This window comes from Hypomesus nipponensis, chromosome 19, assembly GCF_054491055.1.
Source record: "Hypomesus nipponensis isolate SF chromosome 19, ASM5449105v1, whole genome shotgun sequence".
Taxonomy (NCBI): Eukaryota; Metazoa; Chordata; class Actinopteri; order Osmeriformes; family Osmeridae; genus Hypomesus; species Hypomesus nipponensis.
In genome coordinates this window covers 13,369,477-13,511,784 of record NC_140379.1, presented here as the reverse complement: position 1 = coordinate 13,511,784, position 142,308 = coordinate 13,369,477, and the positions used below count along the sequence as shown (strand labels likewise).

The window sequence follows — 142,308 nt, the reverse complement described above, 5'->3', positions numbered from 1 at the left end:
TCGCCTGTGATTGGCTGAACGCAGGGCGATCCACCAGATCTAGCCCTGTCATTGGGTGAGATGGATCTCCTCATATATTTTAACGGCTTCCTCCCTCACGCTGACCAATCACATCACACCATCCCTCATGGACTCATGTACGATGAGTGAGAATGAGATGGAAGATGAGAGAAAAAATAGAGACATACAGAAAGAGAGAAAAGGGGGGAGAAATGGGGAAGGGAAACGGAGAGAGAGAGGGAGAGAGAGGGGGATATAGAGTGAAAGGTGGAGGGTAGAGGGCAAAATTGGCTCCTCCTGCTTGTGTCTGTGTGTTTTCCCAAGTGCAGGTTTGAGGTTGCAATCATACCAGTGTACACCCTCTCTATGGACAACAGAAACACATGCAGGGTCACACACGCACACAGTTTTCTACACACATCAGCACTTTGGCTGCCACATCATGCACAAACCCTAATAGAGACCTCAGAGAGTCATGCCTGTCTGAGCCTGTCACTGTGTACGTGTGTGTGTGTGTACCTGCGTGCAGTTTGGTGTTTCTTTGTCTTTCCCTAAAGCCTGTCTGAAACAAGGTTGTGTTTAGTCTGCATCTTACTAGTTTAGTGTTTATAATCTGAGGGGCCCAGTGGGGTATGTGTGTGTGTGTGAGCAATCCCTGGAGTGCTGATCTGGGCATGAGACCCCTGGCAGGAGGGTGGCAGGGTTTGTGGAGAGGAAGGAGTGTGTGTGTGTGTGTGTGTGTGTGTGGGGGGGGGGCACAGAGAGTGGAATCAGGGTAACCATACCAACAGGGTAGCATTGGTGTTGACACTCTTTAACATGTATAGTACTGTACACCCTGCTCACAACAGCTATGATCCAGCCATCAAACGATGCAGCCATCCAAACATCCAGTCATCCAGCCAGCCAAGCATTGCCAACCAGCTATCTAGCTACACAGTCCTTCTTAATGACAAGTTCTCTTCAGTCCCTGTAGCAGGGTGTGCCCATCGTGTAGACCTGCTGTCTACAGTATAAAGCTCCCACAGATAGAAGGGTTAGAATGGAGCCTTGACACTGTCTGTAGAAACAAGCTTTCACCATTGAATGTTCTAGAGCTACAGACTCAGTACCATCATTTATATGCCCCCACAGTACAATCTCATAATAGACTGTAATAACTGGACACTTATGTTGAGGAAAGGCCTTAACGTGCATTTTATAAGAATAAGAAAAGCATTCAGTCTTGCCTTTATTATAAAATATAAATTAGTCAGCCAAGTTTCTGTCAACATACACACTCACGCACGCACACACACACACACACACAACCACAATTTCCTTCATTATATTCTAGTGTTTGCTGAGCAGACAGCCATGTTCTCCTGCTAAGGGGAGCCGTGTAAACACACATACACAGACACACGGAATCACACGCACACACACACACACACACACGCGGAATCACACACACTTTCACCCAACACTCTGGTGTATGAATCAGATTTATGATGTTCATTATGGGTCCTGCTACTCAGGCAAAAAAGCCAAGCAGTAAAACAGCCAGATGAAGCACTGTAACCTCACACACATCTACTGACACTCTCTCTCTCTCTCTCTCTCTCTCTCTCTCTCTCTCTCTCTCTCTCTCTCTCTCTCTCTCTCTCTCTCTCTCTCTCTCTCTCTCTCTCTCTCTCTCTCTCTCTCTCTCTCTCTCTCTCTCTCTCTCTCTCTCTCTCTCTCTCTCTCTCTCTCTCTCTCTGTACACACACACAACAGACAAACAGAGACAGAGAGAAACATCTGCACAGATAATGCACATACACGCACACACACACACCACAACCACACTCAGTGTATCACATCCGTATGGAGCTTTTAGGAGCAGGAGAGCTGGTACCGTACCAGTTTCATACAACAAAGACCTTCTTGGGACCTGAATGGCTAGAAAGAAAGATGTGGGGGGAAAAAACATGCAGTCAATTTTGTGTGTGTGTGTGTGTGTGTGTGTGCTTAAGAAGAACCATGTGTGAGGACTGCAGCTGAGAGAGGAAGATGAGGAGGAAGAGCGGTAAAATGTTTCTAAATGAGAGACAGGGTTGTAGGCGCCATTAAAACCAGGAAGTACAGCTACCCCCACAAACACACACACACACCCTCTCAGTGTGTTTACTCCAGGGGAAGAGTGTGAGGGAGTACGGAGGCACAGAGAGGCACATCTGAGCACACACACACACCTCAATGTTACTTCACCCCTTAGGCCTAGAGTTTACCCTCACACTCCTCTCTCCACCTCTCACCTCCATGCTAACACCTTTCATTCCACCTTCCATCTCTCCCTCGCTCACACTCTATTCCCTCATGGATTCACGGCCCCTCCTTCCTTCTCTGGGAGCGTGGTAGAGAGAGTTCTAGAAGGGAGCACTGGGGACCAGCAGCAGAACACAGAGGGACATCAAATCACATCACTGCCTTGCAGGCCTGCCACCCGATCTCTCTCACTCACACACGCACACACTGGTCATTACAGTAATGACCTTCTCCAACACACAGACACATTCATATTCGAAATGGCCTGAAGAGACAATTGAAGCGTCTTCATGTGAGGTCCTGATAGAATGCAGCCAGCCAAATGGATAATTATCCATTAGAACTGAGTCAAGGCCATTCAGGGAGTCTGTGTTTGAATCAATGATGTGGCCACTGCTAGATAACAACGTGCTACTCTGTGTATTGAATGAAGTCAGCTGTATGGGTGTCTGTGTTTGATCTAGGCGTGTGTGTGCCCCAGGTGTACCCCTGTGGATAGAAGGATACAGGATGTGCCCCTCACTGTTTTTACAGGCCAGACAGGAAGCCCCAAACCTGACATCCCATTACAGATGCCGTAACACACACACACACGCACACACTGACACGCACACTGACAAACATGCACACTGACACTCAAACACAAGGTCAAATGCCCACACTAGGACTCTGCTCCACTCAGACAACCATACTCTAACACTCTAACACTCTTTGAACTAAAAGTTCAAATGTATCCATAGTAAAACCTTCCTCCTTTACATGGCCTGCTCCAGTGTGAATTCTCTCCGTCTCTCCGTACGTCAGTGTGAGAGGAGAGAGAGGGAATGTTTCCCCCAGGCTTGTCTGAAAACCTCTGCCTCACTCTCCCTAACAATGCCCCAAGCTCCCAGCCAAAAATATCCACCCACCTCTCTCTCCGGTCATTTTGCTACAAATCCAGCCTCTATTCTGTTTCCTGCCCTGCTTCTCACACTCTGAAGCACAAACTCCAAGTAAGATCTGACCGAGGGTCAGTCTCAGCCTCAGATACTCTTTCAGTTAACACCCTCACAGGCTCCTCTCAACACAGACCCCAGATCAGTGTAGATATGTCCAACCACAGACCAGGTCCACAACCTACAGGTTTTGAGCATTTTACAGAAAGTCAAGAGGTCAAAGGTTCAAATCTCCCTCTATATGTTGCTTTGGATAAAAGCGTTGAACACAGTATAATGCTTGTCTCGACATCCAGCCTCTGCTGTCGTATATGGCTGTGTAGGATCAGACCCACAGACTGCTCCTGGGTCCTCCATCTCTGCTTCCTAAACAGTTGAGACTCTTCCATGTTCAGACAGCCTATGCCCTTGAGCTACACATCCAGCTCAACTTCCTTTAATCAGTCAAGCAAATTAAACGCTGTGTGATAGCATCTTATCAAGGACTAATCTAATCTAACAAGCTAATAAGATCCTAATCGGAAGCCGCTTTGAGTAGCACACACGCACATTACACACAGATGTTGCAACATACACACACACTTGCAGTTCTTACCTCTAGTGTTGGTAGCCATGTCCGCAACCTTCTGAAAGGCGTCCAGGAAAGCCACCGCAGCCAGAACCGTTGTCCTGGAGACACAAGACTGACAGGTCAGCAGAATCCAATTTGCCTACTGCAGCCAGCTACTTTAGCCAGCTACTTTAGCCAGCTACTTTAGCCAGCTTTCAGTGTGGTGTGTGTAGGTGTGTGTGGGTGTGTATGTGCTTACCTGAGTTGGGAGTGCAGTTTGGTGGCCTTGGCACTGAAGTCCTCCCACACAGGGTATGAACACTAAAAAACAAGAGAGAGAGAGAGAGAGGGGGGGGGGGTAGAGAGAGAAAGTGGGAGAGACAAAACAGGAGAGAGAGATAGAGAGAGAGAGGGGGGAGAAGGGACACATTAGACATATTGTGAAATATACTGCAGTCTATCATGGTTTAAGCGCTGCCCACCTAAGCCCTCCTTGCCTGGAACCACAAAGACACTGTAAACATTCTGGAGGTGTAACATGGTGTTACAGAGGATATGTGGAAAGAAGGGGAGGGAACCCAACATGGCTGCTGTGCTAGTGTGACTCATCCCTGCCTAAATTGGTGAAACCTCTCTTCATCACTATCTTACCCTCCTTTCATCCCTCCATCTCTATCTCTATATCCACCCTCTCCCCATACTCCGTCCTTTCCCCATCCCTCCCCCTTTCTCTCCCTCCCCCGTCTCCCTTCCTCCCTCCCTTCTTACCTTTCCCTTCCTCTACTGTCCTCTCCTTCTCTCTATTTGTCTCCCTACCTCCCCTCTCCCCCTCCCTCCCTCCCTCCCTCTATCTGTCTCACTCCCTCCCCCTCTGCCCCTCCCTCCTTCTCTCTCCCAGCCTCTGGCAGCATACAGCATCAAAGCAGAGGAGAAGTGGTGACGCAGATCAAAGCTGTTTCTGCCCAAAATGGCTGTGTGATGTTTAGCTCTGCTCCCCTCCACACACAGACAGCTTCTTTGTTCACACACATCATCATCATCACACACCAATTAGACGTACACAAGGGAAAAGAGCCATCCATTATCTTACAGGTTAGCTTCTCTATCTACCTGCAGGGCTGGGTAGGTCTGGCCAGGTCTGTGTGTAGGTGTGAGTGGTGTGTGTATGTGTGTGTGAGGACGTGCATGGGGAAATACCTACACGTGTGTGAATCTGTGTCAGCAGACATTCATTTTGTGTATGAGTATATGTGTGTATGTATTGTGTGTGTGCGTGTCTGTGTACTGTATGTACTGAATGCATGTGTGTCTGTCCTTCTTTTAGCACTGTGGCAGTTTAGGCTAGTGTGTGTGTACAGAATACATAGGAACAGGCTTCTAGGCCAACAGTAGAATAAAGCCCTCAGCTGGGGGTCCCATCATCTCCTTTCCAGACCTCCTGCTGGTACACACACAGGATAAGGGGAACAGGATTGGGGATGAGAGGCAGAATATAGGGGAATGTAAAGACAAAGGAAAGAGAGAAAGATGGATATAGGAGAGGAAGGGATGGAGAGAGAAAAGGAGAGCACAGATACAGAAGATTCAATGGGGGGAGGCGCAGAGACAGATAGATGAGAGAGAGAGAGAGAGAGAGAGAGAGAGAGAGAGAGAGAGAGAGAGAGAGAGAGAGAGAGAGAGAGAGAGAGAGAGAGAGAGAGAGAGAGAGAGAGAGAGAGAGAGAGAGAGATGGAGAGAGAGAAATAGAAAGACAGAGAGAGAGAGAGAGAGAGAGAGAGAGAGAGAGAGAGAGAGAGAGAGAGAGAGAGAGAGAGAGAGAGAGAGAGAGTGGAAGGGAGGGAGGGAGGGAGGGAGGGAGGGAGGGAGGGAGGGAGGGAGGGAGGGAGGGAGGGAGGGAGGGAGGGAGGGAGGGAGGGAGGGAGGGAGGGAAGAAGGAAGGAAGGAAGGAAGGAAGGAAGGAAGGAAGGAAGGAAGGAAGGAAGGAAGGAAGGAAGGAAAAGTGAGAAGGTCCATAGCAGAATCTTACAGTAGTGATGTCACAGAGGGCTTCTAGAGCGGATGACTCAGAGCGTCTTCCCTTTCATCTAATTCCTTGCCGGTCCTGTTTGATGTCTGCTAATTTGGTTTGAAATCGGGGCAGCATATCCCCCCACCCCACCCCACGGGGTCTGCCCCCGCCCCCACCTCCCAGGGCTGTTTGATGTGCCGTAATCTACAGAGCTAGGCCGCTGTCCGGCCAGCTAAACCATGTGGATAAGAGATAAGGACAGGGCCACACCCCCCTGGCCATCACACAGAGCAATATCCCATCCCTCATTAGCATAGCTCACATTCTAATCCAATCCAGAGGAGAGTGGCAAGGCCTCATTGTGTCATAATAGGCTGACTGGAGCTAGCTCAATTTATTTTTTTATTATTCATTTAAAAATATATTACATTATATATACTTTTTAAAGGGTAGATGTTGATGGCCTCCTTCACGCCTCCTTCTCTCCATCCCCCTCTCCCGTCCTCTCAATCACACTTGACTTGCAAGCTGACCCACACATGAACAGATGAGTGTCTCTCTGTGATTGTCCATGCCGGGATGCTGACAGGTAGAGAGAGGAAGCTATTTTCTCATTAGTTCAACCAAGCGCATTCCAGTCATTAGGACTGCATTTCAATCTGGAGTTGAGAAGAAAATAATAACCAGTTGGTTTTAGTGACCAATAATCCAGACAAGGAAAGAGGAAACATGCTTATTTACCAGTTTAGGGTACCAACAAATAATAGTTTCAGATATGTTAAACCATGGTGGGTATCATATGGACTCATCATCAATGGGGCTCCTTCATCCATGCAGTTTGTTACTGTTTAGTAATTCACTGCTATGAGGATTAACAGGCCCTGCTATGGTAGGACTATCAAGTCCTTTCCCTTCCCTGGCCTGGGTTCTCAGACACACAGTGGCACGACAGACAGAGTTGCTGTTTGACATAACTGTGATGTTGAGAGGACATTAGAGGCATGGTAGAGGGTAGCAGAACATGTTGGAGCCCCCAGGCAGCTCTACTACAGAGTGTGTGTGAGTTTGTGTGTGTGCGTGTGTCTAGTATAAAAGACCACTCAGTACACAAGATGCTGTTACATCACCACTTCCTCTGTGGCCCTCAAAGACATCCTCAGTGTTGCGACACGACAACACGCAGACAGAAACTCCCTAGCAACACAGCATACATGACTAGACTCACATACACTGTGTCTCATCGCTAGCCCTTTCTCTCCCTCTCTCTCTTCTTTCCATTTGTTCCTTTCTTAACTTTTCAGTGGTTATGGCCACCCTGACTTGTCTTTCAGTCTCTACATCTTCTGTACACTATTTTCTCTCTTCCTGCAGTTTCTCCAGCCCTCTAGTCTCTCCATTCTCCTTTCCTCCAGTCTCTCTAGCCTCTTCTCCAGTCAGTTGTTCCAGTCTCTCCACTGATGGAGAGGAAGCCCAATCAGCTCTGTCCTACATCCAGAGAGCCATATCAGGCCCTGGCCTGCAGAGGGAATGAAAGGCTTACAGCTCTCACTCTTTTGTTGCCTTTGTTCCAGGGAGGAAGAGAGAGAATGGAGGCATCCCAGGGAGAGGATGGGTGGAGGGAGAGAAGGAGGGAGTGATGGAGGGAGGGAGGGAGGGAGGGAGGGAGTGATGAAGGAATGGAGGGAATTGAGGGATTAGCCCAGTTTCTGTTCCATAATTCACCCAGTAAAGGAGACAAGTAACACCCAAACAATGCTGCCTAATTTCACAGCTCTTGTCATACATAATGAACTTCTAGCAGGGACTGGGGGGTTGTTATATAGTGTAGATACATCTCTACCAGCACCAGACTACCTCAGACCAGGGTTACCTACTAGACAGTTGTCAGCCGGTGAAAATAAATACCAATATCTCAGAATGTACATTCTTGATGCTCCTTTCCTCTGTTTCCCTAGTCTGCGTTGACTCAAGTGACGGTTTGAGCAGTTTGTTAGAGTCCAGACAGGAACAGGTTTCAAAATGTCCTCTCCTCAACCTTGACCTTGTTCATCTTAGACATCTCACTCGGATAACCGAGGACTGCTCTCACTGCCTCTCTCACACCCTCAGTCTCCCTCTGTCCTTCTTTCCTTTCATCCCTCTGCTTCTCATTTCTCTCCCTCCTTCTCTATTGCTGGGTTTCTCCCTCAATCCCGTCCCAAATCTAGTCCACCCCCCCCTCCCCCCAGCAAACATACTGTGTAAACAGAAACAAACACTTCACCATATTGCTTTTCCCCACTTTTATCTTAGATGGGGACACCTCCTCCTCCTCTCTTCCACCTCCTCTTACCCCTCCTCCCTCCACAAAACTGGTGAAAATGATGGATGGGGGGATGAATAAAGACCAATAATGTATCTCATCCTCTCGTTCTCTCTCCTCAGTCTATCTTTCCCACCTCTCAATATCATCAATTACCTTAGAACCTTGAGTCATGCATAGATGAATAATGGAAATCACTTGACATGAGAGACACTCTCTCTCTCTCTCTCTCTCTCTCTCTCTCTCTCTATCCACTTTGTTACAGCATTCTTATTGGACAGAACAGCTTCAAACTAGCTGTCAATCATTCAGTGACAGTGAGCTATGCAGATTTGAAAAAAGTTATGTTATAAGTATATATTAGAACCTTTAGGTTATTACTTTAGTGTATACCTGTCTCAAACTAACCTGTCAGGCATATATGTGGGTTGTAAAGAGCAGTCTAGAAGGTCAAGTCAACAGCATGTTGACAAACCAGTGCAATCTCTCCAGGAGGAAAACAACCGTGCCAACTCTGTCATGTGGTGTTTATTCAGTAGCCTGGTTTTGCAACATCTGAGTGTGTCAATATCGATTCACCCCAGTCTACCCCACTTCTTCCCCTCCTCCTTCATCTTCTCTGCTCTCTCCCCCTTTCTATCTGTCCACAATGACTCATCATCAGCTGACTGGATTGAATGGGTTTGACAGCTCAGACAAAGATGCCAATAAGAGTGGAACCCCTGGCCTCTTCCCTCGCTCCTTCCTTCCCTCCCTCCATCCCTCCCTCCCCTCATTCATCCCCTCTATCTAACTATCTTTCCCTCCTTTCGTCCATGTCCTCCCTCCATCCCTCCATCCCTCCATCCCTCCATCCCTCCATCCCTCCATCCCTCCATCCCTCCATCCCTCCATCCCTCCATCCCTCCGTCTCTCCTCTCAACACCCTGTGGAAATCCCTCGTTAGTCTAACAAGGCTAACAAGGGATGAGGGGCACCAGCTGGATTAGAAGCTCACAGTCCCGCACACCGTCCTGGCATGACTGGACACCAGAGACCAAGGGGGGGGGGGGGGTGGCCTGGGGGGAAGAGGGGGAGTGGGAGGGGGCTTGGAGTCCCCGGTGCTGCGTGGACACAGCAGTCACGAGGAGGACGGCCCCGCCGGTCCACCCCTGCTCTCTGCCCAGGCAGCGATGACACGTGCACACCGTGACACGCACACCAAGGTCTGAGTGGACCAACCCTGCTGTGTCACTGCTGTTCTCTGCACCCTGAGACCAAGAGCATGCATGCATACTATACGACCCCGGTGTGTGTGTCTAACAAAGACTGGAATGCACACCTTGGAGAGAAGTGTCGTCAGGGCCTAAGAATGTAAACACCAATGATCTATGACTGCTCCATCTGGCAAACAGACAGACAGACAGACAGGCAGGCAGAAAGTGTGTATATGTGAATATGAACAGTGTATTTAATTGACTGTGAATTTGACCCCTTGTGTTTCCAATCTACCAACTTCCGAATTTGAACACACAACAAACATGTAACCCCACAAAGGGTTCAAGACATGCCCTAAAGGGGTACATACAACCCCCTATTTATCTCTCTCTCTCACATACACGCACACACGCACACACACACACACACACACACACACACAATAAGGTGTGTGTATTGTACTGTATGTCATTAGCACATTCTCCCTGTAGATCATAGTGGAGGAGGGATGCACATGTCTTATGAAATAGGATGTGCAGACAAAGGACTATCCCCTCCCACACACACACACACACACACACACACACACACACACAGCAGGGGGAGGAGGTGAGACATGGGAGGGAGTGGTAGGGGGTTGGTGGGGGTCTCCTTTAGTGTCCTTGTGGCTGTAACATTGAGTCAAATCAACAACACAGACATCTAAGAGGGAAACCACCGATACAGGAGGAGATATGTCTGATGCAAACAGTACACTCACATCACTGCACAACATTGTCTGTGTATGTGTGTTTATATGTGTGGGTTTCAATGGGGGCAGTTATTGGGGCAGCTATTGTGTTGGGTATTGTTTATCTATACTGCTGTGTGTCTGCATAAAAGACCGCACTGACACACACAGTGATCCTATACTGAAGAGAAGGAGAGAGAGAAAAAGACAGACAAAAACAGAGAGACAGAAAGAGAGAGAGAAGAAGACACGAAGAGACTGGTGACTGTGTTTGCCCTGGGGGCGAGTGAGCCCTCAACAACAAAGGATTAGAGGAGAGGAAGAAAGACAGGAAGAGGGGGATGAGTAAAAAGGAAGAGTGCTTACCTATAAACACCCCACAGCTCCATAGAGTAGACTTGACACATAATCACAGTCTTGGGGGGTTTATTTCATTTAACCTCTGTCTACACTACACAAAACAGCGTCTCATCCGTGTCAATGGAGCTGTTGTCTCCAGGTGTATAACTGCAGTGGATGGGAGTAGAGAACGTGTTCCAGTGTCATATATTCATGCCAACATGTGAGGCTGGACATAGCACAGCAGGGAGCAGGCCTGGATTCCCAACAGGGCTGTGGCAGGCCAGATCTGGAGAAGACTGCTTTGGCAACAGAAGCAGGTGTGGTGTTACACATCATGTTCCATGCTGCAGTCACTGTTATGACCTGTATCTCTGTGAGCCGCAACACAGACTAGGAGATAAGACACAACAGGAGAAATAAGCCTTTAATAATGTATGAGATGTGTGCGTGTCTGGAGTGTGTGTGTTTGTCTGTGTGTGTGTGTGTGGTGTAGAGGAAGGGAGTAAGAAACAGAAGAATCAAAATGGAGTGTGTGGTGAAAGTGTAGGAGGCTTAAATTGGGGAGGTTCAAAAATACTTTGAATTATGTATTTTGGTAGTGTCCATGACTGTGTTATGTGTGTGTGTGTGTGTGTGTGTGTGTGTGTGTGTGTGTGTGTGTGTGTGTGTGTGTGTGTGTGTGTGTGTGTCACAAGGCACCATGGCAGCCCTGTCAGAACAATTCCATGGTCAAAGCTCACTTTCTTCAAACAAAGACTATACCTCTGAGAGAGCCTGGTAATATAAATATTGCTGAAACATTAGCCTACATATTGAATGTTAACCTCAAGGCCATGTCAGGCCATCACTGTAAATACAAATGTGTTCTTAATGATCTTTGCCTGGGTAAATAAATGTTAAATTAAAAATAAATAAATAAAAGGGAAACACAGAATAATCTGGCCAGAAATAGAAAATACAGTACCATGTTACCATATACCAATTTTCAAAAACAATATAAAAACATAACTGATATGAAGGCTGAAGTGCAAACAGATTTTTAAGGCAGACAGAGAAGGAAAAAAGAGAAATAGACAGCCGGAATTGGACGTGCATTGCTGTGTTTGACCGACGGCTGTCCAAGTTCTCATGCTCCCAGCCTATCTTCACACATCACCGTGACAGAAAATCAATGACGCTGGGGGGTTTTGTACAGTCGACTGCCGATGACATCCGCTACTGTAGCTTCATTATACTGGCTACATAACAGGATGATTACGCACAGTTGCAAAATGTTGTCTGAAATCATAGTCTGAAATTCAGTCTTAGTGTAACACTTCCCCGTGGACTACATGTTTTCTCCCAGTTCCCCCAGTCTATTTTGGACATTGATCAGAAATCAGAGATATCCTACTGTAGCTTAACAGACACCCTCTGCTCGTGGGTTCATAAATGGGTACACACATGACGCTCAAGAGAGCAGCACCGCTTACATACGCACACACACACGCACACACGCAGCCAGCTACGTTGGAGCACTCAAACACAAAAACATTTTAAAACCTAGTGGTTAAAACATTTCAAAACAATTTCCGCTATAACTGTTGATGGATAACCTTCATGCAACTGGTCTGCTGTGATGGACCGCCGCATAACGGCAACAGAATAACGACAGCGTGTCCTCTAGGGAGAGAGCATATATGCGAGCGAACCGTCCATCCGTGACAATTAGGACACGCTACATCTGCTGCAAGCAATTATTATTCATCTACCACCTACCTTCATGTCATTGACGATCGCCTGGAAGAGGCCACCCAACGCCCCGCACTCCCTGTCCACCGTCTCCATATTTGCAGAATCCACGGTTCCAAATATTCAGTGCCTCACACTAGAAAGAAAAAAAACGCTAAATATATTTCCAAAGCAGGAAAGGATTGTGTGGCTCTCTCCTACTTCTCCCAACGTGAAAGTCAGGACGCGGAGTGTACGAGAGAAAATGCACAGAAATACGGTTCAATGACTTCTGTCGTCGCAGTGTCGGTTTGCTCCCGGTGTCCGTCGTGCACCCAAAGAGAAATGTTGAGAGAAGAGAGCCGTGTTTCGCTCTCCCTTCCCAGCTCCGCGTCTAGAGACCGACACGGGGTGTGATGAGTGCAGATGGAACTGCGATGGACACGCTCATCTTCGGACAGTACAGAAAAATCAGTTTGGGGGGATAATGAAAGGCAGTAGGAACACCGGAGCGATGTGTCAGAATGTGAGACGAAGGCTGGTGGGCACCGGGGGAGCGCGAGGCGGCCCGTGATTGGAGCAGAGGTAGCAGGCTCGAGCTGCGGAGCGAACAGCCAGAAATTCGATCCATGAGAATCAGAAGGGGGCAGGACAGCTTTCTTGTCACATGGAGATAGTGTAGCAATGGAAGGGGGAGGACACACACGCACACACACGCACACCCGACATTTCAATAGGAGATGGGGGGAAACGTCAAACAGATTTAGCGACCTCGGAACAATGGTATGGGGACGCATTCAGAATGCGCCTGTGCGTCCGCGGAATGGCTAGTTGTTGTGAGAACAGAACAGAATAGAATACGACTTTAGTGTTGGTCAACTTGTAAGAATTACAGTCACAGTTACACGTGACCGCTGGTCTTGTTTGTGTAGGCTGATACAAATGCAAACTAATACTACCCTATGTTAGAATGCGTGATTAATGAACTCTTCATTGGGCAATTGTCCAGGCAGAGGCCCTACACTCAATAGAACCCGTATTGTATGTCCTCCTTATGTTAACTATATTAATCTAATAATGTCATATAGGGAGGATGGAAGAATTCGGCATTGGCGGAAATCCTTGGGCAAAATAGGACCCCCCCCCCCCCCCCCAATATACATTACAACGTAAGTATGTTAGTAAGACCAACCTGGGTCTCTCCTGAATTTATACAAACATCGAGAACAAGATGGAGTCCTTATTGTGCAAAAGAAAAATAAACAGACTCAGTGAACAGAGTCAGATCAACGCCTAAAACAAGACCTCTCTGCTCAACATTCCTAAACTCACTGAATGGTTAGAGGTCGAAGAAAAAAAATCTGTGGAACATGTCCAATATTTTTAGTAAATAGCTAAACAGTTATTTTTTGTAAACTGTGTGTTGTTATTGTGTGTGTCACTGTTGCACCAGTCGCTGTATGTGGGGGAAAACACAGTTCTACCAACTTATGGTCTAATGACAAAGCAAGGTCCTCCTGAACTCAGACTGGACATCACTAAGCTCAGGTTTGGTTTCAGACTACCTGTGTTGCATGTCCCTAGTGCCTGATTGTGTGCGTGTGTGTGTGTGTGTATGCCACTTTGTGTTCCCTTGAGCAGAAGATGACAGGCACCTAGGGACATTACGCAATCTGCTCAGGGACAGGATGCACAGCCCCAGACACAACTGTCACTAGCCTAATAGAGACTTCAATAGAGACACCCCTGTGTGTGTGTGTGTCTGTGTGTGTGTGTGTGTGTGTGAGAGAGAGAGAGAGAGAGAGAGAGGGAGGGAGGGAGAGAGAGAGAGAGAGAGAGAGAGAGAGAGAGAGATAGATAGATAGATAGATAGATAGATAGATAGATAGATAGATAGATAGATAGATAGATAGATAGATAGATAGATAGATAGATAGATAGATAGATAGATAGAGAAAGAAAGAAAAGAGGGTAAAGAGACAGAGAGAATGATGTCTTCCTCACAACCTTGCTTTTAACAGGAAGGATGTTGAGGGTCAGTAGCCAACACTCTTTATTCTGAACTGCTCCAGACTTTGTGTCTGCTTTCTCTCCACCAGATCCCACGGAGCAGGAGAACATCTGCATGGAACTGCATTCAGAACAAACCGACTCCATCACACTGAAGACACTCAGAAAGAAAAACTGGACACTCTGCCATAGTACACATTTGTTCCCCTTACAAACACATACTTAGTGAACTGAGTCAGATCAATGCATAAAACAAGACCCCTCTGCTCAACATTCCTAAACTCATAACACATACAAGAGACCACATTTAATGGTTAGAGGGTAAAGACAAAAAAAAAAAATAAATGTTGAACATGTCCAACATTTCAAGCAAATTGTTGAACTGTGAGGTGCCAAAATCAACCCTGAAGTCTTCATCCCGAGGTCCCTGACCCCAGTCTGGTCAGACTTCAGCGGTCAGACCGCTAGTTCACATGAAGGTCGATGTTGGGCCAAGGAGACCAGCTCTGTCTGGGTAATGTGATAGGACAGAAGTGTGATCACACCACAGGGGTTTGAACCCAGGTGTTCTGCAGGTCAGACGCAATCTCCTGCTGCTGGGGAAAACTGCTGTGGTATTTGGGTGATATTTGGGTTAACACGCAGACCCAAGGGTGTGAGCGAGAGAGAGAGAGAGAGAGAGAGAGAGAGAGAGAGAATTGTGAGTGAGTGACTGAGAAAAGCGGCAGGAGCAGAAGGGGAGAGGTGTGTGTGAGGTGTGTGTGGGGGGGGGGGGCAGAAAAAGAAGAGGGATACATGTTTTTGTAAGATAGAAATAATAAAGTGGTTATGGAGAGAGAGGAAGAGAATGGGGGTGTATGAGAGAGAGAGAGAGAGAGAGAGAGAGAGAGAGAGAGAGAGAGTGAAAAGGAAAAAGAGAGAAAGAGAAAGGTGGGATTAGTGACTCATCCTGACCCAAATTTAGGGCAAGATGGTCCAACAGTCACTTATTTGCCTACTGCTACAATTTGAACACATACTGATGTTGTATCCGACAGTAAGAATACTCCCACAGGTACACCAACTCAACTGAACATAGCCCTCTGTCCAGCACAAAACTGTTTACTGAGTAACTATAACAGTGATGCTGCAATCGCTTATAGACCACCAATCCCCCTTCCCCGCCCCATGCTGTAACCAACCAGCAGCCTAAGTCCCTTTATAACTACGGATGCTTGTAACATGTCACAGTCAGCCAGGATAATCTCTTTGATCTCTGTCTCTGACCCAAACCCTGACCCTAACTGTGACCCTGTGTTGCTGACCCCAGGCATCCCTGAATGGCACAGACCACACATCTGTGGTTCTGGGAAAGGGTCAAAGGTCAGAGAGTTATGAAATCCAAAGGCCAGACACTTTCTGTGAGGAGGTGGAGGTGGAGGGGGTGCACGTCAGAGAGCATTTGTGACTGACCGATGGCCTGTTGAATCACAGCATTCACTGTTCCTCAGTAATGCATCCACCCAAGAAGTTAAAGCCTAGACATCTTGTTTTGTTCTGTTGGCCTGGGCACATTTAGAGTGCGGGGAAGGAAGTAGGGATGAACAGAGAAACACAATGAGACTAGGAACGGTGGAAGGCAGAGAAGCAAGGAGGAGATGAGGGAGTGAGGTGAGGAAGAATAGTTATTTGAGGAAGAGAGGACGTTAAGATTCAGTCACAGAAAGACACAAGAAGAAGATTGAGGAGAGGATGAAAACGGCAGAATGAAACAGGTGTTGAGGAGGAAAGAGGAAGGGCAGAATGTCAAGGACTCCTTGGTAGAGTAACGGGGAAACAGAGACACAAACTGGAGCAGAGAGATCCAAGGTAAAGAGGAGGGAGAGAAGGATGAACAGACTTCCTCCTTCCAGGGGGTGACAGACACACCACCTGCTCCAGAACAAGAGGCAGAGTCACCTTCAAACTGCAACTCCCATGAGGCAGCAGTACTGCTACTCTCCCTCCTTATATACTCTGTCTATCTCTCTCTCTCTATGTCTCTCTCTCCTTTCTGACTTTCTGTTTCTGTCATTTTCCCAGACCAGCACTTTGCCCGGCTTTTTGCCTCGGCCAAACCCTTCCTCTTGCCTTTATCCTTGTTTCTCCACCTATACCTCTACCCTGACCTTACACCTGACCCTACATCTGCTTCTACCCCTGACCCAACCATTGACTCTAACCCTGCCACTGCCCAATACTATAAAATTGGGCAGGAACCCCTCTTTTCCTCTTCCCATCTCCCCCTCCCTCTACCCCCTTCCTCCGCCCCCCCCCCCCCTTTTTCTACAGTATCACTCCATGTTGCTGTAGAATGTAGGTCTCAGCTTGCCTACAGCCATCAGCAACAATCAGTTCTGCCCCAGTTACTGACACATCACAGAGATGACACACACACACAGACACACACACAATCCGCCAATACAGTCATGCATACGAACACAGTCACTCCTCGTGCATTCGCATGAATGCATGGTGTGTAGCGTGTGCAGCCAGTCAAACACATGACACAGCTCTCTCCTCTGCACACTGGGTATACCACTATAGACAGGAAACAGTCAACGAAAACAATGTTATTCACACTGTTGCAGAGGGAGAGAACACTCTCAGTCAGAAGCATCCAACTCTTGAACTGGAAGACATGTCACACTATCTTTGTTCATACAACCCCTGGTCCAAACCCCACCACAGCATATGTAGTGGAGGTGGTTTGGATACTGAGGAAGACCTTCTGTCTCTCCCACCAACCTGACTTGCTGGTTACTCCAAAACATGAGTGACTTCAACTGTGACAGTGACACCAAAGCCATACTAGTGTCACGTAATTCACATTCCGCCTGAGGCTTTCTGATTATTAGAGAGAACTTGCCATTCCCTGGATGCTGATTGGTCAGTGTTTAAGAGGGCATGCTTGGGTCAGGTACATCAAGAAGTCATGAGGACATGGTGCTGGCAAGCTGTTCTCTCCCTGTGCCCTCCAGCCAGCACACCTCCATCTTCCCCCAGTCAGAAAACTGACTCAAGTCACTTCCAGATCACTGCTGATGGTACAGGCTGAAAGGTCACCCAGTGTGGTCACATGTTAGAACTTTGAGTGTCCACAAAGACACACACACACACATACAGACAGACACACACACACACACTTGAAGAGAGAAAGAGACAGTGGTTGGGGAGAACAGAGAATGGGGCTGTGCTTCAAATGGAATCATTCTTTGAGAATCTCCCTCTAGGTGTATTTATAAAACACAATAGTTTTGGCTCTTTTTGTGTAGTAATCCAGAGGACACTGGATTCCTTTCCAAAAATGTTGGGAAGAACATTTGTTCCTCACAAACAATTGTCTAAGGAATCCTAACAAATGTGACAGTCCTGGCCTGTAGTCTGAGGACAGGTGGAGATGGATTGGCAGAGAGAAAGAATGATGGAGGGAGGAAGTAGAAGGAGAGGGGTATGGAGAGAAGAGCAATGTAGGAGCTGACTAGAGGAGCTGGGCTCATTAATCTTTCACTTTCATTTGATTTGAATTATTAAAGAGTCTCCAGTTTTCTGTGAATGCATGTGGTGAAAAAGGAGCACCTCCACCACACAGACATCCAACCCCCACCACCACCCCCTCTCTGCCCCAGCCTCGGTTCTGCCTGTACCCAAAGCTCCAGTCTCAATCCCAGATCCAGGCCCAATCTCCAGTGGTCTGATTGCTGGTGCCCCCGCCGCCCAACATGCACACCCCAAACCCACCCCCCTCGCTCCCCACTCCGTGGACCCCTGCTGTACCCTCAGTGCCCCACAACTCCCCCTGCAACCCCTGTTAAATCACCCCACCCCCAAAAAGCCCTTCAAGTCCTGATGGAAGTCTCCGGGGATGAGACCTGATGTTACGCTGCCTGCCAACCCTCATACACACGCAGACACACACGCACACACCTCTCAAGGGAGCTGATTAGGAAGCTAAGAGGTGTCAAAGCAGAGACAACCCCCATAGACTCCACCGCTACCTCAACATCAGGACACAGTTCATATTCACGCATTTATTCTGTTTGTTGAATTATCCATAATTGTTTAACACTTCTTCATCATCAGACAATATAAATGTAATAAAAATGTTAGATTTACATGAGAATGTAACAAAAAAAAAATTACAGTTAGAATAGCAGGAAGTGGTATTTAATGAAAGCTTAATACGTGACCAATGTGATGTGTTGATCAGACAGACGCTAATTTCTCTCAGCACCTTTTCTGTCCTCTTCCCCACCTGCTCCCTATTGTGGGCTGATTGTGCATCTTAAATGTCTCCTCTGTTTCCCCCCCAGAGATTTTTTATAAACTTCTTGTTCTGCACTCTGCACTTGGGTCCTCCTTTTGGCTATACGTGACAGATACCCTCTTCAACATGTTTGTACCAACCCTCCAGTTTAATGAGGTTTAATGGTTTTCCCATTTGTGTCATATTGATTCAACATAACCTAGCATTCACACTAACACTAACACCAACATACAAGTAGACACTGAAATGCTGAACAGAAATGTGGTTTTGAAACGTTTTCCAGATGAGAGAATTCTGAAATAGTCACATGAAACAGATTCTTGAACTGCTCAGCTACTGCATGTGATGTAGAAAGGGAAGAAAGTTGTTTACTGCTGTCTTTCAATGTTTTGGCATGAATAGCATAAGCACCTTGTTGTGACATCTGGAGTCTGGCCTGGATCAGTCTGAGAGGCTGGGGATGGCAGAGAGACAGCGGATCTGATGAAAAGGTTCTGGGAAAACACATGAGAGAGAAAGAGAGAGGGAAGGAGGGAGAGATACTCCTCGAATGGAGAGAATAATAAATGGCGAGGGACAGAGGATAAGTGAAAAGAGACAGAGATAAAGATTGAGACGGAGAGAACCGGAGAGATGGAGGGAGAGAGGAAGAGACGGGCCGTGAGAGACACAGAGAGGAAAAGAGCGTGAGGGCATCAGGGAACACCTCTGGAGTGGCAGAGAGGTCTGACAGCAGAGAACAACAGACTGCAGAGTGAAGGAGACACTCCAGCCTCCTCTTCAGACCCACAGACAGGCTCTCCAGGAGGACAGAACACAGCTACTGTACAAAAGAGTTTCCTCCCTCTGCATTTTGTCTCTTCAAATTCTGTCCCGTTCTCTCTCCAACCCTCGCTCTTTCACTAACTCAGCTTCTCCCTCTTTATATTTCTCTCTCCGACTGTCTTTGCCTCATTGAATTTCTGCGTCCTCTATGTTTCTCTAAATCTCTTTACATGGGCTACTTTTAGATGAATAATAACAAAGTAACAAAAGTAGTCCTTTTAAATAGCCACTGGCCAAGCTGGAGCAGGGTTCATAACTCACAATCCAAAAGAGCAAATGAGGAGATACATAGATAGAATTCAAAAAAAATTGCATTTATTATGCATTACCTTGAATAAGAAATATTCTCAAAGCCTTTTCACTGTAGTAAACACCTTATATTGATAATAAGAATAGTGTCTTTCAGTTTGTCACAGTGATTCTTGATGGTTTGCGGCAGTTTGTGGTTGTTTGTGTTTGTGATTGTGGTCAAAAAGCTGTTCCACTTCCTCATCTAACTAGAATTCTCTTGTCCAGAAGCCGCAGCTTTCCACTAATTAAATTGACCAATCAAAGGTCCCATTGCATCCATCTACCCAAAAGGGGAGTCCTTCAGATTCATACTTCCTCAAACTATAATAGCAAACCATAATTCCATGTTTCAGTGTACATATTTCCATTGCTCTCTACACATTTTCCTTTTTCCTGGACAAATACATTTAAAGTTGTGGCTCCATCACTCTTCCAAGGTATGTCTGTCTGTACCCCCATCTCTCTCTCCTCTCTCTCTCAGTCCATCCTGGTGGTAATGAGCCAGGTTTCATGGCCTGTGACCTTGTCATTTGTTCACTGAGCTAAGAAATGAGATGCACATACACACATACAACACATCCTTGGTATGCCCTCAGTATCAACTGCGTAAGCATGCGAGAGAGAAGGAGCGAGAGAAAGACACAGAAATACAGTACTGTACAATAGAGAGTGACAGACAGAAAAAAGAGACAGAAAGAGAAAGAGAGAAAGAGAGAGAGAGAGAGAGAGAGAGAGAGAGAGAGAGAGAGAGAGAGAGAGGGAGAGAGAGAGAGAGAGAAAGAGAGAGAGAGAGAGAGAGAGAGAGACAGAGAGAGAGAGAGAGAGAGAGAGAGAGAGACAGAGAGAGAGAGAGAGAGAGAGAGGCCCCATCTGCCAGTCAAAGTTCCAGACAGCCTCCCTGTGGATCAGTCAGAACTCTGGAGAAGCATTGCACACATCTGGACATGCACAAACAAACACAACCATACGCACACAGAAACTCACATATACTCACACACATGCACACGCATACAGACATAAACTCATTGACAAACAGACACACATGCAACATATGACAAATGACATCCAGGTTTAAAGAAACGTCATCAAGACAGGAAAAGGGTCGGAGGACACCAGACTTGGAAACCAGGATATCCCTTCATCTGTTACATCCTCTCCTCTGTCTTAACCAACATTTCCCTCCAATTGAAATGGAAAAATACAACCAAGCACATTGTTTTTAACATTTAAACACACACACAAACACACTGATCCAAGAGCATTGAGCATGGCCAAGGAGGCAGTGCAGTGTCGCCATGACAACTGGTGAGAATGTGGAGGCCATGATCAGCATGCCAGGCCACATCTCTGTCTCTGGGTCCTTCTCTTCTTCCCTCTCTCTTTCCTTCTATCCTCCGTCTCCCTCCACCTTTCTCCTTCACTCTCCCAGATCTCCCTTTTTCTCTTCCATCCGTCTGTCTCTAGCCCTGTTTCAGCATTTTCACTTCTCTCTCATTTTCGTGTGCATTTGCTGTAGTGCTGGTTTCTGAGTGTCAGTGCTGACACAGAGTCTCTCTCTCTCTTTCTCTCTCTCTCGGTTCCTCTCTTGGTTCCTCTCTAACCTTGACTGCAGGATGACCTGACCTGTCCTGACCACCAAACCTCCTCCCCCTCTCTCATCCCTTTCCACCCCTCCCTTCCTCCCACCCCTTGCCCTCCCTCCTTTCCTCTCTTCCTCCCTCCCTTCCCTCCCCCCTTGCTGGCCCCTGCATTCCCACGATCATTTAACGGACGCTCCTCACAGCTGAGGCAGTGTCAATGAGGCTCTGATGAACTCTGACCCCCGGCTCATTGCTGCCCCCCCCCACACACACAGTTTATAAACAGGGAAGAGGCCTGCATGGGAGGGGGGCACTTCCACAACATGCATGTCCATTCTGTTCTGAGACAGTGTGACGCGTACACGCACATACGCCTGCACGCACTCCCCCACACACAACGCTTAGACACTCTCTCTTTCACATGGCCAAACCCGCATGCACACACACTCTCTTTCATACACTTAAAGGTTAAAAGGGTCAAACAAACAGTGTATTACAGTTCTACTTATGAGTCCATACACTCCCCCCAAGAAAGAAAGCTCAACATGACAGAAACATAGTAGATGACATTTTAACGGGTCCATTCAGGTTCTCATCTTCTTCCTCTATGGGGCTGGATGAATGGAATGTCTTGGACACTAACCTCCCCAGGGTAAACTGTAATCACACATCAACAGCAGCAGCATCAATGGTGAGCCCTCTCTCTCTCTTTCTAAGCCTGCTTCCTTAGAGTATTTCTAATAACATCCATGTATGTGTACCCTGAAGCCCTGCACCAGAGATCTGCTCCCAGACGTGGTCTGCCTCACTAATGGCCTCTATGTGTGTGTGTGTGTGTGTGTGAGTGTGTGTTATGTAATGTTGCATTCAGAGGTGAATTGCTTTCAACGAGCTCCAAGTGATCTCCATGATGTTTACATCATAAATTCAAACCCTGTCATAAATGAGAAAGAGGAGGGAATGAAGGGGAGTGATAGAAGGAAGACTAAAGTGAGGAAAAGGACCATCCTGTATTGGTGTGGAGAAGCTGACATGTAGACCTGTAACTAGGACTGATTCATGGTGTCCACAGCCTCGTCTAACATGACTCAGTTGTCTACCAGACATACCTCTTTCTCTATCCCCGCTCTCTCTCTCTCTTTCTTTCTCTCTCTTTCTCTCTCTTTCTCTCTCTCTTTCCCTCTCTCTCCTCTCTGTCCCTCGCTCTCTTCTCTTTCCCCCTCTCTCTCCCCTATCTGTCCTATCTAATTTCCTCTTTCTCTTTCCTTCTCTCTCCCTGTCTCCTGTTTGCTCTAAATCTCTCTCTGGATGGGACAACACTTTCCTCTGGTGGTGTTACAGTGGAAGTGCAGAACTTATGTGTGTAGAGACAGTATGAGCAGACAAGTTGTAGTGAACTCCTGGTCAAAGCATCACAGAACCAACCTGACTGGAGAAACAGCAGCCTTGTGTTTGTTAGTTTTTTAATTGAAAAACTGCAAAATGTCGAACCACGAACAGTACATGAACAGAACATACACAAATATGGCATTATTAGTTTGGAGAATAAATTCATGCAAGGCGGAGGGGTGGGTCATGGCAACAATCCTTTAAAGCGCGCCTCTTTGTTCAGGGTGGAGCAGGTCTGGGATCAGTGCATGGGTCTTACCAACGTCCCAACACGACTGGATCTACTATGACAGAGGAGAACGATGACGATGCTACATGAGAGTTGTGACTGCAGCTAGGTACGTGTTCAGGTGCTCCCTTAAGGGACCACATGCTTGTTCAGGTGCTCCCTTAAGGGACCACATGCTTATTAGGGTTTGTGTTCTATTCAACTGCTACTGTGGTCCATTTCTGCTCAGAGAAAGCAGTTACACAGAACCGACTACACAGCAATGGAGTGATCAAACATACACACACACACACACACACACACACACACACACACACACACACACCTCTGTGAATGCCTAGGGGGGAGGGGCCAATGTAGGACTACCAGGTGTGTGTATCCCACTTGCAGAATTACTGACTGGAGCCAGTGAAGATGAATCTATTTATTTTTTGTCCCTGTACTGTAAAGAACATAGATGCTAGGAACATGTGTGAACTGCATGCATTTCAAATTAACACTTGTTTCCAAATAATCATAAACAGCATGTCATCAAAACCCTTGTGAATGAGAACACACACATACATACTCACATGTACACATATCCAAGTCCACAAACATACTGTCACACTTTCTCTCCCTCTCTCTCTCTCTCTCTCTCTCTCTCTCTCTCTCTCTCTCTCTCTCTCTCTCTCTCTCTCTCTCTCTCGCTCTCTCTCTCACACACACACACACACACACACATACTTACATGAACACAGACATACATACACACCTCAGAGACCATGGGACTATGGTGTGAAATAAATAGCTGTATATACAAGCTCCCCATCAGGGACAGCAACAACTCATGTTACGTGTATGTACATTAACACACATCTACACACACACACAGGAAATACATAGACAAAACATGTTAAACAGAAAGTGTAGCCCTTAACGTTAACATAGCATAAATGATACACTGTTGAAAAAGTCTTCCCAAATTCCAGTATTAATATTAGTATGTCTCTTAACATTCCATCAATACCATAGTTTAATTAATATAATTTTATGCACATTCGTCCCAAGCACATCGAAGATGATGTAACACCCTCTGCCACTAAGTGGCACCAAAACCATATACTCTACAACCCACAGTAATTTTAGTGGCAATGCCTATTTTATACCAGTCCAATCACTAAATATACATATGTTCTTCTAAAGCAGCCAATGAACATTCTCGTCTCATAATGATGTTTCAAAAGGCTCAATGTGACTATCATCTATAGAATTATTGTTATGTATTTACTCCAGACGTTGTGGCTAAGGAGCGAGGTAAGCAAAGATCCAGTACTGTGCAAACATCTTTGTTTTCTGCATTATTTTAAATAGAAAATAGCAATGTTTTTATAATTTTTTGTTGTTTTGCGTTTTCATTTCATTAATGATGAAATTAAAATAAAGCATCTTTACTGTGCCTAAGACTTTTGCACAGTACTGTGTACTGTATAGATCCGAGATACACAGCCTAGTGGGACCTAAGCATAAGCAGGCTCTTTACCTACCTACCTACAGCCTTTAGGACAGTGTGGAAACTTCAAGAAATAGAAAACAATAGAAAATAATAAATAAACAAAATGCATAGTGGAATGTCCTCTCAGAAAGACAGACAGGCAGGCAGACAGACGGCCAGGCAGTCACACACACACACACACGGACAGACAGGCAGGTAAACAGACAGACAGACAGACAGATACACAGACCGACAGAAAGGTTGGAGTTTGTTTGATTTGGTACTGTAGGCCACTAACATTATCATGCTGTCCTGTTGGTTTTTACAGCACATCAGTGTACAGTGCTCTTTCAAGGCGGAAATGTATCCAAAATTCCACATTCAACACAATCAGGAACAGATGAACAAACAAATGGTCTCCCATAATAAATTGCAACAAAAACACAGGCTTTTTGAAAAGATTTTAGGCAGGACATGTACAAGGTTGACATATGGCTCTGTGTAGGGTTCTGACAATCCTCTCTTCCTCTCATCCCTCTCTCCCTTCTCCCTCCTCATCATTGCCATGTTGACTCCCTCTGTCTCTCCCTCCCTCCCTACAGTATCCCTCTGTCCTGCCTTCTTCTTCTTATGTCTTTCTATCCCTCCATCTCCATCCCTTCTTTCTCTGTCCTTCCTCACTAACAACTTCTGTGGTTATTGCCATTATCAGGGGGTGTTGAAACAGAAGGCAAGCGTGCCGTTACATCTTCAACCTCGATGATAGAACCGACATATAGATGAAAGAGAAGAACAGCTTTCTGTTTTCTCTCTGGAAATACACATCCTGCTCTCTCTCTCTCTCTCTCTCTCTCTCTCTCTGTCTCTCTCTCTCTCTCTCTCTCTCTCTCTCTCTCTCTCTCTCTCTCTCTCTCTCTCTCTCTCTCTCTCTCTCTCTCTCTCTCTCTCTCTCTCTCTCTCTCTCTCTGTCTCTCTCTCTCTCTCTCTCTCTCTGTCTCTCTCTCTCTCTCTCTCTCTCTCTCTCTGTCTCTCTCTCTCTCTCTCTCTCTCTCTCTCTCTCTGTCTCTCTCTCTCTCTCTCTCTCTCTGTCTCTCTTTCTCTGCTAGGGTAGCCTGTCAACCCTTACCCACACACACAACTGACACACACACTCTCACACTGAGTTGAATGATGTGCCTAAGGCCAGTTACAAAGAGAGGGAAGAAGAGGAGGAGGGGGAGAGGGAGGGGGAGGAGGGAGGGGAAGAGGGGGAAGGGGAGGAAGGGGGAGGAGGAGGAGGAGGAGGAGGAAGAGGAGGGGAAGGGAGGAGGAGGAGGGGAATGGAGGGGGAGGAGGGGAAGGAGGTCCTACAGACGTGTGTGTCAGGTTGAGGTTCTGTTGGAGCGAGAGGCAGCGGCCATGTTCATTCTCATGCTGGAGGCTGGAGAGCAGGAGATACAGGTCTGTCCATCCTTCTTCAAACATCTACCAGGAGCTTGGCAGAGGCTGTGGAGTTGGTCCTGAGCCCCTGGAATGAAGCTTTCTAAGAGGTGACAGAGATCCATGGAGATGCCTGTCTAAAATGGAGTCTGAGGACCAGGAAGCAACTCCTGTTTGAAAAGTTTATTTCTTCTAAGATTTCGAGTTGCTCACAGCTCCATCTTCTGGTCATACTACAGCAGTTTTTCCAGCTCCAAAGCCCATGCATAGACAGACATAGAGAGGTAACCCTCTAAAGGGTCACCTCACAGAGTAACTACACTCAGCAGAGTACTACAACAACCATCTGCTGGGTTGCACAATATACTTCGCCCTCCACACTGAGGGATTATGGGAGTCTGAGTTCTTTGGAAAGCAGCGTCCTGAAGGTACAACTTCAACCTTCACTACTTGCTTCAAAGATCTAAAAGGTGTCATATTGGTTCCTTTACGGACCGCCCACACCTCAATCTCCCACCCTGATAGGCTGGAGGGGTTGGATAAAAGGGTGTGGCTCTAAGGAGACTATCCAGTGGAAGAAGCGCAGGGAGCAGAGTAGGGGAGGTGGTTGAGGGGACATGGGGGGGCAAGACGAAAGTCCCACCCCCCACCTCATTGACCGGGGTAGGTGGGGTAGTGGGCAGGGGAGTGGCGGCTGTGTGCCAGGGGCAGGGTGGCATGGCGGGTGGAGAGCAGGTCTGCTTCTGCGCCAGACTGGGAGCTGCTGTACAGGTCACCTACAGGAAACAGGAAGTAAAAAACAGGAAACGGAAAAGGCCAATGATTGTAAGATCTGAGCCAAGTCTCAGGGCTAGGATTAAATATTACAAATTGGGTTAAGGGTCAAGATTATAATTAGGACTGAGGGTTAAGGGGTCAAGATTATGATTAGGATTGAGGGTTAAGGGTCAAGATTATGATTAGGACTGAGGGGTAAGGGTCAAGATTACGATTAGGACTGAAGGTTAAGGGTCAAGATTATGATTATGATTGAAGGGTAAGGGTCAAGATTATGATCAGGACTGAGGGTTGAGGGTCAAGATTATGATCAGGACTGAAGGTTAAGGGTCAAGATTATGATTAGGACTGAAGGTTAAGGGTCAAGATTATGATCAGGATTTAGGGTTAAGGGTCAAGATTATGATCAGGACTGAAGGTTAAGGGTCAAGATTATGATCAGGACTGAGGTTTCAGACTGTGTACCGTTGCTGGGCTCCATGCCACCCTGGGTGCCAGTGATGTGGTGCCAGAAAGCGCTGCGTGGCAGGATGGCAGTGGGTGTGCAGGGGTACGAGCCTGGCTCCGAACCCTTCGACAACAGCTGCCACACAGAGGAGACATGTCAGAACCACCTGGAAAATGTGTGCGAGTGTCTTTGTGTGTATGCCTGTGTGTTGACGTGTGTGTGTGTGTGTGTATAAGTCTTACTCGGCTGTTCTTCTCCATCTCCATGAGGACTCGTTTGTGCTGCTCAGCGATGGCCAGGGTGGAAGAATGAACCCTCTGGTAGATTTGCTCCCCCTCTCTGGTCTGGAACGTATACAGGCCCTCGCCACTGTCACACATACTGTCACACATGCACACACACACACACAAACACATCATATTCAATTAAAAAGTGCAATAAAAAAAATATATATATATATTTGACTTGGCATGTGTTCTATCTAATAAAAATGTCTGACACTAGACAGCAGTATTGACCTCTCACCACCAGAGAGCAGTGTGTAACCACTCAAGCTCCGTCCATGTCTAACCATGTCTGTGCCCTCGACACCGGTCCCTTGCTCTTCTCTCCCTCCGTCCCTGTCTGTCTGTCTGTTACTGTCTGTCTGTTTCTGCGTGCCTGTATGTGTGCATCTATCTGTCTGTCTGCAGGTCTGCCTGTGTATTTGTCTGTGTGTATCTGTCTGTCTGTCTGTCTGTCTGTTTATTTGTCTGTCTGTGTATGCGTGTGTATGTGTGCGTGTGTGTGTGCGTGTCAGTCCAGCCGTCCAGTCTGTGTCCTCTAGGCTGTTCCCTGCCTGCACACCAGTCATCTCCTTTCAAGTTTATCAAAGTGGACGAGAGCAGAGAGGAGATAAGAACGCTTTGCTCATCATTGATTTCCTTGCAATCTATTCAATCAATCTCTTTATGAGGTTTTGTCCAGCAGTGAGCATGTGTGTACGGCATGTGTGTCCATCAGAGAGTCAGAGAGAGACGGAGAGAGAGAGAGAGAGAGAGAGAGAGAGAGAGAGAGAGAGAGAGAGAGAGAGAGAGAGAGAGAGAGAGAGAGAGAGAGAGAGAGAGAGAGAGAGAGAGAGAGAAACTGTGGTCTTTGAAGTGAACACAGTCAGAAAGAGAAAAGGTCAGACCTTACACATTTTGAATCCTCCTCTCCACCGTCCCCCATCCCAACACACACACACACACGCGGTCCATACCGTCCCGCCTCGAAGGTGAAGCGTGTGGCGTCTCGTCCGTATCTCCGCAACGAGCAGAGTGGCCAGGTGACCAGCTTGGTGCGAGGGTTGTGGATGTCCCACAGGTAAATGTTCTCATGGGTGATCTGCATCATGCACTCCCCATAGATGTCCAAGTTGGGGCAGGGCAGGAGGAACACATTGAAACGCTCTGAAGGGAGAGAGGTGGGGGGGTGGTTTTTAGGGAGAGAGAAAGAGAGAGAGAAACTGACTGCTCAGCCTGGGACTGCTCTCATCAGAACGCGGCCAGCAAGACAGTAATACCATGAAACTGTGAGCTACTGTTGCTACTGTGTGTGTGTGTGTGTATGTGGCTGTGTGTGTGTGTGAGGGGTTGTGTTGTTGTGTTTCGTGCAATGGTGCGTGTGTGCGTGCATGAGTGTCTAGGGGGGGGTTGTTTGGTGTGTGTTGCCATGGAGACTGACCTGTATGCTCACACTGCACCCCTGCGGCCAGCAGATCTGGTTCTCCCATGCTGATGTCATTAAGGCGGGTCCCCAGGCACTCGATTGACAGGGTCTTGAACCACTCCTCTGCCTCAAGCTCTGGTGGGCAGGACCACAGGACAAGTCAAACACAGGACATAGTGTGTGTGTATGTTTGTGTGTGAGATGAAAAGAGAGGCAGAGAGATGTGTGGAATTGGTCTGATTGTTGCTTTGGCCGCATTTCCAAAAGGTATTCCGTGCCAAAAAAACAATATTGACACCCACCTGATTCACAGGTAAAGGTTCGCGCAGTGTCATCTGTAAAGACAATTGCCACCGCTTGGCGCTTGGTGTCCCGTGGCAACCGGGTGACATTCTTCACATTGCTGATCTCTGTCACCTAGACAACAGAAGAGGTTAAAAGGTCAGATCTGGACATAAACTCAGGTTGTCCGAAATGCATCAATACCTAGTGAATACCTAGTAGCAGGAAATTGAGTTAGCCTGTCACTGTAGGACTGGCAGTCCTATATATATATATATATATATATATATATATATATATATATATATATATATATATATATATATATATATATATATATATATATATATATATATACTGGCAGTCCTATATATATATATACATAGAGAGAGAGAGAGAGAGAGAGAGAGAGAGAGAGAGAGAGAGAGAGACATGTTTGATTCTTGCTGGGCTGTCTGGGGGTGCTAGAAGGACTTAGGCTTTGATGTGAGCACTCTGTTTCCTTCTCTCATCTCTGTGTGTGTGTGTGTGTGTGTTCAGTGATTTTTCTCCAGACAGGCAACCTTGCACCTTGAAGCTATACAGAGGAGGTCAGCGAACAGAGGCTGACAAGCTGATACCACCACACACACACACACACACACACACACACAATTCCAGCTAAACTGGATGTAGACAAAGGGATACCAACCTTGGGACAGGATCTGATGTAGGCTGATTTCTCATCTGGGTATTTTTCCAGTCTGCGAGGTCCTTTACTGGACGACTTCTTAAAGACCAGCCAGCAGCGTCTGTAGATCTGATCAGAGGACACAGCCCAGGGTCAGGGTCATGGTCAGGGTCATGGTCAGGGTCATGGTCAGGGTCATGGTCAGTGTTAGATTCAGGATTATAACCAGAATCAGGGTTAAGGTCATGTTAGGGTCAAGGTTAGGGTTAGAGTCAGGCCAACACTGTACGGCTCTAAAGCAGGATAACCATATATTCTGTTGAAACTGTACTATCTTCAGATACACTGGACACATCGTTATGGAGACACAGAATGCAAAAGTGAACACAGGAATAGAGAACAGAAATACAAAGGTAATGTCATCATCTCAATATTGCATGCTGGGTAATTATGTTATGCCTGGGATATTGTGTTGAGAGTCAGATACAATGACACAAACTTCCCTCTTAGAACAATGAAATATAATTTAAGGAACACATGCACACACACACACACAAGGGCTAAGTCGCTTCATTCTATACAAAAGCACTGACACACACACACACACACAGCAAGACAAAATGATGACTTTTATATATACTCTCTGTCCATCATTAGCCTACCCGCTGTTGCCACGGCAACACCACCTGAGATTGCACTTGTATGAGGCTGCCCAGCCAGATGCACAATCCACTGCTGTAATACAAACACCCACACACACATACTATTCACACACTCATACACTACACACACACATACACTTCACACAAAAACACATACACCTCACACACACACACACACACACACCACACATGCATGCTCACACGACTCCCAGGTGCTGATTGGACAGGGCATAGGGGACTAGAGCCAATTAGAGTGTAGAGAAACTATACAAGACTTTATTACAGTCAGGTTCTCTGGAGTCAGCAACAGGAACTAACGATTATAACAGCTCTGAGCTGGGAGCTAGCGCATGCACACACAGACACACACACACACACACATCTGTAGTACCAAGGTTATCGAGCATGATAGAAGAAGACATCCCATAATATATAAACATGCACGCACGCAAATAGGACACACACTGAAATATTGTATGGAGATGTACATCTCTGTGCCTACCCTGACTCTCTGCAATGCTTTGGCCAAGTCACCTGGCTCAGTTCCTCATCTGTGTGTGTGTGTGTGCGCGTGTGTGTGTGTTGGCAAGCTTACAATCTACCCAGACCCTTTAACCCCTCCTTCAGCAAAACTCCTTCCAACCCCACCCCCTCCACACACACACATACACACACACACACACACATGCAAACACACCCCTACGGTGTTCTGAGAAACCGTGCCTTGCCAGACAAACTGGCTGTGAAGACTTTTAATTAGCCAAGTGGGTGGATATGCAGAAACACAGAGAGGAAGAGATAGAGGGAAGGAGAGAGAGAGAGAGAGAGAGAGAGAGAGAGATACATAGATAGATAGATAAAGAGAGAGAGAGAGGTTTCAGGTGTTTGACAGAGTTAGTCATCATCACAAACCTTCCATGAAACCCACCCCCCCGGCCCTCTCTCTCTGTGATTGGAGCAGATACTCAGACCAGGTGCTGTATCTTCCTCTCTTCCTCATACTCTACATCCCGCTCTCTCTCCCCCTCTACACTGCCGTTCTTTCTCTTGTCTTGAGTCCGATTCTCTTCTTTCCTCCCATCTTTTCCCATCTTGAAATCGTTCTCCTCATTTCCCCGTTTTCTCCTTTTCTAATGACGTCTTGTACCAGTGTCAGCAGCATCCAGTGCTCACTGCGAGACATATCTCTCTCTCTCTTGTCTCTTTCTCTCTCTCTCTGTCTGTCTGTCTCTGCCCTCCAGAGGCCTTGTAAAACACAGCTTTAGTGGCTGTTTAGTCTGTCTAACACATCCTTTTCCTGAATGTACAGTGACAGTGTGTGCGTGTCATTGATATTCCAGACAGGTAGACATGGATCCCTTGTTTGCATGTCTCTCTCCCCTGAGGCTTTACTAATCCCCCGTAAACAAGCAGCCAGAAGGGGAGAGAGAGAGGGAGAGAAGGAGGGAGAGACAGAGAGCAAGAGGGAGAGAAGGAGAGAAAAGGAGAGACAGAAAAGATGGGGAGGGTAGAAAGAGGGAGATATTCATTGCACCAAACAGTGAGCTGTTGGCAAATTATTTTGTCAGTGAGAATCTCAACAATCTGCCTTCTTAGATAAGGTACTAGTCTATGTAACACTGTGGAACTTGTTCTCTGTCGCTCTATCAGTCCCCTCCCTCCATTCTTCCCCCCCCACCCCCCCCACCCCCACTCCACCCGCCCCCCCGATTCAGCTCCCACACAAAAAGGCCAGAGGCAGTTAGCCCACATTAATCTGTCTCTCTGGAGGCCCTGTCACTGCCGCACGGCTGCACACACTGTCTAAGCTCCAACACCAGCCCTAGATCCAGCGTTAGATCCAGCCTCACTTCCACCACCAGCCCCAGAAGGCCATCCCAAGCCCCAAACCTATCCGGAGCCCTGGCCTAAGCTCTAGCCTCCTAGTCCATAGCCTGGCACTGCCACATACAGTAATGGACAGGGAATGTTGTCCTGAGTCACCTGAGAACACCCCTGCTATCTGCACATTGTGCTGAGCACAATTGTGCTGAGCACACATCTCCCTCACAAACCTACCTCACACACACCTCCCTCACACACCCCCCGGACACACACCTCCCTTACACACCGACCTCACACACATACACACCTGCCTCACACACCTAACACACACACACACCTACCCCCCCTGGCAGCCTCACACACCTGACTTCTCAGAGCCCAGGTGAGGAAAGAGGAATACAAAGGCAGAGAGATGAAAAAGGGAGCCCAGCAGTGAGAAAGAAGAGCGGCGAGCGCTGCATGTTATAGGAGCTCAGAGCTAGTCCTCTGAGATGGAGGGAGGGCTTGTGAGGTGACGAGAGAAGGCTTTGCCCACAGAACAAGCCCTCAGCCTTGTCTCATTCGATTCTCCCCTCACATCTTCCCTTTTACGCTGACATCCTTAGTAGGCCTTGCTGGATGTGTGAGCGTGAGCGTGTGTGTGTGTGTGGGTGTGGGTGTGTGTGTGTGTGTGTGTGTGTGTGTGTGTGTGAGTGTGAGTGTGTGTGTCTGTCTAAACGTGACAGAACAAAGCTTTGAGGTTTCACAAACAATATATCCAGACCTTGTGGAGTTAGCTGTGGTATAGACACAAACCGCTTTATGGGGCTTCTGACTGGCCTTCATATCTTGTACTACACCCCAAAAGCTCTGCTGAAGCTTTGCAAGAAAGATCTGGCCACAATGGCTGACGGGTAACAGCCAACCGCAACACAGGTTCAGCACAGGAAACACTGATGCTAAAGATTATACCAAAGCTAATGCTAAGTTAATAATATACTAATGCTGAGCTACTGCTGAGTTAACAATAATGGTAAGCTAATACTAAGCTAAGTATTTCTTCTACGGGAAGAGGACTTGTTGATAAGCATGAATAATGTTGTAATTAGAGTTAGCATTAGCATTGTATGAACAGACATTTTTGACATTGCTCTGCTTGTTAAAATAAAAAAGTTGAAATACCGGCATAACAAATTCCAGCTAGAGGAAATGAATTTACAGTCCAATTAGTTTATCAAACCAAAGACAGAGGGAAGAAAACATGGTATTATCACAGAGAAGAAGAGGTCTGGGTCTTTGGTTATAATTAGCGACATGCACGTCAAGCTCGGGGTGAAGTCTGGATAAATAGACAAGGAAAAAAACGGAAAGAATGAGAGCGATAACAATGTACTGTATATCTTGTGGCAAATTGAAAGAGAAAAAGAAGGCGTGAAAAGAAGCTGCGAGCAGCTTGCACAGAGTATGAGGGGATGGAGAGCAGGGAGGGACAAACAGAGGGCTGAGGGTGTAAAACCACCGTCAGGTAACTCAGTGCTCGCTAAGCTTGCGTTCCCGTGGGAGCAATGTGTCACAAATGCCCCCTCCCCCAACACGCCTGCCTGCGCTCACCCCCACCACCCTCACGCTGCCACAGGAACCACAATCTTGCTGAGTGCACACTTCCTCACCACTCCATTCCTGAAGCACCGAACGAGAAAAAAGGACAAATGAAGAGAGAGAGAGAGAGAGAGAGAGAGAGAGAGAGAGAGAGAGAGAGAGAGAGAGAGAGAGAGAGAGAGAGAGAGAGAGAGAGAGAGAGAGAGAGAGAGAGAGAGAGAAGAGGGCAGCAAGAGATAAAAAAAGACAGAGAAAGGTTGAAAGAGAGCACAAAAGAAAGAAAAAGAGAAAGAGACAGAAAGAAATAGAGAGAGAGAGAGAGAGAGAGAGAGAGAGAGAGAGAGAGAGAGAGAGAGAGAGAGAGAGAGAGAGAGAGAGAGAGAGATAGAGAAGCTTCAGCCGTGCTGTGTGGGAGTATCTAGGTAGGTCGGACATCCTGACCCTCGTACATCCTCCAGTAATTACTGTCAGAGAGAGCCTGCTTCCATACTGGAGACAGGAGCAGGGGTGGAGGAGGACTGGATAGGGTGAGGGCGGAGGAGGAGGGGGGGGGAGCACAGAGGCCTACGGCATACAGGGTGGGTAGCTGCTTGGGGGCAGAGGCTGGAGGCAAGGGGTGGAGGAGGCATGTGGGTGCAGAGACAGCAAGCATGCGTGGGTGGTTGATAGGTAGGGTGAAAGGTTAATACTGGGAGGGAAGGCAGGTTAGATGACCTGGGGGGTTGGTTCTGCTGGGGTAAGAGAAGAGGGGTTACAAGGTTAGCCTCTATTAAGAGAGCTGGAGAGGGGAGAGCGGAGAGAGGAGAGCTTATGCAAACAGATCTAAAGACTTTTTACAATCTCTGTGGGTTTATAGACCTGCGTAGGGGAAGGTGCTGGATGGGTTTAGTATTGAAAAGGAGTGACTGTGTGTGAGTGTGCTTGTGTCTGTGTGTGTGTGTGTTCGTGTGTGTGTGTGTGTGTGTGAGTATGTATGTGTCAGGGGAGTGGGTGGTGGAGGTTACGTGGCTGCAAGGTTATTAGATAGTGTTGTGGGTATTTTAGCTTTCTATTCAACTAGGCCTCAAGGCCTCATCAATATGCAGACTCGAATGCTAGGCCAAGACTCACCAGAAAGATACACACACAAACACAAAAACACCCACACTCAGTCTGGACTGGGACTGAAAAACTGCCCGGGACTTTGAAACGTAGACAGGCCCACGGCCGTGTGTTATTATTATATTTTTTTGCATTATGCCGCGGACATTTGACCGGCCGTTCGGGAAATCTCCCGCCTCTCCCGCCAGCCAGTCCGACCCTGTCGCACAGACACACACACACACACATACAAACTTGCATTCACATTGTCTTTTTTTCTGTTTTCCTCTCTCTCTCATACACACGTCTCATTCTCTCTGCCTCAATCTAGCAGATATGAGGCTTTTACCCTGTCGGTGAGGACACTCATATCAGGACAGACTCAACAACACAACACAGCACTGCTGACAGCCAGTTAGTACACTGCTGGATACCCGCTACATCAATCACAATGTTTTCATTTTTTCCCAGGTCTTGACCAAAACTAGTCCTTAGCACTATCACAGAACTGTCAACTGTGGGCCGTCAAGAAATGTCTTCTCTGTTCCTCGATTCATCTTCGGTTTCCCTCAATAACCCATGCAACAGCCATGACATGCAGGGTTATGATTCGAACCAGCAGAGGAGAGGCAGGCAGGGAGTCACTGATTGGATTTGTCCTCATCTACATGTCATTTATGTGACTCAAGATGTGTCAATGTAACAGTCACATTAGAGTCATGAGAGGCTGACTCACATTCATGACCACATGTAGTGGATGAGCTACTCAGTTTTAGAGGACTGCCAGTACCACACACACAAACTCACACAAGCTCTCTCTTTTTCAGCAACACGCACACCTTCACACACACAAAGACAGCGTAAACATCACTCACCCCCAGTTTGCGGCTACGCATGCGGACGTAGCCCTGCTTGACGATGTCATTGAAGTTGGAGGCCATCTCTGAGGGAGCAGGGACCTGCTGGGGCTCACCAGGACTAGCATCCAACCAGCAGGACTAGCATCCAACCAGCAGGACTAGCATCCAGCCAGCAGGACTAGCATCCAACCAGCAGGACTAGCATCCAACCAGCAGGACTAGCATCCAACCAGCAGGACTAGCATCCAACTACCAGGACTAGCATCCAACTACCAGGACTGGCATCCAAGATTTAATATGAGCACCCAGACCCTGAACCTAGCATTGCTAAGGCACCCTCCTCTCTCCCCCGTTTCTCCCCCTCTCTTCCTCCTCTCTTCCTCCTCTCTTGCTCCAGTCCTCTCCTCTGTCTGCTGTGGTCACGCTGGCTTCTTCTCTGACTTGCTCTTCTCAAACTTCAGCCCAGTCTCCTCCTTCCTTTGGCGTCCTCCTGACTTGGAGCTTCTTCAAAATGTCTACCTCTCTTCCCCCTGTCGAGAAAGAGAGAGACGTTGAGAGAGAAGCAGAGACGTTGAGAGATTGAGACAGAGACATTTAGAAAGGGGGTGAGAAGGAGAGAGGGAAAAGGGAAGAAAAAAAGAGGGATATATTATTCATTAAAGTGTCAGTAGAAGAGGAGATGGTTCGCAGGCACACGCTTCATTCTCCTGCATTATTGAGCGAGGCGGTAGGCTGGGTCATCATGGCCGCTGTCATGGCTCCTCCAACAGGAACAGTCCACAGGTTGGTTGCAGGCGAGGGGTCAATGTATTGTACAGTGCAGGCACAGTGTGAGGCACAGTGTAAGTTAACAGTATAGTGTACAGTGTCAATTACAACGCGGTGTGAAGTCCACAGGTCCAACGACAGGTGTGTACAGTGTGAGGTACAGTATGAGGTACAGTGTGAGGTTCAGTATGAGGTACAGTGTGAGGTACAGTGTGAGGTACTGTGAGGTACAGTGTGAGGTACAGTGTGATGTACAGTGTGAGGTACAGTATAAGGTACAGTGTGAGGTTCAGTATGAGGTACAGTGTGATGTACAGTGTGATGTACAGTGTGAGGTACAGTATAAGGTACAGTGTGAGGTATGAGTACTGTAGTAATGAAGCTTAGCGCAAGTTCAGTCAGGCAAGACTCAGGCAAGACATCCCTGCACTTGGGCACACATGATAAGGTTTCACTACTTTTTTCCCCCCGCTAAGAACGCTCACTCCTTTCCTTCTTTCCTATGCCGGGCTGTCATCTGGGTTTCAGTATCGATTAGCGCTCTCGTCTATAAATTAGCAGTGTCAAATCTTCCTCGTAGCTGTCAGCCTATCACAATGATGCCGTGCCTTTAAATCCTTTTCTCTCCCTGTTTAGCTTGTTCATGCTATCAAAGTGCGCCTTTGTTCTTTGACTCCTCTGGCTGGGTCGTCGCCTGCCACCACGGCCACCAGTGTCTGGACTCGGTGGGGGATTCTTCTTCGGATATTGGGCAGGCGCCCTTTGATCAATAATTCCCCATGGGGTCTAAGCTCCAAACACTTGTAGTGCATTTATCATTTCTGTAAATAAACATCACTTACTCATCCCAGTATGAAGGCTTGTCTTTTTTGTTGATGTCAGGGAGCTACAAAGATAGTTTAAGCACTGGGAATAAAGGGTTTAAATGTACCGCGTGTGTGTGTGTGTTTTTAAGTGTGTGTGCATGATGCAAGTGTATCCCATGGTCTGATGACATCGTGGTGGGTGCTTAGGACCCAAAACCTGCGTGGTGCCCATTTCTCAAAGGGCCCGGCGGTAAATCTCCTTGACAACGGCAGAACAGAGACATTAAACTTTAATAAGGATCTCATTAACCAGGACAGAGCCAGGGTAATCGCTGCTGGCACTGTTGGTTTAGACAAGTGGATTAAACACACATACACACATACATGCACACACTGGGACAGTCACTCAAACACACCAGCACACACGGCCACACTCACACACATAGCCACACACACGGACACACACACATATGTGAAAAGGAATCTCTTACACCTTTTCTCAACATCAGCCAACCCTCTCCCATCCACCCGGCTGCCCATAGTAATGATACAGACCTCATCCACTCACCGCTCTCATGAACAGCACTGGACTGGGAAGGCTTTATGAAAGCACACACTGCTTGGCTCATTAAGCCTCCCTGCCCTACTGAAAGCTGATTAGATCCTATAAAAGCCATTCAGATGAGACAAAGAAAGCAGTATTGACATTAAAGATCTGTCTAGTACACTCAATAGAGCAGAACCTCCTGCCGTTTATCTGAGAGGGGGGTTGAGAGGTGTCTGGAACCGAGAACAATGCACACTTAACAAGCTACATCAAATAACTACAATGGCTACAGTCCCACGGACCTGAAGGGAGAATACAAACGGAGAGAAAACTTTATTGAGGTCCTCTGTTGTGAGGGTAGGGAGTGTAACGAAGGAGAAGAAGGCAGATCGATGCAGAACACGGAACAAACACACATGCAAACACACACACACGTAGGCACACACATCACACACTCACTCACGCAGGCACACACACACACAGACGAGCAGCTTGTCAGAAGCAGATGTGAATAACAACAAGGGCCAAGTATTGATTCTGATGCTTGCTTGATTGATTGGTTCTGCACCCACAGCTACAAAACACACACACACAAACACACACACAACGACATATACATGCACGCAAACTTGGATGAAATGTGCTAATTTAGTTCTAAAATCAATAGATATCAGCAGCTTTCTGACAGTGATGGGCAGATCTAGCCTGAAGGTTGTTTGTCTATAAGGGATGGACACATGTACATGTACATGCTCGCTCCACAAGCGAGAACACACTGCTGTACTTCACAAACCAGGACAACAGACGGACAACAGAAGGGCCTGTGTTTTCCAGACAGGCATGGTAAACGACTACTTTCACAGAGGTCTTAAGGGTAATGTAGTCTCTTTGGAAGCATTCTGTTGGTTGGTTACTAAAACGTATCTGGGAACAACATCCTCTGGTAACAATGCTGATCTTCTCTCACATCTCCTGTGGCTGTACTGCATCCAGAGAGAGGCGGAATCTATGCAATGTGAAGACAGGACCAAGGGGAACAACCGGAGAAGAAAACAGGTGAAAGACAATAAATAAGGATCCTGTTACACCCTCTTTAACCATGGAAGAGAGGGATGGATAGGGGGAGAAAGAAAGAGAGAGCACAGCAGAGGGAGAGATGGCGAAAGAGTGAGAGAGAAAATCAGAGAGGGAGAGAAAGCAGCAAAGTGAAAGAGAGAAACAGAGAGAGAGAGAGAGAGAGAGAGAGAGAGAGAGAGAGAGAGAGAGAGAGAGAGAGAGAGAGAGAGAGAGAGAGAGAGAGAAAAGTTGATTGTCAGTGTCAGGTCAATTTCATGAACCACTTCTCCTTTATTCCCTGGGCGAGATTGGAGAGGGGGACAGGAAGGAGCATCGATCAACTGAACAGGACAGCGTGTAGATGAAATAACTGTGTGTGTGTGTGTGTTAATGTCTTCAGACGGTTCTATACATTTAACTGGTCAGTGACATTTGACAGAGTTGGTTTCTGATGTTCAACACTGTCAGCTTGAAGAATGCCTCCGTGGCGAGGGAACACAAGGAAAACACCTCCAATGTTCTGGGTCTCGTCTGACAGCCTTCCCCCAAGAGAGGCTGCATGCTGGGCTACCCTCCTCTCCATGGACCCCCTCTCTGGAGCTGGCAGCTGTCTGCCACTCATGTGGGCACCAAAGCAGCTGCTACACAAGATGGTAGACAAGGTGCCAGCCAAAAACCATACCCATGAATGTACTATCCAGCCAGAGGAAAATGGAGGGATGTGCGTGTGTTTTCGTGCATTTGTGTGTGCGCGTTTGTGTGTGTGCATGTGCATTCAGTATGGGTCACACAATACAACTCCGGACAAAAGCTGACCACCAAAATTACGGACCAGCAGCTGCACTAATTAAGTTCAGCCAATCATGGATCATTAACATTATTGATCCCCCCATGCCCCCATTCAGGATGTGATTGGTTGCTCTGAGATCAATCCCACCACTCTATCTGGGATTGACCGCAGCCCAGTGCAGAACCTTGCAGTTACAACAGCCAATATGCAAACACTGCAGGTCATTGGACGATTCAAAGACCAATAACAGTCAACAGTTTGCCACACTGAGCCAATCAGAGGAAGCCGTTGAATGGGCAAATCGATAAAGCATATGTGTGTCCGAGTGGAGTTTTAATGCTCTGCTGTGATATTGACAACCAATCAAGAGCTGGCTCATCCAGTCACTCCTGCTGCTCATTGGACAGGATCATAATTGGCCATTTTTACTACTGCCTCTAATACTTAGCGATGCTGGGAACCCTCCCCGAAAATAACTCTGCCTTTACTATCATAGAGGGGTTAGACACATGGATCGAGAGGCGAGCCACCACCCCTATGGAGGAGAGGAGGAGAAAGGAGAGAGGGAATCGAAAAGAAGAATAAAGAGAGGATCAACTCTTTCAGTCAGGAGTGGCCAGGGAATAAACCTGACAGACGAACGGAGCATCTCCAAGGAGAGGAGGAGAGATAGAGGAGGGAGGCAGGGAGATAAAGAGAGAGGGAAAGAGATAAAGGAGGGAGGAGGAGGACGGGAGGCAGACAGAGAAGGGGGAGAGGTAGGGAGTGGTAGAGAAAGAGAACGAGAGGGAGAGAGATATAAGAGACACAGGGGAATGATGTTATTCTGCAAGAGACGTCATCCAGTTGTACGTTTCTATAGTTAAGTAAATAGTACAATGGCACACACACAAACACACACACACACACACACAGACACACACACAAAGTCCTTCTATCTCCACTGTCAGCACAGACAGAATTAGCCTGAAATCTTCTGCTGACCTTGACATACTGATAGAACCATAGAACTGAGGGAGAGAGGTGAAAAGAGGAGGACAGAGACAAGGAGAGAAGAGTGAAGGGAAGAAAAGAAAAAGAGAAATTGGAGGTGAAATCAAGCAGAGCAGAGAGGAGGGAGGCCCAGCTGGTCGTCTGATTGGTCGATTGAATAAGCCATTTGTCGGTCTACCGCTGATGATGCAAGTACGCCACTCTGCAATCGCTATAGACAGTGTGTGTGTAATGTGTGTGTCTGTGTGTGTGTATGTGTGTGTATGTATGTATGCCCGTGCGTATGTGTGCCTGGCCATGTGTGCCTGCCAGTGTGTGTGTGTGTGTGACTGTGTGCGCAAGGGTATATTACTGTTAGATAATGGAGGGTCACCTCAGAGATCTCTCGCCAGTGTTCAGCTCCTCAAAGCCAATTTCACACCCAGGCCAGAGCATTGTAGTCTGTCTGCCATGAGGGGTGTGGGTGTGTGCCCTTCACCTCAACCCCCCCCCCTCTCTCTCTCTGACTCATAACCCCCCACCCGCCAACACACCCTCTTAATCCAGCTACCACCCCTGCTACCACACCAATCAGACCCCCTAATCCTAATAGTTCTAATCCTGGTATCATATCCCATTACACAAAGTATCATCTGCTTGGACACTCACACACACACACACTCACACACACAAAGGCTTTCAAACGCAGGTATTCACAGGCAAAGACACATACGCACAAAGGTATTCACACGCCTGCAGTACTATACACAAGCACAGAAAACAGCTATTCATGAACTACTTCTCATCAACAGATAGTGGTATAGACATGGTCTCCTGACAAAGATATGTTTGCTCCTTTCCTGAGGAGGCATGTGATGCCGGTGTTGGTGTTAGTTTGTTGATGCTGCCTGGGCGGCAGAGGGGTGGGGTGAACTGACAAACAATGCTGGGGGCTGAGGACACTAAAAAACATCAAACAAGGAGGGCGGGTCACTTCAATGAATACATCTCAGACACAGCCAAGAGTGAGATCACACCCAACAGCATCACCACCCTGTCTCACTCACCTCACCCTGCCTAACCCACCTCACCCTGCCTTACCCTGCCTCACCCTGCCTCACCCTTGTCATGTTGCAGGGAGGAACTGACGGTGGAAGACCCCAAAGAGATGAAACGAACAGGGATAGAAGAGGATAGATAGAGAGAGAATTATTTACTTTGAGTTTTTTAGTTTTGGATAAAAGTCTTAATGTATTCTGACCTGGCAGTCCACTGAGAGGGCGGCTCCTCAAACCTCAAAACTCTTCATCCTCCACTGGAGAGACTGGGAGGAGGAGGGGGGGGGGGGAGTGGGGGAGAAGAGGGGGGGGGGGAGTGGGGGAATGGGGCGGTGATGGGGGGAGGGGGGGGGGTGGGGGGGTAGAGGCTCTTCTGCCTGTCAGATACAGCCCCCTTGTCCAAGTATGCACGCGAGCTTGCAGACACACACACGTAGATATCTTCCTGAAGGTAACACCGGCGAACGAGGACAGACGCGACAAACTGTCTGCTCACGTCTACTTTCTGTCACAGATAACACAGGGATAAACACACACACACACACAGCCAGACACTAGACACACACACACGTCCTTCAGCACCCTGTTCATAGATAGACAAGACACTGTCTGCAGACCAGCACTATCAGATAATGGCCTGTTGCAAGCACACACATGCACAAATACACACACACACACATACGCAAACAGTTCAAACACGTTATTTAGCAGAGGTAGAAATGGCAAAAAAAACATTTATCAGACCCTTTTATTCAAAGACACTCACACATGGTGCATATTGGAAGTGCAGGAGATAATAAAGGACCAGAAGTGCGTGATTTGAACAGTATTACAGTGGTTAGTGGGGAGGAACGCTCTGTATTTTTACCACAGTGCAAATCTCAACTATCCTAATGCATAATGGTATACCTACTGCACTACATAGAAACACACATCGGAGACACTGATTAGATGATGGGTCTTGGCCATGACAGAGACAGGGTCAGCTACTGAGTTGATAACCATCATTAATATTGTCAGGGAAAGTACACACACAGCCACACACACGGACACACACGGACATACACAGGCACAAGGACACACACACAGATAGCCATCTCTGACCCAGTCTGTGAAAGCCGAACACTCCTCACGTCATTAGCAGTCGGAGCGCTTCAGGGCTGGAGGTGTGTTACCTCCTTGTGTCTACAAGCTGACAGGTCGCACTCAAGTCCTTCACTACAAACTGGAACATTCAGACCTTCACCTTTTCCATCTGCGTGGCTGAGCAATATCTCACTGCTACAGTCTCCTCAGAACTGAAACCAGACCACTTTTACCCTCTATACTGACATACATTTTTCTGATATCTCAATGTCTGAATAGACATGAGCTTGTCTCTATAAACTGTCATAGTCAAATTTACTAGTTTGTGAGAAGGTTTATTCAGAGGTTGTTTAGCCCTGAGCTGACGAGAGCCAAACAGCTCTCAGGGGAGAGACCAGTCTCTCTGCTGTCCCTTTTCCCACAAATCTCTCTCTCTTCTCTCTCTATACTTTCACTCTATCTTTTTCTCTCTCCCTTCTCTCTCTTCACGCCCTCTCTCTCTCCTTTATTGAAGTGAAAACACATTTAGCCGCTAAAAGCTAACTGCTTCTTGCTAACATCTACTGGCTTAATGCATTCCCAAGTGTGTGTGTGTGTGTGCGGCTTTGCATGTGTGTGCTTGTGCATATGTGTGTACAGTATATTGTGATCCTCAGTGTATCATTGTCTCACCCTTGGATGTGACAGTCTTAATTGCCTGTCTGACATAATGTTTGATATCAAACACAATGCAGCACATGTTGGTCCGGGGCAAGGCTAGGTCTTGTGCACCCAAACACACACACACACACACACACTAGCTCCTACTCTGTACACTAGAGCGGAGCTAGGCTGCACCACAGTAGAGGACTCTGGCATGTTTTATTCACCCTGAGCCTGCAGGCAGACTGAGCAGCTCAGTCATCTTCCACGCACGTCTACTTTTCAACTCACTTCTTTCATTTCCTCCCATGGCCCCTCCTGGCTGCATGGCTGCATGCTATCTGGGGAGGATAAATGGCGAGGTTTGTGCCGGGTGTTTTTGGTAATTGCCTCTGCGCAGAGAGGAGTTCTAACAAAGTGGTAGGCAGGCCCTAACTCCCCCGGTCTCCATAACAACGCTCCCGTGAATACACATCAAAGACAAACAGCTGCCAGCTACTGACGAAGGGAGAAAATCACAGCGTGTGTGTGTGGGTGTTTGCATGCGGGTGTGTGTGTGTGTGTGCGCACGTGTGCTTGTGCGTATGTTCTTGTGTGAGTTTGTTGGCGTGCATGGGTGCGCGTACATCTTCTGGTCTGTGTGTGCATGTGCATGGTGGTGTGTGCATGAGTGTGTGAGTGTGTGTGTGTGTGTGTGTACCACATGTAATAAATGCCTATGAGATGTATCATAAGTGTATCATATTTTAGTGGGACAGGAATAAGCCCCAAACCACACCAGGCCAAGGAGACATCGCACCAGGAACATATCTCCCCCCCAATATATATTTATGGACCTTCTATCACTTCACATACGGGCTGCTACACACTGTCCAAATAGTGAAGAATGTATAAGAATGATACTGTGCTCAGCATTCTTTGTGTGCAAAGAGAGGCCAACCCCCAAATGTGAACTCTGGGTGATAAAGGGTTACATTCTTAACTTTTCTGACACACACCTACAGTACATTACAGTACTGTACAGTACAGTCCAGACCTAGAGATACTACAGCAGGCAGGAACTGGCTAAAGGGTACAGGATGGTACAGATTTCCTGGCCAGTCTCAGACCACGCTTCCTGGGTAGTTTCCTGAGTTTAAAACGCTGACTGTGTTCAAGGACAACACTGTGTTGTTTACACTTGTCTGATGTGGTGATGAGGATGCATAATGTTACCTGTGGTCTGGTGTGGAAGAAATCAGGGATTTCCTAAGTGCTTGTGTTAATCACAATCAGTAGATCAACTGTTGCATTTTAATTTGGTTATGTTTTCTGCTATTAATCATTCATATGAAGCATTCTCAGTGTGATAGTCGCATTCTCCACCTGCCTATAATTACAAACATCTATTGGCCAGGTGTTATCTTTAATTTGGGCTGTTCACTATAAACACTGTCCTCTTACTTTCATGAAAGACTCAGAAAGACTTTGCCAGTATCATTGTGCGGCTGAACTGGACATTTTTATGTTGATGTGTTTGTTAAACTCGCTCTCAATCAGCTGGTTGTCTATAATGTATAAACCTAGAACCTAAACGGATGGTCACACCAGTCTAGTGGAGATGGAAATAAATGTCTTCCACATTGATGCTGAGGGCTAACCCTCACCTGCAGATACATGTAGTCCACATGTGGACTATAGGAGGCGGCAGGAGGAGGAGCATGCACCCCCATACATCAACGGATCTGAAGTGGAGAAGGTCAGCTGCTTCAGGTTCCTGGGAGTGAACATCAGCAATGATCTCACGTGGTCTGCTCACACGGACAAAGCGGCCCAGAAACGCCTCTTCTTCTTGAGGAGACTGAAGACGTTTGGCAGGGACTCAGTCATCCTCACTGCACTATAGAGAGCATACTGACTGGTTGCATTACAGTGTGGTATGGGAGCTGCAGACAGGGACCGCAAGGCTCTACGTAGTGTGGTCCGTTCTGCTGAGTTCATCATCGGCAGGAAGCTCCCTGCCCTACAGGACACATACCACTCACACGATGCCTCAGGAAAGCTGGCAGGATTCTAAGAGACTGTTACCACCCATCATTCAGTCTTTTTACGCTGTTGCCTTCTGGCAGGCGATACCAAAGCATTCGGCCTCGGACACACAGACTGAACAACAGTTTCTTTCCAAGGGCCATCAGGCTTCTGAATGGACATTGATATGGACAATGATACACTTCTCATTAGTCACTTTACACACTGTCACTTTCAGCTACTGGTTGCACTATCAGCAATATTGCACTATTGTACTTCACCTGTCTTAGTTAGCATAGGTTTATAAGGTTAGTATAAGTTATTATGTGTATTGTGTGTATTTAGAGGTTTAGTATACTGTATTGAATATTGTATATTATTGTATATTAGAAGGTTTATTTTATTTTTGCTTATCATAGATGTAATCTATGTTCTGTGTACTTATTTGTTATGTTATGCCAGGTTACAGTTAGTCATTTAGCAGACGCACTTATCCAGAGCCTCTGTTACTTTGCGTTGTCTTGTCCTATGAATTTCAGTGCCCAGTCTGACCCTGTGTTGTTCTGTGCATCTGACAATAAAAGACTTGAACTTGAACAGACCATTTGTAGTCCAACTGTAGTCTAGACACCGGGACAACTGGACACACCATTTCCAATGGGGAAGAGCATAACTCTCTCTCACACACACTCACACATACTCACACACACGCACACACACACACACACGCACACACTCTCAGACACACACACACTCACGCGCACACATACACACTCACTCACATACACTCAGGCACACACAGACTCACACACACAGGCTCTCACACTCCCACACACAGACAGACACAAAGACATGTGGTGGCATTTCCACATACAGAGGGAGACAGGCCGACATGCACACACACATCCTGAGAGACAGAGAGGAGGGCAGGAAATGTAATGAGGCCAGATTAACATCAGAGCACTAGATTCTAATCAGAGAACACGTATGCCTCAACACATCAGCACACACACACACATACACACACACACAGCCAGACCACAACCAGTGGAACAGGAAGAATAAACATGGAGATATAGTGAGACCAAAGCAGACTCTAACTCGGATATCTCATGCTCACCTCAACCAGCCCTCTCCCCTCCTGCCTCAACCCTCTCCTCTCCTGCCTCTCAGATGACCTCAGCATGAACCAAATGGAGGCTGGGAACTTCACATCACAGTTCACAGCATACCCACCACCCATCCATAGACAGTACGACAGAGAAATGTGCAAATGACGCAGCAAAACATGCAATCATACAGCACACACACACACACACAATTACATGGGACCTTGGGCTACACTGGCGGTCTCTTTGGAGACAGACTGTAGTTAAGTACACACAGAGGGGTACTTAGAGTCGGTGACAGACAGACAGGCGACGGGACCTCAGGTGAAGCAGAGAGCACAAGACACACCAGAGAACAGAGGAGCAGGGAAAACACCATGGATACAAGGGACCGTATGCTTATAGATTTAATTGCTGGATGGACAGGTCGACAGGCAGGTTCTAGGCAGACATTAGAAAGGCTGGTCCTGGTCAGGTACTACACAGGCTGGTTCTGGTCAGGTACTACACAGGCTGGTCCTGGTCAGGTACTACACAGGCTGGTTCTGGTCAGGTACTACACAGGCTGGTTCTGGTCAGGTACTACACAGGCTGGTCCTGGCCAGGTACTACACAGGCTGGTTCTGGTCAGGTACTACACAGGCTGGTTCTGGTCAGGTAGATGGGCTGGTCCTGGTCAGGTACTAGAAAGGTTGTTCAGAGAGGTCTGAAGAGTTTGTCTGGACCATCCATCATCCTGGGGAAGGCAGTCACACAGGGTCGGACTGAGATGGAGGGAGGAACTGGAGGGAAGGGAGGCGAGGTCTCAAAGAAATAGAGGAGGGTGAAGGGGGGAGAAAAAGGGGAGGGGGTGGGCGGAGAGGGGAGGGGACTTGTCTGTGAGTTCAGTCTCTGTGACCCAGTATCAGACCAGGTACTCCATCACACAACAGGATTCCCTGATGCACACACACACACACACACACACACACACACACACATACAGACACACAGATACACACATAAACTCTGACAGTCTGGCTCAGCCCCATCCATCAGACCAGACAGCAATCCCATTGACACACACACACACACACACACACAATGTAATGACATGTGTGTGCCACTACACTGGGGTTGGAGGGTGAGTGTCTGTGGGCCAGAGAGAAGAATGGCACAGTGGACTTGGGATGTCTCTGGTATCACAGCAAATCAATGAGGCCCACGCCATGAAACTGACCCAGGGGGAGGTTGGAGGAGGGGAGGAGGAGAGGGAGGGGAAGAGGAAGGGAAGAAAGTGAGGAGCGGAAAGGAGGAGGGCAGGGGGTCAAAAAGTTGGGGGAGGAGGGGAAGGAGGGGAAGGAGGGGAAGGAGGGGAGGATTGGAGCAGGGGTGGGAGGAGGAGAGCGGGAGCACAGAGGAGAGGGGTGGCAGTGGAGAGAATGAGGGGAGAACTGAGGGGTGAGAAGGGAAGGGGAGGCAGAGGGAGAGCTAGGCAAGCCTTCACTCCGGATGACAGACCGGGAGACGGGCTGCTCTGGAAGCGATGGGAAAATATGAAGGCTAAGCTCCCACTGCCAAGCCTGACCACACCGTTGCAGACGCAGAGAAGAAGAGAAGAAGAGAAAGGGAGGAAATAAAAGAGAGGGAGGGTGAGGGTGTGAAAGACTCAGAGAGAGAGGGAGAGAGAGAGAGAGAGAGAGTTGGGGAGGGAGAGATACTGTTAGTCTGAAAGAGATGAGGGGAAAAAAAGGAGAGCGGGTGAGAAATGGAAAGAAAGATGTAAAGTAGAGAAAGGGAGGGCCTGTGGTATACGGGGAGAGAGGCCGGCTCTGGATAAGCTCAGTCCAGTCTGGAGTCTAGTCTATCTGTAGACTAGGAGACAGAGAGAGATAGAGAGGGAGGGATGGAGAGAGGGAGGGAGGGAGGGAGGGAGGGAGGGAGGGAGGGAGGGAGGGAGGGAGGGAGGGAGGGAGGGAGGGAGGGAGGGAGGGAGGGAGGGAGGGAGGGAGGGAGGGAGGGAGGGAGGGAGGGAGGGAGGAAGGCTATGAGGCCAGGAGGGCGGAAGGCTATGAGGCCAGGAGGGAGACAGAGTGGTAGAATAGGGTGGGTTGTTTGGGGCAAGAAGGCTAGGACAGAGGGAGACAGAGGGAGGGAGAGAGAGAAGGAGACAGAGGGAGACATAGGGAGGGACAGAGAGAAGGAGACAGAGGGAGACATAGGGAGGGAGAGAGAGAAGGAGACAGAGGGAGACAGAGGGAGGGACAGAGAGAAGGAGACCGAGGGAGACAGAGGGAGGGACAGAGAGAAGGAGACCGAGGGAGACAGAGGGAGGGACCGAGAGAAGGAGACAGAGGGAGATAGAGGGAGGGACAGAGAGAAGGAGAGAGGGAGGAAGGCTGAGGCCACTCTGTCATTACTGGTGTGGAATGCTACTGCAGACAGCCCCTGGTGCTAATTACAGACCATCTTTCTCTCTCTCCTTTTCTTTCTCTCAGTGTCTCTTTGTCTCTCTGTCTCCATCTTTCTCTCCCACTACCTCTGTCTCTGTCCCCTCTGTTTCAGTTTCTCTCTGTCTCTCCCTCAATTTCTGCCTCTCTATCTTCCTCTCTTTCTGCCTCTCTCCCTCTCTCCCACTCTCTGCCCGCGGAAGGCAAAACCAGCCAACCAGAACCAGACTATTCCCACAATGCCATGCTCCAAGCTCCAGTCCCTAGATACAGTGCACAGTACACACACGCACGCACACACACACACAAACATACACACACAAACACCCAAACCGACACACACACACACATACATACACACACTCAACAACAAGCTTGCACACATACACACCAGTGTGAGGTCAAATAGGGCTGATCATGCTCACAAACATGATTGAAATATGAGTGTTCTATCTATTGCAGAGTTTGATGCAGTGTGTGTGTGTGTGTGTGTGTGTGTGTGTGTGTGTGTGTGTGTGTGTGTGTGTGTGCGTGTGCGTGTGCGTGTATTAAGTACCTCTAATATGCAATCGTGAGTGTAGAGGGAAGCATTAGGATGTGTGTGATCACACATACACAAATACACACAAATACATACACACACGCATACATGCCTAAAAACCTGCTTCTTCCATACATAGACAACTTTCACTGCAACCCACACAGAAGAAAAGAAGACAAATGGTGTCTCCACTCCATCTTCCCTATCTCTCTCCCCATGTTCATATGTGATCAGTTCATGCAGAGCTGGGGTCACCCACACTAAAGCATCAGAACACAAATATCACCCCTCTCTCCACTCAACTCCATACCTGACACAAGAACACACACACACACACACTCACGCACACTCATGAAATAATTCATGCAGTGTTGTGCCCATCATGTCTGTATATTGAACCATGACACCTAGACAGTACCCTGTGGCACTTCAGCTGTCACACACTGACACTGGGCTGTTGACTGTACAGCTAACATCTGTTTGTGTGTGTGTGTGTGTGTGTGTGTGTGTGTGTGTGTGTGTGTGTGTGTGTGTGTGTGTGTGTGTGTGTGTGTGTGTGTGTGTGTGTGTGTGCGTGCGTGCGCGTGTGTGCGTGTGTGAAATATAGGATACACGTTTCGCCTAATATTCTCCAGCAGCCTCGTTTGAATTAACGGGCAACCGGTTAATGAGGTCTCAGCTATGATTCTAATCGTGAGGCGGTTTTAAAACCAACATTGCTAACTGGACAAAAAAAACTATCTCCACGCGTCCATCCGTCTTCTCCACGAGATTTGTCAGCTGCGGAACCGACTTATCAAACTCATTCATTACCCGCTTTAGAGACGTCGTTTATGGCCAGGGAGATAAGAAATGACGCCGTTTCATTAGCTGGGCGAAACACCCGTTTATCAGAGGGAAAATACAACAAAGGCGCTATATTGCATTTTAATTAATGATGCCTGGTAGGAGAGTTTTACAAATGTGCAATTTCATGTCATTCACATTGAATCAAGGCTATACACGGACAGTGTAATAATTTGGAAAGGTTGTAGCCGTTTGAAAGGATAATTAGATGTAGGCTAGACCTAATTAAAGTTATCCTATCAAATACAAATGTGGCAATAGGTTTCCAATGACAGTTCAAACTGAAATGTAGTCTAATACTCAGTACAGTTTTGTTTCTCAGGCTTGTTTAGGGAAGTGGCTTTATATTGTCAAACTATTCTGTCCAACCTGTGAACTGTTCAGACTGATACTTTCATACTGGCTCGTACGGGATATGTAAACCCCCGAGTAAGATCAAGTTGTTCCGAGGCTTCACGAAACATTATAAATCTACAACCAAGTTTAAATATGTAACCTACATTGAGTAAAAATAAAGTTTGGTCTAAAATGTTCTGTTGTTGCTCGCTATTTCAGCTGATCTGTCCCTTTACAGGACCATTGGTTTAAATAATCAAATTATAACCAGAATATAGATGAACCCACATTTTATCCTTAAAACACATGCACCAGAGAAAAATACAACTTTCGGAGGTGTCTAATCATTTTTCAGTAGCAGCCCGTTCAATGATATTACACCATCAAAACATTTACCTGGGTGACGAGCGACCGAAGGGGCGCGGTGAGGACGGTCGCTGAAAACGGGCTCCTACACTCCTCTGATAGAATTTTTGCTGCGTTTCCGACCTTCGGCTTGGATGTAAAACAGGCTCAACTAATGTAGTATCTCACGCTCTTGTAACTAAATACTGTATGAACTAACTGATGGTAATTCCATGGATCGCCGGTTTGTGCCCTTAGAGATGTGAGGTTTATCTTTGCAGTGACTGCGCAGCTGCTGTCCGTTCCCAACTGAAGGCTGGCGGCGCTCTCTGTCTCGTGCAGTCCGACTGGCGCTACTGTGCTTGAGGCCGCCCAGACAGAGCGGTGCTGGAAACAAAACAGACACAGCCAGCCACGTTACAGCGGCCCCCTCCCTCTACCGTAAAACTCCTAAGAGATTTGGAATCAACGATAATGCTCATTTAAAGGGCAGTATAATTCTTACACCATCGGCATTGCACTATGACTTGTTAGCCTACCAGAAATACCCGATTCTTAAACTGATTTTAGAAATGACCATAAGGCCTGCGAAGTGACCAGTCGAACTCAAATCCATAAGTCAAACCTTGGTGTGTCAGTCTATTATATAGTTTCATTATTCATCTAGTTAAATATTGAACTCACTAAAGCCCCATAACCCTATTGAGGGTTTGAATGGGGTCACCTACTGGACTCTGGGGAGGGTGGGAGGGGGGGGGGGGGGGGTTAGTAACTGAGTAACTTTGTCAGGGATGATGGATGGTTTCGGGAAGAGGAAACTGGCCCAGTTGTTACTGTAACTGCTGATAGGGTAGTTCTGTGGTGATGCTTCACTGCATTACCTTGGCGACATCCTGCTCATCATCACTCAGGATGAAGGATTATACCCAATCAGGTGATGGTGATCCGTCTCCTGCCCAATCAGGTGAAACTATGAGCAGACGTGCAGAATGGTGACTGAATTCTGACAGGTTATTTTAAATATGTTACGTGTGTGTTATTTGTTCTTATTCAGTCAGATAACCCTTCCAAATAAAATACATAGACAGATAGGCAGGCAGGCAGCAGAAAGGCTGACAAACCAACCAACAAACAGACATGCAAGCACCCAGACAGACAGGCAGACAGACAGACAGGCTGACAGATAGCTAGACAGTCAGACAGGTAGGCGGCTTGACAGTCAGACAGACAGACAGACAGACAGAAAGACAGGCAGGCAGGCAGGCAGGCAGGCAGGCAGGCAGGCAGGCAGGCAGGCAGGCAGGCAGGCAGGCAGGCAGGCAGGCAGGCAGGCAGGCAGGCAGGCAGACAGACAGACAGATAGGCAGACAGGCAGACAGACAGACAGACATACATACAGAGATGACAGAGATCCACCTTCATTCCAGAGATGACCAGACAGAAAGATCCAGATGATAGCTCTTCTTCAGTCAGCGTAAACATGGGCCTCAGTGAAACACACAGCAAACAGGGAAGCCACACGGGGGGAGGGGCTGGATAACCCAGGTGTTTGTTCATGCTGTCCTCCCGTTCACCTTCTGTTGGTTTGACCCTACAGCACAGACAGAGAGGTGGAGCAACAGGAGTATCACATGACACGTCTGAAGGTGTGGTGTGTGTTGTTGGGGGACAGGTGGCCCAGAATCAGGTGGCTGAGCGGTTAGGGAATTGGGCTAGTTATCTGAAGGTTGCCAGTTCGATTCCCGGCCATGTCTAATGACGTTGTGTCCTTGGGCAAGGCACTTTACCCTACTTGCCTCAGGGAGAATGTCCCTGTACTTACTGTAAGTCGCTCTGGATAAGAGTGTCTTCTGAATGACTAAATGTAAATGGGATAGTGTCAGATGTGTGTCTGACTGAAGGGGTGAGGCCCAGGTCAACTAACCCAAATATGCATGTAGTCAAAGCCAACATGGTGTCAACCTGCTTCCATTTTGGAGTGTGTACTGTGCGTGCGTGTGCGGGCGAGTGCCCGTGTGTGCGAATGTGTGTGAGTGCACGGGTGTGCGTGTATCGCCCGTGTGTGTGCGTGTGCGTGTAGTGGGACAGGATAGTGATGACACAGTGGAAAGTCTTGGCAGTGGAGGCGCAGGAAGTGATGCGCGGCGGAGTCTCACGAGCTCAGAGAGGAAACAGGGCTCATGCTCGCCCGCCCGCTCGCTCGCTCACATACACACACACATTGTGACATTCACTGCCTCTGCTGAACTGAGTGCGTCCTCTATGGATTCATGGCGAGGGGGGTGGGGGAGGGGGGGTATAGAGAATGATCTGTCCAGAGAGAGAGAGAGAGAGAGAGAGAGAGAGAGAGAGAGAGAGAGAGAGAGAGAGAGAGAGAGAGAGAGAGAGAGAGAGAGAGAGAGAGATAGGCTGGCGCAGCAGAGATGATAAGCTCCTGTGATAACACAGACAGCAGAGATGTCAGTGGACAGAACACAGACGCCAGGACAGGCACTGACAGGCCCTCACACTCTGACACACACACAAACACACACACACAAACACACACGCACAATAACACGCGCACAATAACACACGCAAAACAACAAAACAATCACTAACAGGCACGCCCTGTTCAGATACTAACAAATCTTATGTCCTGTACACACCCGCACATAAACACAAGCATATGTACACAAAACATTTCTTTATATTATATAAAACATGAGTCATAAAAGCTACTGCATGAAATCTCGACCTGTGTCAAGTAGCAGGGAAGACTTAATGTCTCCTTTGGACAGTGCATCTTTATCTGTCCTGCCCTCAGCCTAGCTCAGTACTCACCCACAGCTGGCTCCATGGTGTTTGTGCAAGTGTGTGTGTGAAGAGCTGTGTCCTGCTGGTGATTCTTTCATCTGTATTAGCAACAGCTACTTCCCCCCAGGGCTAACCGTGCATGTTTCACACTGTAACCTTTACAGAATAGCTCAAGAGGAACACATGCATTACACTCCCCCCCACACACACACATACACACACACACACACTTACACACCTTAATTAAGTGCAGAGGACAAACAGTGTTTGAGCCCAGTAGCACAGCAGCAGTGGAGCCATCCAATGTGGTACGTTTGTAACTGGTGGTAATGGAGGCCATATGGCACTGTTAGAGAGATGAGGGAGACTGGGTAGAGGGGGGAGGGGAGGGGAAGGGAGGGAGGGAGGTGAGAGGGGAGGGGGGATGAGAAAGGGAAAGAAAAAGCCAGAGACAGAGATGGAGAGAGACATTGAGGCAGAGTATGAAATGGGGGTGAAGAATGGGCGAGGGGAGAGGAGGGGGAGAAGGGAAATAAGACTGTCTCCTTCACATTTCACACACCGCTGCATTATCAGCCCCCCAGCCCCGTCAGAGTACCCCCGCACCACCACACACACACACACACACATATTCAGTTCACAAGCAAAAAAACAGAAAGCCACATACACACCCAAGCATACACACGTGCATTGTTTACAGAGTTTGTTAGACTGTGTACTGTTTATGTTCATGTAAACATGCAGTGGACTGGGAAACACACTGTTTATTTCATGAGAACAGAGGAGAGAGAGAGAAAAGAAAGAGGGAAGGAGGGAGAGCGGAAGAAAATGAGAGAGAGAGGGAGGGAGAATGAGCAGGAGAGAGAGATAAACACAGTGAGGGAAAAACAAAGAGATACAACGATGGAGAGAAATACAGGAATAAGTACAGAAATAGAGGGAGAGCGAGAAAGTACAAGATTAAAATAATAACTATCATAAACCAAAAGACTCGGGCAATTTGTGACCTCGTTAAAACAGGCCATGTCATTACTAAGTCAGAATAAGCTTTCTTTATTTAATAAAATGTTGTGAACAAAGGCAGTCATTCAGCACAGGGCCAGCTAACAACAGGCAATATAATGTAATCTACAGAAAACATGCATTGCAGACACCGGAATGCACACACACACACAAACACATGCACACACACACAAACACACATGCACACACACACAAACACACATGCACACACACAGCATAGTGTATGGAGACATTATCTCCATCGTTGCCACCATGTTTGTAGAATGAAAAATGAATACATGAATCCATGTCATAATGAAAACATAGATCAATACAAGTTGCCATGGTAATTTGGTTTTCAATGTATGAAATACATATTTTTTGGGAGGGAGAGATTAGAGCACCCAAATGGTTTGTTATTACGGTGTATTTTATGTAGTAAAATATGAAAAAGAAGCATAAATGGGATTGAGTGGAAGGGCTTTGAGACTAGTACAATGTGTGTGTATTGCATGTGTGTGTGTGCGTGTTTGTGTGTGTGTGTGTGTGTGTGTGTATGCGTGTGTCTGTGGGAGTGGGTGTGCGTGATGGAGATGGTGCAGAATGCAACAGAAAGGGGACTATGGCACTGGTGTGTATTAGCCACAAATATACACTGATAAACAAATCACATATTCATGCAGAAAATAGGAAAATTATTGAATTCCACACATCCACATGAACACCCTGACTTCTCTCTCTCTCTCATACATACAGATTAGGAAGAAGACAAATTCATGATGTCCACTTTTCCTCTTTTCTTTCACGTTGCATATTTTCCCTTTTTCCCATTTTCTCTTTTCTTCTCTTCATCCATCCCTCCCTTATGATGTTTATGACAATGTCTCTGTCCTCTTCTCTTTATCAACCCCTCCCTCTCTCAACTCGTCTTCTTTGCTTGTGTCCTTAGATTAAGTAGCATGTGTCAATCAGAGAAGTTTCCAGAAACCCCCCATCTCCACTCCCATCTCTCTCAGAGTGTAAACGAACTGTGAATGAAACAGAATCAATACAGGGCTACTCACCCTCTGTGTGGCCCTCAGGGCTCTCTCTCTGTCTCTCTCTCTCTCTCTCTCTGTCTGTCTTTCTCTTTCTTTCTCTGTCTCTGTCTCTGTCTGTCACTCTTTCTCTATCTCTATTTGCCTCTTTCCTTGTCTCCGCCAGTGTGCATGTGAACCACAATAATTTCAGATGTCAGTTCAGGAACATGGAGAAATATGGAAGCAAGTCTGACCCCCAAAATCTGAGTTCATCTTTCTCTCTGCAACCTGTTATTTGTTGGTATCCTGTGTGTAATCTTGTATCAGGGACGGGGGTGTTGTTCTGGGAGGATAACTGCATCTAGTATCTCTAGAATGATGGATGGAGGAAGGGAGGGAGGGGGAGCTAACCCTGCAGCATGCTGAAGCAAAGAACATTTTAGCTGCAATGGTTCTTAAACTGCCACTGGAATTTCAAACTCTTCTTCCCTCACTCTCCTTCTCCATGCATCAGAGTTGATCTTGTGTTATCTCTCTCTCTCTCTCTCTCTCTCTCTCTCTCTCTCTCTCTCTCTCTCTCTCTCTCTCTCTCTCTCTCTCTCTCTCTCTCTCTCTCTCTCTCTCTCTCTCTCTGTCTCTCACACACACACACACCTCTGTGTTATAGTTCCCCATCACTCATCATCAAGTCACACTCCTGGAACTCACAGCAGAGTCAAAGGAGTCAACCGTTTGTCATCTCTCTTCTATATCCCACATCACTTCTCCTGCTCTCATCTACCATCCCTCTTTCCCTCCTCGCTTCTCCCATCCCTTTCTCAACCCTCGCTCCTCTTGCATGAAGGAGATGTCCTGAATGACCGCCACAGTCAGAGATTTGGACAATTTGGGCAGTTGTCCTGGAATAGAGATATGATGTGTGTGTGTGTGTGTGTGTGTATGATGACCCAGGCACCATGGAAGTGAGTAGCTCAGCTATCTAACATACTAACATGGAACAGCTCTCACTGGACTCCACACTGAGAAACCAGATATCCAGCACTGTGGTCACACACACACACACTCACAAACACATCCTCTCATGCACAGACGCTCTTTCTCTCTCACCCACACAAAGACAGCCTCACATACCAGGCTGACAGTGACAACTTAGTAAAGTAACACTTATTTACAGTATCTGTCACATCCAATATCTAAACACAAAAATGATGCCAAATGTCTTGTGAACAGGCTCAGTTCCAGTCATAGCGGGAGCTGTTGACAAGCTGTCTGGGGACACATCAGCCTTCTCCTCTGCCATTAGAGGGGGAGGGGGAACCGTGAATATTTCATGGGCCCCCACTCTTCAGCGGTCACGGGCATTCACACTGTTAATGATCACTCTGGACGAGACTGGGGGCCGGGGGGGTCGGGGGGCCGGGGGGGCCGGGGGGGTCTCTGGGAGAGAATGAAGCAGAATATACTGAGAGAGTCGCAGGGGTAGTATAGGTAGTGGATGAGAGGAGAGGATGAGTGGAGAGGCTGGAGTAAGGGAAGGGTGGAGACAAGAGAAAGAGATAGATGCCAAGAGGTAGGAGGTTGTCGTTGTAATTAACCCACGAGTCAGGGTTCAAACAGACAAACAGAGAAGTCTTCCCTTTTGCCTCTGTGGGAAAAGTTGAATTTACCCTGTCAGCAGGTTTCTCTCTCACTCTTTCTTTCTCCAATCTCTCCTTTTTATGCTCTTTCTTTCTCGCTCTCTCCGTCTTTGTAATTCTCTGGGACAGGGTGCTGTATTCAGTATTGTTATCTTGCTCTTTATCCGACTCTCTTTTTGTATCTCTCTCTCTTTCTCTCTTTTTCTCTCTTTTTCTTTATTTTTCTCTCTTTCTCTCTCTCTCTCTCTCTCTCTCTCTCTCTCTCTCTCTCTCTCTCTCTCTCTCTCTCTCTCTGTCTCTCTCTCTCTCTCTCTCTCTCTCTCTCTCTCTCTCTCTCTCTCTCTAGCTCTAAATCTGACCACAGAGATTACATTCTGGGCCAAAAGGACCCATCTTGATCTGATGGTCGATGTCTAGCAATTGTGGGGCTCCAGTTTACTCCGTGGCGACTGATCGTTAACACCTCTCCTCTCAGGAACAGGAGCACTAGCCTCCCCTGGGACATTCAGAGATGTCAAATGTAAGCTGGGTCATACGCACATTTCTAACCTCGTAAATATTTTAGTTGCGTTTCATTTAGTCTGCCTCGCATGCACTTTTGGGACCATTCTGCTGGTTCCCGGGAGCCTCTCACGCTGAATCAAGCACACCTCAAATTCAAATGTTTATATTAGGTCTGACAGGACTCATAAAGAAAAACAGGAAGTACATTTCCTACAAATACATTTTCTTCCATTATCAAGTTTCCCTTTATTATGGTGCCTTGTCCTAAAGTAACTTTTGATTATTTATTTTAACTTCAGCTAAACTTAAACACTAACCATTGAATACACACACACACATTCAGACACAGTAGCACAATGTCAGGCTAGTAAGCAGCCTCGCAGCTCTCCTAAACAGCATTTTTATGTTTTTATGTCAGACAAGTTGCCACAGTAATGTTTTTATTTCCGTACCAAACTGAGCGTTGACGCACCACTGGGCAGCTCTGACCATCTGTCACTCCTCCGCCTGGGCCTCTGCTCAGCACACACACACACACACCCATACACTCAAACACACACACACACACACCCACCCATACACTCACACACACACGCACACACATACCCAGTACACACACACACACACATACACAGTCAGTAACATACTCACACACACAAAGAGTAATGGGCTGATAGGAATAATGGTCTAAACGTGGGGTCTTTCAAGCAGGCTGGGTTGGGTCTGAGACAATATGTTATGAAGACATGAGTATTTTTGAGAACTTCTCCTGCCTGAGAAGCTCTGGTCTTTTCCAGAGACATGAGGTGTATATAGAGTATCATCTCTCATTGATCCTCCCTCTGACTAGCTGCACCGAGGTCGTGGGAACATCGATAGGCAGGCGTGATGCACTATCACGGAGCTCCCTCCGATTATCAGAATCAGAACATGACCACTGAACCCCTTCAGAATCAGAACATGACCACTGAACCCCTTCAGAATCAGAACATGACCACTGAACCCCTTCAGAATCAGAACATGACCACTGAACCCCTTCAGAATCAAAACATGACCACTCAACCCCTTCAGAATCAGAACACGACCACGGAACCCCTTCAGAAACAGAACACGACCACAGTTGCCTTCAGTGTCCGTATACACGCATGCTGTTACCCAGCCGTGTGGACAGGTCTGATCAGGACCGGCTTGGTATTTCATGAAGCTGGCACAGCCCTGGTTAGACCCCCCCCCCACTATGATAAGATCCTGCCATGTATCAGAGCTCACTCATAAGAGATCCTCGCATGCAGACCTTGGGGGATGAAATATAGATGTAGCAGTGTCCTCCATGTCAACGGGACCTTGCATGTGCTGCCTCTAGACCTTGGGCTGACACACATGCACACACACACACACACGTACACACGCACACATACACATGAACATAATACACATAGGCACACACACACACACTCGCGCGCGCGCACACATCTACATCCACGCACAATATGATCTGAGGCATTGGAATCCATTCTTCACTGGAGAATTCCATCTACATATTAATGCTGCATGAAGGAGGACCAGAGGTGTGTAGGCATGTATGAAGGTCAGAGGCAGAAGAGACTCACAACCCTGCAGCCTTGAAAACATACCATGTTCTCTCCTCAGTTTTAGAGAGGAACTTAAGGACATAGAGAGAAATAGAAACCTCTCTGCCTCTTTGTGTGTGTGTGGTAGGGCGGGGGGTCAGTGCTGTGATTCTGAGCAGTAGTTCTACGTGATATGAAATCTCGATGTTCAACTGTGCCCTAAACTGACCTTCTCAGTCCTTACACCCACACACACTCTCATCCGCTCTCCATTTCACTCTCGCTCTCTCTCTCTCTCTCTCTCTCTCTCTCTCTCTCTCTCTCTCTCTCTCTCTCTCTCTCTCTCTTTCTTTCTTTTCCTCTTCCCCCTCTTTTCTCTATCTGTCTCTGTTTCTCTCATCTCTATCTCTCTCTCTCCCCCTTCCTCTCATTGCGATATGATGTGACCTCTTGACCCACAGACCCTTCTAGAGCCATGCTTAGCTACAAGGCCCTTGGGCAGCAAAATAATTGGCCTGATATTCTAATCCTTCTGTCCTCATCTCTCCCTCTCTCATTCTCTCTATCCATACCATGCATCCATCCATCCATCCATCCATCCATCCATCCATCTCCCTTTACCCCTGTAGTGTATACTCTCTGTGCCATCGTTCTCTCTCTCTCTCTCCTCTTCCTCAGCTCTATCTCTCTCTCTCTACCTTCATCTCTACATCTCTCCCTCTGCCTATCCTAGCCCCTCTGAGCCTGGCCTTGCTTTATCTCCAGTCAGTGGCAGACACAGCCCAGTATCTCCCCAGTCTCCTGGCTCCTTTCATACCATTTAGCTTGATAATGAGAGAAAGAGACCAAGCGATGATTCAGAAAGAGAGACAAAAGTGGTAGAGAGTAAGAGAGCGGGAAAGAGGGAGGAAGAGAAAAACAATAGGGATGGCGAGAGACAACAGAAATGTGAGTGGGACACAAAAGAAAGAAAGAAAGAAAGAAAGAAAGAAAGAAAGAAAGAAAGAAAGAAAGAAAGAAAGAAAGAGAAAAAGAGGGAAACACTAACGCACCCAGTGACACACACTATCACACACTAACACACACACTGAGGCATGAACAAATGAAGCCATCAAACAATCAAGGGGGATCCTGGGAGTGGAAGGAGGCAGTTGGAGAGGAAATGAGAGGCAGGATCCATGTGAATGAGAACTGATAATCAGCTTCATCAGCATGTCGCCAACATTCCTGAGGCCATTAGCACTGCCCATGAAAAGTAAACACACACACTTAGCTGACACCCGCACCGATTTGACACGCACGCGAGTGCACGCACGTGCTAATGCACACAAACAGACACACGTTCACGCATGGGCATGCACACACACACACACACACTCACACACACAAAGAGTAAACCCAGAAGGCAGAGCCTGTTTCTCAAGCTCAGGGGGGCGGTGGAACCTAGCCTGCTACACAGAACAGATGGCTCAATAACATCACTGCTCTCAGCATCAGTGGACAAGACCCATGGTTCTTAGGAGTACATGATTGTCTCAGGAAAACTAGAAAGACAAACACAAACATACTCACACACACACAAATGCTGACACACACACATACTCTCACACCCACACATACATGCTGACACACACATAAATAGGAGGGACGCCCTGAGTATATTATAGTTTGACAGCCTCTTTTGTTTGTGTGATCTGTCTGTGTGTGGAGCAACATAGAGTGTAATGGCAGGGTTGTGTGTGTGTGTGTGTGTGTGTGGGTGGAGGGAGTGCGGGTGGGTGTGTAATAGAGGGTTTAGGGAGTCAGGTGACAGGACCTGTAATTACGAACAATGAGCAGACACACACGCACGCATGCTCGCACGCACACACACACACACACACACACACACACACCACACGACGATGGCAGAGCAGACCCTCTGTCTTCTCCCAGTATGAAAACTAAAAAGCAGCTGTTTAGAAAATTCTGAAAATCAAGACCTTCTGGTTCCTCTACTTGTTCCTTGCTGTCACAGCCATGTCTAGAGCCATGTCTAGAGCCATGTTTAGAGCCGTAGAGAAGAATACAGTAGATTACAGCAGGCTTCAGTACAGTGTGGTACAGTGCATTCATGTTTAATGTGATACAGTACAGTCTGTTGTAGTGTAGCTCATTCAAGTACAGCACAGTACATGGTAGTGTTCACGATACAGCACAGCATGGTATCTATTACAGTATAGTGTGTAACAAAATAATACAAGACATTAACAGTATGAGTATTGATTTCTTTTGTGATAAGGGAGAAGGCTGTCTGAGAGAATGTGCAGGTGTGTGTTTGTGTTTAAGGGAGAAGCATGTTAGAGACTTCGCTCTTTCAAACAGGCAATTCACTCTCTCCCTGTTCATCTCGGTTTCTCTCTATCTTCCCTCTATTTCCTTCTCTGTTTCTCTCCCCCCTCTCCACTCTCCATCGGTCTCTCTATCTCATATGTCTATCAGCATAAGAGATGTGGCCTATTTCATTTTACTGTGTCATGAATGTGATCAAATGTCGATACCCCTCCTTATTTCATTCTGTCCTCCCTCCTTTTTCTACTCTGGAAGACTCTCCGCACTCTGATTGGCCCCTTAGCAGGGCTGAGCAATCAGCCTCCATTGGGAAATGGGTTGAAAAAGAATGTATATATAATTTTCAATTCATTTCCCTGGTCACATCAATCTTAAGCTTTACAGTACCTCAGCATCCATTTTCATATTCATGTGCTCAAATAATTATTCATATTTCAGTAGGTTAGATTGCTAGATTTCTGATGCAACATACTAAAGGTAATCCCCAAATGATCTCCCTTTGTCTTTCACTGGCTCACTGTATCTCTATCTTTTTTCTACTGTCTCTCTCTGTCCTCCTTGCGCTGTCCTAGGTTCCAGTCCTACCAGATCAGGCCTTCAGGCTTGAGTCTGAGGCCAGGCCTGACCTTTATGTTTTAAACAGTACTTCTTTCTCTCTCTATCTCCCTCATACACACACACACACTGTATCACGAGACAAAGGAGCAAGCTCCCATATGCCATTAAACGATACATATACAAATAGTACATTGGAGAGTGGAACATAAAAATGATTAACCAGTCAGCAACTCCTGCTGTAGATGCAACCCCAGAGGAAACATCTCAACGATCTTATCTTATCTTTCAATGGGCCACTCTGTCCCACAAATATACTGTCCTCTGGTCATCATGCTATGTTTGTGAGACTATTGGGGAATCAGTCATTTGAAGAGGCCGTTTTCAAGCAAATGGTGAATCAATTAACCAACCAACTACTCTAGACCATGGCTTCATCCACCTAGAAAACACACTGAAACATGAAGAAGAAAAGCATTCCAAAACATGCCAGGCCTGTCTTAAGAGAATGATGTGTTTGGCTGGTCTGGGATCTTAATGCCGCTAACTCCAACCTGTATGGAGCTGAATCAGACAGGTAAAGCATTCATTAAGTCTCTCTGAATGAGTGGGTTCACACGCACAGACACACACATGCTCTCTACACACCCCTCCACACACACACACACACACACTGACAGACACACACACACTGACAGCCAGACACACACAGACAGACACTGCTATAATTAGTGGTGTGCTGGAGGCCAAGCCGGAGTCCAGTGTGGGCTAGAACAGGGAGCTGAGAGCCAGGAGTTTGAGTTATCACTGCTCTGATTCTCTCTCATCACAGTCTCCAGAGAGCTGCCATGGAGACAATCCCCCTCCCGTGAACCTGTGTCAGAATTGGGAGAGACAGGGAGATGGAGACACACAAAGAAAAGGAGACAGAGAGAGAGAGATTGTCCATGTAGGTTTGTGTGTGTGTGTGGGTGTGTGTGTGTGTGCTTTAGACAAGCAATAATAAAGAAAGAGCTAGACCATTAGGTTTATATAACATTTTAGTAACATTTATTTAAGCTAAATACAAAACAAAAACACTGTGGTACAGATCAATTATAAAAACAGAACAATAACAATAACATAAATATGTGATGACCAGTAGAAACTGCTTGGTCCCCTTGCATCTGTATGTAGGAGTGGGTGTGTTTGTGTGTGTGTGCTACAGGTGGTGCTCCAGCCCACCCTCATTCTCTCCAACATAGGGGGGGGGGGGGAGACAAGGGGCTGCTGGGGGTGAGGAGCAGTGGGCAGAATAGGTGAGGGAGGACAGGGGTAAGTGTGATAGCGGGGATTCATGGACAGAGGAGAGACCTATCTGTCAAACAATCGGACAGAGCTCTGTGTGTTTGGAGGGGAAAGGGAGGAGAGGAGAGAAAGAGGGAGAATATGAGTGTGTGTGGGTGCGTGTGTTTGTGTGTGTGTGTCTCAGGGGATCTGTATCTGCAGCTCCTCCTCCTCTTCCTCTGGGTCACTGGCCGGGCCGTCGGGGTGGTCGGGGCTGAAGCGAGCAGACCTCATCTTCCCAAACAGACCTGGGTTGTGCTGCCGACGCAGTCTGGAGAGACACACCAACACACAGTCCACTACTGTCAGTCTGGAGAGACACACCAACACACAGTCCACTACTGTCAGTCTGGAGAGACACACCAACACACAGTCCACTACTGTCAGTCTGGAGAGACACACCAACACACAGTCCACTACTGTCAGTCTGGAGAGACACACCAACACACAGTCCACTACTGTCAGTCTGGAGAGACACACCAACACACAGTCCACTACTGTCAGTCTGGAGAGACACACCAACACACAGTCCACTACTGTCAGTCTGGAGAGACACACCAACACACAGCTAAGACAGGCTGAACAGGATAGAGGAATCTATCACTCACAAGAGATCTTCCTTGAAGAGAATAGAGTGAAAAGACGAAAAGGAGTGACAGAGTGATAGAGTGAGTAAGACCACCAGAGTGACAGAGTGATAGAGTGAGTAAGACCACCAGAGTGACAGAGTGACAGAGTGACAGAGTGACAGGTAAAGGGCTCTAGTGTGTCATCCATGCATGGTCCCGATCTCTCGCTGCAGTCTTAATGATGATTGGTCTAGAGATTGGACTAGCCAATCAGAAAACAGAATCATATTTTAGACTATGGAGAGCAGGCTATAATAGACAAACATGGAACATATCTCTCGCTCCCAGCCACACACATACACACACACGCCCTCATCCCCCCACACACACACCTTTGAGATAAATTATACAGCAGCACTTAGGAACTGAGCTCAGCCAGTGCTGAGAATGAGTCACTTATTCATACATATAGAGGGGGGGGGGGGGGGTAAGAGGGGATTAGGAGGGAAAAGGTGAGGTGTGAAGAGATGAGATGGAAGGATAGCAGAGAGAGAAGGAGAGACCAACCTAGAGAAAGAGAATGAGAGAAAGACAGACATAAAGACAGAGTAAGATAGAGAGAGACAGAGATGGAGAGAGAGAGAGACAGAGAGAGAGAGAGAGAGAGAGAGAGAGAGAGAGAGAGAGAGAGAGAGAGAGAGACAGAGACAGAGACAGAGACAGAAGGAGAGGAGAGATTATGCGCCAGGCATACTGACATCATTTATCAAATTCTGCAGCAGTTGCTTCTCTCATCGTTCTCCACAAAACTTGAGGAACTAATAGAGGAGAAGAGGACTGCAGCAAACAGGCCAGAAACCTCCCAAGGGACGGCTGACGGCTACAACGTCCTATAATTAAGAAGGAATGAAACTTAAATAGAGAGACAGATTGTTGACACTCCCAGGGTTCCGGCAGAACAGGAGAAGCCACTAATCCTTCTTGTGTCACTAACTTTCTAATAAACGATCTAAGAATCATACTAGCACACTAATATACACTAAACCACAATGTATTGAATGCATTCTCATTTTTTTAATGATCAATCTCTCTCTGTCTCTCTCTCTCTCTCTCTCTCTCTCTCTCTCTCTCTGTCTCTCTCTCTCTCTCTGTCTCTCTCTCTCTCTCTCTCTCTCTCTCTCTCTCTCTCTCTCTGTCTCTCCTGTCCTCGTCCTTTCCTTTCCCTCCTCCTGCTGCTTCTCTTCTCAAACCCACCCGTTCTGTTCCTGTCTCGGTCTCTCACTCTTCTTCTTTCCTTTCTCCATTCTCCCATCTCCTCATTCTTCTCATTTTGACTTTATCTGCCTCTTAGATCACATTACAGCCTCAGCACCTCTGCTCCAGTAAACCCACATACACCACACACACACACCCATCCACCCCCCCCCCCACACACACACACACACACAGCTGTCAACATTGGCAGCTTTAAACCCCATCTTTGAGCTCTTACATCCCCAACAGGGAACTGTGGAAGCTGCATAACACACACAAACACACACAAACACACACATCACATTTGCAGTCTGAATCGGCCCCTTGATTGTGCTAAAGAGACAAAGCCACTACAGCGAAGGGAAAATCAATACACAACAACCTCCTTTATTTTCTCTAGTTTCTAATTGGTTGTGGAGGCCAGAGCATTAGGGGCTTACCAAATGCCGGCTGGCCAAAGAAACACACACCCATCAACCTCCACACACAGGTAAATATGAAGATACACACAAAAACATTTTACCAGAGTGCACTTGTAGACCATCAACCTGCCATTCTCAAGACAAGCCATATAAATGTCTTGGTTAATGAGGGCTCTAATCTTCAAGGCAGGAAGACATGAGTCTCACTACACTATCATACAGCCCACTACCTAGATACCCTGACATATAGAGAGCACATGAGAAAGAGAAGCAGTGAGAGAGAGAAGCAAGGAGAGGTAGAGAGGGAGACAGAGGCAGAGAGAGAGAGAGAGACAGACAGAGAGAGAGAAAGAAAGAGAGCATTAGAAAGAAAGACAAAGAGGAGGAAAGACAGATGGAGATCAACAGAAACTGTGAGAAGGAGACCAAACAGACGTGGAAAGAGACACAGAAAGAGAAGAGAGAAGTCTGCTTATGGGCCTCCCCTTGTGTTGCTTTCAGACCATTACACACACATGCCTCAACCCTCCTGGTCGGGCTGGCACCCCTGACCTCAGCGCTGTTATAAGCGCCATAACACTCAGAGGTCAGAGGTCCTGAGAATGTGTGTGTGTGAGAGAGAGAGTGTGTGTGTGTGGGAGCACAAGAGCCAGACAAGTTAATCCAGTCCACTGTTGAATCTATGAGAAGGAAGGACTAACAAGCCACAATAAAACCCCTATTTGCTGAACCAATGATCTTTCCCTCCACTTGTGCACACACAGACACACCCCCTCTGGTGCTAAAGGGGAATTCCTGAGGGACATAGTCTTTCCCGGATCACCTGTCTGATTGTGCAGTATTGATTTAGACATCAGCTTTATGGTTATAGACTAGGCAAGCCTGGTAGAGCGCACCACTGTACAGCCCTGGGGAAGAGGAGAGAGGAGATGAGGAAAGGAGAGAAGAGGAAAGGAGGAGAGACAGAAGAGATAAGATGATAGAGAAATATGTGTAGAGAGAGTCTCACCCAGGTCTACTAACCCAAGTCTTACTCACCCAGATCTAACCAAAGTCTCCTAACCCTGGTCTAACCCAGGTTTACTAACCCTGGTCTACTAACCCAGGTCTACTAACCCTTGTCTAACCCAGGTCAACTAACCCTGGTCTAACCAAGGTCTACTAACCCTGGTCTAACCCAGGTCTACTAGGACTAGTCGACTATCTTGGGTCAACTAAACCAAGTCTCATCTAGGTCTAACCTACAGATCAGACACACACTCAGACATATATACTTACACACACACACCAAGAAGACCTGTGCATGGACAAACAATGTGCCAGTGTGGGAATGCTTCGCCATGGCGACGAGCGTGTCAGTGCTGTGATGGCCTGCAGGGGGCCGGCACCATTTAGCAGCACAGAGACTCTCTGTTACTACGGTAACCTGCAGCTAAGAGGCTTGCGATTGGCTGTTGGGGGGCATGAGCTGGAACGCGGGCAGAATGATAAGGTATAGTGAGTGGGAGAGAGAGACAGAGAGACAGAGAGAGATGGCAGAGAGGAGGGGGCAGTCAGAAAAAAAGGAGAGTGGGCGAACTAGAAAGGGAGAAAAAGGGAAGAGGGCAAGAGAGAGAAAGAGGGAGAGACATATGCATTGTCAGAGAGAGAGAGAGAGAGAGAGAGAGAGACAGAGAGAGACAGAGAGAGAGAGAGAGAGAGAGAGAGAGAGAGAGAGAGAGAGAGAGAGAGAGAGAGAGAGAAAGAACAGAAAGAGCCAGTGGTGGTTAAGCAGGGTGTGTAGCTGATAGACTGACTCTACGGTGAGAGCTAGTGTAGCTGACAGGCTGACACACCAGCCCCACAGTGAGCTAATCTCCTCCTCTACCTCCCATCAGTAGGGCACAGCTGACACACTGCTACACTGCTAGGGACTGGACATAACCTAGCTCTTACAGAGTCCTGACAGCAGTGTGTGTGTGTGTGTGTGTGACAGCCCTACCTGGACTGCAGGTGCTCCAGTTGGACCTGGAGGTTCTCTGACTGTTCCACCTGCTCATCCAGAGATCTCTGCAGCTTCCTGGTCTGGTTGAGGGCCTCATCCAGCTGGCAGACACACACAAGACACGCACGCACACAGACTCACAATGATCCAACTGTCTTCTTGGATTTTTACCATGCCGGAAGCCTCTAATACATCATTCTGCCTGCGTGCCTGCGTGCCTGAGTGCGTGCGTGGGCGCAACCCACCTCGTCCTCGGCCTGCCCCAGCTCCTTCTTCAGCTCCTCCACCCTCAGACGGAGCTTCTTCACCTCGGCCTCGTGCTGCTCCACGCGGCGGTTGGCGTGTGCCAGCTCTGTTGTCTTCTCCTGGTACTGCTTCTTCAGCTTGGCCTGCACATGCCGCATGTCTGCCAGCTCCTGAGCACGGGAGGGGGGGGGGGGGGGAAGGGGGAGGAGGAGGGGGGGGGAAATGGGGGGGGGGGAGGAGGAGGAGGAGGAGGGGAGGGGGGAAGGAGGAGACAGAAGGGGGGGGGGGGGGAGGTGACAGATCGTTAGTCCATTCCACATCGCCGCAAATCAGTTTGACGGTAACCAACGCTGACAAAGCCGGGTGAATGTATTTTCTTTGTTTTTCCAGACTCCAGGATGGGATCCATGGTGCGCTCTACCAGAGGGTCAGTCTCACAGTGTGCCACCTTCCTACGAGAGGTAGAGCGCAGAGGTTTGACATAAGACAGTACTGTACTGTACTCTGCACTGTAACATTGTCTTATGCAACTAAAATGGTCTTCCTCCTATCATTTTTGTTGTGTCAGTGCCTGATGAAAACATGAGGGCCAGACCTTCAGGAGAAGTCCTGGTGAGAGAGCCTCTCAGGAACACTTGATATTACACTGAGCACCTTATCAATAATAGAGCTTGCTCTTCAAGAGCACTTACTGCCCATTCAGCTAATAGCCAAGAAGCTCCAATCACTGCCACGGAAACACAGCAGCTCCCTGGTCGGTGCCAAGGTCCTCCATTAGAAAGCCTTTTTCAAAGCATTTTCAGGAACCAGGAGCTCGACAACAACAACGTTTAGCGTGTTATTCTCTCAACCCTAATTCCTGCAGTCTGAAGACCAGGAGGTTGTATGCAGGCTGCCACACAGCCAGAGAGCAGAGCATGCCTCAGGCCAGAGAGGAGGTGAGAGAAGCACAAATATTTCTGTGTGACTACCTGACGTGTTCTGTTTTATTCCTCACATAATGGCCAACCTGGGTGGAGTGAGCCCCCCCCGAAGAGAATCCCTGAGAGAAGTGCAATTTCCTTTTTTTGTCAGTTTGAATATTGTTCCCTTTCGTTAAAAGAAACAACAGGCAGTGTTCTTTTCTGTTGTCTCTCTCCGACTGCCTTAAATTGAATGTTTCTCACTCACTTGTGACTGTCAAGGGTAGCTACATCACACACACACGCACCTGCACACACGCACACACACACCTGCACACACACCTGCACACACACTTGCACACACATCATGGTTGATAGTGTGTGTTGATATCACAAGGGAAAGGGTTCAAAGGAGACTTCTAAAGATATAGGCTGATTCTCCAACAGAGAGAGAGAGAGAGAGAGAGAGAGAGAGAGAGAGAGAGAGAGAGAGAGAGAGAGAGAGAGAGAGAGAGAGAGAGAGAGAGAGAGAGAGAGAGAGAGAGAGAGAGAGAGAGAGAGAGAGAGAGAGAGAGAGAATAATTTTCTGTTTAAACAAAAAGAGTGGGAGGATGGGAGGGTGAATACAGAAGGGGGATAAAAAAGGGGGGAGGGGAGAGGAGTACATGATTGAAAAGAGAGAAAGGTGGATAAGGAAAGGAGAGGGGGGAGGAGGAATGAAAAGGGGATTGAGGGAGGAGAGGGGGGTGGAGGAAGATGGCATAAATATGTCCAGGACAGAGACGCTGAATAAGAACAAAGGAGATTAAATCAAATGAATTATAAACATGCTAAAGAGGGGAGAAGAGGAGAGGAGGAAGGTAGTTCTGAGCAGCACTGGGGTCAGATCTAGTTCACACCTATCCATACAGGAAGGAGCGCTTCATCTCTTTTGTATGATGGAACAAAGGACATGCATTTTTCAACAAACTGAAGGGACCCATCCCTGTTGTGGGTTTCAGATACCTCCAGCAGCAGCAGATCTCCCCTAACCCCTAACCCTCCACAGACAGGTGACAGCGCCTACACAGAGAAACATACCGAGGGACACAGCCAGTGTCCTGAGTGTAAGAACAGAGAAAGAGAGAGAGAGCGAGGAGAGCAGGAATAGAAGGCTGACAGACAGGGGGGGATGGTAGGAGAGATGGATTCACAGTGGTTTCAATAAAACATGTGAGAGGATAGACTGAATGATCTATGTTGAAGAACACACGCGCGCGCACACACATTTCTGCACACTTCAACACGCAGGCATGCCACATAATCACATACCTGAGTTTTTATTAGAATGACTGATTTAAGCACATTTGAAAGAGTGTGTGTTTGCAGCCGCAATAATGTGGATACAATCAAGAAGAAGTAAAAGGAAGGAAGGAGGAAGGAAGGAGTCAAAAGAGGGAGACATAAAAACTGAAAATTGAAACTGTCATAGATAATACAATTACACTGTTGCACTAACAACCCCCTTCTGAGACCTAGTTAGACAGGGGCAAACACTGCCATATCGTCTCTGTAAATATATAAAGAGGGCTAGATTGACTGGAGAGTGTTTGTGTGTGTCACGTGAGGCAGGCTGTTAAATATTTCTCCTTGACTGGACAGACCCTGAAGTCTGCCACAACATCTGCTCCAATGAAACAAAGACACACCACACACACACACACACACACAGACACACACAAATCGCTCAAATAAGTCAACATGTATGAGCAGTCAGAACAGCCTGATCTCTTCAGGGAAGTACAGACAAAGACCAAGGGAATAACAGTATCCTACAGTGCATACTACATACATGTACACTATATACTACATACTTTACACACAGAAAGAACCAGAACTGAGATTATATATTTATATATATTCTTTTTTTCTTAAACCCTCATATTCCCTCACCCCCTATTGGCTTTTTCATTATATTGAACGTGGGTATAATTCATTCAATCCCACACGCGTACACACATGCATGCGGACATACAGACACACACACACACACACGGAACAGCTTTGAGCGGTAGAACTGGGTTGATTATGAGAAGGCCTGGGGGAGATAGGCCTATTACACTGCTGCAACGGGATTGGTCAGGAACTGCTCAACCCTATGAAGACTGGATGCCAGAGAGATGGAGGGGTGGAGGGAGTGAGGAGGGGAGAGGGGGAGGGATGGAGAGAGGGGGAGGGATGGAGAAATTGAGGTTTGGAAGGAGGGAGAGATGGAAGGGATGGAAGGGATGGAACATGGTTGGGAAGGAGGGAGAAGAGGGATGGAAAGATGGATGGGTAGTATGGAGGGAGGAGCGGGAGGGAGAAGAGGATGGAGCAAGGAAGGAGATTTGGAGGGATGAGGAGGAGAAAGAGGATTTAGGAAAGGTAAGTAGAGAAAGAGGAGAGTAAAGGAAGAGAAGAAAGGAGATAACGAGGATTCTAGTGAACAATGACAGATATCTAACAGTTACTATGGTTATTGATCTGGTATGTTCTCTACCGTTCTGAACACATTCCAAACGAATGCACTTAAAAACAGTATCAGTGTTCAACAACAGAAGGAATACATTCAACTTAGGAAGCTACAGAACCAAAAATGATTTGCCAGTACCTTGAAATGACAAGATTTTATAAAGAAACACAAAGTTAAATACCTACTAATATCACATATGTTCCACAAATATGTATCACTAGTATATACACCAATATATTACTACATATCACTAGTACAGTATGTGTACATTTACAAGTGAGCCCCAGGCTAGGTTTGTTTGTGAGTCAGCAGAGCAGTTACAGGACAGGACTACCAGCAGTAATTGGCTGAGCAGGTGAATAGCCTTGGGGTTGCCCCCGGCAACTACCGCCAATTTCCCGCCGCACCGAGCCGCAGGGCACCCTCGTTACCCCAATTGCAACACCAGCAGACAGACGTCACTTCCACACCACACAGGAACTCACAAGGTAGAGGTTCCCGGGGCTGCTCCTCATTGGCTAGTCCACACAGGAAGTGGGCTTTTCTCTCAGGCAGGTACACCCTGCCTTGTCCTCTGACCTTCTCTTCTCCTGCCTCTCTCTCCCCCCCCCTCTCTCTCTCTTTCCCCCCCCCCTCTCTCTCTCTCTCCCCCTCTCTCTCTCTCTCTCTCTCTCTCCCCCCCCCCTCTCTCTCTCTCTCTCCCCCCCCCTCTCTCTCTCTCTCTCCCCCGCTCTCTCTCTCTCTCTCTCTCCCCCCCTCTCTCTCTCTCTCCCCCCCCCTCTCTCTCTCTCTCTCCCCCCCCTCTCTCTCTCTCCCCCCCCCCTCTCTCTCTCTCTCATGTTGCTGACATACAGCACACTCCCTCCACTTCCTCTCTCTCTCCTGTCTTCTTTTCCACTCAGAGGATTAACATCATCTTTTCAGAAAGCAGTGGAGAATGTTTGAAGACTTAAAACAGACTCACACGTACACACGCACACACACACACACATACACACACACACGTAAACACACAGTTATCTCAGTGGTCCAGCCTCCAATGCCTGTTGCCTTCAATTAGCTCAGCTCCTGACTGGAATCTGGATAAGTGCCTCTCTTTGCAGTACAGGAACACTTACAGACTTACTGTAGCAGGCACACACACACATAAGCACACACACACGCATGCACACACACAGAGAAGAGCACACACACGCATGCACACACACAGAGAAGAGCACACACACACGGGCACACTGATTCCCTACATGCTACCTCTGCTTGTAGGACTGTGTTTGTGGCACTGCTCTCTGTTGTTTTCCATTTACCACCTGCTGGGCTTCTGAGAGCCTGCATGTGTGTGTCTGTGTGTGTCTGTGTGTGTCATCGTGTGTCAGTGTGTGTGTTTAGGAGCTGCATGGCTGTCTGTGTGTGTCTGTGTGTGTCTGTGTGTGTCTGTGTGTGTCAGTGTGTGTCAGTGTGTGTCTGTGTGTGTCAGTGTGTGTCAGTGTGTGTGTCAGTGTGTGTGTTTAGGAGCTGCATGGCTGTCTGTGTGTGTCTGTGTGTGTCAGTGTGTGTCAGTGTGTGTGTTTAGGAGCTGCATGGCTGTCTGTGTGTGTCTGTGTGTGTCAGTGTGTGTCAGTGTGTGTGTTTAGGAGCTGCATGGCTGTCTGTGTGTGTCTGTGTGTGTCAGTGTGTGTCAGTGTGCGTGTTTAGGAGCTGCATGGCTGTCTGTGTGTGCATGCACATGTTTGTGCTCTTATGTGTCGGCATGTGTCCTTGTGTGTGTGTGTGATGTGAGTATGTGTGTGTCAGGATACAGTATGTGTGTGTGTGTGTGCTGCAGCGTGTGTCAGGGGGTGTTCATATATAACCCAGTGGGTAGGTTGTCATTTTCTCCTCCCAACCACACACACACTACCTGCCTCTAATAGGCCCACTTAGACTGACGGAGGGCACAGCTCTATCACACACACTGGCACACACCAGCAGACACACACACACACATTGACTCACAGCAGGCATTAAATGGAAAAACACCAAGAGAGAAGCCCAAGCTATAATATCATTTCACACCAACTAACCCCAGATGTTGCCAGCACACACCAGGAGAGCACATTTGCATACATACACACACCCATACCCACACACACATACACACACACACACACACACACACACTTATATGCATAAGTATTTAGAGTCCTAATGAACATAGCTAATGTGACCTGTTAGTCATAGGCATCAGTTTGAGTGGCTCCATCTGTCAGGCAGAGCAGCCAAACACCGAAGAAGAGAGCTCTCTATGGCCTCATCCATCACAGAGATCTGTGATCAGCTGCTCAGGCCTGAGTCCTGGGGACAGTGGTGGTGGTGGTGTGTGGGTGGGGGGGGGGGGGGGGGCTGTCAGAGTGCAAGAGGAGCAGCTGTGTGTCTAATGTGGCTGTCTTGGCTCTGGGTGGGTTTATCAGTATTAATGGGATGTGGGGGGCAAAGGGATGGGGGACACGGGTGCGGAGGGGCGTGGGGGGGGGTGTCAAGGGGGGAATAGCTTCTGGAGTAGCAATGTATCTTGTGCACGCCTTCATGTGTACAAGCATACGAGCATGTACGCATGTGCAAACACATTAGGGCTGAGGGGGGGTGTGATCCTGTCTTTGTGACGTCGAAGGTGGAAAAAATATGACCTGTAGTAAACTCCCATCGCCCTTTCCTCATCAGACATTCTCTCTCTCTCGCACACACTCAAACACACACACACACATCTAGGGTGACTTCAGCCTGCATTACAGTAAATGTATTTGTCATGTATGGCGGTGACTGCGCGTGGCAGACGTAGAGTGGTAGAAGACACCAGGATTTAGAGCTGGGCTCCTCTGTCACCTTCAGCACACTCCCAGACTGATGCAGGGGAGAGACGAGACTAGGAAAGCACAAAGAGGTCTCAGAATGAACTACACCGACACCCCCCCCCCCACACACACACACACACACAGATGGAAGAACAACGGAGGGGAAAGGCAGATCTCTATGGGGATGCTGGCAACCGTGTGTTTGTGTGTGTCTGTGTGTGTGTGCATGTGTGTGCGCGTGTGTGTTGGCTAACTTGGCATATAGAACCAATGTCACACACTGTCTCCACAAAATAAGGGTCCAACTCTTACACACACACACACACTCACAGAAAGATACACGCACAGACACCCAGACACACAGAGGAACATCCACACAAACACACACACACACACACACAGACGGACACACACCACCCCCAACAGGCGGAGGTGTGTGTGCTACAAGGCAAAGGAGAGGTGGAACTGAGAAATCCTAATGAGAGAGACCTCAGAGCGAGCTGACGCTGTTAGCCCTTCTGAGGAGGCAGGAAGACGCAGCTCTGCCAGCAGCCTGGAGAAGACGCCACAAGGCTGTGATTGTGTTCATGCATCAACACCTCTCCATGTAGTTGGGCCCGCGATGACACTCATGTATCAATACCTCTCTCTTTTACCAGTTCAATCGATGGGCTTGGGCTCGAGATGTCTTCCACACAACAATAACACAAGTTGGATGCTACACAAGATGACAGACCGTGCACAAAGAGATACTGTGGGTGACAATAAAGAGTGGACACACACACACACACACACACACACACATACAGCAGTCCCATTCCCTGTGTTCTCCCCCAGGCAGTGTGTATTACTGAGGGACAGCGAGCATCAATCTCAGAGTGGACCATCTTGCCCAGGGTCTGGGCCGGGAGATGATTCTGGTATCAATCACACTTTGTTCTGTGTGTGTGTGTGTGTGTCGGCCCAGTGTCTTAATCGCTCGGTGTGCTTTCCTCTCCGTCCCGATCGATAGGCTGCTCTCAACGCCACACGGAGACAGATCCATCACACACACTGTCCGCGTCCACCGCTGTGGCATAGCAGGCTGTTGGTCGTGGAGCGAGGGGAGGAATTGAGCCGTATAGAGGATCTAGAGTCGTATAGAGCTTTGAGGAGTAGTGTGTGTATAGGAGGGTAAAGAGGTGTTTAGAGGAGGATAGAGGGGTGGAGAGGTGAGGGCTTTAGAGTACAGAGTGGTATGGATGAGTCTAAAGGGGTATTGAGGGGTGTAGAGGATGTGTCGCATGTCGGCGGGATCTGACCCTCACCTTGTTCCTCTCAAACAGCTCCGTCTGGATGGTCTTGAGGTCGGTGTCGAGGGCGCTGGCGGCCTGGCGGCGTTTGCGCGCCAGCTGTTCCTCCAGGTCCTCGGTCTGCGCACGCAGCTTCTTGTTGTCGCGCTCCAGCGCCAGCTTGTCCGTCTCCAGACGCTCCCGCCGGCCCCACTCCGCCGCGTTCTCTACCTGCAGACGCTCCATCTAGAGGGGGGGGGGGGAGGGGCAGGCGACGAGGCGACAAGGGGGGGAGAGGGACCAAGAATGAGGAGAGTAGGGGAGGTGGGAAGGGAAGGGAGAGAGGAAGACACAGAAAAGAGAGACAAGAGAGATTTGTTTCTAGCTATGCATGGACTCTCATCAATGGCAAACAGAAGAGATGAATAATGCAAGCCAACAGAAATCAGGCAATGACTGTGAAAGGTGCCAGAGGTGTTCAGAGAGAACTCTGACTCACGGACTGTTATGGACTACCTCACCTTCAATGTTACAATTGAAGTGGGGCTGGGGGGCTTCACACTGTCATAAGAAAACTTTCTACGTTCATTCCTATTGGTGTTACCCCCCCTCCACACACACACACACACACACACACCATCGACCCTTGGAGTCTGCCCAGACCTCTAACCCCGTAGGAGCGCTGCTCACCTCGGCCCGCAGCTCAGCCAGCTTCTTGTCCATGTTGGTTCTGGCCCCCAGCTCATCCTCCAGGTCCTCACACATCCGGCCCAGCTCATCCTGGTGCATCTCCTTCAGCAGGTTCACCTGGGGCACAGAGTCCCAGCGTCACAGAGCGTGTGTGCGTGGGTGTGTTTGGGTGGTAAGGTGTGCATTCGTGTGTATATTTGTGTATGTATTGGGTGTCTTGGGGGCTAACACAGGGGCCAGCGTTCAATTCCGGCCTGGGTTATTTCCTGCATGTCTTCACCTCTGTCTCTCCTTGTGTTCCCACCTCTCTCTCCAAATGTATTATAATTAAAACCGAAAAAAGCTATATATTTGTGTGCACAGTGTGTTTGTGCGCGTGTGTGTGTGAGTGTGTGTGAACGCCTGTGTGGGCCACCTTGTCCCAGCTCAACCTCAGATACTTTAACTTCAACTCATTTCGGATTCACCTGCCCTGCTGCCCTTCACTTCACTCCTCGTCTCATTAAACAGTCATTACTGATCGCTCTCCATCCATCTTATCTCCCCCCTCTATCACCCCGTCATTGCCCTGTCTCTCGCCCCCTCCGCACGGCAGCCCCTCTCTTGTGCCCTCAGTCCCATTCAGGGTGTTTCTCACCCGGCCTCCACAGACAGACAGACCAGCCCTGCACGAGCGTGGGCCAAGCGTGCCTGTCTGTCTGCTGGCTGATCTCAGAGCTCCACCTAGAGCCAGACTCCTGCTACTACACCCTCTATGGGAGCCGGGTGAGAGGCGGACAGAGAGGTAGAAAGGAGTATGGAGGGGTTTAGAGGGTTACAGAGGAGATTGAAATGGATGTATAGGAGTATAGAGGGGTTTAGAGGGGTGTAGGGGAGGATAGAGAGGTATAGAGAGGCAGAGAGAAACATCCAAGCCTTGCCTGTTTAAGGGTCTCCTGCTTGGTCTTGTTTAGCTCTTCATATTTGAGCTTCCACTGGCTCAGCTCTGCCTCCAGCTTCTCTATGTTCTTAATGAGGGCATGTTTATCTCTGGAGAGAGAGAGTGAGGGGGAGAGAAAGAGAGAGATTGGGGTATGGGTTACTTTGAGGGCATGGCAAGAGTCCAACAGGTAACGACAACATTCGCAAACACAAACTAGATCTTCCAATCTCTCCCACCCTTTCTTTTTTCAACTTTCTCTCTTTTTCTCTCTCCACCCCTTACTCTCGCTCCTTCAGCAGGACCTTCTGTGACTCGTCGAGGCGTAGCTGAAGAGCGTTGAGCTTGCCGGAGTCTTCCTCCAGCGCGCTGATGTCGTCCCAGAGCAGACGACTCCGGTCCTGACGACTCAGCGGTGAGCGCAGGCTGTTGGCGCTGCGGGCGTCCCACGAGTCTGGACCCTCCCCTTTGGACCGCAACACTGACTCTAACAACTCCAAATCCTGGAAAGGAGGGAGGGGGACAAGAAGAGGAGGAGGGAGGAGAGCATGTGGGAAGGGGGAAGAGGGAGACGTGCGTGTGTGTGGGTGTGGGGGGGGTGGTGGTTGGGGGAGGGAGTACAGAGAGAGAGGTTACATGATGTTAGGTCAGAGTTTAAAAAAAAGCACATGAATACTGCAGCTGTTCACTCCCACCAGCAGATAGCGCCAGATGCTTTTCACAGCAGTGCATGCTGGCTGCATCTCCATGCTGAGCCCGGGCTGAGCCACATGTGGAAGCACTCAGAGCGTGTCTGAGGCTGAGAGGAACAATGCAGGAACAGGAAATGGATGTCGGAGAGCGGCCCCTCCTGTCCAGCTCACAGCACTGTTTATCTAACCTGATTTATTACACATGGCTGTCTGAGGGGAGGTCTGCGGTGGGTGGGTGGGTGTGTGTGTGTGACTGTGTGTCTGTTCCTCCAGGTTAGGTCGTCATTATTTTCCATGTTCTCTTTGGCTCCTGGACGAGAGAAACTGAGAAGTTATCACTATAATTACCCATGCCCGAAGGGTAGCTCTCCCGGTTACACTCCTGTGTGGTGTAAGCAATGGGGTGTGTGTTACCATGGAAACCACAGCCCCCACTAGGTGAAGGTCATATCTGATTGGTAATGACACTGATCTGTATTCACAGCTGCTTCAGCCAAACCTTCGCAGCATTGGTTAGCGGTGTGTGTGTGTGGATGTGTGTGTGTGTGTGCAAGAGAATACAACTAAGCAGTGAGAGCTCCTTGCCAGGAAGCACAGGAGACACACCCATCCTAAAAACAGAAACATGAATCTAAATTGTGTTCCATTCTGGACCAGAATCTGGATCTCAAGTTTCTGGACCTTCTTCTAGATCTGGAGTCTCTAGATCTGCACCTGGATCTAGACTCTGGACCAGATTCTTGATCTAAAGTCTTTATATCTCTACCAGGTCTCTGCTGTGGGGATACGGTAGCTGTAGCACTGCAGAACTATCTGTCTGGGAGACCCCAGGGGCAGACCATGATATGTTCTGTATTTGTGTGTGTGTGCGTGTGTGAGGGGATTCTATTTTAGGACCAAATCCCCTCCAGAGTAGCTAGTCTCTATTCTTTTTTATTCTCTTCTCTGCTTTTCTCTTCTGTTTTGTTCCCTCCAGTTAAGAGACCTCAGTGTGACACAGTTCTAGGCTCTGCAGCGAACCACACCTGCTGTGCTCACATTGACGTGATTTAATGTGTGTGTGTGTGTGTCAGAGAGAAAACGAGCGAAAGAGAGAGAGAGATTTTCATTTAGATGATGAAACACTAATAAGTGAATTTGTTCTTTTGAAGTCATGTGACCTGGCTAGCACAGCTGGATCTTCACCACTTTCATCTACAAGAACAAAGTTTAGCCCGGTCCAGTAGCTGGGATTTGGTTTAACTTGTTATGGATTCTGATGCAGGAAGCTCCGTCAGAGGAACTCAGAGAGGTGTGTGTTGTAGGTTCTGTGGTTCTAGAATGTGACCCACCTTTTGTCTGTCTAGTTTGTCTGTCCCCACGTCTCTCACTGGCTCCTGTTCCGGCGAGCCAGGCCCCTCCCCCACCCTGCCAGGCCCCTCACCCTCCGTAAGCCCCACCCTGTCCTGCGTACTGTCTGCAGCGGGCTGTGAGGAAGAGGAGGACGGGGAAGGCGGGGTCGAAGAGGGCACGGGGAGGGCGTGGGAGGGGGAGGAGGAAGAGGCGGACTGGTCGGCACGGAGACGCAGCGCGTCCTGTCGGAGGGTCTCGTTCTCGGAAGCCAGTTCCTGTCGCTCTCGCCGTGCGCCCGTCAGCTCCTTGGTCATGGCGTCCAGCCGCTGGCGGAGCTGGCGCACCTCGTCACGGGCACGGTTGCGCTCCGAACGCACCTGAGGGTGGACAAGCTCGGGGTGTCAACAGTGTCTGTCACCAGAGGGGAACAGGATTCTCCTGTATGAGGAGGAGGAGCTGAGGGTGATGGCTAATGTGCCTTCTGTTTAGCATTGTCATTCTCTTCATCAGCATCATTATCGCCATACTCCTATCGCAGCTCCTCTTCTATCGTCATCCTCTATCGTCATCCTCTTTCATCATCCTACTCTTCATCATCACCACCACCACTATCATCATAATCTACCTCCTCCTCCATCATCATCATCATCATCATCATCATCATCATCACAACCATCATCTCCACCACCCCCATCTTCATCTTCATCATCATCATCATCATCATCACAACCATCATCTCCACCACCCCCATCATCGTCTTCATTATCCTCACCTTGCTCCACTTCTCCCTCCAGTTAGCGGTGCAGTCTGACCACCACCTCATGGTCTTCTCCATCTGGGCCGCCCGGGCCCTGGCCTCCTCCAGTTCCCTCAGCCTCAGCTCCTCTCTGCTCTCCCAGTCTCCCCCCGCCTCCCCCAGGCCCAGGCCCAGCCCCGGGGACAGCAGCAGGGGGGGGCTGGAGCTGGGGGTGCCCCCCGTGGGGCTGGGGGTGTGGGTCAGGCTGTCAGGGGAACGGACCCCCCGGTCAGGGCCCAGTCCCAGGCCACACAGCAGGCCTGAACCCCCCGACTTGGAGGCCTCGGACAGGTGGGGGCTGGGGGTGTGGTTCATGACGGAGCCGATGGTGAGGACGAGGACGATGAAGAGGAGGATGAAGATCAGGGGAAAGAGGGGGGATCTGAGAGAGGGGCTGCTCTCAGGACTGCATGGCCCTCCTCTGTAGACCTGCTCCCTAAACAAACACAACAACAACAACAACAGTTAGAGTCTAAACAAATCATCCGTCATCGGTCCTGCACTCGTTATTTTCTCTACATCTTCTCTACCTTTATTCAGCTATCCACCCCTTCCTCTTTCATTAACGTGACCTAGACACTATGGCCTCAATGAGTAACTAGTTACTGTAATGCTGTACAGCGGTCTGCTCAGTTCTTATAAGCTGGTCTGATTTCAGTCTGGTCGGGCTGAGTCCAGTTGGGACCTTTATGTCAACCCTGATCCAGGACCAGCCCCAGCAGCCTAGAGATGAGCAGTCACATGGATGAGATTATCAAGCCCTCCCACATTCTGATGGAACTTAAACAAGCCAATTATGAGTGAGGCATCTACCAATACCATGGCAACTGCGTAAACCTAATGACCTGAAGCATGTCCATTCACACCTCAGTCTGACACCATGGCAACCAGGAAATCCAGAAGCACTCACACAGCAAAAGCAGACCAATATACTGTGTGTGTATGTGTGCGTGTGTCTTTTTGAGCGTGTGTGTATGTGTGTGTGGTTTAATAGAACCCATGCATGACTGACCTCCAGTTTAATTACTTTCCCCTGCTTCAGGGAAAGCCCTTTTCATTATAATTCAAACAAGAACGTATCTTCAAATGAAACAGACATACACACAAACTCACGCACATTTTAACACACACATAACCATCAATACAAACAAACATCAATAAACATTTTAATCAACAAAGGATCCCATCTGGACCACAGACAGTGGCTGCTGTCCTCTACACACAAACACACGCTCACACACACACTCACACACACACACAATCTCAATGGAGAATAAGAAGCTCCAGAGAAGGAGAGAAAGAAGGGATGAGAGTGAAAGAAGATGGGGGGAGGACCAGACAGTAACCTGAGCTGAATCAGGGTCAGACACAGTAGAAACCAGACCTAGAACAGGGGAGACAGAGAGAAGGAGGGGGGGGGTGATTAAAGATGGGAAGCAGGGGAAGGGAAAGCATGGAGAGCATGGAGGGAGGGAGGGAGGGAGGGAGGGAGGGAGGGAGGGAGGGAGGGAGGGAGGGAGGGAGGGAGGGAGGGAGGGAGGGAGGGAGGGAGGGAGGGAGGGAGGGAGGGAGGGAGGGAGGGAGGGAGGGAGGGAGGGAGGGAGGGAGGGAGGGAGGGAGGGAGGGAGGGAGGGGTGAAAGTAGAACATGATGAAGAAAGGGGAGGTGGACAGAGAGAGAGATAGAGAGAGAAAGCGAGCGAGAGAGAGAGAGGAAGCAGGAGAGGGAAGGAGACTGTCAGGCTGGGGGGTACAGTAGAGTACATGGTTCTGGTTAAGTGTGTAATCTGACCCTCATCAGGGGCTGACAGGAAGGTAGGGAGAGCGGGAGCGTGAGAACAGAGACATGGCAGAATGACTAGGAGGGAAACAGCAAGACCAAAAAGTGAGGGAGCATGTGGAAGGGCGAGGGTAAAGAGAGGAACAAAGAAGAACAACTAAGAGACGAAAGACAGAATCCGAGAGAATATGTGAACAAGGAATTGGAGTGGATAATGAAAACGCTCGTACCCATACCAGTCACTGGCTGTCCGCATATACACACACTAAACATACACACTTAAAACACTCTATTCAGCCAACGTTACGAACAAACGTGGAACAGAGTTAAAACAGATAGTATGTTTCTAAACTAAGACAGAGAAACCATATCATCTAAGAGATGACCGACTCAGAAAAGAGGATGAGGAATACTAAAGCAGCTTGTCTCCGTCTGGGAGCTCTTTGCCTGTCAATACAATCCTCTCCTAGACCGTGGTCCCATGCGTCAGCGACCCCAGAATTAAACGCTTCTATAAATAAGATGGATTCTTCCAGAAGGCTCTCTCCACTAACCAAGCCCATCTGAAGGAGCCGCGGCTGGGCAGCAGAGCCAGAACACTCTGCATGTCGCAGGACCTCCAACACCGACAGACAGAGAGTCTTGTCAGAACCAGACAGGCTCGGGGGCTCAACGGTTATGAGTGTGTACCACACAGGCTGAGGCCTGGGTTTGATCCCTGCCCGGACCATTTCCTGCAGGGCTTGTCACAGTGCTCTAGTTTACCAGGATGATATACACTGAGGTATGGGAGGCGATACTCAACGTGCTCGCTCTCTAATGTTGCTCTCGCGGGCCCAGCAACACCTGCACCAGGAAATGAGGTCATGTTTTGCTCTGGTCGGAATTGGTCACATGATCACAGGAGGGGTATTGGGATCATGAGCCAAGGGAACGTTCTCCATCCACCCCTGCACCCCTCTTTCCTCATACCCCCTCCCCTTTGGGTTAGTGTGTGCAGGAACAGGCTAAGATGAACATTTGTCACCGCCAGTTCATTCCTCTGGTGAGAAACGAATGTGGCCTACATTCCCAGCTGATATCTAGGTCTTTTGCTATCCGCTACATTGAGAGGGAGGACCAGGCCCCTGCCCTAGGCTAGTCCAGCCTCCGCAACTGACAGAGGGGGACAAAGACAGGGTCTGACCAGCAGGACAGGGGCCAGGGGTCAAGGGTCAGGGGTCAGGTGAGGGCCACTCTGGGGTCGCACTCCTATGGAGAGGAAGTGAGAGGCGCAGGACTGCACAGCTGGCAAGCTGCAACAAAGGATAGAAAGGTTAACGTTTCTGTGTGTGTGTGTGTGTGACACACATTGGTCCACACTCTTCAGATGATCCAGTAGAGAGACAGTGGCTCATAAACTGTCTCACTTCAGGCTAACACCAGGGGGCGGTAGTGAGGCGATTTGCGGTGCTGCCCTGCAGGCAGACGTGCATGATTAAAGAGATGAGTGTTAATTAACTCTGATGCTAATCTCGCTAAAGCTAATGGCACAGTATAATGCCGCTGGGCTCTATGAGCCTACAGGCACAAGCCGTCTTCCAATTCCACCAGTTATCAGAGTTGTCTCCTTCTATTCCTGCCCCTCTCTACCTCTCTGTATGTTTGTCCTTTCTCCTGGCTCTCTATGCCCTGTCCTCTACAGTGTATCACTGTATCATCCTGTCACTGTTCATAGGACAGAAATCCTCTGGGCAGCTGGCACAACCCTGGGAACATCCCGAAATAGAACACACACACGCCCAGTCACCCTCAGGACCACAGTCCTTTCACTGGAAAATACAACTGTACTACTGCAAGAGAGGTTACTTAGAACACATTCGTCTATGACACCAATAACCTGGATATCTCCTGATGGAAGAATGGAGATGAGGGAGGTGGGGAGGTGGGAGGGGAGTGAGGGAGAAGAGGGGAGATAGGAGGGGAGATGGGAGGGGAGTGAGAGGGCGAGTGAAGGAGGAGAGGAGGAGATGAGAGTTTCTGAGAGCAGCAGATGGCAGAGGTTTCCCCTCTGGTGATAAAAACACGCAAGCTGGCTGGCTGGCTGATTTACAGCCAAGTCGGCCTACCATCAGCCGTGTGTACACACACAAACACACACACACATCCAGAGAACAACCCAAGTGATTTGCTCTCAGTCCAATTGGCAGGGAAAAGGAGAAGCTGTTGAATAGGACAAGAGATGGAAAGGGAGGGGGAGATAGACAGTTGTGGCATGTGTGAGGACCAGGTTTACGTAAACATGTAGGAATGTGTGAATGAATGTGTGAGTCACTGCAGCCAGTGGCAACAGGACCATCAAAAGGAAACACGGAAGCTGTCTTCATTTCAACACCATGTTCTATCACTTCCAGGACCTTGGACAATGTGTGTTTGTTTGTAGTCTGAGTTTGTACTGTATCATTAATAGATGACGTGACAGTTTTCCCCCTCTGCTGAGATCAAATGAAGCATGTTTGGCACCAGTCGCCCCAGAACCAGAGTTCTGGCCAGCTCTGTTCTTGGGATCGACACCAGCGGAGGGAAATAGCACAAATCATGTGACCCGTGAAACAGACCCTGGCAGGAAGGAACACAAGCCCATGCCATGCTGGAGAAAGACGTTGGTGTGTGTGTTTGTGTGGTGTGTGTGTGTGTGTGTGTGAGGGAAGGAGAAAGAGAGAGACAGAGATATAGTCAAAGAGAGTGAGAGAGAACGTTTTTTTGATTTCTAAACGTCTTTATTGTCCAGCCAAAACTGTCAGATTCCGAGCAGTTACCCCACCCTGGACAAGAAAACCTACATAATCACATTGATGCAGGGTAGCTGAGAGAGAGAGAGAGAGAGAGAGAGAGAGAGAGAGAGAGAGAGAGAGAGAGAGAGAGAGAGAGAGAGAGAGACAGAGACAGAGACAGAGACAGAGACAGAGACAGAGACAGAGACAGAGACAGAGACAGAGACAGAGACAGAGACAGAGACAGAGACAGAAACAGAGACAGAGACAGAGACAGAGACAGAGACAGAGAAACTGAGTTACAGTAAAGAGATAAAGAGATAAAGAGATAGTAACTCCCTCCAGGTTCCTCCAGGCTACCATTCACCTCAGTATTAATGAGTCAATCAGTGAACAGGGTACTAGGATGCTACAGCGCTGCTGCATGAACAGAACTCCTGCTTATCTGTTCACAAACCGCATGTGCAAGAACAGACATGCTCGACAGAGCACATCAATATCTTTCTCTCTCTCTCACAGAGTCCCTCACAGAGTCTCTCTTTCTCAAGCTTTAAATCATTTACTTACTCATATGCAAGTACACACACATACGTACACACATGCCCAGACAAACACACACACCCACGATGCACCTTCTCCCCACCCTTCCCTTCATGTGAGAGCAACATGCCTACCAGGAATCCACTTGTTTGAATATGACTATTCCCTCCCTCACACACACATTATATTTCCTCCTGTCTTTTCATTTGAACTTCACTGTATTCCCAGTATTACACCAAATGGTGTTTGGAAATCTCTTTCTGTTTCTATCTCTCTTCCCCCTACCATTCCCCTCTCTCCCCCTCCCCTCCCTTCCTTCTTCCTCTCTCCTGCCATCCCTCCCAAGCTCATAAACTGCCCCCTCGCTCCCCTATTGGGTAATAAACTCATTGACAGGCACATCTGTCCTCTGACCTTGTGCTGGGCCTGGGCTGGGCCACAAACACACCCAACGGCAATCAAGCAGCAGCGAGCCAGGAGGGAGAGAAGCCCGAGAGTTCCAAACGACTCGTGTCATTTCGCCCATCTCCCGACACACATCATCCATCCGTCCCTTCACAAACTTCTTTCCCCTTTAATTGTCTCATCCTTTACTTCTGACATCCCTCCACCTCTCCTTCCTTCTCCCCGTCAGATTCACGCAGCGCACACGCGCACACACATACACACAAACTCCACAGAGGCCAGCCCCAAACTCAAGTAAGGCTCTGTCTCCCTCATGCACACCCAGAACTCAGGACTGCTTATCTGGCTAAGATTACAGTAGAGTCAAGGCCTGCTTAGACGTCAAAGTCATGTGGTTTGTAGTCAGGGTTACACACACACAGACACACACACACAAGTGGGGATACATACAGGCCTACAGAGAGGTATGTATGCATGCCTCTCCCCTTAACAGCTCCTGGCTTCAAGCATGAGACCCAGTAGGGTCTGACATTTTGATGACACAGGTGTAAACCAAAATTGGAAAATAAAAACGCACACCAAACACACACACAGAGAGAAGGACATCTCAGGGTTAAAGGGTTGTTGGAGCAGTGTGAGAGATGCTGCATGTCTACAGACAGTACAAGGAGAGGGGAGGGAGTGTGTGGGAATGTGGTGAGAGCTGATTGTAGCAGAGCTCTTTCACAGGATTTCCTCAATCACACACTGAAAACCTTTCAGTGAGAAGCAGCTCTCTGAGGTCGGGGAGCGGGGGTGGAGGGGGACCATGGTTGGACCACAACCCTCCTCCTACTCCTGAGAGCACCCAGGCCTGGATCGTATCTAAGGGGCAGGTCTTGGGTTCTAGAACGGTTCCCCCAACCGCATGAGTCAGCTGGGCGGGAATGCACCGAGTCTGGTTAGAACTTGGTGTAACCATGGAGACCGGTTAGGCCCTGGTGTAACCGTGGAGACTGATTAGGACCTGGTGTAACCACGGAGATTTGTTAGGATCCGGTGTAACCATGGAGTTATACTTCTTAAATCAAGTGAGTTATAAGTTTAATGATCTGGAATTTGCATCCATCCTACATTTAAGACAGATTCAATTTAAAGTTTCAACTTTTGAAAGCAAGCCAGAGACATTTGTGAACATCAAAGGTTTGTAGAAGAGGAAAAAACAGATTCCAAAGATTCGTAAACAGAGCCACAACTCAGAGCCACACCTCTTCTCACCAAAGACCCCAACCCCCCCCCCCCACACACACACACACACACCCTAGTCCCAGACACAGGTACTAGACTGACTCATAACTCTGTCAGCCTCTCCTCCTCTGTCCTCCTCCTGCGGCTCCTTTCTCCTCTCTGGAGGGCAGAGTCCCAGCTTGAGGAACGTTCAGGAGTTCACAGGGCAGATATGAGAGAGTAAGCAGGAATGCCTGAGGACAGGGAACAACTAACACAAGTTAACACAAGCTAATACAAGCTAATACAAGCTAACATAAAATACCACAAGTTAACACAAGCTAATACAAGCTAACATAAAATACCACAAGATAACACAAGCTAGCACGACTTAATGAAAGCTAACAAGCTAACAAGATCGGAAACAGGCCACCAAAAGCCAACAAAAATTTGAACATTCTAACACCAATGTTTCTGGACTGACATCTGCTTGTGACACAGGCCCCCCACCCTCTGTAATGACTGGTAGTACTGGTGATCACAGGACAAAGCAGGGAAGGCCAGCTGAAGTTGTTTGCCAGACCCAGGAATGGACTAATCCTGCGACTTCTCTGCTCTAATATGTATCTGTCAATCCCATAGCTGACTGAGCCCATCTTCCTGCTCTTATCCAAGACCCAAAGACAGCTCAACATGTCCTTTCATCACAAACTCCTTTCTTAAAGCTTGTTATTATGGTTACACGATGTTAACAGTGAATCTACAGTAGTTTCCTGCACACTGTCTGTCTCTGAAGCAGAAAGACTCATTTTCCCAGAGGGCCCTAGTGTTGAGTGACTGGTAAGGGGGTCTCTATCTGCCATGTGTAATAGTACTGAACATTCCTGAACTATGACTCACCGGACACACACACACACGTGCGTGCGTATACACACACGCGCGCACCCACACCAACACATCCTGTTGTCACGGCGGACAGAAACCTAGACCCATTCACACTCTCGTTAAAACATGAAACGTTGTCCTGTTTTTGAATGCACATACTAAACAGAACACACACATACTGTATACAAATATGCTAAGACCCGTCCCCTCCGCTCCCTGGGAGCTGTCTGAGGATGACAGCAGATTAGCAGGTTGAGGATGACATTCTAACCCTGGTGCTAAACTGCCAGACAGGAAGTGTGAAATGCTCTTTTCTTTCTCCCTGGTTCTCCCACCGTCATTCCTCAGCCTGTTCTCACAGAGCTTCTTTACACACAGGGAGACGAGAGAGGGAGCGGGGTGGGATTTACAGAGAGAGGGAAGGATGAACGAATGGAAAAAGACTTGCACGCTAGTTCTAGACATGGGCTACAGTATGGAGTTCCATAATGTGTGACATGTACCCTCACATGCTGTGGGCGCAATGTTGATATGTACAGAGAACAGACAGTTAATTCATAAACAAAATGCAATAAACTAATACTCTCTCTCTCTCTCTCTCTCTCTCTCTCGTACACACAAGGACAAATACACAAACCTACAATACACACTAACACATATGCACACACATTAACACACACGCACACACAAAACCATGACTCAGGTCCTTGTAACTACTAACAGCCTGTTATCAGCCACATTAAAGGTCTCTTTAACAAGATCAAAGACCTGAGCAGGAGAGCAGAGCTGCACTGAAATTTCAACCAAACTCACAGGCAAGCAAGCAGAGTATAAACTAGGTCTAATTAAAACAGTACAACTGCAGACATAGGAATGTGTCTAGTTCTCTCCTATCAGATTTTCAATCTCTCTAACTACACACACACACACACACACACAAACACTTACACAAAGACCCATACACACAAGAACGCAGTCCTGTTGAACCTGCACAGTAGTGCGTATTCAGCAGCACAGCAAGACCTAGGCTAATTATATGTGCACAAGACTGTGTGATGACATGTATTCTGTGTGTGCGTCCGGTCACATCTGATGCATATGTTTCAGTGTGACCTGGCTCCGGCTCAGGGTCGTATTTCTGTCGAGCTAGATGTCCATCCCAGGACAGCTAGCAAGCGCTGCAGAATCAGATAGCCCTCATTTATTCAGGAGCACAGGCTCAGCCAGGCAGTGATGGAGGGATGGAGGGATGAAAGAGAAAGGAGGTGTAGAATGTCACTGTTTGTTTCTCAAGCCTGCTGGGGAAGCTGAAGAATAGAGGGAGGACCATTGAGGTGGAAGGATAGATTGGAGGTCTAAATAGAGAGAGGGATGGAGGGATGTAAATACGTTTGGATGGCAGATTTAGCTTAAGTTGAGCTAAAACAGGAACAGGTCCACAGGGCTGAAAGCTTCAAAGACTCAGAAACACATGAATTCATAATTCAGCATAATTACCAGCACTAGAGGTAAATCAATGTAGTACAGAAGTTGCATGGCACAGACACAGGGATGCAGCAGAACCACTGAGGAGCTGAGAAAAAGCAGGCTGGAGTGAGACAGGCTGGTCAGGGTGAGACAGGCTGGTCAGGGTGAGACAGGCAGGCCAGGGTGAGACAGCCAGGTCATGGTGAGATATACAGCCTCGCCATGCACAACTAGTCAGAGCCACAACACGGCTTTGACTATCAGGAAGAAAGAGAGGAAGGAGAGGAGATCTTACTTTACACAAGTTGTTTGTATTGCCATTAATCAGCTAAAGCCAACAACCTCACACACTCAAACACACATTAGTAACTGAAGTGATCTATCCAGGCCATCTGGCCCACTGTCCAGACCTGGGTCGACAGGGTGACAGAAGGCCCAAGACTGAGCTGTGCCCCCCCCCACCCCCCAAACACACACACATATGCACACACATACACACACTCCTACAAGCAGACAAATAGCATTAGTCACAAACACTGATTCTGCCTCATGGGGAGTGTTAGTGTTGTTCACCAACAGTATAAACTCTGCTCATAAACACGTGTGTGTGTGTGTGTTTAAGCACCCTCTCTCTCTCTAAAGAGACATTAATTACACAGTATAAAGGTCAAGTCAATTCATCGACAGGTGTGAAAGAGGAGGGAGACTGTAATGGAGAGAGGGTGCTGAAAAAGAGAGACAAAGTGTGTCTTTGCGTTGTGTGTGTGGGTGGGTGTGGATGTGTGTGTGTGTGTGTGTGAGAAAGAGAGAGAGAGAGAGAGAGAGAGAGAGAGAGAGAGAGAGAGAGAGAGAGAGAGAGAGAGAGAGAGATGTAAAAATAAAAGGAACATGTTCGAAGCAAAAGAGAGGACGGGAATTGCAGGAAGTAGAACATGATGGAGAGAAACTGATGAAGACTGCTAGCAAAGTTGCAAGACCAATAAAGAGAAATATATTATGTTAAAAGCTGAAGCTTTTAACATAATATTTACTGTGGCATGTTAGTGTAATAAACCAACTCCTTCAAGGTAAACAGGTATACCTTGTTAAAATTGACCTTTTAGTATGAACAATAATCAACTTATATTATGGTGCTATTAGACAGTGGGCAGATTTAGGATTAGAGTCTGTCTTTGAAACATGTGAAACAAAAATGTGTTTGGGGCAAATAAAAGGGGCAGGTGTTTGGGGCAAATCATTGAGGCAGGTATTCCTTGAGGGTTTAGGTTGGTTGAGGGGCAGTTCTATGGGCGTATGTGAAGCCCTCTGTGACATGCTTGCGTGTAAAAAGGGCTATACAAATAAATTTGATTTGATTTGATTTGGGGTAGATAGATGGTGGCAGGTGTTTGGGGAAGATAATAGGGGCCGGTCTTCAGGACGGGTTTTTGGAGCAGGTATTTGCAGTATAGTGAGTGAGAGGTGTTTAGTGACTCTACTTATACGACAGTGACACTACTGAGCAGTATAGATTTAAGCTGTCTCTGGGTATCGATCACTCTGAGATTTGCTAAGACTATGTTTCAGCTTCTGTCAGACAGATGAAGAGAAAGAGAGAGAGAGAGAGAGAGAGAGAGAGAGAGAGAGAGAGAGAGAGAGAGAGAGAGAGAGAGAGAGAGAAAGAGAGAGAACCTCTTGGTTTGGATATTTCCAACGATCAGAGTTGTGACTTGGACAGGGGTCCAGGCCTATTAACAAGGCATCATGGGTAAGGATTTGCTGGTGTTGAGGCGGGGGTAATTGGGCGTTAAAGCCCAGTAAATCTGTCAGCTAATGGGCTGCGGGGTGGAGCGGGGGGGGCGAGGGGGCCACAGCATCAGACGATATGACAGACTTTTCTAGGGGGACAGATTTGACTGTCGCGCCTGCTGCCAAAAACAGAGGAAGAGAAATGGGCAATTCCACAAACAATTCCAGCCCCTAAACCTTTCTGAGCACTGGAGCAGAGTGGAGAGGAAAGGTTCAACAGGCAGAGGACTGGGCCATTACCTACGCCTACACAATTATAGAATCAAAAAGTTCCAAATAGGGCTTTGCACCTCCTTCATAACATTAGAAAATTGTCATTTTCATCATCTTAGATATCTATCTCTCTTTCCTGAAATCTCCCCTAGTCTGACTCTCTTTTCCACTCACACACAACAAGGAAGCAGAGCACCCATAAAAGACATCATACCAGCATTTATGGGCTCATATAATATCAGTATTTTTTGGCGATGTTAAGACACCACATACTATCAGACCAAGGCCAGTGGTAGCACTGGCTTCTGGTAGGAGAATTATCTCTTCAAATCAACCAGAAAACTGATACAGTATTTTAAACTTGGGTTTATTGTTCACTTTACAAGACTGGCATGTACAATACGCTCCTCAATCAGACACATGCAGACATTACACCCACACAAATATACACACACACTTCTTACACAGACCACAGCCACCAGTAGTAGCTGTGATGGCTACATCTGGCTAACTGCTTACAGAGGGCCAGGGAGAGACCGTTGACGTCACCCAGCGGTCCAGCCCTAGCAGGAAGGTCACATGCTGACTTACGGCCACTTCCTGTGGATAGCATTGACACGCATTCACACACAGATACTCTTTCCTGTGTTCTTATACAACAAAGTTCAGAGTCTATTTTCCTCAGACCAGAAAATAAGTTACTCTGACAAGCTCACATGTAAACGCAGCACACACACAGAGAAACTAAAGATTTTTGCATCGACAAACACTCCAGATCGGCCGATAATGAAACTCCATTGACAGATGACCTACTAGACCAAAGGCATTCCTCTCCTTAACCAAACACACACTAACTCCCAAGTGTAGTTAAAAAAAGCTTAAATAAACTAAACTAAACAACACTGCATTCACATCCATTTAGTACATTTTAGACCCAGCTGAATGAAATGAGTACTGAATGCTGCTGCACCAAGGTCTCAATCTGCAACACTGCTAACTCCATGTGATAAAGCCCCTGGCATGGATAGTCAGTCCGTGTCATCAGGTTGGTGTGTGTGTGTGTGTTTGTGTGTGTGTGTGTGCGCCCGAGGCCATAGCCACAGCAGTCAGGGTCAACCAGTGTGCAGCTCCTTGCTTGGCCCTGTGACCCCTGCTGTAACAGCCAAGCCTGGAGATGCCAGAACATTCCTCATCTGAATAAACCAACAGATATGTCTCTCTTCTCCTATTGTTTCATATTCTATACTGTACATTTCTCCTCTCCTTTTCTTCTTTCCCTCTTTTTCACTCCTGTCCCCTCCCCTCTGCTCTTCTCCTCACCCTCCTCCTCCCCTCCCCTCTTTTGTCCCATCCCCTCCTCTCTCCTCTGCTCCTCTCCTCACCCTCCTCCTTCCCTCCTTTCTCCTGTTCCTTCTCCTTCCTTCCTTCCTCTTCCTCTCCTGTGAGAGAGAGAGAGAGAGAGAGAGAGAGAGAGAGAGAGAGAGAGTTTCTGAAACTCTAACCCTACTAAAACAGATTGTTACATTGCAATAGTGTGTTACTGTCACAGATATGATATCACCTATGAATTCAAATGATGACTAACATTAGCCTTGGTCAGAATTTAGAAGGAGCTGATTGACAACAGAGATCAGGAACAAGTTGGTAAAAAAGAGGCCAGACTGGGCTGACTCTTCCTTTCTAGTGGTATCTGACAGTCAAAGATGGACAGAGCCCTGGTTGAAAGAGGGAGAAAGAAAGAAAGAAAGAAAGAAAGAAAGAAAGAAAGAAAGAAAGAAAGAAAGAAAGAAAGAAAGAAAGAAAGAAAGAAAGAGGATGGAGGAAGAGAAAAAGGGAGAACACGATGGAGAAAAGAGAAAAAAGAGAGGGGGTTTGAAAGAAGAGCAAACAGAGAGTCTTGACAGGGTTAATGGTTGGGTGTGGGAGAATGGAATGTGTTTAGCCAGAATGACTGTAGGTACACTGTCAATGTGGCATGTAGGCTATGTGCCATTTCTTCTTGATTGCACCAAAATAAACAGACAGTATTTATCCTCGAAAATTCACTAAGAGGGTGGTATGTCTATGGCCAACCATGGTACCATTCAACTACTAACAGTATACAATGTACTATATTTGAGCTCAGCGTAGCAGTCGAGAGGGTGGAGAGAAAAAGAGGATGTTGATATTCCACACAGGAAAAAAGACAAAGGGGAGTTCTAGTCCAAGCCAAAGATTCAGGCTACATATAGCTAACCACACACAGACACACACACACACACACACACACACACACACACTGTCTGCACGCGCTCACAAGCAGATGGGTCTCTTCCCCTTCCGAAAAGTCTGCGTTGCCATGACAACAATACTCAGGACTCATTCGCCAATCCATGTGTGTGTGGGTGTGAGTGTGTATGCCATGTGTGTAAGAAAAAGAGATACAGAGATGTCCCCAGCAGAGATATTAATAATGCCAGCATGTCTGTGTGATTGTCCTGCTGACCACTGTATCGGCTGGGTAGCCCTGTGCCAGATCCAGCACCTCTTCAAGATGGAAGAGGGGTTTGACCCAGATGTGGGTCAGATTGTAGGAGGGTGAATCATCAGGACAGGAGAAGGAGACTATTCTACATTAATACAGAAATCTTTGACTGGAGTAGTGAATATCTATTCCACAGGTACACGTTCTGAGTCAGTGTAGTCAGGATATCAGTGGACCATTGTATATTTCCCCCCACAGCATGGTGAGAAGGAGACAGGAGGAGAGAGGGAGAAGACAAAGAGAAGAGAGGGAGGCAGGAGGAGAGAGGGAGAAGACAGAGAGAAGAGAGGGAGGCAGGAGGAGAGAGGGAGAAGACAGAGAGAAGAGAGGGAGGCAGGAGGAGAGAGGGAGAAGACAGAGAGAAGAGAGGGAGACAGGAGGAGAGAGGGAGAAGATAGAGAGAAGAGAGGGAGGCAGGAGGACAGAAGCACACAAGAAGAGATGACAGAGAAGGAGGTGAGTGAAGAAGACACAAGGTGGAAGTGATGACATCAGGGAGGCTTCAGTTTCCAGATGTGAGATTTCAGAACTTTGATCATTCCAGAACAGGCTGCCCATTCTGGAAGAATAGCAGATCCAGTAGGTCTACACTGCACACAGGCACCTTGATGATGAATAGTGATCCAGTAGGTCTACACTGCACACAGGCTCCTTGACGATGAATAGTGATCCAGTAGGTCTACACTAAACACAGGCACCTTGACGAATGGCAGACTACTTCTTTTAATATGGATGTTTGTTAAAAAAAGAAAAGAAAAAAAAGACAAATTGATTGTCTCTTGGAAGATGATGCTTTAGCCAATTTGGGGACATGGGCTAAACCTCTGAGCCAAAAGCCACACATTTGCTGTGATGATGTGCAGTGAAAGCAGCAAGGACGCCACTCGGTCCAAAGCCACCATGTTAAACCCTAGGACACGCTTCCATCTTGTTTTAGAAGGGCTTCGTGTATAAGGGCTCAGACGATGTTATGAGGTCATTCACGATAACCCAAATCACATTGTCACATCCAACTTGCTCACTGAAAAGGAAGACACTCTCTCTCTAGTTATTCCAGAAACCCGATCAGTGGTTCTGATTGGATGAGATCCCTCCCAAGGTCTTAAAGCACACCATCTGTTTTCCTGTAGACATGGGTGTCTGTATGTCTGTGTCTCCACCCAGCTGTAAACCCACCCAGTTCTCCTCCCAAAACATTGATAACAGGGCCGGACGTGAGTGTATAACCCTGCCAACACCTATACACTTATAGACAGCAGTGTTATCACACAATCATGTGATGGTAAACAGGGGTACTTTAAGCAAAAGGGCTTCCACCACAGTAGGGTATGCTAAGTTGTAGCCTTTGCTAGACAACAAATGTAGCATATTAAATAGTAGCCTACCCCTAATCCTAAAGAATCAAACGCCCGTGTTATTACCAAGGAATAACCATTTTACTGGGACGTTGCAAATCGTCTTTGAAGTCGACGTGTGTCTCCCCAAAAACTGAACAAACAAACCCGTGTTACTCTATCACCAATATACAAAATCAATCACTGCAACATAACGGTCTGCTGTCTGGGCAGTGGCAACATTTGGTTTAATGATGTTGCTCTACTTCAGCTTTCAACTCCATTCATTCTACATAGACTTACGCCACCACACCAGAGCACGCTAGAAATGTGAATAAGCATGCTGAATCATTGTTGTACATGCATAAGAAACATTTGTTTGAGTTAGTTTAAATATAACTCTAAACTTTTACTAAAACACCCCCTATAGGTTGTTTGGTCAATGAACAGAGTTCTATTGTATCAACTTTGGATGTATCGCAAGCGCCTTAAACACCATGTTTAGCAACAATGTGCCCACATTGCCAAGTTTGTCCAACAAGTACCGTAGGAATTGTTCCCCAGTCTGCATTAGACTACACAACTACACAGACCGATTATTTGTCAACTTTCAGCTCATGAGCACTCAAGGACGTTCAGGGAACAGACGGGATTTTCCTGCATGGAATTCTGCCGTGTTGTCTGTCATTTGACACCCTTGCCATCAAGCTGATTTCAAGTGAAACTAGCTGTCCGCTGCAGAGTACAATAGTATAAAGATCATTACGCACACGCACCTTGAAAATTGTGAGATTCCTGTCTTTTTATAAGGTCTCTGAAATCCGACTCGCTAGTATTCCTGTCTCAGACACAGTCGTCCCGTTTTGCTTTCTGGAGGAATTTTTGCCTGGGATTCGGAGGCATTGCTCGTGGAACAGAAGACTTGGAGTGAAAAGGGGCGGGACTCCTGTGTGAACAGAAGGCGGCGCTTCAGAGCATCCATCAACTGACAGCAGAAGTTGCTGAAAACGCTAATCAATAAATGTCCTCCTCACCTCCGACACTTAATTTTACATACATTACAAAGACAAAATCACGAAACGCACTTAATCGTTGTGATGCAGCTCATATCTTGTTTGCATCAGTGATAGGCATACTAATGTTGGACTGCCTTCCTTCTCATCTTATATTGTTAACCTGAACAGTCAGTGGTCGAGATACAATCAGCATTAACATAATGTAGCCTAGCTAAAAATATGTGAAAAGGCGAAATTTAAGGTAATAAGGACGGCGACAATGTTGTCAAAAAGTAATGCATGTCCAAGGTCAGACACACATTTCACACGATTCTTACATTCATTCGAATTCTTCTCAACATTGTCTTCCAATTGGAAAGTGTTATGAATAGTCGTATGAATAGTAGATGAGTGGGATTTTTTATATTTTCACAAGTATCTGTGCCAAATATACTTGCTTTATTTGAAACGTTTAGAATATGCCTCAAGTTCAGTGTTAAGTTGTTTTACCTCCTCTCCAGTCTCACATCTTAAATGAAAGGCACTGTTGTCTCAAACTAACACTCAGCATGGGGTGCCTGATACATAAAGAACTGCTAGATAGATTGATAGATGACAGGCATGGATGACTCTGTACACAACCACACACACACATACCCACACACACACTCTATCCACTCACAAGAGAACAGAGTGCCGGCTGCCTGCCAAAGTAACTCTGTCTTTCCTCATCTCTGGGAGCCTGTCCATCACTGCGGTCTTCTGTGAGTCAGCTACTAAGGTGTGTGTGTGTGTGAGAGAGACAGAGAGAGAGAGAGAGAGAGAGGGGGGGGGGAGAGATAGAGAGAGAATGGGGTGTGGGAGGTGCTGAGCAGTAAGTGAAACCAGAGGAATAGTCCATGCTGGACCACGACAGATATATTGTTTTGTATTTAAAGGCACAGTTCACTGCTTTCATCCTCAGACAAATCCTCAGGCAACCAGGAACTGACCAGTGATGTCTTGTCAGTGGAAAATTGGTTTATTGAACTATTACAGTAAGTTGTTTATCTGTCTCAACTACAAAAATGTGTTAATTTGTACTGGGATTTGTGAAACGTGTAGAAGGTGAGAAAAAAACCAAAAAACAGATATGATTATAGCAAGGTCAAAAACGCTATTAAACCATTTATTCAGAACAGTCAGAGGGGAGCAAATCTTGATGCAATAGAAAAACAACTACGTTTACGGAAGAAAAAACACCAGAAAATATCATCAAGAGTAAATCAATACAAGGTCCCACATCTCTCCATGAAAACCCATGTTCACAATTTAATGCAAAACCAATCGATTGCATATTTAAACTGCAGAAAGTGAAATGGCACAGTTCATTTCCTAGCCAGAGCTACAGAGTCTCTGAAGTAGCTACAGGTACTCATGCAACAGATGAAACCAAACTGAGTTTTCTGCACCTACACAGGACCAACACAGACAGATAGACAAACTTTCAGTTTGAAAGTTAACAATTCCAGGCCATTTGATGTTCATAAAAAAGTATCTTGTTTTATTGACATTTGTTGTTTGAATATAGCTATATTTGAACATTCAAGCTTGTTCCAGCTCCACCAGTACCCCGTCACAGTCTTTAGGGTGCAGGAACATGACTGGTTTCCCGTGAGCTCCTATCCTTGGTTCTGCTGAGAGAGTCCTGATCTTCTGGGCCTTCAGGTGCACAATGGCAGCATTTATGTCATCCACCTAGAACACAAGACAAAGAAAATGAATCATAATGCATCATTTGCCAGAACTATACTCATAAATCACTCATTGTATCACGTGCCACTTCATTAATTTACTTTTAAAGTGGAGTGAGCAACAAATTATTGAGTCATTTATTTCTGGACATTAATGGTTTATTAGTATACGATCAATAAAAAATAGTGAAAGTCGGGATGAAGGGAACATATAGCCTATCACCTCTATGCAAATGTGATGCATTCCTCCAGCTTTGTTCTTCTGAAGGAAGCCAGCAATGGGACTCTTCTCTCCTAGAGGGTGCAGCAGCTCCAGCTTGGTGTTCCCCAACTCCACAAACACGGTGTAGACGCCATGCTCAGGCAGGGGCACCTTGTCACTGACCCGAGCCCCAAGTACATCCCTGTACAGAGCAGTGGCTTTCTCCATGTCAGGAACAGCAATGGCTATGTGGTTCAATCTGCCTAGCTTCCATACTGACCCTGGGACTCCTTGGCAGAGTGGAGTGGTTGTTGAGTGGGTTCTCAGCAAAGGCAACGTGTGACGGGCACACTTTGAAAGACCTGTAACTGAAGATACACTGATTAATTTATTACAGATCATTTTTAGATATATATAATGATTATTATCACAGTTCTCAGAGCAGGCTATGACAGGCTTTGTTTGAGAATGGAGGGATTATGTTTGCTTGATAACATGGTTTAGTAACAACAGCCGCTAGTGGACGCTGTTGGCAGCTTTGGAGACCTTAGAGACGACTGTTATTATGGGCTCTTCGGGTTACTCAATTCAACTTAACTTGAATCAAGTTGAGCATATCTGCCAAGGATGCCAGTCAAATAAAGAGAACATTATAAAGCAAGAGGAACAACCGATGAGATAAGAGGTTGCAAACAAAGGTATTTGTGTAAATAGAGGTATTTGTGTGGCACTTCGAGGATGGCTCCTGTCAAAATAGCAGGAGAACGTCTGGTATTGTCACCTTAGGTACTTAACAAACGTTTATACTCGCCCGTTACATTGGCATAAGTATGGTTTCCAAAGAAAATATGTACAGATTACAGCTTAGAAGACAGAAGTGGATCTCTTACTTGCAACCTTCAACACGGACGCAGCCATATTTTCGAAGAAATGTGTGACGCGACCCGGAACTATATAGCAATGAAAAGTGTTTCCGGTGGGACATATTTACACCATACACATAGGTCTCCATGTGAGACAAAATGATGGCTAACGGGGATGTCGGCAACACGTTGCATGGGTGTACACAAATCTTAAGTATCAACACTGTCCATCCAGAACAATTTCTAAGGTAAGGTTGACATGTCGTAGGTTAGCTTCATGGCTACAGCGATGAGCAAGACTTGTGTGCATACTCGGGTATTTGGTGCTGGTAGCTTAGCTTGCTAATGCTCGCGAACGTTAGCTTACAGCCAGCAGACATTTTTGGTACTCAAAAGATCACTCGCCTTCTACCTTGTATGTCTACCATACTTGCGGCTTTAATGTGTGTGCTCTTGTCTCAACAGTGTTCAGGATGCTGCCGCAGCTGAGTTCACCTCTCTTACTAAGGCCCTGTATGACCTGCAGAAGAGTCAGGAGTCTGCGGACTGCCGAGGCAGCCCGCTGGACCAGCTCGTGGTGGAGAACTTCGACGAAGAACAGATATGGCAAGAGCTCGAACTTCAGAACTCTGCTGTGCTGAAGCACTTAGAGACTGCAGTCCAACAGGCTGTCTCTGATGACAGGCTGAGTATCGTAGAGGAAGAGGAGGGTGATGACGTGGAGGAAGATGCAGGAAGTTCCAAAGCACTGTTGGCTGACAATGCAGAGAATGTTACAGACGACGACTCAGATGTAAATTTTGACGTAGACACCTTGGAAAAAAAGGTTAAACAAAAGAAACAGCCTGCAAAAAAAGCATCCAAACAGTTGGGTGTTCCGTCTGAGGTGGACGACAGGTTTTTCAAGTTGTCAGAGATGGAGTCCTTCCTGGATGATATGGACAAGCGGGAGGGTAATGAGGGTGTGGGGGAAGAGGACGTTGATTACTTCCAGGACCTACCCTCTGGGGACGACGACGAGGAGGACCTGAACTTTGAAAACTTGGCCCCCAAGAAACACAACAAAAAGAGCATGGTATGTGTTCTTGTTGAGATTCAAATGTTATATTTTATGTTTTCATTTGAGTTGATATAAATCTGCTTCTAAAAAATATATGATATAAATTTTAGTGGGTCTTTTTAAATGCTTACTGTTATATTTGATTGCAGGTCAAAAGCTCCAGGAATCTGAAGTACAAGGATTTCTTTGACACGGTGGATGGTGCACCAGCCAAGACAGATGACATGTCAGAAGACGAGGACAGCATGGACGGCATGCCGGAGGGAGAGGAAGAAGAAGAGGATGATGACGATGATGATGATGAGGAGGAGGACGATGAGGACGAGTAAGGGCTCAGATTTTGTGGTAGTAAAATACAAGTGGCTAGATATCCTTTTCTTGTCCCTCCATATTTCCTCCGACATTGTCAGGTTTTGACCATCTAACATGTGGCTGTGCTTTTATAGGGACTTCGTAGAGGACGGGGAGGATGAAGAAGGGCGGCAGGCGAAGGAGGCGCTGAAGAAAGTGTCCTTCGATCTCCCAGAGGATGAGGAGGAGAGTGAGGGAGAGGACATGGAAGACATATTTGGAGGAAAGGCTCAAAAAGCAGAGAATCCGGAGCCCAAGTCATCCTTTGAGAAGAGACAAGAGAAGGTCGGTACAAGACATTGTTCCTGACAACCTACTCTTCTGTATCAAGATGGAGAGTCAGTAGTTTAATCCAATTGTCATTATCAAGTGTAACACCCCATCCTTCTCCCAGATGAGTGATAGGATTGATGAGCTGGAGAAGGCGGCTCTGGGAGACAAGCCCTGGCAGCTCACAGGAGAGGTATCGGCCCAGACCCGCCCAGAGAACAGCATGCTGGAGGAGAACGTGGAGTTCGACCAGGCCTCCAGGAGGGGTAGGGGGAGAAAATCCACAGTGTTCAACTGGTTCTTTGTATATATCAATTCAAGCCTAGGAGAGCCAAACAAATGAACTAGTGTGTGTAGATTTCTTCATATAAAGTTGACATTTTTGGCGTAGGTGTGCCTCACCTGTATCTGGGTTGGTTTATTTGTAAAAAAGAAACCTCAGGTGGCTGAGAGGTTAGGGAATTGGGCTAGTAATCAGAAGGTTGCTGGTTCAAATTCTGGCCATGCAAATGACGTAGTGTCCTTGGGCAAGGGGAATGTCCCTGTACTTGACTGTAAGTTGCTCTGGATAAAATTGTCCGCTAAATGACTAAATGTAAATAAGTGTCATCCATGTCCATCATGTTGGGTACCTGCTTGTTTCTTCATGTTGGGTACCTGCTTGTTTCTTCATGTTGGGTACCTGCTTGTTTCTTCATTTTGGGTACCTGCTTGTTTCTTCATGTTGGGTACCTGCTTGTTTCTTCATGTTGGGTACCTGCTTGTTTCTCTTTCAGCTCCCGCTGTCACAGAGGAGACCACACTACAGCTAGAAGACATCATTAAACAGAGAATCAAAGACAAGGCTAGTACAGACTCTTGACAATATGTTAACACATTGTTACTGTTATTATTGACACCCCGTCTAGAACTGAGAATTCACAAACTTCAAGACCAGAGTCTACTGAGAATCGAACCATGTGTTGTGATGCACAGTATCACCCTGTACCTGGTCCTCTGGTTTCCCTGTGGCTTCTCTCTAACGTCTGACGTCTGTCTCAGGTGTGGGATGACGTGGTTCGGAAGGAGAAGCCCAAGGAGGAGGTGTTTGAGTACAAGAAGAGACTGACTCTGGACCATGAGAAGAGCAAGCTGAGTCTGGCCCAGGTTTACGAGCAAGAGTACCTCAAGAAGACACAGGTGAGTCCAGTCGTGTCCAACAATGCAGTTATAATTAACGTGTTTGTCTTTTTGCCCCGACTATTCAAAGTTAATGATGATGACACTTTGCCATCAACCTTTTTCACCCCCCCCACCCCCACACTGAATTAGAAGCTTTACATTAACACTCCCCGTTACAGCAACACACACATGTCCCTATACCAGTGGTTCCCAACCCTGTTCCTCAGGGCACCCCTGGTCTGCCTGTTTTAGATGTTTCCCTGCTCCAACACACCTGATTCAGATGAATGGGTCGTTATCCAGCCGGCAGAAGCCTGTTCATGACCATTTATTTGAATCAGGTGTGGTCCTGAGAACCAGGGTTGAAGACCACTGCCCTATACCATGTTGTGGTTGGTGTTCCATCTCTGACATTGTTAGTTTCCTGTCCACAGACCAAGACAGAGGAGGAGGAGAACCCGGCCCATGTAGAGATCCAGAAACTGATGGACAGTCTGTTCCTGAAGCTGGACGCTCTCTCCAACTTCCACTTCACACCCAAGCCTGTGAGTTTTGAAAGGATCAATTGTGGTTTTGATTCACAAGGGATATGTAAATATCCAGTTGGATTAAATATTTGAATGGAAGGGCCTGTATAGATGGTGCACTGATTATTAGTGACTATAACTATTCTAAAGGTGTGATGAAAGTCAGGGTTATGAGATACTTAGCTGAGTGTCTAATATTGGGTGGAATTTTCTCCTCAAAGTGCTACATTACCTTGTATAGAATGGTGGTACTAATGTGTGTGTGTGTGTGTCCTTCAGCCTGTACCAGAGGTGAAGGTGGTGTCTAACATGCCATCCATCACTATGGAGGAGGTGGCTCCTGTCAGTGCCAGCGATGGCACCCTGTTGGCCCCTGAGGAAGTCAAGGTGGGTCACCATGAGCTCAAAATGATCCATGAAGAGATTAAACCTGTGTGTGTGTGTGTGTGTGTGTGTGTGTGTGGTGTTTAGTTGTATCACGTGTTGTATCAATGTTGTCCCTCTTCCTCAGGAGAAGAACAAGGCAGGAGACATGCTGGGAGACTCTGAAAAGACCTCCACAGACAAGAAACGAGAGAGACGCAAGAAGAAGGTGGTGAAGCGTCTGAAGATCAAGGACAAGGAGAGGAGACAGAAGCTGAAGGAGGCCAGCCAGTCTGGGGAGAACAGGAAGATCTCCAAGGCAGAGGTGGCTGAAAACCTGAAGAAACTCACCAAAGGTGGCAAAGCAACATTGCTGAAGGTGAGTGTTAATTTACAATGCATTTGTACAAATGGGTAATTTATAGAATAAAGGCTGATACATTTGGAGTAGTATTTGTAGTATACATACTGTTTGATGTTAATGTGTGCGCGTGTGCGTGCGTGTGTGTACAGGACGAGGGGAAGGACAAAGCCCTCCGGTCCTCCCAGGCCTTCTTCTCCCAGTTGCAGGACCAGGTGAAGAGCCAGATCAAAGGAGCCAAGGACCAGGCATCCAAGAAGAAGAAGCACAAGGAACTCTCAGCTTCTAAACTCAAACTGTAAACTCAAGCTGTTAAATAAAATCCATGTTTTCTTATACCGTCAATATTTCTTTGTACAGATTTTTTTAAAGAGAAAAGGCTGCAATATATTAAAAAACATTTCTGAATAATGTAATTGTCATTCAATAAATCAGATGTCTCGATTTTTGGTCTGTCATAAATGTATTATATCCTTTGTTTTTTAAATAAGTCTGATACTGATGTTGACTGTTAGATGCAATATGACGTTTTACCACTTGATGTCCTCGTTTACTTTCATATAAGTCGAGGCTTCCATCAAGGGGTTGTCGATGGAATGTGGCAAGCGGTCAATTAAATGAATATAACATAGACCTACGTGTGTTTAAGTAAATTAAGATTGTTTAATTATAGTGAAAGGGACACGAAAACAATTAAATTAGAGCATTACGGAATGAATCAATCTAAATTCATTGTAGGGGGCAGATCTGTTCCATTCCGACTATGGGCTCACGCACATTCTGCCGACATAAAATGAGTCTTGGTTGACCACTCCCCTTTATCAACATAGGTGACAATATCTTAATAGAACATATTGTAACTAAACAGATTTACCGGGGAATGTATATCAGAGTTGGCACTTTCGGCGAGGATCCTTCACTGCGACGCGATATTAAAGTGGCGTCTATTCGGCTTGGAAAGATTCGGGGTTCATTAGGGACCGTCAAGTCCACGCGCTTTTCTTTTCAATCCTTGAAAGGGCGACAGTCCGTCGGCCAGGATGAAACGGATAACGGGAAAGGCGAGGGATGAAACTTTAATAGAGATGAAGAGCGCCACGGACTCCCAAATTGAAGGTAAAGTAGGCGAGGTACAGACGAAGCTACTTTGCTTATGTGTTCTTGCATTGGAGGCATGTGGTCGGAACGTGGTTACAATGTGCTCAAAGCAATCTGGCTACTGTGTTGACGCAATTCAACTGGGATTCAAACAGACAATCCTCTTATCTTGTAATCGTATCTATCATACTATAAACCCAGTAACTTTTGAACATACAGTTAGCTTTGATAAATAGGTGATATTGAGAGTATGCAATTGCATGCATCAATGTTAATAACCTTACTTTTAGGAAAGAGTGATGTAACACGTGTGGGAAACTTTCTCCATCTTATTATAACCCCATGGAATGATTCGATTAAATACGCATATCATAGTCTAAACCAGGTGACGTCATGAGCACGATACCGGCCCAGTCAATGCAGTTTTTGACGAATTAATTGATACTCCCAGAATGTATTCTCGCTCCGTCTGCACTGCTTACTGGTACAATGTTGACACACTAAAATATTCACCCCCCACCCCACTACAATAGGCGTACCTGTAATAGCCTATTTGATTTATATTGCGTGTGTTCACTATTCATGATTACATGTGTTCCAGGTGTGATTCAAAGTCCTAATGATGGATGGCTCCAGTTGATACTGATACTGGCTAGTCGTCACTTCTCTGCCCACCGTCCATCTATTTACAGAAATGAGGCTATTCCACACGTTAGTCTCTCATCAATACACAGGAATGCTGCATGAAGCCTGCCAGCACTGGGTCTACAGCTAGGCCTCCCCTCTAAAGACAGCCCTGATTAGTACAGTGTAAATCACTTTGCTTGCTCTCCCTTGTTACTGCTAGGACTTTCCACAGCACATTAAATAGCATGAGTCTCAGCCTCCATCGGACACCCATCACATAAACTATTTTCAAACTCTTCTCACTTTTCAGAGAGAGGGAAAATGAAAATTAAGAAAGGGCCAGTCCTAAGCATTATGGGAGTCATAGAATTGCAATATCTCCAAACTTGATTATCCATGAGTTCCGCAAGGAAAATATTCCTGAGCCATGAACTCATTAAGAATTAATGATGGTACAGTCACCCCGACTTTTACCGCAGTAGTTGTAATATGGAGATACATGATCCCAGTTGGCAGTGCATGGAGATAAATTGGAGAACTTTACCATTAGACCTCTCTCTGACCACACCCTGGTCTCTACAGCAGTCTCATCATGACCCTCGACAAACCGTGACCAGCTTTCTACAGCTTCTGTGATGGATGTTTTTTTCAACTGTGGTCATTGTTTCAATACCCCTTTAGTAACATCTTTGTGTTTTCATAGCGAGATTGTTTGGGGTTAGAATCGAGGATCAATTATTCAAACGAGTTCAGCATTGTGAAACAAATAATCGTTTCTCACATACCACTAGATATGAGTATGTTGTTGTTGAGTAATTCTCACATGACTACAAATAACTAACATTTTAACTTGAAACAGAAAGCTTATCCAGATTACCTTTTTAGCAGGATGGAAGCTACAGTATGTAGAACAGCCTGAGGTAAATAACAGTAAATAACCAGAACCCTAACCCTAGCACTCTATCTCTCTGAGGAGAAGACCTGTTTTTCTTGTCCAGTGATAATGGTGACATTTAGTGAGGAGTAAACCAAGCAGGTTAATTTAATGACAATCTTTCCTTGGTTCCTTTGTGTCCCTTTCTGTTTAAATGTCTCGGTTAGTGCTTGTGTTAATGAGGGTTCCCTTGTTACTAAAGGCTGTCTGTGATGTTTACAGAGTAGCCTCTCCTTCCAGCAGCCTTGTCCAGGCTGTTATCAGCTCTGCCCAAACCGTCAGGCTTATGAAGGGGGTGGGGGGGTGGGAGGGAGGGAGGGGGTGTGCCGGGAAACAGTTTCTTTCCTCACCTCACCTCGTGTGTGTGTGTTTGTGTGTGTGGATTGCCTGGCTGACAGTCACCTAAGGACTTGGCTCAGCCTGCAGAGGGCTCAGTGCGGCCAGGAGAATAAGCGATCTTTCAAAGCCACTTAGGGGGTTTTCAATAATGACACATTTATGTCAGAATTGGTTACATTTCATGCTAGTTATCAACTAATACTACAATCACTTTAAGAACCTTTGTCTTCAACAGCAAAATGACTCAAACTAATTAACCTTTGTGCTGCCTTTGGATCACACTGACCCAACACCCCATCGTTGTGCTGCGACAACTTTACCCAATACAAAACCAAATAACCAAAGTATTTTCTTTTAACCTTTGTGCTGTGGGGGGTATGAGACAGCCCAACGATTAAAAGAATATGCTTCATTTTATTTTTGTATGAGGTAAAGTTGGCGCAACACGTGGGGGGGTTGTCAATGACTGAAGGGTCACAATGACCCAAAGATAACACAAGGGTTGAATACTATGTGGTTTGGATTTCTGTTGGTGGCTCAATACAGAGTGCTCCACCACAGAGTAGGCTATGACTTACAATCTGGACAATGACACTGAATAGGCTCTGAGTTGGAAGAGCTGTCAAAGTAGTGCTCACTAATGTGATGGTGAGAGGGGTGTAATCCTCCACCTTCACTCTGTGTCCCCTGGTAACATCAGCTATTCATTACGCTTAAGTGCCATCAACCTCAAGCTCCCTGGTCGGAGATTTACTGAGAGTGTGCGTGCAGTTCCCATTACCCCATTGGTCAACTTAGACACACAAACCAAGGCTAGCATGCACATCATGTCTTTTCATTTCAGCGCTTACTCCACATAAAGCGATTTAAATAAGAGTTTTCTCCCTGAGGAAGTTTGGACCTCCTTGTTTGGAGCTCTCTGTCTGGGTTGGCAAGGAGGTGAGGGGGGTGGGAGGGAGGGAGGGAGGGGGGGAGGGCGTTCAGCTTTGGCTCACTGTCTAGGGGAGGCCCGGCCGTTGCTATGGAAACTGGCTCTGTAATTGTAAGGTCTCTTTGATAGTTGGTCCATGCAGACAGGGAAGGGGAACGGCATCTGAATATAGACTGAGCTCTGCCTGGGACAACCCTGGGACAACCCTGCCGCAACCATGGGACAACGATGGGGAGGCCTCAGTAAGAGAGAGAGAGAGAGATAGAAGGAGCTAGAGAAAGAAGGATATAGAGAAAGAAAGTGAGAGAGAGAGGATAGGCAGAAAAAGAAGGAGGATACTTTCTGTGTGTGCATGAGTAGATAAAGTGTGAGCCGTCCTATCTAGCCGCTCCATGACCTGCCGAGTCCCGGGGAGCTGTGGAGCATTGCTGCTCAGGCTTCCGGACCTCGTCAAGACCCTGGGCTCCACTGGGACTGTGGTATCCTGGAGATAAGGAGATAAGGAGGAGGGCTCCAGTTTCTCAAGAGAAATAAACAGCTATTGTGTGTATGACGGAGGCGCTTCACACACACAGTTTATGAAATCAAGTGGTTTTGTGGAAGTTTGATTCTCTCTGTGGCAGGTAAGATGTCTTTCCACAGTGCTCTTGTGACAGTCAAGATGTCTACTTTCATTGTCAATTTCTTTATTCATTATGATATGCTTCATTTGTATAGGTTAGGATGGAGGCTCAGCCTTTCCTCAAGAAAAAAATGTGTCCGGCTGGAATGTTCTTATTTTAGTTTAGACTTCAGCTGTACTGAGAAGATAAAAATGTTAACAACGAAAGGTCATTCTGCGTCCAAGTCTAGTGATAACAGTGTGCTTGTACTGGATGGCTTCCAGTTCCACTTTAACCTTACAGCAGGACCTTGACCTCTGCTCCCAATCTGTCCCTCTCTGGTCAGGTCTCAGGTTGTAGGGGTCACATAGACCTGCAAGGTTGGACACAGATTGAGATTGATCCAAAACAATGTCTTTGACTGTGTCTTTTTAAATGGAGAATGGTTTTGTAGGTCAACGTTCAGGCCAATGCGTGGTCGGTAAAGCGAGTTATAATCTTGTCTGATCGTATTTGTGATTTCCATGAATGTGCACAACGTCAGCATTTCCTCAACCCAGTGGGGAAGAGGTCTGATTATTTGTAGTTCGACTCATTCTGATGTGAGCAGCGTGACTCGTTAAGTTAAACAATGATGCTATTTATAGTCCCGGCTGCCTTGTGGGTCCTTCATTATAGTAAGCAGAAACGTTTTTTTGGAAAATGCTGAAAGTTACAGTTATCAAATCAAATCAAATGTATTTGTATAGCCCTTTTAACACGCAAGCATGTCACAGAGGGCTTCACAAACGCCCATAGAACTGCCCATCAACCAACCTAAACCCTCAAGGTCAGTTCTCCTGCCTGACTGCAGTAACTCCACGTCAACAGGACTGAGGACTACGACCACGCGTGGTTCTGTTTGGTACCATTGTTTTCCTGTGCAGGGACATGTGATTGTTGTGTTTGAGGGCAGCAGGGCAGGTGGGGCGCTCTAACAGAATCAGACTTGGTTTCTCCCGACCAGAATGAACAGCTCTGTTTGGGACACGTGGGATTCTGGTCTCTGCTGTCTTGTGTGCACAGCTAAAACCACTCCCTATAACTCCCCAACTTGCCGTGTGTGTGTGTGTGTGTTTGTGTGTGTGTATCCTCTAAAGAAGGAGTATGCCATGCTGACTAACTCTCCCAAACCTTCCCTAACTCTCTGGGTGTGTGGGTGTATATGTGTCTCCTCTAAAGATGGTGTGGCTGTGTTGACTAACTATATCCCTAACTTTCTGTGTGTGTGTGTGTGTGTGTGTCTCCTCTGAAGATGGTGTGGCCGTGCTGACTTCGTTCAGGATGACCCCCCTCTCCTCAGGTACAGCCAGGTCTGAGGCTTCATGTGACCCCTGTCTGGCCAAACCCTTCCTGTCATCCTTCTCCCCTCCTTCTGTCCTCCCCTCGTCCCAAGCTCTCCTACTTTTGATTGACTTTTAGTCTCCCTTTTCTCCTCCTCCTTTTCTCCTCATTTGTCATATTCTCTTTCTCTTGTTTTCGTCTCTTCTCCTCTGCTGGTGTCATAGTGTGCTACTGCTGGTGTCATAGTGTGTTACTGCTGGTGTCATAGTGTGTTTCTGCTGATGTTATAGTGTGTTACTGCTGGTGTGTGTTACTGCTGATGTTATAGTGTGTTACTGCTGGCGTCATAGTGTGTTACTGCTGGTGTCACAGTGTGTTACTGCTGCTGTCATAGTGTGTACCTGAACTTGCTCAGTTGGGTATAGAATGCTGGCTGGCTTGTGTGGTGCTGCCTGGGCCTGGCCTGGGCTTGTTTGATCTTGCTGGAGTGTGCTGCTCTGAGCGAGTGCTGTGTGGTTTATCCACCATCATCTCCTCTATGAAGCAAGACCCTGGCGAGCCTGTGTCCTTCCAGCCCCCTCTCTACCCTCCTCCCACACACCTATCACCCATTGCCCCCCCCCCCCACCCCCACCTGTACTGCCTACACTTTACCCTGCTGTAGACTCGCTTGCTGTTGAAGAACTGTGCATTGTTCAATGAGCTTATTGTTCTCCATGTGGCACAGTGAAGGACATGATTAGCCTACATGTTCCTGCTGATTCACACTGTCATGTCAAGTACTGGAACTTACTGAAGTTGGTGTGTGTGTGTGTGTGTGTGTGTTTCTAATGTGCAACTGTACACAGGTCTCCTTTTTTTAACTGATAATGGATGAGTTTACTGTTCCTCCCTCATCATGGGGTTAACAGTGTCACCTAGGGCAGTATGGAGCTGGCTGACTGGCTGGCTGGAGGTGTGTTTACTGTAAGTGGGTGTTTCACTGACGTGTCTATCACAAGCACCTCTCCTCCAGCTGGGCTTCATGTAAATGTGTTCCAGTTTGGGACGAAGGTGGTGTTTTGGTGTTACGTCATCATCATCATCACAGAGAACTGTGTGTGTGTGTGTGTGTTAGCCCCACTGCAAGCCTGTGTTTTATATGTATCCTTTAATGGAGATGCTAACAGAAGGCTGTGTGTTCATCTGCATCCACGTGTGCGTGTGTGTGTGTTTATATTCATGTTTGTGTGTACCTCCATTCACATGTGTGTCTCTCTCAATTTGTGAGAGAGAGATTGAGGGGGGGGGGGGGGGGGTAGGGATCCTTGACGCTGCCTCGCCTGTGTTAACAGCTGGTCTGGTTACCAGGACGTTCATGGTCATTGGGCCCACTGGCCATGATATTTTGTTTGCTTTGCAGCAGCAGCAGCACAGTCAACATGACCTCACACAGAGAGGAAACCCCCTCAGCTAGCTTTGCTCTGCTAACGCAGCATTCCACCAGCCTGAGTCTCTCTGCCCTCCTCCGTACCCTGGAGCTGGCCAGCCGGCCCACACCTTCTGGACTCTCATTGGCTCACGGTGGTGTCCGTCACACCTCTGGATTTTAAACTATGCCCTTCATCCAATCCCAGGAGAGCTGTTGTTTCTTAAGGGTGAAGTGTGTCCAGTCAGGGGAGGCCTGGCTGCAGCCCCTCCCCCCTCTTCTGCATGTTCCCATCCTCCCCCACAGGAAGTGCTGCTTCCCAGAGCTCAGAAACAGGAGGAGAATTACTCTGAGCAGCCCCTCTGACACATGAGAACATTTCCACTGCCAGACTGGGGGAGAGAACTGCAAGAATGCTGTGTGTGTGTGTGTGTGTGTGTGGTGTGTCTCGCCATGTAAAAGACTGAGTTAGGTATGAATCTGAAATGACTGTATACTCCAGATTCAGTGATTAAACCTCAGAGAGTTTTATATAAAATGATGATTCTGTTATCCGTACTAACCCGTAATCTCTCTCTCTCTCTCTCTCTTGCTCTCTCTCCCAGTCTTAGTCATTTGGATAACAGTCATCCTCAGTGTGTGTTATTAACCCTGCGGGGGGGCGTGTCTGTTTTGCACCCAGATGAGAAAAGCGGTAACGGGATCAATACCATGGCTGACCGAGGGAACATGCTGCCTGGACACACAGAGGTAAGGAGCCCTAACATGCACACACACACACACACACACGTGTGTTTAAAACGTCTGCTTCAGGAATACATGTAACAACTTCATACACACACAGAGGCAAGAAACCCTAGACCAAAACACACACACATGAACACACACACAGAGCCAGAAGCAAGGACTCCCTCCACACACACAAACACACACACAGCAGGCCTGCACCTCCAGTCAGACCCCCTTCCCAGGCCGTTCCACAGCCCCGGACCCTGCACCTCTGCAGGCCAGACGTCCACACAGCATCCCTCATCTGACCTGCATGCTTATCAGCAGCACTGATTTCATCATGATGTCATTTCCTCTAGGAGTGTTCATCTGTATTCCTGTTTCACGACATAGACTTTGTCTTTGTTGACCCACTAGTGCCTGACTGGCTGGCCCTCAATGACATTTCAACAGCAACTAAAGCACAGAGCATGCAGCTTATTTAGCCTACGTGATAAGGTCTAGGGTTATCATGGGAGCCATGAATGAACCATTGCCCTCCAGGGTCTGTGTCAGTGTGCGGAGGGAGTGATTGTCTGGCGGAGGTTGAACTCTTGCTCCCTTCTCCACTGGGATCAATATGCAATACTGAGGCTTCTGTCGTGATAAGGAGAGCTGTAGGTACAGCAGGAGGTTGTTTTGCTCTGCGTGTGTTTGTGTGTGTGTGACATCAGACTCTTAACACTGCGCTGCACAGTAAGAAGATCGATGTGTCTCTTGCAAACTCCTGTCGTGGCAACATTTAGCTTTCCCTATGGTTACATCCAGACTGACAGTTACACTGCCTCTCTGTAACCAAATGAATTATTCATTCAACGGATTTACCCTTTTGTATTTAAAGCCTTGATGTATTTCATATGTTTATACTTTCTGTCACTTGATCATGTGAGTCATTTAGTGAAGTTGGTGTGTGTTTCTAAAAAGCAATTACCAATTGTACACTGGTCACTGATTAAAGATGAGTTTACTGTTCAGGAGAGATATTCACATGTACCTGGTCCAGGAGTGTTAGTACCAGAGGATGGTCTGGGCCAGAGGATGTGTTCTTACAGGACAGGTTAACAGTGTCACCTAGAGCAGTATAGAGCTGACTGACTGACTGACTGACTGACTGACTGACTGACTGACTGACTGACTGACTGACTGGAAGTGTGTTTACTGCTGTCTCACTGACACGTGTATCACAAGCACTTCTCCTCTACCCTGTATTTCATGTAAATGTTGAACAACATTTTGAGGCTTGTAATCAGCTTCCTACCCACTTCTTTCCTGTCTGAGAGTCCTGCTGGGGGAGCAGGTGCAGAGGGTCTCTCATTTACACCCATGGAGGGGGTCTGGAGGCTAGGAGCAGACTGACTGACTCACGGACTGACTGACCATTCTGGTCTGAAGGCTGGGTTATAGCTGGGTGGACTTTTTCTTTGTTTGGTGTTACACATCTGGCAACCTTTTTACCTGGCAACCCACTTCCTGTGATATAACCGTAGTTATTTTACAGGATATGACTACAGGCCTTTCCCCCCTCCTGTGCTCCACCCTGTGTTCCTCAACAACTTTTATTCTCTCTTCTCTCCTCTCTTCTTTGCTCCTCTCTTTGTTTGCTCCACTTGACTCCTCAGCCCATACTCTTCTTTTTTGTTTGGTTTCCACCTCTCCTTCTCTCCTCGTTGACCTTTCTTCATTTCTAGACTTCTCTGCTACAACCTCTTTCCTTTCCTTTCTTTCCCTCCTCTTTCCTTGTTTCTGTCCGAGGCCCCTTCCTCCCCCCTCAGCCCAGCCTCAACCTCAGGGAAGCTGCCAATAAAGATTTTAACTGGCAGAGTGCGGTGTGTAGCTCGCTGTGGGCACACACACAAGAGCACTGTCTTGCGGGGTCTAGGCTCTGTGTCGGTGCCACATCCAGAATGTGAAGTGGGGGGACACAGGAGAGAGAGTGTGGTGACTTCTGCTAACAATGTGGAAGCGGATGAGGAGGGTGGAAACAAACAAGTCCAAATAGCACAGATGTTGTTAGCTGCTAGCTAGGGGAACTCGAGCACCAGCCTGTGGCTGTTTGTTTCAGTTTCTACCTCCATAAAAGCAGAAACCAGATGCCAGGCTGTGGGCGTGTTATAGGGGTGTAGACAGCTACTCTGAGACCACGAAGCGACCATGAGAAAGGCAGACTAATGCCTCCCTCTGGCTCCCTGTGGGTCCTGGTCTGACACCCAGGCACCACAGGGATGAGACATGTTCCTCAACCCAGGCTAAGGTCACAGCCAGTCCCTAGTGGCTCGGTCAGTTGGGCAATGGGAGTTATGCTGCTCTTGCAAAATTTAAATCCAAACTTTGAATTCTTTCTGGTTTGTAATGTTCCATTTTGTACGATAGCTCTGTAATCATGGTATTGCTCTTTGAATTAAAGAGCTCGCTATGGTAGGAGTTCATATATAGATGGTGAACAGTAAGGCCAAAACAACATCATTTCAGACTCTGGTTCTGTACTGTAAGTCCAATTGTGCACCCTAGTCTTGGCTGAGTTTAGTATAATGACAGGCCTGGCCTTTACCAGTCACTGGAGGGAGTCCAAAGTCACTGCCCCGTGTTTGCTGGGGTTGCTTCAAAATAACTCTGATCTCGCCTCCGCTCGCTTTCTAAACACACAGATCTTTCAGACCAAATCAAACATTCATGTAACTTTTTTGTGATTGTGTGTTAGTGTTCGAGTGGTGTGTGTTTGCTTCCCAGCGCGTGTTTGTTGACGTGTGCTAGGGTTAGTGTGTGTGTGTATGTGCTAGTTGTGTTAGTAACATGGAATTGTGACTCCCCTGCAGACAGACAATCTGAATCAGAACAAAGACACAGTGTTCTTCAGGGACGGAGTCCGCAGGATCGACTTTGTCTTGTCCTACGTCGACGACAGGGACGGAGAGAAGAAGCAGGTGAGTCCACCGTCTCACTCGTGTCACAACTGATGGTGACCCACAACGCCGGCACTCATCCCCCTCTGACACTTCAAACACTGCATCACCCTGCTGGGCCTCGAACTGAGCTGTTCCTACACACGAGCGGGACATTGGATACTTTATCGGGTCTTGAGATACTGCTCATGATTAACAAATGTGCTGTTGTGTACATGCTTATGTACTGTACGTCTGCCCATTCCAAGAACCAGCGACTAAATAGTTAACCCCCCGGAGGTCTAATTTAGCTAATACACCAACACACAAAGAGACAGACAGCCCTGTGAGTACACAGAGACCCAGGGCACACAGACTGGAGTGGAAATAAAATCACCCTGTGGACGCTGACAGAGTTCATATGAACATGATATAACCCAGGGACAGGCCTTAGCCAGGGCAGCTGCTGGTAGATAGAACAGTCTGCTGACCTGAAAGAGATCAAAATCATGCCAGGGCTAAACTGTAGTCTCTATAGAAATAGAGTGGCTTTCTGGGAAAGGGATGACTGCAACTGGGAACACCCCACCCACCCACCCCACCACCATAGAGCAGGCCCAACAGGCTACCTTCCTTCCTCTCTTTCTTTAAGAAACCTCTTGAAAGGAAACTACAGAATGTTCTCTGTGTAGATTGCAGTTGTGTGATTAGATCTGAGATTCTAAGCTCAAGCACAGCACGAAGACTCAGCTCTGTGTCATGTGATGCCAAGTCACGTATTCTAAGGTGACTCACGTTCAGGGCAGAGTAAGGGCGGCAGGGAGGAAGTGGTTGACAGGAAGTTGTCTTGAGATGCGCTATTGCATTAGTTTGGCTGATTCAGCTGATTTTGGCTTGATCACATTGCCAGGCTTTTCCACAGTTAACCTAGTTCCTGGGAACCATTGCAAAACCCACCTCAAAGGCCGTGACTGAACTGCAAGACCAACCATCAGTCTCAATGTATTGAAAGAACAATTTAAGAAACGACTCAAGGAACTCACAAAGATACAATAATGTGGGTCAGTGGGGGTACGAGAGTAGCTAGGTAAACATGTAAGGTGTTTGAAGGGATAGAAAACAAAAGGCCAGCGCTGCCACACAATCAAAGTGGAGTGTTGAGTGGAGCAAGCTCTCCCTGAGGCAGGGGAAGCCAGGGACCGTGACCTGGCCCCGGTGTAGCCAGCAGCACTGGTGACCTCCTCCCCTCCCCTCACCACCATGCCAGAGGAGAACAGAACACAGCTAGCAACACGGCACACAGGGAGGCGCTGGACACAGAACCACAACACTTCTGCTTTCATACTCAGTCTGCCACAATGTGAATGGCTGGAGATAGTTAACTGTAACAGGAGAAGGAAGGAAGATAGGATGGAAGAAGAGAGAGATACAGTGACAGATTGCCTGGACCCAGAGGGCAATGCATGTGTTTGCCTTGGGACTTAATTTACATTTAATCATTTAGCAGACGCTTTTATCCAAAGCGACTTACATGAAAGAGCAAAAGGAGTATAGGTCAATGATCATAAACAACGAGATAGCCAACAAGATAGCCAAAACATGAAGCATACATGCAAATTCACAATTTCAAACAATCCAATGGGAAGAACCACAAGAGCATGAAGTTAAACAAGTTGCAATTAAACAACATGATCCTCGAAAGTGCTAGAGTGTACCTGGAGGAAAGCCAATAATGCAATTCACAGCGAGTACAAGTTAAAAATGTTTGTGTGTGTGTGTGTGTGTGTGTGTGTGTAGGAAAGAAGGAAGCAGTTTGAGGCCAACCTCCTCAAGGCAGGGCTGGAGCTGGAGACTGAGGATAAATCGGTAAGCAACTCAACTTTAGTGTTCTGGCGCCCCCTAGTGGGGTTGCTGTGCAGGTACAGCCCTTTCCCCTAAAACACCTTTAAAGGGGAGGGCCACTCATCAGCTCTTCATCTTCGCAGTTACTAATCTAATCTCATTTAATTTGTATAGCCCTTTATACAAGGGCTTTGCTCATGGTCAAATACATCGAATGTGTGTCATCATAATCATACTGCAACTTGTGTCGGTTGGAACCGAAGAGATCCCGACCACAATCTTTCTCCCTCTCTTACTCCCACTCTCTCTCCCTCTCTTCCTTCCTCCCTCCCCCCATCTTTTCCTTTCTCCCTGTCCCTCCCCCTTCCCTCTCCCCCTCCCCAGGACTCTGATGATGGGAAGACGTACTTCCTGAAGGTCCACGCTCCGTGGGAGGTCCTGGCCACGTATGCAGACGTGCTGAAGATCAAGGTCCCCTTCAAGGTATCCCTGTTCACGTCCACGCCAGGGCTCTCCTGCACGGTGTACGGACAACATTCCTGTTCACGCCATAGAAAGTCACCATTTCAGTTCCTTTAGGATTTCATTTATTTCATTTAGCCCCTTTCATTTAGGAAATCAAATACCACAGTGGTCATCAACACAATGTACATTTTTCCATCCATGTTTAAATGTTTATTTCAGATGAATGTTGAACTTGTGACACCCCCCCACCCCCCCCCCCCCCAGGCCAGCGACATGATCCAGACCCAGGAAGTTCCCCTGGAGTGGCTGTCCCGCCCCTTCCGCCTGCCGGAGAGGGTGATGCGCCCCGAGCCAGACTACTTCACCTCGCCCTTCGACAAGGGCAAGATCGACTTCTTCCTCATCAACGACAAGGAGACCTTCTTCCCTCCCTCCACGAGGAACAGAATAGTGAGTACTGCGACAGCGTCCACGTGGAAGGTCAGAGGTCACGGGTGTTTTCCTCAACACTGAGGAACACTGTCTGCCCCTCTTCCACTTCCCTCTCTCTCTCTCTCTCTCTCTCTCTCTCTCTCTCTCTGTCCAATTCTTTTGTGTTGTCAACCAGTGATGTCACTTCCTGTCCAGGTGTACTACATCCTGGCCCGCTGTCCGTACTATAAGGAGGACCGTAAGGAGAAGGACAAGAAGGGGATCAAGCGGTTGCTTAGCAACGGGACTTACGCTGCCGCCTTCCCGCTTCATGATGTAATAAACAAACTCTTCTGACCTGAACTTTTTTTGGCAGACACTTATATAAACCACCTCACAATTTGTAAGTTGCAGTTTGTCATAAGTAAGTGAACAAACTATATTCTAGTCATCATCTGTGAAGTCTTCTGAATAAGAACAAGACAGTGGCATAAGCAGTCCCCTTCCTCCCATATACATAACAAAACTTCACAAAGCAATGTTTATGAACTGCTACCTTCCTTTCCCGTGTTCCCAGTGTCGATACTGGAAGAGGGCGAGGAACACGGAGTGTGAAAGTGAGAGATACAACCTATACAGACACTGGGCCGGGTTCCTCAGCTTCTACAAAGAGCAGCCTCTCAACCTCATCAGGTGACACAGCATCACAGGGGTCACCGGAGGGCTGGATCTGATCTGAGGTCAGATTGACAGAAGAAGTACTACCATGGGTTTGTTTAGCCATGCACTGAGTCAGTGTATGGCACCCATCAGAGAGCTGTGCTAATCTGCAGATCTATAGCAGGTGATTCAACTCAGGTGGGTCAGTGTCTGGGTGGAACCATAATCATGGTAGAACTTCTACTGTCTGGACCTGGACATTTCCAGATCTCCATCTAACCTCCATTGTATCTTAGTTATTCATCCAGTTTAAAAGAATGGATCATGTCTCAAGAGAAAGTGCCACTCTAAACCCACACTGCTGTTACCCATCTGTGCGGCCCACAGGAAGTACTATGGGGAGAAGATAGGTATCTACTTTGCGTGGCTGGGTTTCTACACGGAGATGCTGTTCTTTGCTGCGGTGATGGGCGTCATCTGCTTCACCTACGGAGTCCTGAGCTACGACGACAACATGTCCAGGTTAGAACCACCAGGGGGCAGAGTTGAGCAGCTTTTCAACCGCTAGGGATCATTTACCACAACAGACTGGCTTTCTCATTGTCTCACTTTCTCAAACACACACACAGCATAAAAAGACTATATATACACACAATCCAGTATTACTGGAGGTCTGTAAAAGTGTTTCTTTTTACTAGTTCTGTTCTTGTCGCCCCAGTAAAGAGATCTGTGATGCAGACATTGGAGGCAGTATAGTGATGTGTCCGCTCTGTGATAAGAAGTGCAGCTACTGGAAACTCAACTCTACCTGCCTGTCCTCCTGGGTGAGACCACATGGCCCACTGACCTCACAGGCGCTCAGCCCCTTTCCTCACCACCCTCATCCTTTTGTCTCACCCCTCCCTGTGGAAGCAGCACATCTCACCCTTGTATCTTCCCCCCGCCCCCATCACACTTTACTCTCACCCTCCTCCTCCCCCTCCCCTCTCCTATATTCCTCACCTCTTTCAAACTCCCTAGATGCGATCAAATTGTCAAATCAATGGGCAGATTGATTGGATGTTTTATTGAACAGTGGATCAATAGGAAGGATTCCCACTCCTGATATGATATTAATACAATTTCAACATCAATAATCATACAATATTCGGCATACCATTCGATTTTTTAGTGCTCTAAATGAATATCCCATGGATTTGCCTTCTCCATTTTCTCCATATTGCTCAGGACAACTCTGATAGAAGTCATTGTTGGAACCGGACCTGTCAGTCAAACAGCCCATAGAGACAGTGCATGCTGAGACTGCAGTGTGTCTCGCTCCCTGTTGCCAAGCCACAGCGTGTCACTTCCTCCGGGTTGCTAAGAAACTCACCCTGCTGTCTTCCTTGTTCTCTCTTCCAGCAATCCCATCTGTTTGACAACGAGGGAACGGTGTTCTTTGCCATCTTTATGGGGATCTGGGGTGAGTGTGTGTGTGTGTGTCTGCTTCCCTGTCTGGGACAGAGTTGAACCTGTTTAAGAGAGAGGAGGCAGCCTGCTCTGGGAGGCAGGCAGATGGCTGCTGGGGAGACTGCTGCACAGCACAGCCTGGAGCCTCCGCCTGGAGCCTCCGCCTGGAGCCTCCGCCTGGAGCCTCCGCCTGGAGCCTCCGCCTGGAGCCTCCGCCTGGAGCCTCCGCCTGGAGCCTCCGCCTGGAGCCTCCGCCTGGAGCCTCTGCCTGGTCCCCAGTGAAGCCCTGAAGCCTTCCCAGAGCAGCCCCACAGAGTATACTCTTTCATCAGTCTCCTCCAGGCTGTTAAATGAATGTAACTGCCCTGTTCTGATGCCCCCCTTGCCCTCCTCCTAAAGAGTGTGAGCCCAGCTCTGCAGGGAGGGTACTAAACTGTGTACTGTATCGTCCGTGTGTGTGGATTAGTGACCCTGTTCCTGGAGTTCTGGAAGCGACGACAGGCCCGGCTGGAGTATGAGTGGGACCTGGTGGATTTTGAGGAGGAGCAGCAACAGCTGATGATCCGGCCCGAGTTTGAGATCAAGTGCACCGGCCGCAGGCTCAACCGGATCACCCAGGTACCAGCAGTCTTCCTAACCAGGCCCAGGGCCTGAAGCTCACCCAGGTACCAGCAGTCTTCCTAACCAGGCCCAGGGCCTGTCGCTCACACAGGGGTCTAGTCTGCATGTGCTGTATGCCCTCAAGGACCACCCATATGCCCACTATCAAATAATGGCTTGGTATATAGTCAGTATGCTCACTCCTAAACAGTCCTAGACTACAGCAAAGCTCTCACACTGAATAGACTGTATAGAATAAACTGTTTATGTTCGACTGCTTTAATTTGATGGCATGTGAGGATCTTTAGATGCTACATTTGTGCAACAGTGGGTTTGGATTGCCTTTTAACTGAACTTCTTGTTTGGACAGGAAATGGAACCATATCTCCCTGCCACCAGCAAGTGTGCACGCTTCTGTCTGTCTGGAGCTACTGTCCTCTTCTGGGTAAACTAGTACAATACATGAGACATGGTGTGTGTGTGTTAGATATACCAGCAGTCCTCAGTGAGGTTCCCGGTACATTGTGTGTGTGTGTCCTCTCCAGATGTCTCTGATCGTGGCCTGCATCATCGGCGTGATCGCCTATCGTCTGGCGGTGTTTGCGGCCTTCGCCAGCATCATGAAGGACAGCCCCACCAGGAAGATCCAGCTGCTGGGCTCGCTCATCACGCCGCAGCTCGCCACCTCGGTCACCGCCTCCTGCATCAACTTCGTCATCATCATGATCCTCAACTTCTTCTACGAGAGGGTGGCCATCTGGATCACTGACCTCGGTGAGGCCATGTTCCTGCTGTTGTCGCTTCCATAAGAAGGGTTTATACAGGGCTTGTCCTTCTACTTGTAGTCCCACTGAATCTAATATCTTTGATCAGAAGTAGAAATGTTATGTGACTGATCTTCTCTCTCTCTCCGTACATCTCAGAGATTCCCAAGACCCACCTGGAGTACGAGAACAAGCTCACCATGAAGATGTTCTTCTTCCAGTTTGTCAACTACTACTCTTCCTGCTTCTATGTGGCCTTCTTCAAGGGCAAGTTTGTGGGTCACCCTGGCAACTACACCTACATGTTTGGGTGGAGCAAACTGCGGAACGAGGAGGTGAGATCTGACCCCAGCTCCACTCTCTGTAGGTTTAGCCCACACCTAGGTTAGAGGATGAGGTCAAAATTCCAAGTGGAGAAAATGTTCAATTTCATCATGGATTTCATTCAATCAAATGTCTTGGCTGTTGGCTCTGGAAGTTTTCCTAATGTCAATCTTCATTTGTTTGTGACCCCCAGTCTGATCAATGATAGTGAAATAAGTCTTGAAAGTTTGTCTCATACCTGTACTGCTGAGCGTAGAGTGCAGGAGGGAGTTTAGGTGACCTGTCTGTGTTCCCCAGTGTGACCCAGGAGGTTGCCTGATCGAGCTGACCACCCAGCTGGTCATCGTCATGGTAGGGAAGCAGCTGTGGGGGAACATCCAGGAAGCCCTGCTGCCGTGAGTCACCCCAGACCCCCTTCCTCCTCACTCCCCCTGTCTGTCTACTATGAAGATTAGACACGTTAAGCTTGGGCATTAACACTAGGGATCACAAGATCATAGATAGGCATGCAAAATACCCTTATTTCAGATGGGCTACTTTCTCCATAGTGTCTAACCCTTCCCTTCCTGTTCCTACCCCTATCCCTCCTCCTGTTCTCCCCTCCTCCTCCAGTCTGATGCGTAACTGGTGGGGCAGCAGGAAGGCCCGTAACCACCCTGAGCAGCAGTACAGCCGCTGGGAGCAGGACCATGACCTGCTGAACTTCACCCAGCTGGGCCTCTTCTACGAGTACCTGGAGATGGGTGAGGATGGTGCTCCCCCAAGTAGCAGAGGAGTCATGCTCTCACACACTTCCTTCCTACACTCCCTCCCTCTCTCCTTAACTCTGTACTTTCCTCCCTTCTCTCTCTCTCCCTCCGCCTCTCCCTACTCCCTCTCTCCCTCCTCCCCTTCAAACTTCTAGTCATCCAGTTTGGCTTCATCACCCTGTTCGTGGCCTCCTTCCCCCTGGCTCCTCTCCTGGCTCTGTGCAACAACATCCTGGAGGTGCGCGTGGACGCCTGGAAGTTCACCACCCAGTTCAGACGGCCTGTGGCGGCCAAGGCACGCAACATCGGAGCCTGGCAGGAGATCCTCAACGTGGTAGCCATCTTGTCTGTAGTCACCAACGTAAGTCGATGGCCGGCCATCTTGTCTGTAGTCATTCATTTGAGTGGGGGGTGGCCATCTTGTCTGTAGTCACTTATGTATTTGGAAGGAAGGACAGGACTGGTTGATGTCCCTCGTGCATTATAGTCTATGACCTCAGTGTTATAATCTCCTGTGCATATTGTGATTTCTCTCTTCTGTCTAATTCTTTCTCTCCATCCCCCCTCCAAAGGCCTTCATCATGGCCTTCACCTCAGACATGATTCCCCGGCTGGTCTACCTGTACGCCTACCATGACGGTCCGGAGGCATCTATGAGTGGCTACGTCAACAACAGTCTGTCAGTGTACAACATCTCCCAGATCCCCCTGTACAGCCAGCCAGAGGAGGGGGAGAGTCCGGCCTGGTACAACAACCAGACCATAACCACCTGCAGGTACACACACACACACACACACACACACACACTGACCCACACAGACCCAGTGCTGAGTGAGCCTCATATCAACACTTTCAGGCACACACAGAGAGCGGCACAATGTCCCCTTATTGTTGAGTTAATCAGTGTTTCGATCAGCAGCTGCTTTTAGGTACCTGCGTTCATTGGAAAAAGAAAATAAAAGGTGTTGACACATTGGTTTGGAGAGAAGATTGTGTGCGTTGACTGTGTTCTTGTGTGTGTTTGTTCAGGTATAGAGACTATCGCTACCCTCCCGGACACCCCAAGCAGTACGCACACACCATGCAGTTCTGGCACATTCTGGCCGCCAAGCTAGCCTTTATCATCATAATGGAGGTAAGACACACCAAGGTAAAGCCTAACATAATGTGCTGTGGGAGATTGTTTGGTATAGTGTGTGGTGACAAAGTGCCCTTAGTCGATCAATCAATAAGCAATTGTGCAGATAGGTTAGTAAATAAGTCTTGACCAATCCTGTTATACCTCCGTACACCCATTCTGTATCTCTTGTCTCCTTTCCTTTCCTCCCCCTTCCCTCCTCTCACTCCTTCACCTCTCCTCCCTCCTCTCACTCCTTCACCTCTCCTCCCTCCTCTCACCCCTCCCCCGCTCCTGTCCTCCTCTCCTCTCACTCCTCCACCTCACCTCCCTCCTCTTCACCCCAGCACGTGGTGTTTGTGGTGAAGTTCTTCGTGGCGTGGATGATCCCTGACGTGCCGTCGGAGGTGAAGGCCCGGATCAAGCGGGAGCGCTACCTGATCCAGGAGTACCTGCACAACTACGAGGTGGAGAAGCTGAAGATCCAGCTGAGCCAGAGCTTCATCGTCGACCCCCCGTCCCATCTCAGCTCCTCCTCAGACAAGTGTGAAGTGCTGTCCGAGTGCCTGTAGCCCCCCCCCCCCACCCCCACCCTTTGGAATCTTTCTGCGTCTCCCTGAATTCACCTTTGCTGACAATGCGTGATCACATGTAAAGGGCTTCCCTAATAAGGTTAACGGTATATATTCTCTTCAGTTTTTCTTATTTCGTTTTCATTTTTTTTACATTTAGTTTCTTCTGTGAAACGATTGTGAAGTAGTTGCCAAACTTGAATCCTATATTAGGACCTGCTTTGAGGCAGCATCCTCACTTCAGTTTCGATTAATTTGAGAATGATTCCTGGAGCTTTTTAAATGAGTGCAATCCTGAGGAGCAGTTGCTGATTGTGGCCCGCAGTAAGCCTGGTGAAGTACAGTATGTGCCAATTAGATAAGTCTGAAATAATCAGATGATGATGACTCAGTGGTTTGATAAAAAAGAGATTGTGTTCTCCATATCATAACTGCATCATAAATGATATAATCATTGAACGTATTATTTTAAATATACATTCAACAGAGACTGCCTTCAAAGAGCAAAATGCTTTGGCTTTCTTAGCATCTGCCATGCACTTTGACCTAGATAAACTAAATTTATGATAGAATGTAATATCTTAAATACGAAATCCCTTTATTGGCCTCCAAATGGTAGCTACAGCATGCAATGTGTTTGAATCGGGCTGTAGGTGGGCGACAGTAATGCAATGCGTGCAATGTTTAGAAAAATGTTGCTTTCAAAACTCTAAGTAAAGAAGCAGTGACTTCAGCCTGGGGAAAGAGACAACAATGGTGGAAGGATGTGCTGCTGTATGGACCTCTAGAGCCAAAGTGAGGGGTCATGTCAGTGGATCTTAAGCTGGGGTTGGGGGGGTGGCTGCAGGTGGTTATCAGTTTGGAAAAGGGATCCTGACTGAAATTGTTTGAGAACCAAGAAATACCGTTATCTCCCTCTGGGTTCTGCCATCGTGAATGTCTGCTACTTCAAAAGTGTTGAAGTGTAGACCCACTCACTGCCATAGTGAAAAGGATTTTTGCTAGCTGGTTTACACTCCAAGCCTTGACGGTCGTTAATGGGACCAAAATATACTTTTGACAATGTGGTGAATCGATATATACACTCACAGACATGTTGAAGGTAGGCATATACACTCGTACATATCTGTCCTGTCTTAGTCAGACCACTCATCCTAAACAAGCAACAGTCAATGTGTCTACTGCTAGTCTTTGAAGTTCACCGTTCTTACCAGGTGTATCTGTCAGTGGACTGTTAAGTCAAGACTTGAAGATAGGAGGACAATATGTTACTGTTTACTTTTCAACACAGAAACCTTATTGGATATTTTTCTAATTGCAGTTAAGACATGATTAGATTGCTGAAAAATTATAATAAATGTGTTCAAGATTCCTGCATTGCTGGTCGGCAGACAGGAAGTTAAATTTTCATGTGAGTGTGCATATCAAGGAATCTCCAGATTAAAGGCAGACTTGATTGTGGGAGTTGTGGTTTGTAAATTAGCTTGTTGTACATATTGTATTTGTAAAGTACGCTATATGAAGTTAATGCAACTATATAACATGAATACAATTCACCTTATAATTTATTGCTCAGAAACACAATCAGATTATCCACATGCTTAAGTCCACCACATATTTCAAATAAATGAATAAGCTTAGCAGGTCCAGTGCTTTAGCTAGCACACGGCTGGAATACGGCTTGTGACACTGCTACATGTGTTCTATCTCAGGTTAACCACCCTTCCAGTGTCTGATACACACACACCTCTCAGCCATATGCAGACACATGCTTGGGAGGGGAGAGGTTGTATCTGTGAGGAGGTAGATACAGGACCAACTGACCAAAGCCTTAAACATCTGTTTTTTCAGCAGTGTCTCATATATACTGCAATGTCACTTTCTTGTAACGTTTTTAAAAGCATGTTCGTCATATCGTTTCATGGTCACTAACGCTTTCTCTCTACTTGACATCCAATGTATGTGATGTGTATTGTCTTGCTTAAAGGTGCATGCATTGCTAGATTGTGCTTGTTTGTCTAGTCCCATTAAAGACAAATATTATTAACGTCAGCACTCAGATGGACAGAGAATGTTGTTTGAATATTACCAATAAATAAGGAAACATAACAGTTTTTTGTTCTTTTATGAATGAACACAGTACGTTTGAACACTGCTTCAACACTGATGGCCACCAGATGGTGGTCTAACCCTTCATATAAATTTTCATTTTTATCAGAGGAGCCTTTGGTATTGAGTCTGCTCTGTGTTTTATTATTTAAGTTGAGATTAATTTAATAAACTTTTTTTGTTATATGGTCTGTCCAGATATTGTTATGGACAAAATCATGCTATCCTGGTTCATTTTGATCACACAGGGATAACATTTTACACGGAAATGACGTGCCGTGTAGGCCTTCAGAATGGATTAATAGAAGGTGTAAAAACTGAAGTTAAATATTAACAATATTGTTTGTGTTTTGTGAGTGAGACAGAGAGAGAAAAAGAGGGAGAGAGAGACTGAGAAGGAGGAGGTTAAATACCTAAATTATTTATGGTTTCTGCGTTCACGAGAGCTCGTTCGTGGAGAATCCACTTCTCATCTGGTTTCCATAGCACCGCCCTCGGGAGGGTTTTACTCCAGCTTTGATGCCCATGTAGTCTAACCCAGTCTGCAGCCATGTTTTATTTAGCACATATAATTGAGAACATTCTTTAGATCAATGGCTTGAAAATCTACCAATCACAAAAATGGTTTCATCATTTAATTCATTAATTCAATTGCAAATAAATGATTTTTAAAGTATACCTATAGTCCTTATGATATACACACAGCAATGGGCAATTGTCTGAACTATGTCTATAATTTGTAATTTCTTGTTGGTGTTTAAATTCTCCTTGAGTTTAATATTGATTTAAATATGGACAATCGGTTCGCACCTACGCTCAGCTGTTAGGCACGAGGCTGTCGCTGACCTTGGTGCTGAACGGCCAGAGGTTCTCGCGACGTCAGAAAAGCTGGTGCTCTCCACGAGACGTGAGTGCTCAGCTCCACGATTTATTGAAGCAACTCCACAAACCGCTGGTCTCCGGTTCAAGCGGTTGTTTTTTGTTTGTCATTTTCTCGAGAAAAAAATTATCTGTTAATAGGCTACTAGTGTGTTTTTTTGTTTTAATCGCAGAGCATATCTGATAGTTTCCATTGCCATGGCAGAGCGTATTCTTACAGTACACGAGGAGAGCGATGGCTTTATACTTCTGAACAGGGAGTCAGAGCATATCTGATTTCTCTCGCACATCGGCTTGGCGTTTTTACCAACGTCGGCGTTAGTAAATTGTCGCTTTTTCATTCAAAACAAATCTGAGATTAATAACAGTGTTCGAAACACTCGTTCCTTCAACATAGCACCATAACATGATGTATAAACATTAGAAAATATATATTTAGGGGGAAAAAATCAAATTTGGATATGGAGTCCGTCAAGATGAGAGCTACCGCCGGCGTGAAGGAATTTGCGGGAAAGACTTTGGGGCATATGTACAGGTAAGAAAAAATGTTTAGCCTATATGTATGATATGTTCTTGAATGAAGGCTTTATTTGTTTTGTTCATTTATTTTTCTAAATATAATGTAGGCCAATTGGCGACCTGTTCTGAGTGTTTGTGACTTTATGTCTAGGACAGTGCCAAGCCTTAAGACTAGTTGCAAGGAAGGAATTGTGTAAATGTGTGTAGTGGGATTTTTCCAACGTTGTATGAAACCTGACTCTTGTGTAGTCTTTGTTGATTGCCGGATGCATCTTTACCAAATGATTAATATTAAAGGAATTCGTTCGATATAGGCTAAAGGCCGAGCCTATAGCCCACCTGTTTTTCACGTTCATTTGTTAGGCTCTCTTGCTCTAATATTTCACACGAGGTTCCAGTCGTGAGTCAGAACAGAAAACTATCTTGAATCAGCCTATTTAAATTGGAAAGACGCGGGATTTGACGTACCCTAATATGTAGGCATGTAGGCTATTCCACGTAATATCTAGGCAGGCTTTTCAATTTTGCTATTAAGGTAGGGTTTAATGCCAATGTTAAATTCTTCGTGGTTGCACATGTGCTGTCAATCAATTACAGAAGACCAAAATGCAAAACATTCCTTTTAAATTTTGATTTTTCGTTACATTTTTGTTTTTTTAATTATCCTTTGAAAATTGTATTCTTACCTTGTAGCCTAAAACACTAAATAAAGTAGTCCCTATACAGCCACTAATATTGGAAACTTCCAGTCGAATACAAAATTTATGTAATGATGAAAACAAAATGATTAAGTTGTTTCGGAAATTAAACAAATATATTTTTTCTGATAGATACGTTTTTTTAGAATATAAGATGTAGGCCTAATCTTATTAATAACAAATAATAAAAAATGTCGTCACTTTATATTAGGAATCAATGAGAGAGAACTTTAAGAATTAATGCCATGCTTTACCTGTGAGTGGTGGAATGGAATTGTCACATGTTATCGTGTGTTGAATGAAACATTACTAAAATATTTTCAGAAAATATTGACGTTATGGCAGGCTGTTGCAAATGGCCTGTTCCACAGACAGTGATTTCTTCACATCTTTTGAAAACATGATAGGCTTTTTAAGTTTATATAACACTTACATGTTAAGAAAACGTATCGAATAAATTCGAAAATGATCAACAACGTCTGAAATAATCATTGAAGACGAAAACCACTGCCCAATCCTTGCATGCAAATTAGGGTGAAGGTGAGCGCGTGGGTTGCTGCAATGCGGTAGGACATGGCGCATCTTCGCTTGTCTTCTGAATCTTCTACGCCTCTATCCCTTCTTTTACAGATATGATTAATATTTCGTAACTACATGTGTTCAGTCTATCCATTCACAGCTATATAGAACATGTATGTTCCGGTTTGAAGAGCTGTTTTGGTGATTGTAGGCTATGGTGAACCTGGGCCCATTCTAATATTAAAACTGAAATGATAAATCGTAGTTTTAAGTACGCCAGGGCATACAAACATTTAAAAGGAAAGACTTCACTCGTTGCTTGTCGTTAGTGGGCCAACATGTGGTCTGCCATACATCAAACTGCACCCATACTGATATGTAAAGGCTGTCTTTGACTAGGGAGAGCTGTTGTTTAAGAAGTAAGTTGTTGTAAAAGAATAGCGGATGACATTGTCAACCGTAATTCCATAATTTCAGGGTTATGGAGAAGCGGCAGAAAACCGGTGAGGTGATTGAACTGACCGAAGACGGCCGACCCTCTGAGGCCGCCGTGAAGAAGCCACCCCTGTGTGACTGCACGTGCTTTGGGCTGCCCCGCCGTTATATCATTGCCATCATGAGTGGACTCGGTTTCTGCATCTCGTTCGGTATCCGGTGTAATCTGGGCGTGGCCATTGTGGGCATGGTCAACAACAGCACGATACACCAGAATGGGAAGATCATCATCAAAGAGGTGTGTGCGCTGCAGGCCTATGCACGTCATCGACGTCTAGAGGATGTAGCAATCAATTCCCCTCCCCTTTCATTTCCTGATGATATTTTTATTTCTAAATGTATCCAGAGAAACCCTTAGAAGTTTTTCATCTGACACTGTGAGCCTATTTTCTCCCACAATAATTATACACGTCATATCGGCATCATTCATGGAAGCTACTACAGGCCCACCAGCCTAAGTCACAGCAAATAATACACTACCCTATTGATTATGTTTATTCTTAAAGCCAAATTATGGTTTATTATCAATATCAATGTATTTTCAGCACAATTTAATTTAATTATTTTTCATTTGATTTAACAGCCCTTTATCATTGGGATAACCTCGATTTTGTAATTTCACTGCATGCGCAATTGCTCAAATAAAGACTACAATCTTAAGAGTGTGAATCCCGTGCTTTGTAAATGATTTGTTAAGGGTTCTTATTTTTATTTGAAGAAAGCCAAGTTTAACTGGGACCCGGAAACAGTTGGGATGATCCACGGCTCGTTCTTTTGGGGGTACATAGTGACGCAGATTCCAGGAGGGTGGATCTGCTCGAGACTGGCAGCGAACAGGTAACGCCCCTCGAGATTTATTAATACTGTAATTTCCTATCTAGGGCCTATTCATTTGTCCTAATGTAAAACATATTATTGACATTGTGTATAATATATTATACACACGTGTTTATGAAACAAAGCACAATTATGTTTATTTTTATTGTTAACCTATTATACCCACGTTTTTCTGTGAGATATTGCCCAACATTTGCTTGTATTAAATGGTGCCAAAATTGCCAAGGCCTTTGATTTGAAACCCACTTCCTACCTCTGAAATGTTAATGTTATTTTTGAATTTAAGTAAATGATCTGCAATAGGCGGTTTGCAGGCTCTTCTGCAATATCCTGCACTGCCTTGGTAGACATGCAAATGCAAACAGGGAAGGAGCCTTCAACTCCTGCAAGGCCAAGGAGATTTAACCGTATAGCCCAGTTCCTCGGGGCATTGTGCCACCTGTTAATGAGGTCTCCTGGGGGAGCCGTGACTAATCTCATGGCCTCGCGGGCCATGGCGACCAGCCCGGGTCTCGGCGCCAAAGGCTTTTATTCATGCACGCTCATGTGCATGGGGTGGCTGGTGTACTTAAGATTCTCACTCTTGCAACGTATGGGTTCTGGCTGCTATAATAGCAGAAATGTGTGATATTTAAAATGAACAATAAATGCGTTATAGGCCTATATATTACGGATTGCATTTATTGTACCATATATATTGTGTCGATCACTGGTATAATAATGAAGGATGAAATATACTATCCCACCAAAATAAACCCTTCCATATCTGCCCAGTCTTTGGAAATTAATTTATAATTGTATTAGGCGGCATGCTTATTTTTTTTTTAATCTTGCGTGTTTATTGTCTGTTCATGTCCAATTGATTGACATTGAGAGATGTAATCGAATGAACCGTCTCGTGCCAGAGAAGTGCCTCAATCGGATTAGGGCTTGCTCCCCGCGTGCCGGTGGGTTGGTGTGTACAAGACGTGACAAAAATGAAAAAAGAACTACGTGCTCGCGGTATTCATTAGGGACCGTGCATGCGTTGGCTCAGCTGCGCTCCCAGCAACCATACAGCCTGCTGTCGGCACGCCCTGCCATCACCCTTTAATTTCACCAGCCGCTTTGACACAGAATAATAAGAGCAATGCATTTCGTTTTGGTGGTTTTAAAAACGACTTGCAGAAGGCCTTAATTCTTCTTGGAATAGGGAAATGATAGCCTACCAATGTAGGCGTGTATGGTTTTAACCATCCAAACAATGGACCGATAATTGTAAATAAATTATCACGTTTTGGAGGACAGAGTAGGATGGACCCTATTAAAATAAATGTCTGAAATGTTCTACGTTTAGCATGAGAAAAAGGCAAAGAATGTGTGAAGGATCACACTGCAAAATCGTTCTGGGAAAAAACTGTAGACCCAGAGATTCACTAAGCATATACTGGCCCTTTTCTAACAGCCATTTTAGAACGAAAGAACCACAAACAGCATTGGACAAAAGGGAGCCCAAAAAATCGAAATCATGTGAATATGGTGTTCTAACAGATGCTACCATGAGTGATTAATGTTGCTATTCTCTGCAGGGTTTTTGGTGCTGCCATCCTCCTCACTTCCACTCTCAACATGTTCATTCCCTCTGCTGCACGGTTCCACTACGGCTGTGTCATCTTCGTGAGGATATTGCAAGGTCTAGTGGAGGTGAGCCCCTTCTCTTAAGGGACACATTCCTCTTTTTGTGATCACTGCTTCTTGCTTTATTCCACTGCAACATAAAGCAATGTGCCAAGCTGAATAACAGACCCTACAATTTGAAACAATCCATGCTGCTTTTTCTTTCAGTGGTGTTCAAAACTGTTAGACAATGTTGTGGAGCCACATGGATTATTGTTAGGTTGCACAAACAGTCAAATCAAGGGCACCCAACATCAGAAGTAGCCTGTGGAAATGTGACACTGTTGTATTGATCTATAGCATGTGTAGGGTAGTCCTTGTGTCACTATAAACTACCATGTCCAGCAGTCATACCACTTGTGTAGCAAAATCGCTGGTCTGGACAGAATCTCACCCCATCGTGCTGACACAACACAGATCAGAAATCCTGCTGTAGTCTGTAGTGAAACACAAAACTCTCAGCACATCGCCTGACTTGTAGTAAAACACGATATGTTGACACACTTTAGTCAGCACTCCAAGAACAGTCCACAACCCGAACAGATATGATCACATTTGACATTATTTGAGAAGTGAAACACACAGGGGAATAACTAAGCACAGTAATGGATGACTTGGACTTGACATGACAGACATGTACTGTTATACAACCAGCTGCTTGTATTCAACAGTAGATGAGTACATTCAATTATTATATAAATGAATACATTCAATGAATGCATGATAGAAATAGGACTTTGAATAAGAAAGGTGTGCCTCCTGATTTCATGAAGACAAGTTGGTTGGTAACTTGATCAAACCGGACATGTGGGTGTTCTTGGCTGGAGTGGGTGCAGGCCCGTACCCTGGTCTGATGGACAGTGTGTGTTGTCACCAGCCTGCTCAGTGCTGATGTACGTACAGAGACCTGTGCTGTTGGCCGCGCGATCCATGCACACTGCAGTTTTCCAATAGCACACTCTGTTCCAATTAGTCACTGATGAACACTTAATGTGAGCAGCACTGTCTGTGCAGCGCACAGTTTGTCATGCCCAGAGCATTGACTTTCAATTATTAATGTTAATCAAAAAAGTAATCAACTGTGAATGTTGGTTTTTGTTTGTGCTCACATCTGAGATACAGACACGACAGTTGATGTCTGCTGGTTCATTGTCCATTGGGATTGTCAGTTTAATGTAATATGCAAACACGTATTTATTATAGCTTGGTAGGCTACATATGTTACCATTTTGGCCTTTTATTCTGTATCTCTAATAGGTGTTTGCGTTTGACAGAGATGAGATTCACCTTTAAACAGTGTACCATGTATGCAATGTATATAATAAGTGTATTATATACATTGGTTTGGTCAAATGTATTATCTAGTCTGTATGGATGTTTTGCTTACACACTATGGTGTGTGTGTGATGTGTGTGTGTTCAGGGTGTCACTTACCCAGCATGCCACGGCATATGGAGTAAGTGGGCTCCTCCACTGGAAAGGAGTCGTCTGGCAACCACTTCCTTCTGTGGTAAACAAGCTCCCCCAGTTCACACATTTATGTATAGACTTGATAGCTGCAGTCACCTTGTTCCAAACTTTTCTAATATTCTAATGCTCCTCTCCTCTCTTCTTCTCTCCTCCATTTACCTCCTTGCCCTTCTCTCCTCTCCTGTTCTCTCCAGGGTCGTATGCTGGAGCTGTCATAGCCATGCCTCTGGCTGGTATTCTGGTGCAGTACTCAGGATGGTCCTCTGTGTTTTATATCTATGGTAAGATATTGTGTGTGTGTGTGTGTGTGTGTGTATGAATCATCAGTGTGAATCGTCATCGGATCTTCTGAGTCTTTTGATACTGCTACAGACCTCCAGCCTCAGAGAAAGCCAAATGGATTTACCAATTCAGGATTGCTATCGATTTACTCTGCAATGTTTTGGTGTGTCTGTCCTCCAATAATGATTCTTCCCCCTGTGGATGGCATACTGGCCTCTAGGTCTGGTCTTCAGACTGTTTTGGAAAAACAGCATCAGACTGTCTCTGTTTTTTATTTTGCAATGATTGAGTTAAATTCTGAAGAGGCCCATATCAAACAGCCATTTTAGGGCTTGAGGAATTTACATTGCCAAAAGCACTTTCAAAATGAATTGACCTAAAACCCACGAGCAGATCTGAAGTAATTTTCTCCTTCCCTTTCTTTGTTATTCTATTGGCTGGCCGATCGATTCTACATTTCTTATTCTCATTATTCTGCTTACGTGTGTTTATGTGTGTGTGTGTGTGCGTGCGTAGGCTGCTTTGGGATCCTGTGGTACATGTTCTGGATCTTAGTGTCCTACGAGAGTCCGGCTGACCACCCCACCATCACAGACGAGGAGCGCTGCTACATCGAGGAGAGCATTGGAGAGAGTGCCAAACTCATGGGACCGTCCGAGGTCAGGACCATGCCCTCAAATAACCCTCAGTCAACCAATGACATAACCTTCACTTACCTTACTCGGATTTGTCAGTTCTGGGTTTGATGTTAAAGGGACAGTAGGGCAGAGTGAATGTTTCCAGCTCGCTCTGGAATTCATTATAATACGAAAGTGGGTAGGCTCCCCTGTCCTACTTTCAAAGTATCTATGTTTTGATCTGATCCCTTGAGGTCTCTCACTCTCTCTCAATTGCTGACTTGTTTTGTGAATTTCAGATTGACCACTACTGAACCACTGCTGTCAGCATTTAAACAAATCTTTCCATCTCTCGAATGCCAGTTCATCAATGATGGCATTTGTTTCCCTCTGCAGAAATTCAAGACCCCCTGGAAGAAGTTCTTCACCTCCATGCCTGTCTATGCAATTATTGTGGCCAACTTCTGCAGGAGCTGGACCTTCTACCTGCTGCTCATCAGCCAGCCGGCCTACTTTGAGGAGGTGTTTGGGTTTGAGATTAGCAAGGTGAGACAGCCCTGAGACAGCCCCCGGCTCCCAGCTCATCCATTCTGTTTGCTTCTGTTGCTTAAAGAGGAACTTTTGCCGCCAATCTTTAGTGCAGTATTGAATGTTGAATGAGCAGATTTGATTTATGTAGCATTGTGTCATTTGGTCTCTTCAACCTCAACACTAAAGGTTCATTTCTGTGTTTGTGTGTGTGTAGGTCGGCATGCTGTCTGCCCTGCCTCACCTGGTGATGACCATCATAGTGCCCATTGGTGGTCAGCTGGCTGACTATCTCCGCACAAGGAACATTCTGTCCACCACCACCGTAAGGAAGATCATGAACTGTGGAGGTGAGACATGCATTCAGTTAGCATATGTGTATCCAAAGCAACAAATCAGAGTACATATTCTGTTATAGAATAAGTGCAGCAGATATTCAAAAACTAGAAATGCACAGTTCCAACAGTATTACAGTGGTTGGATAGCTGTCCATCAGTTGACAGTATTTCACAACAGTAGCTGTGTGTTTCCATGTCTAGTCTGTGTCTGAGATACACTGTAATTAAATTTCCACCCTGACAACTGGAAATAGCCTTGGGTCATTGTATGTGTATGTGTGTGTGTGTGTGTCTAAAGGGTTTGGCATGGAGGCCACGTTGCTGTTAGTGGTAGGATATTCCCACAGTAAAGGTGTAGCCATCTCCTTCCTGGTCCTAGCTGTGGGCTTCAGTGGGTTTGCTATATCAGGTCAGTACCAATATAATATTGTATTTAATACTTTAGGTGCACCACATTTATACATATACAGATTTGAATCAAATTATATGAATTTGCATGTTGAATTGTCTCATATTATGTTTCATTTACATGTATTCATTTGGCAGACTCTTTTAGCCAACACAACCTACAAAAAGTGCATTTAGTGAGTGTAGGAGATGTGTGAACGATAAGGGGACTAATGCAAGAAGACCACCACTGCTCTCTGAGTAGCCAGTAGCAGACAAGGTCTAGCTCAGAGCCTGCTCACAGTGAACACTGGGCCAGCTTGGTACCGAGGGAACCAGGTCGATGCCTCACCCCTCCCCTGTTTCCTCCAGCTGGGGCCTGAGACGGAGGACCAATCTGGGGCTGGGCTTACTCTCTGCCTGCTTTGCTCCAGCTTTCTCCTGGAGTGTTTAATAATTCAGCGGACACCCCTGGAGAGTGGGGGAGGCTGGAGAGTGGGGGAGGCTGGAGAGTGGGGGAGGCTGGAGAGTGGGGGAGGCTGGAGAGTGGGGGAGGCTGGAGAGTGGGGGAGGCTGGAGAGTGGGGGAGGCTGGAGAGTGGGGGAGGCTGGAGAGTGGGGGAGGCTGGAGAGTGGGGGAGGCTGGAGAGTGGGGGAGGCTGGAGAGTGGGGGAGGCTGGAGAGTGGGGGAGGCTGGAGAGTGGGGGAGGCTGGAGAGTGGCCGGCTGACAGGGGAGCAGGCAGGCATGCAGGCAGGCTGGTAGAGAGACAGACAGACAGACAGGCAGCAAGCAGCAGGCAGGCAGATAAATAGACTGGAATACAGGAAGACAGGCCGGCTGATAGTCAGACAGACAGGTAGCCATGTTATGCAGCAGTCAGAGAGGACACTCTCTCACCTCTCAATCTTTCTCCCATCAGGGTTTAATGTCAATCACTTGGACATTGCTCCACGCTATGCCAGTATCCTAATGGGCATATCCAATGGGGTGGGCACATTGTCTGGCATGGTGTGTCCTCTGATTGTGGGTGCCATGACAAAGAACAAGGTAAACAAAGAGTTTTAGTATGCGATTAGTTGCTCATGTATAAAACCAGACCACATTCTGACTCTTAGCTCCCCTCTCCCCCATCTTTCCATCTTCCATTCCCCTCCCCCTCTCCTCTTTTCTTTCCCCCTCACTTCCCTCCCACCCCCACTTCTGCTTCCCTACCTCCTACCCTCCCTTCTCCTCCCACTCTGTTCACATGCTCCCCCCCCTCACCACCACCCTCAACCCGCTCCCCTCCTTCTTCCTCACCTGCTACCCTCCCCCTCCCCCGCTTCCCCCCGCCTTCTTCCCCCTTTCCCGGCAGACTCGAGAGGAGTGGCAGTACGTGTTCCTCATCGCCTCCATGGTGCACTACGGGGGGGTGATCTTCTACGGCCTGTTCGCCTCGGGGGACAAGCAGCCATGGGCCGACCCGGAGCTCACCAGCGACGAGAAGTGCGGCTTCATCGACGAAGACGAGCTGGCGGAGGAGACGGGTGACATCACCCAGAGCTACGGAGCCCTGGGAGGACCAGCCAAGACGTACGGAGCCACGACTCAGGTCAACGGGGGCTGGGCCGACAGCTGGGAGAAGAAGGAGGAGTATGTCCAGGAGGAGGCGAGTGTTGGAGGGTACGGGTACAAACAGGAGGACTACTCCTAGAGCAGAGGGCCACCCACTCACACTCCAGCCCATTGGTAGACTTATTTTGGAGTGTTTGCGAGTTTAGAATTCAGAGCAGAAACAAAAAAAAGAGATAACGATCCATTGTTGTATGTTTGCACAAATTCAAAAATCGTTATTTAAAAAGATCAACTTTAAAATAGAAATTTAATGTAAAACTGCTAAAGGGAACAAATACAAATACAATAGTGATGTAACACATATCAGATTGGCGAGTTGTAAATGTAATATGAATATAAATTATAGATATATTTATTTGGAGTGCAATCTTGTGTAACGGTGTGAACCATTCCCCCCTGAGTGAGCTACCAGTAGAAGCTTGCAGGGTTACCATAGTTACAGTTTGACATATTTCCTGGACAATCCTTTCCTGTACTCTCAGAAAACAAAAAGCGTGACTAAGATATGATGGGTTCTTTTGTGGTGTGGGAGAACCCCCTTAATCTCGTTTAACAATGTAAGGTTCCACCAGGAACATATAAGTTAGTTGTTTAGAGGGTTCCCCCACATACATGCCCTGAGAACCCTGTTAGAGCCGCTTGTTTTTGAGAGTGCGTCCTGACTCCAGTGCCATGGCCCCTCCTCCAGAGCCAGTGGTTGTCGTGGGGAACAGTCTGTCACTGCAGGTCATGTGACCCAGGACAGAGCTCACATCCAGGCCATGTGTCTCCCTAAAGCACTGGTCCGGATGTTTCCCTACCATTCCCGATATGTTTTTATTTTTCTTATCAGCGTTTGTAAATCTTAACATATATGGCTAGGTGCAGAGAAAAAGAAATAATAAGACGAGAAGAAGGATTTGATGACATTCATTACTTGCAATACTCAGCAGTAGTCATAATGTCCTTCTTCCATGGTCGTTGTGTCTAGACAGACCATTTAAAGTCAAGTGTTACCAATGCATTGTTGAAACCTTTTGTTTTTATACATGTATGTTTTTTCAGAGGTAACAAAAGATGAAACAGTGCAAAACGGTTCGAAAGTACAAAAAAAAATTGTTATACCCACAGTCGGGCTTAATGGAAGACATGTCAAACTCAAATGTGAACTAATGTGGCGAGGGATCAGTGTAGTATGTGTCTAAAAACAAGTCTAAATAGATTATATTGAAAAGAGAGATTATGTTAATACAGAGTTAATACAACATATAATAAAATGTCCATGCAGAGACTGGAATAAATACCAAATTTGATCGATGTTGCCAGTTGATGAAAACTTAGTGGTGAAGTGGTTGAATTGAATCAACTTTATGCCTCTTTTAAATTGTATTTGAATGCTTTTGAACATTGTGTAAAAAAAGTCCATGACATGACAGCTAATGCTGCCAGCATCACTTAAGAAATGTTTACCTTTCCAGAAAGCAGGTTGACCAATGAAAATTGCTGATCAAGTTAAACAAGATCAGCATAAAGAAAGTAACTAGTCAGTGTAACTTTCATGGACCTTGTATGAATATTCCAAAAGTGTGTCATTCCTTACTTTCTTACCTCTTTTGAGGTCATCTCTGATCTAACAGGATTGGGTGAATAAGTGAGCCTGCCTATGTTGCTCCAATCAATAACATCAGATCAGTGATGTCACAGCTGAACAGAGGAAGGAAGCTTTAAAAGTATTTGAATGGGGTCCAGTGTTTTAGAGTTTTGTTAGAAGCACAAGCAGACACAGGGACCCTAGCCTGTCCTCACACTAACTGTCAGTGGAAACCTCAATTGAGCACTTAACTATCTAAAGTAGATGTGTGTGTGTGTGTGTGTGCGCGTGAAAAAATGTATTTATGCATGGAACATGGAGTAGTTTGTGTATTTATTTTTCTTTCTTTAAAAAAATGTTTCTTTCACAGTCTTTTCGCTTTAAACTGTTACTGATGTGTCAATTTCTTTGCACAATTAACCAAAGGTGTAGAGTAGAGATGGGTATAAGCTTGGTGAGAGCGTCTATGCTAAGGATGCATTTGGGAGTTATCTGCAGGGCTGCTGGGAATGAGCTGGAGGCAGAGCTAAGCCAAGGAGAGATTTGGTTGTTAGCTAGGGGGGCTGAATTCTAAAAATTGACCTTCTGTGGAAATAGATGTTTTCCATCTGGACCTCCTCAGACAGAGTCATCCATACTTGGTGTACAAAGCAATAAAGCCATGGTAACAGTTAACCTCCATCATTTCAACATGTGAAACACTCACATTATGTAACTATAGTGGGGTTTTCTTTTCCCCCCCATTCTTTTGGAGTTGTGTTTTTGTGATATCAAATGTAGAAAATGACAAACACAAGTACTTGTTAAAAAAAAGAAAAGAAAATACATGAAAAATATAATAATATAAATATATATATATAAATATATAGTAATAGAGTCCAACGCAAACCTCCTTGTCATGCTGACCATGCAAGGAGTTTGTGCATAGACTGCTCACCAGATGAGAATGATAACTTGGGCTGTACTTTGAGGAGATGCCCTCCATATCTCTGTACGGTTCCACTCCTGTTGGTGTCTGCACATCTGTTCTTGTTCTGTACGGTTCCCTTTGCTTGTTAAGGAGGGTGTGCTGTTGTTCTCTTATCTTCTGTTCTCTCTCTCCTTCTCTCTGTCCCTTTCGCTAACCTTCTTAGTTTGATTGATGTGTGTTCTATCAGTGGCTGGACACTTCGTGCCCCCTCAACCATTGTGCCCTCCCCTTCTCCCGCTTCTCCTGTCACTCATCCATTGTTGCAATATTCAATGACGTAAAGATTGTCTGTAATAGGTGATCAAACATTTACCAAGCTGTCAGAAGTACAGTGCATCCTGAGTATCAGTACCATGTTCCTGTTTTGTACCTCTGAGTAAAGTTGCAGTGTGATTCAATGGCTTATTTTGCTGTGTCAGTTGAGAGGTCTGTTGATGTCAAAATGAAATGCTCTATATATATCCTTTTTTCATAAAAAAGACAAACAAACAGAGCACTTGTCTTGTTGTTGTTTGTGAGGAAGAATCACAGTCCCGTCTCTAACATTATTATTCATATATGCATATGTTTGTGATTACATAATCACATTTATTTTAAATATAATAGCAAGTTCCCTACAAATGAAATCCAACATTGGCTGTCTAACATGAAGCTGTCGATAGAGAAGAGAATGTGTTCTAGAGACTCCATATCACTCCTTCCTCCTCCGGCTCTCCTCTCTTTTCCCTCAACCTCCTGTCCACCCTTATTCCCTCTTTCCTCCCTCGCTATCCTTCTCTCCTCCATCCTCCTTCTCCGTCCGCCTATCCTCCTTTCACCTCGGATTGGGGGATCAATGCAGCCGGTCCCCAGCGCCCAGGCAGACCTATTGACAGTTCTAACCTCTTAATGGAGATGGGGAGGGTGGGGAAGCACTTACTGGGCTATTTGGAGAAGCTGCCTAATTCAGACGTAGTACCAAAGGACCCCTTACCCCGCCTCCCCCAGCCCCCCCCCCCTCTCTCCTCCCTACACACACACACACACACACACACAAACACACACACACACACACACTATACATCCACAGTGCTTTCCTATTGTAGAGACCACAGAGTGAACCTATAGATAAAGATATACTTTCTATTAGAAGACTAGAGACAGTATTTATTAGTATTACGTTATTTTAATATCATCTTATTGCCTGGAGTCAGTCTTCCAAAAATGACGCTATGTAGATTTTATTGGCTCTTGGAAACAGGTGTCAAGTACAACTCTAGTCTGGATAGATAGCACTCATGATCCTTTTAAATTCCACACAGACTGGCTTTGTAGCACATGACTTATGTTTTTGCAGATCATGTTTGACCTTCAGATCAGGGCTGAACCTGGTATGACAGGCTCTGTTGGAACTCTGCACATGGCTGTACAAGGATGTGGAGGAGCTTGGTCATAAAGTCAGGCCAATTGAATGAGCAAACCTGTCTACTCTTCACCTGATAATTAAAACCTCAGCACAGACAAGCACTCAGACAAGCACTCAGATGAATGTGTTACCTTTCATGACATGTCTTCCTCATCACTGGAAAACACACATGCAGGTTTTCCACTGCTGCAAATACCAGCCTTGTTCCATTCCCATTTAGTTTTTTAACCCTAACCTTTGTTTGAGCGAAACTTGGCAGCTTGTTAGCCCCCCTTCTCCCATTGATTAGATTGCAAAGTAGAAGGCGTATTCTAACTCTGAATTGTAAAAGGAAACCTATTCCAACAGTTTTCCACAGATGTCAACGCACATCTGGCCTCGCTTGCTGACTGTTGCCCTGGAGAGATCTGAACTGCTACCTTCAAATGAAATTTATCTGTGGCCCTGCTCGATACTGTTTTAACACCCGATGAGAGCTGGGTGAGGCCAGGAAGTGCTGTCAGAACACATCTATCTGGACCTGATTGATTTAAGAAATGTTGTGAACGTACATTTGTAAAGGATTGCACCCCTCTTATTGCATAGATGTGCAAGAGTGGAGTAGATATCCATCTGCATTTTTACCTAACTACATATCTATCTAGAATATATATCTATCTCTCTGCATTTCTGTCTGTCTGTCTGTCTGTCTGTCCAACAATACTGTAACAAAGCCTGAGATGATCTAATGAATCTATATTCTCTAACAATGGACATGGGTGAGGCTGCACCCGTGTGAAGAGAGCTTCCTGTTTCTTTGGCAAACAGGAAATGGTTTTGTTTTTCTTTCCATGGGTTTCATTCTTTACGAGACAGCAGGAATGAGAAAGAGTCTCACTGGGATCCCCAGGAGGATGGGATCTTCTGCCAGGTGATATTCCTGGTACACCAGGTTGCCACACCAACAGGGGTGTGCATGGAAACCTCCTGGTTGATTGATGTGGACCGTCTGTATCTGTAGAGGTTAAACAAGCTTAGAGGACAGGAGGGAGAGAAGAGAGGGAAGAGAGGGAGGAGAGGGAGGAATGTAGAGAGGAGGGATCGGAAGGGAGTGTGTGTTGGCGCAGACATGCAGCGATTACACCCCTAGTCTTTTCCTCAGCCCATTGCTTTTGTTAATTTGACAGGCTCAATAAACGTGTCACCAGCCCCCTTCAATGATATGCTCTCACAGCCAACCAGCCAGAACGGTCATGGTTCTCATCCCACGGCAAGTGAGTGCCGTGACCCGTGACTCTGTTCACCCATCAATTCATATTCTAACTTGGCTTCCATTTCCTGCTTTGCCCAGCCTGAACATAAGGGAATATGAGACGAAAATAATGATTTGTGTGTGTGTGTGTGTGTGTGTATGTGCATATGCTCAGCGTCTTCTGGATGAATGCTCCTCTCAGGATGGGGGGCAGGTGTTGCAGGGTTCCCAGGGGAACCAGGGGGAAGGGGGAGGGGTTGGATGGAAGGACCAAATCTATTTTTGATGACTGATGGAGCATTGGGGCACAACCAGGGTCCACAAGAGCACCATAAACCCGCTTGGTCTCCACTCACAGCTTCCTGCTCTGGGCAGGGAAGCAGGCCTGAGGCTTAGGGCTAAAGGGCTTCGGAGGGCTTGCAATCATCATCCCTGTCCAACACACACCTCTTGAGAACACCCAAAACTTTCCTTATGTCTGTCCCTACGGTCTCACATGGCAAATGAGACCACAAGACTAACTGGAGGAAACCATAGTGATAACTAAGGGAGGGAATGAGTCACTGAAAGTGTATATGAGTGAGTGAATGAGTGTATTTGCTCTGTTTACACCAGACTGCCACCCCAGCTGACCACATCGGGTGGGTCATTAATTATTACTGAGGCTTCATTACACTGGGGCAATAACACAGTCAAGGCTTCAGGCACACTGTCTCATTTGATCTGATTGCCGTGGCTGTCTGGATATCGAGGCTTTAACAATAGAATCAGTCCTGGAACAATAACAATAAAATCACTTTAGTTGTAAGAGATCCTGGTGGCCGTTACCTTCTGTCGTCTCCTGAGGAGGAAATATGACTCCTCTCAGGCTCATCTTGCCCCCCCCTTTCCTCCCCCTTTCCCCTCTTCCCCTCCTCCATCTTCTCCCCCCGGTTTTCGCCCTCCACCTCCTGTCTCTCCTCCTCCTTCCCCTCGATGCCGTGCGGTGGTGTAGTCAAGGTTTATTCAAAGGTTCACACAAAAAACGTTTTTTCCATGAACACTGAGCACATGTGTTATTAGAGTACTGTTACACCCCGCCCCCCCCAACTCCCACCTCGAAATGAAGCCGTAGTAATTGTAGGGCAGCATGCTTGTATATCAGAGGAACCACACCTGATTGGCTGCTGCAGAACACAAGGACCCACCTCCTGCAACTGGCAACGTGACAGGGGAGCGGATGGAGCGGATTGGTGGAGCAGGCTGACTTGCATCATCCCAGATGTTAGTTGTGAACCCCCCCTCCCCTCCCCTTCCCAACCCAACACATACACCCCTCATTCTGCATCAGAAGAAGACCCCCCTCCCCTCCTCAACCAGTGATGTGCGTCACAGCTTTGCTGTCATGGGGAAGTCACTGAGGCGTGGCCCACTAACGAAAGAGACTCTGCTTCCTGTTTCTCTGTCTTCACGGATACGCACGCACACATGGATGTGCATGACAAACACACACAGGTCAGACGCACTTTCTAATATGAATTCATAAAGAGTGTAAGGACACAGGTTGATATACACACACATACACAGAACAGCATACATAAAACACACAAACAAACCTGTTCCCCCTGACACACACACATTACACC

At 47.0% G+C, this 142,308-nt stretch overlaps 7 protein-coding genes and 1 long non-coding RNA gene across 16 annotated transcripts in view; 4 read left to right on the top strand and 4 right to left on the bottom strand.

Moving 5' to 3' along the window:
* Nucleotides 1-12,647, bottom strand: part of mtss2b (MTSS I-BAR domain containing 2b) — a 40,929-nt gene extending 28,282 nt beyond the window's left edge. For all 4 annotated transcript variants that reach the window (XM_084682020.1, XM_084682022.1, XM_084682021.1 and 1 more), the window contains exons 1-3: nt 12,112-12,647; nt 4,034-4,095; nt 3,820-3,893 (exon numbers count right to left, since the gene is read on the bottom strand). In XM_084682020.1, coding sequence (XP_084538146.1) covers nt 3,820-3,893; nt 4,034-4,095; nt 12,112-12,180 — 205 coding nt within the window. In that variant the 5' untranslated portion in view covers nt 12,181-12,647. The remainder of the gene's footprint in view (nt 1-3,819; nt 3,894-4,033; nt 4,096-12,111) is intronic.
* Nucleotides 12,648-13,530: 883 nt separating this feature from the next.
* On the top strand, nt 13,531-14,434 carry LOC146247152 (uncharacterized). The gene is made up of 2 exons (XR_014732203.1): nt 13,531-13,611; nt 14,163-14,434. It is a non-coding gene; the product is annotated as an uncharacterized LOC146247152 (long non-coding RNA).
* Nucleotides 14,435-25,519: 11,085 nt separating this feature from the next.
* Nucleotides 25,520-35,637, bottom strand: dok4 (docking protein 4). Its single transcript, XM_084682493.1, has 8 exons — nt 35,451-35,637; nt 29,453-29,560; nt 28,782-28,896; nt 28,495-28,614; nt 28,031-28,220; nt 27,033-27,171; nt 26,808-26,925; nt 25,520-26,341 (listed from the first exon to the last, which is right to left on the bottom strand). Exons 1-8 carry the CDS (start codon nt 35,514-35,516, stop codon nt 26,217-26,219), a joined length of 981 nt encoding a protein of 326 aa, XP_084538619.1. The 5' UTR covers nt 35,517-35,637; the 3' UTR covers nt 25,520-26,216.
* A 27,578-nt stretch (nt 35,638-63,215) lies between these two features.
* On the bottom strand, nt 63,216-95,722 carry ccdc102a (coiled-coil domain containing 102A). Its single transcript, XM_084681512.1, has 10 exons — nt 95,587-95,722; nt 79,893-80,352; nt 79,120-79,497; nt 77,382-77,599; nt 77,098-77,206; nt 76,178-76,294; nt 75,524-75,733; nt 67,989-68,159; nt 67,741-67,844; nt 63,216-63,785 (listed from the first exon to the last, which is right to left on the bottom strand). Exons 2-10 carry the CDS (start codon nt 80,229-80,231, stop codon nt 63,656-63,658), a joined length of 1,776 nt encoding a protein of 591 aa, XP_084537638.1. The 5' UTR covers nt 80,232-80,352; nt 95,587-95,722; the 3' UTR covers nt 63,216-63,655.
* A 1,598-nt stretch (nt 95,723-97,320) lies between these two features.
* Nucleotides 97,321-101,029, bottom strand: mcee (methylmalonyl CoA epimerase). Of its 3 annotated transcripts, XM_084681785.1 has the most exons (4): nt 98,631-98,693; nt 98,021-98,108; nt 97,762-97,942; nt 97,321-97,542 (listed from the first exon to the last, which is right to left on the bottom strand). In XM_084681785.1, exons 1-4 carry the CDS (start codon nt 98,656-98,658, stop codon nt 97,390-97,392), a joined length of 450 nt encoding a protein of 149 aa, XP_084537911.1. In that variant the 5' UTR covers nt 98,659-98,693; the 3' UTR covers nt 97,321-97,389. The 3 variants fall into 3 exon arrangements, with proteins under 3 accessions (XP_084537911.1, XP_084537910.1, XP_084537909.1); XM_084681784.1 differs by lacking the exon at nt 98,631-98,693 and adding an exon at nt 100,917-101,029 and having other exon boundaries at nt 97,762-98,108; XM_084681783.1 differs by having other exon boundaries at nt 97,762-98,108; nt 98,631-98,697.
* On the top strand, nt 98,695-103,041 carry mphosph10 (M-phase phosphoprotein 10 (U3 small nucleolar ribonucleoprotein)). Its single transcript, XM_084681782.1, has 11 exons — nt 98,695-98,851; nt 99,069-99,678; nt 99,813-99,988; nt 100,110-100,299; nt 100,409-100,550; nt 101,061-101,128; nt 101,326-101,463; nt 101,880-101,990; nt 102,252-102,359; nt 102,484-102,714; nt 102,849-103,041. Exons 1-11 carry the CDS (start codon nt 98,763-98,765, stop codon nt 102,996-102,998), a joined length of 2,013 nt encoding a protein of 670 aa, XP_084537908.1. The 5' UTR covers nt 98,695-98,762; the 3' UTR covers nt 102,999-103,041.
* A 487-nt stretch (nt 103,042-103,528) lies between these two features.
* ano5b (anoctamin 5b) lies at nt 103,529-124,669 on the top strand. Of its 4 annotated transcripts, none has more exons than XM_084681778.1 (22): nt 103,529-103,812; nt 108,522-108,569; nt 110,641-110,708; nt 113,540-113,647; nt 115,403-115,471; nt 115,832-115,930; nt 116,177-116,362; nt 116,540-116,659; nt 116,901-117,016; nt 117,371-117,505; nt 117,702-117,807; nt 118,385-118,445; nt 118,899-119,050; nt 119,403-119,477; nt 119,578-119,806; nt 119,956-120,131; nt 120,418-120,515; nt 120,733-120,863; nt 121,025-121,230; nt 121,442-121,644; nt 121,899-122,004; nt 122,334-124,669. In XM_084681778.1, the coding sequence occupies exons 1-22, from the start codon at nt 103,737-103,739 to the stop codon at nt 122,556-122,558; spliced, it is 2,793 nt and encodes a 930-aa protein (XP_084537904.1). In that variant the 5' UTR covers nt 103,529-103,736; the 3' UTR covers nt 122,559-124,669. The 4 variants fall into 4 exon arrangements, with proteins under 4 accessions (XP_084537904.1, XP_084537905.1, XP_084537906.1 ...); XM_084681780.1 differs by lacking the exon at nt 103,529-103,812 and adding an exon at nt 106,968-107,248; XM_084681779.1 differs by lacking the exon at nt 108,522-108,569.
* A 971-nt stretch (nt 124,670-125,640) lies between these two features.
* slc17a6b (solute carrier family 17 member 6b) lies at nt 125,641-138,479 on the top strand. The gene is made up of 12 exons (XM_084681946.1): nt 125,641-126,081; nt 127,760-128,015; nt 128,496-128,614; nt 130,183-130,297; nt 131,693-131,780; nt 131,935-132,021; nt 132,539-132,681; nt 133,036-133,185; nt 133,385-133,517; nt 133,804-133,914; nt 134,813-134,940; nt 135,248-138,479. Exons 1-12 carry the CDS (start codon nt 126,008-126,010, stop codon nt 135,584-135,586), a joined length of 1,743 nt encoding a protein of 580 aa, XP_084538072.1. The 5' UTR covers nt 125,641-126,007; the 3' UTR covers nt 135,587-138,479.
* The last annotated feature ends 3,829 nt before the right edge of the window (nt 138,480-142,308 follow it).

Bases quoted from the DNA above. Each gene is read 5' to 3' on its own strand.
- mphosph10 (XM_084681782.1), top strand. From the start codon at position 98,763: ATGATGGCTAACGGGGATGTCGGCAACACGTTGCATGGGTGTACACAA. The intron at 99,679-99,812 runs GTATGTGTTCTT...ATTTGATTGCAG, and splicing joins AACACAACAAAAAGAGCATG to GTCAAAAGCTCCAGGAATCT. The intron at 101,464-101,879 runs GTGAGTCCAGTC...TCCTGTCCACAG, and splicing joins AGTACCTCAAGAAGACACAG to ACCAAGACAGAGGAGGAGGA.
- ccdc102a (XM_084681512.1), bottom strand. From the start codon at position 80,231: ATGAACCACACCCCCAGCCCCCACCTGTCCGAGGCCTCCAAGTCGGGG. The intron at 77,600-79,119 runs GTGGGTCACATT...CCTCCTTTCCAG, and splicing joins ACAAACTAGACAGACAAAAG to GATTTGGAGTTGTTAGAGTC. The intron at 63,786-67,740 runs GTAGGGCTGTCA...GTGTCTCTCCAG, and splicing joins CTGGAGCACCTGCAGTCCAG to ACTGCGTCGGCAGCACAACC.
- slc17a6b (XM_084681946.1), top strand. From the start codon at position 126,008: ATGGAGTCCGTCAAGATGAGAGCTACCGCCGGCGTGAAGGAATTTGCG. The intron at 126,082-127,759 runs GTAAGAAAAAAT...CCATAATTTCAG, and splicing joins ACTTTGGGGCATATGTACAG to GGTTATGGAGAAGCGGCAGA. The intron at 133,915-134,812 runs GTCAGTACCAAT...TTCTCCCATCAG, and splicing joins CAGTGGGTTTGCTATATCAG to GGTTTAATGTCAATCACTTG.
- ano5b (XM_084681778.1), top strand. From the start codon at position 103,737: ATGAAACGGATAACGGGAAAGGCGAGGGATGAAACTTTAATAGAGATG. The intron at 113,648-115,402 runs GTGAGTCCACCG...GTGTGTGTGTAG, and splicing joins GGGACGGAGAGAAGAAGCAG to GAAAGAAGGAAGCAGTTTGA. The intron at 120,864-121,024 runs GTGAGGATGGTG...TCAAACTTCTAG, and splicing joins CTACGAGTACCTGGAGATGG to TCATCCAGTTTGGCTTCATC.
- dok4 (XM_084682493.1), bottom strand. From the start codon at position 35,516: ATGGCCTCCAACTTCAATGACATCGTCAAGCAGGGCTACGTCCGCATG. The intron at 28,221-28,494 runs GTCAGTCTCCAT...CTCTCCCTTCAG, and splicing joins GGTGCAGTGTGAGCATACAG to AGCGTTTCAATGTGTTCCTC. The intron at 26,926-27,032 runs GTAAGACTTATA...TCTGTGTGGCAG, and splicing joins AGATGGAGAAGAACAGCCGA to CTGTTGTCGAAGGGTTCGGA.
- mcee (XM_084681783.1), bottom strand. From the start codon at position 98,658: ATGGCTGCGTCCGTGTTGAAGGTTGCAA. The intron at 98,109-98,630 runs GTAAGAGATCCA...GTGTATCTTCAG, and splicing joins GTCCGTGTTGAAGGTTGCAA to TTACAGGTCTTTCAAAGTGT. The intron at 97,543-97,761 runs GTGATAGGCTAT...CTTGTGTTCTAG, and splicing joins TGCATCACATTTGCATAGAG to GTGGATGACATAAATGCTGC.